Source organism: Phoenix dactylifera, unplaced genomic scaffold (assembly GCF_009389715.1).
Source record: "Phoenix dactylifera cultivar Barhee BC4 unplaced genomic scaffold, palm_55x_up_171113_PBpolish2nd_filt_p 000085F, whole genome shotgun sequence".
Classification (NCBI taxonomy): domain Eukaryota; kingdom Viridiplantae; phylum Streptophyta; class Magnoliopsida; order Arecales; family Arecaceae; genus Phoenix; species Phoenix dactylifera.
The window spans coordinates 1,295,060-1,402,199 of NW_024067677.1; the positions used below are offsets into that span (position 1 = coordinate 1,295,060).

At 38.0% G+C, this 107,140-nt stretch overlaps 2 protein-coding genes across 4 annotated transcripts; both read left to right on the forward strand.

Moving 5' to 3' along the window:
• The first annotated feature begins 5,893 nt into the window (after positions 1-5,893).
• LOC103706189 (WD repeat-containing protein ATCSA-1-like) lies at positions 5,894-21,425 on the forward strand. Of its 2 annotated transcripts, none has more exons than XR_003385513.2 (9): positions 5,894-6,342; positions 7,687-7,944; positions 8,687-8,846; positions 14,444-14,619; positions 18,686-18,923; positions 19,071-19,232; positions 20,054-20,208; positions 20,312-20,401; positions 20,529-20,601. XR_003385513.2 is itself a non-coding variant. In XM_008790228.4 (9 exons), exons 1-9 carry the CDS (start codon positions 6,193-6,195, stop codon positions 21,108-21,110), a joined length of 1,356 nt encoding a protein of 451 aa, XP_008788450.2. In that variant the 5' UTR covers positions 5,904-6,192; the 3' UTR covers positions 21,111-21,425. The 2 variants fall into 2 exon arrangements, 1 of the variants encoding a protein (XP_008788450.2); XM_008790228.4 differs by lacking the exon at positions 19,071-19,232 and adding an exon at positions 21,054-21,425 and having other exon boundaries at positions 5,904-6,342; positions 20,529-20,600.
• A 21,606-nt stretch (positions 21,426-43,031) lies between these two features.
• Positions 43,032-74,295, forward strand: LOC103706190 (MADS-box transcription factor 23-like). 2 transcript variants are annotated; one of them, XM_017842541.3, is made up of 9 exons: positions 43,032-43,144; positions 43,302-43,511; positions 63,776-63,854; positions 67,453-67,514; positions 73,287-73,386; positions 73,473-73,514; positions 73,603-73,686; positions 73,824-73,978; positions 74,062-74,295. In XM_017842541.3, exons 2-9 carry the CDS (start codon positions 43,330-43,332, stop codon positions 74,078-74,080), a joined length of 723 nt encoding a protein of 240 aa, XP_017698030.1. In that variant the 5' UTR covers positions 43,032-43,144; positions 43,302-43,329; the 3' UTR covers positions 74,081-74,295. The 2 variants fall into 2 exon arrangements, with proteins under 2 accessions (XP_017698030.1, XP_008788451.1); XM_008790229.4 differs by having other exon boundaries at positions 74,065-74,295.
• Positions 74,296-107,140: the final 32,845 nt, after the last annotated feature.

A 107,140-nucleotide genomic window follows, 5' to 3' on the forward strand; every position in this document is an offset into this window, starting at 1 on the left:
AATGTTACAAAATAACAATTATCTCCTCGTGCCAGTACTTAGTAGAGTCACACACACATTGCAATAAATAAAATCAAGAAGGTTTGAACTTCTATATATTGATTTAAAAGGTTTACGATACTCTTGGCTTGAATGCAGATTTTACATTTGGATTTTTTATCAAGATGCACTTTAGGAATTAGATTAAGTTAGTCATGTAATGGATCTATTAAAGTTTATATGACCAAGGATATCATGCCAGATTTTGGAAGATTCAAGATTAAGAATAATTGAAGGATCTTTATTGGAACTTTTGGGAATTATACTTATCGTGAATAGACCTTCAAATACAAATCATTTCCCTACAAACTCAAAATTACAAGTTATTACAAGCTTATTGGATTCTAGTATAATTTTATAACCCTTAGACATAAGAAGATATCAGGATTCCTTGAAGGATTAGGACTTTTCTAGATGTCATCTTGATATCCACTTGATCTTTTCCTAACACTTATGTTATTGAATTATTTCCAAGAATTATACCCCCCTCCCCCTCATGATTCTTGGAAGGTGGAAAACTATGAGCGATTGAAATAATCATGAACATTAGCTTTAAAATTAAGCCACCAATCATAAGATAAATTGACAAGGTTTACTAAGAATTTTGAAACATCTAACCTGAAAGAAGGTCCAACACCATCTTTTGACCATGTTCACTTGAGATTGGATGCACCTTTCATACGTGGCCTAGTCTTCTTATGGTAGCAATCCTGCATCACATGATTTGTTTGCCCTTGCACAAAGCAGAAAGTTTCCTTCTTCTTTGGCTTCTGACTTGGTCGGGTTTGGTTAGATCGGTTTTGATTTTTAGGAGGTTTGAAGGAAGAGATATGGTTTGATTGATTCTAGAGGTTCTTCTTTTTGGAGTTCTTCACCGAGGATTCGAATTGGCTTTGATTCGATGTGGTTATGTCCACTCTAGTTTATGCTTGAGCTTAAGTCAATGCTCTTTGAATCTAATGGAGTTAATAACCTCTGCTAGGTTTAAGTCACCTTGTATATGATTTAACTCTCTTGCAATAACTTTGACCAAGATGAAAGGAGAGAGTTAGTCAAGTCTTAGAGCTTTATAGCTCTAAGATGATCTTGGTATTCATGGATCTGGATAATAATAGGTTTGTTTTCCGCTATTGCGTACTTACAAAAGTTGGATATGATGAATCGGTCTAGACCGGCATCATTTATTCCACACCCAGCCTCTAAGGCATCCCATAGTTTTTTAACTATCCTGGAGGGAAGATAGACATCATAAAGAGAATATCAAATAGGGCACTAAGAATCCTATGGCTATAGCGAAAGTCTATCTCTCTATTGATTTTAGTTTAAGAACTAGAGGATTCTATTTTCTGGGGACTAGGTGTAGCTGCTACTTGGGAGGTTGATCTAGAAAAGAGTTTAGGATTAGAAAATTCAATGGTTGAGATTAATCCTATAGTGATGAGTCGGTATTCCATTTAGCACTACTATCTTCTAAAGAAAGTGTCACCAAACTTTTTCGGTTTGATGGCACTATAGTTATCAAAAGAAGTAATTTATGGAGTATTGGTTGATTAATGGGTACTTCACCTGCAAATTTTCAAGGTTTTGTCCTATATATTAAGTATTTAATTATGGCATCCAATAATATTGCACTAAGTTTTGAAATGCAAAATTTAAATAAAAATACATGCACTAATTAAATAGCAAATAATTGCAACAATATCAAATAAATTTGCACTAAATAATGAGAGCAGTTATAGAATAACAAAATAGCATTTACAAGTTTCAAAAACTTGAATTAAGTAATTAAAACACAATCAAGTGTATTTCCAGGGTTTCAAATTTTGAATTCAAATTTGAAAATTAAGGAGAGTTCTGATTATATAAACTCTTGCATGGTTACCAAAGTAGCTGAAATAATTTATGTTATATTTAAATAGCTATTTTAGAAATTTTTACACTATTTTCAAAGCCATAGAAAGAAGGGATTTTAAACTGATATAATAACTTGTGCACAAATTCCAGAGCAGTGGACTTTGAGTAGTTTTATTAAAGTATTCTGCACATATTTCAGAGTAGTAATTATTTGGATTTATTTTTTGAAAATATGAACCAAATTTTCTGCAGATAATTCAAAGCAGCAAGTTTTTTAAATTAAAACTTGATTTTCCAAAAATAAAATTTCCTAAGAAGACAATATTTAACAAAATTATGCAATGTAATCAAGATTGTATTCTTGTATGCAAAAATTGGCAGCTTCTAAGTCAACTAGAAATTCATTCTTAGATTGTTGGAAGCTAGTTGCTTTTAAAAATTGGCAGCTTCTAAGTTAACTAGAAATTCATTCTTAGATTGTTGGAAGCTAGTTGCTTTTAAAATTCATTCTTAGATTATTGGAAGCTAGTTCCAAAAGCAGGCATGTGACGACACTGCCGAAGAAAAAATTTCTCCCCCTCGAGCATATTCAGCCCCTGCATAACTGGTCGAGCTGAGTTGAGCGAGCTAGTGCACGTGCGTGTGGTCACTAGCCCATCATCCTTATAACCCAATTAAGCTTGGAACAACTTGACATCAATAAACATATGTGTACTTGCATTTAAATATCCAATATGGGACTATCAAGAATGGGATTTTAAAATTTGAACATCCTCAAAAAAAAAAAAAAACTTTTATTTAAAAAATTTGAACCTTTTAAATTAGAAAATTAAAATCTCCAACAAGCCTTTCCTTCTTCTCTTGCTGCGGTAAACACCACCGCCTACGCTCCACTCCTTGACTCATCGTTGGTGAGCACCACCTCTCTCGTTGACAGGAATGACCATGAAGTGGGGGAAGCGACAGCAAGGATGAGACAAGTGGATGCGTAAGGAAGGTGTGAGAGTGGATGGGGCATGGGGTGAGGAAAGTGAGCAAGTATGAGAGTCTATCTATTTATCCAGGTAATTTGGGAGTTTTTTACCAGATTCTATGACTTTCAAAAGGAAGCCAGAAATCAGGCATCGAGAGAAATATCTTTACTTGTATTTATTTAGATTAATTTAGAATATTATAAAAAAATTATATAAAAGATATTTTGGCATTTTTCCTCCTAGGAATATCATTCCTGGAAAACAAATTCATAAGAAAAGAATGCCTAGGAAAGTACTTTTGGCATGTTTGGTTGACCATAGAAAAGTGACAAATTTCCAACATGCTTATGTTTGGTTGGCCATCCACTTTCCTGAGAAAGTTATGTATAATTCCTATTATGCCCTTAATAAAAATTAGGTCTTTAATGCCTCTTTAATGCTGAAGGGTCTTTTTGGGGAAAAAATAAAAATGGAGTGATTCCCACCTCGTGGAAAAGTAACTTTTCCATGTTTCTCGTAGGAAAGACTTTTCCATGAAATGTGGAAATCATATTCCCATGGGAATACAACTTTCCCATCTCTCTCCTTTGAAAACTCCAACCAAACAAAAGGCATCTCATTACTTTTCCGTTGACCACACTTTCTCCCCTTTTTTTTTCGCGAACCAAACGAGCCTTATGACTTTCAAAAGGAAGCCAGAAATCAGGCATTGAGAGAGATATTTTTACTTGTATTTATTTAGATTAATTTAGAATATTATAAAAAATTATATAAAAGGTATTTTAGTCAATTAAATATGTACGATCAAAACTAAACCCTTCTATTATCTGCTCCATCGTATTAGTAGAGGCCATAGGCTGCGTGCTCATTATCGTAGAACTACTTTTAGGTCAAAAGACTCAAAACTAGTTGTAGCACGGGATTTGAAATGTATATATAGAGTTTGTAAATGGGGGTAAGTTTTGATTGAAGTGCATTTTGTATTTTATAAAGAAATAGCCTTTTATTATAAAACATAAGAAGGGTGATGATCTGGTGCTTGGTGAAGCCGTGGTGAATAGCAAGTCTTTTGGGGTAGGAGATAGAATGATTGATTCTTTTTGTATGCTTCCCTCAACGTTCTGATATTTTTTTTGAGTTGATTATCCACCTTCTATTTATTATCATATCTCTCTCAGTTGTTTCTTATTTAAAAAATTTTAGAAGTTTTTCAATTAAAGTTTTATTTATTATATTAAAAAGATATATTTTCAATTTATATGGCATAGAAGGCGAAGGTATTTGAAGTTTCTTTATTTTTCTGCAATATTCTCATATAAAGTTTTCTAAGAGCAGATTCATAGGTGACTTTATTTTAAATTTTTTTCCCAAATAAACAGCATGCTTTTAAAAATGTTTAGAAGTCTTTCGATTGGAGTTCTGTATATTACGCCAAAAGATGCATCTTCAATCTATGTGGCATAAAAGATGAAGGTGTTTACAGATTCTTATTTTTTCCGAAATACTTACACAGACTTTTCTAAGAGAAGATTAACATGTAGTTTTATCTTAAGGATTATTTGCTGATTAGATGTCATGCTTTCGACCCGAGACCGCTAGCCAGGGGTTGTATCAACAACTGCATACTCATGGAAAACTCTTTCCACAAGTATGCAAAGCATCCTAACATGATATCATAAATATGCAGTGGAATAATTTAACTAATCATATGCAAACTATATTTTATTAACTAACTCAACTTACGATGTCTCGCAATTCTAACATTAGTTTAGGGTAAAACATCAATTTAAATAAACTCTAATCTAAGATAACTTGCTCCATAGTTTTTCTAGTCGATCTTCTATATTGAAAAAAAACCTCGATAGCTAGTTCTTTGAATATATAAAAATAATAAGAAATCGTATAATAAGCTAGACAACCCGGTAAGTAATGATCACTTTAGTTAAATAAATTAGACAATCAAAAAGATAATAATTTATAGAAAATAAGCATATATGCAACACTAATATACGAATCAAATTCTTCTTAAAATATTAAATTCGGTTCATTGATTCAAATTCTTTCCAATATTCAATTCATTTTATTGATCTTAAGCTATGACCACATCATCCTGTGGCAGGGTCATATCACCGACTAATCTTCTTGCGATGAGCTGCACATCATCTTGCAGCAAAATACTTCACGACCTAGGGTCAGAGGACCCACGACCACACACTATGGACGACGATCGACGGCGGTCGGCGGTGAGGGAAAACAGACCGAAATAGGGCTCCCCTATTTCGGGCGGTTTTTCGACGATTCGCCAGCCCAAAATAGGGTGACTCCTAGTTACAATATCAAGGAAGAGAGAAGAAGAAGAGGAGCACATACCTCAGTCTAGTGAGGTATTCCGGCGGCTTCTTTCGGCGACAAATTGAGGAAGAAGAAGAACCGAAAGAGAAGTTTGGGATCGGTAGCTTGATCTTGGGTGCACTTGAAGGAGGAAGGGAAGATCTTTAAATAGACGATCTTGTTCTTATCCAGCCGGTCTCTGGATCACGATGAACCTCCAATCTTCATCAAGATAAGAGGAGAAAGAAGACTCCAACCAGAGTCTTTCTCTCGATCTGCCCTCACGTGCATCACACATGCAGCCCAAGGCCGAAAATTGGGCTTGTCAAATGGATCGGGTCTAGTCCCAGGATTTCATATTAGATAAAATGCTTTTAGAATTTTTTAGAAGTTTTCTAATTAAAGTTCTCTAAACAAATATCTTTTTAATCTATGCCATGCAGAATCTGAAGGTATTTGAAACTTTTAATTTTTTTCAAAATACTCATATGTATAATTTTCTAAAAAAATAATATATAATTTTATCTTAAAATTTTTTTGCTGAATAAATGAAGTATCTTTACTATATATATATAGTAAAGATACTTCATTTATATATATGATAATGTTATATGCTGTTCTTCGTAAAAGGATCAATTTTTATATTATATTTTATCAATTTGGCTGCTCAGAACTGCAAGCCCCCAGCAGGATTTATGAGCATGCGGCGGTTATGTGTAAATAATCGATAGCATCGTCGGAAGGAGACAGGTTCCAGTAGTCGGTGGTAGAAGGAAACTTATATCACCCGGCCCGAGTTTGTTCTCAAGACACAGTCACAAAAAAGAATAAAAAAAAGGGTAACCTCTTCCTTCTCATTCTTTCGGACCGATCCACTACACTCGGAAGGGGCAAGGGTAGGGAAGGGAATCCGATCGTCAGCCGTCCGTCCGTCCGTCCGTCCGTTATCCTGAGCACCGGCGGCGAGATCGCCGAAGAAGATGCGAGGGAGGAGATGTGGAAGGCGGTCAAGGACAGGGAAGCGGGCGTCCTTCTCCCCTCTTCATTCGCCAGCCGTATCCGTTCCCATCGCGTCGCTTCTTTTGATCTTTCGAACCATAAAGAGATCGTCAGTCCCCACAACGGCGCCATCAATTCTCTCCAGGTCTCTCTCCATTTGTCTCAGTTACAGACAAATCTCTTTGAAGTTTTCTTGGGGTCGTTAGAGACCTAAGACTAGGATGTGTACAAATTTAAGTTTTGAGCATTAGATTTCTTATTAGTTTCCCAGGATTTTGTACGCTATAGTCTGTTCGAGGACCATTTGGACAGGTTAATCAGGAGCCCGAATGCGTCTGACTTTGTCAGACAGATTCTTCTTGATATGGTAAAATCATCAAGGATTTTCATGGATTGGTTTATGCCCATGAGGGTTTTGTAGGGTAACGATTTCGAGGTTGGTAGGCAGAAGAGATTTTGTGCCTGGGTGAAGAGGGTATCAAGATAACAGTGCCAGCAAAAGTTTATGTTCTTTTTTGTTTGTCAATCAGTGCCGAGTTTTGTCCTTTGATCGTCTTATAGAGAGAGAGGGTCGAATATGGATGGAGAATATGTCCTGTTCTATCAAGAAAATAAGACTATGTCAAACCTAATTCTTCATTGAAGTTCACTTAATGGATGGTTTCCTTCTTACATTTAAATGAGCTTGTAGTAAAATAAAATTTATCTCTGCATCAATCTAGTCCATACAGTTAAGGTGTTTAACAAATTATTGTGGTTGGGAGGAGGAACTTATTGACTCTTGAATGCTCCAGTTTCTCCACAAATAAGAATGAAGACTACCTGTATTGTTGTATTTTTATTTTATTTTATTTATTTTGTTTCGCTAATTTTCTCTTAAAGTTATGCCAAGGAGGAATCACCCGATTGAGGAAGGTTCCATTTCATGTTGTTCATTCTGGGATTTTAGGTTGGATTTTCGAGTCTTTTTCTTGTTGCTGGAGTTAAATGTACATTCCAGGATACTTTTACCCTCTAATCCTTGGGCTGTCCAACTCAGCCAGCACAAGAGGTATGCTTGGGCTTCAGTCACAACTTTTGGAAGCACATCAAATGTGCCCACTCTGGATTCTTACCAGAGTGGGATTCTTACCTTTGCTAGGACACCAAGAAATGGGAATCCAAGCTAAATGCAAAATAAACTTTAAAGGGAATTAAACAGAGTCTCTAATTTAGTATTTGGGTGGTGGGGCTTAAGCCTTTTCCTTCATGGGCATCTTCTACATGAGCTTATCGTTCTCTACCATATTGGTGATTTAATATCATGGGAAGGTATATTTTACATTGTGTACATAAGTAATTTCAGTTGTCACATGTATGCAACTATAACACTCAAAAGTTATCTAGCCACTGCAATGTATGTTATTCCCGTAAAATTCATAGATTCTGTCTTTGTAAGTTAATAAGGTTTTGTAATAGTTTAGGGTTCATGTATTTGACAACATGGCAGGTTGATTTGACAGAGGCACGATATCTGCTATCTGGAGCATCGGATGGATCAGCAGCTGTCTATGATATCCAACATGCTACTGATTATGAGAGAGGCTTGATTGCGAAACACAGGAGTCTTTTTGTTGTTGACAAACAACACAGCCATGGACATAGATATGCCATATCTACTGTTATATGGTATCCAGTGGACACAGGGCTGTTTATCACAGGTTCTTTTGATCATTATATTAAAGTCTGGGATACAAATACAACTCAGGTGGGTTTTTCTTTCTTGTTAACTTATCCCATATGTACATATACATACATATGCATGTGTAAGCGTACCTAATGTATACATTATAAAAATACACACACACACAAGATGGCTTGTGCTTATCTTGAGAGGAGAGTGTATCTACTCCACTCAATTCCAAAATTAATAATGGGGTATCCAAATTTAAGATCCACACTATCCATTATAATCTATACCAGTAGAAATGCCTAGGAATCAAAAGTCACATGTTTTGGTGGTTTCTAACCATGCATCAAGTGGGTGCAAAATGAATAATTTAAATGATATGAGACTATCTAAGCATTAAAATCTATTGATTTTCAATCTATACATGTTTCAACATATTTTGATCATGATCAATAAAGTAGATTCTTAAAGCATTAACATCTATTGATATTCGATATGTATATATTTTAATATGTTTTGATCATGATCAATAAAGTGGATTCTCAATTAAATGCTTTAGCATATACTTTACAAATTGGCATAGTAGAGAGTAGAGACTATCCATTTTGCCATGGTTCATAGGTCAGAGACCACCAAAATATGTGAATTTTTTTTCAATGTATGATATAAATCATGACTAAGTGTAGACCTTCAATTTGGATGCCTCATTATTGATTTTGGAATTAGTAGCAGTAGATATCCTCTCTTTTCTAGAGGGGAGGTATATTTCTCTTTCCATGTACATGAGATATTTTTATCCTATAGAAGTTAAGTTTTGCAGGTTGTAATGGATTTCAAAATGCCTGGAAAGGTTTACCGCACAGCAATGTCATCAATAGCCACAACACATATGCTTATTGCTGCTGGTAGCACAGATGTACAAGTTCGTTTGTGTGATATTGCTTCTGGAGCATTCACTCATACATTATCTGGTCATCGTGGTGAGATTCTTTTAACATGGAATTTTTGTATTGCTTGTATTCTAATGCATTTCCACATATTAGAGTATGTTTGTTGATTTGCGCTTTATCATTAAGCTTAAGGCATCAAAACTTTTTGGTGATATTTTATTTATTTTAAATAAATAGACAAATAAAGTTACTGTTGCTAAATTTCCTCTTCTATATAGAACAATTTAGTTTCTTGGTTCCCTTGCTAAACTTTAAAGAATTTTAATTGAAAAGCCATTTATAGTTGATTGATATGATGAAAAATCATGGAGATTGCTGTTTGTATACAATACTTCTCAAAATGAACGTGTGGATTTTTCCATGCTTGGCAGTCCTATTGTGCATATGTAAGCTTAAAGCATTGGGCCTGTGTATTACAAGGGTCCCCGTTTGTTAACATGAGTTCACATTTGCTATTGCAAGATATGAGGTTGCTCAATATGCCTTATCTCCCTATCAAGTGAATTGTCATTTGAACCCAACAGAGCTTGTGATGCCAGAGTGCCTAGGACGCATGTGCCGCCCGCGGGTCCCATATGTATGGGTCTCGGAACCCAAGCCGAGTTTTGTCTCAGTTAGGAAAATATGATGTTAGTTAATTCTAGGGAGTTTTGATTTTTGTGAACTTTTCTTTTGAGCACTTTTGATATTATTAAGAAAGTTGTTAGGGTTTTTCGAGTTGTAATTGGATTTGAAATCCCATATTGGAAAGCTGAAGAAAAGAGTCTCTTGTACTACTTATAAATGCTCTCATTGGGGCTCCTCTTGTAACCATATTTTGAGATAGTTAAATTATTGATTAGTGAAAATTCTCTTATGGAAATTATTCTTGCCTTCTCTTTATTTTCTCTTCCCCCTTTTGGCGGGTTTCTAATGTTTGTGAGTGAGCATTGTGACAACCGTATCTTTGGAGTGGCCAACCAAGATGGTCATCTTGGCCTTGGAACATAGTGATCCACCCAGCTCCTCTTCCAACTATTGTCCGTCCATTCTGACACCTTGCATCCTACATGCTGTAGTGGGGTCTCTTTCCTGCCACAATCGGTTGTGTTGACATATCCTTCATCCTTTGAGTTTGCAAGCCCAAGTTCGACATCTCCTGACGCCATCTTGTATTGGTTGTATGGTTGTGTATGCCTTTACAATTTGATTTCAATTTAATTCCTTAAAAACAAATGAACAACTGCACAAGGTTCCCTCCATGGCTGGGTCATGGGAGAGTGAGATGTACGTAGCCTTAACCTTATGTATGAAGAGGTTGTTTTCATGTTTCGAATCTGTAGTCTCTAGGTCAAAATGGAGCAACCTTACCATTGCGCCAAGACTCACCCTCAAAGAACTTAATAAATTTAGAACTAGAAATACTCATATGGAAGATCAAGTTTCTAGTTCTTAATGAAATGAAATGCCAGGCTTATGGTCACATAAATAGGAATATACTCACTTAACTAAGCCATTTGATGGTAGTTAAATTTCTTCCAAGACTTACTTAAGCTATTCCATATATAATAATGTTTAGAATTTTGGCATTATGGTTCTAGGAGTTGAAAGTGATGCTCCTGTCTTTTGAGAAGATTGCTATTTCATTCATTAGGTGCTAATGGCTTGGTGGATTTGCTGCCCAAAAACAAGCTATCTTTACATGTCTAGCTGTGCAAGAGTAATTTTCTAAACTTAAAATCTTTAAGATGGTAAAGCGTAGCTGAGGGGTTGTTTAGTTCCATGTGATTAGGTTATTTGCAAATCAAATTCATGCAATTAGAGTTACAGACAGCTTTTGCAGCTATTTGCCTGCCTGCAACTCATTTGCAAGTTGCAATTATGTTTGTGAAATAAGCCCTATGATGAGGATCGAGCGGCTTCTTCGGAGCTTCTTGTGGGGGTCATACAGAGGGGGCCATGGGGTGCACCTGGTGGCCTGGGAGAGTGTCTGCCTCCCTCCTAGGAAGGGTGGTCTGGGGGTACAGTCTCTCCTGAAGAGGCGTGAGGCACTCATTGCTCAGCATGCAGTCTGATTTATCTTGGAGCCGCAAGGGCTATGGAGTCGGGTGATGGCAGCCAGATACGGCCGTGGGGCCTCGGAGGGGGTGATGCGCAGTGGTCGCAGAGTTTTCTTCATGTGGCGGGAGATTGGGAGGTACCTGCCAACCGTTTCGGCCAATACCAGATGGTTGATGGGTGATGGGCAGAACATTGATGTGGCTGACGACCCATGGATGGATGCCCTTTTCTTGAGGAGTTGGCCGACCACGGTTGATGCGGTGGCAGTAGAGGGACTGCGGGTGTGTGACCTCCTAGACCAGGAGGGGCAGAGTGGGATGAGACTAGGTAACGACAATTGTTTGGGGCGCACCTTGCTAAGAGGGTTCAGTCCCTCCCAGTTCCGGGTTGTGCAAGACTAGATGTCCAGGTCTGGGGCACCTAATCCAGGATCAGTGTTAGGTTGGGAGATCTCTCCCGTGTTATCTAGTAGGAGCGCGAGTCAGGGCCGGACTGCACTTGGATTTGGAGGTTTGGACTTCATCCAAGGGTAGCACTGTTTTTATGGAAGGTGATTTGGGAGCGCCTTCCGACGAGAGCGATGCTGAGTTGACGTGGATTGAGGATTCCCCTCGAGTGTGGGAGGTGTGGTGTTGATGAGACGGTGGACCACGTGTTGTTTTAGTGCATATGGGCGAGGTTGACTTGGCAGTGGGCAGGGATCCCGCGGGAGGCCTGGAGCCAAAGGGTGCAGTTTCTACAGGTGATTCGCCAGTGGTCGGGTAGTCCGCAGTCTCGCCAGGAGGCTGTCAGAGCGATTTGCACAGCGTATCAGATCTGGCTGGCAAGGAATGCTCATACTTTTGGTGAGCACAGGTTGTCACCGAGGTTTGTGGTGGAGCATGCCCAGGTACAGACGGCAGAGATTAGACACAGTCCTTTCTGATGGACCTTTGATAGCTTGGGACACCTGGAATTTTCTCTCTGCTCAGGCAGCCTCTCAGATGGTGTTCTTCACCTGGCAGCTTCCACAACCGAGTTTTCTCAAGGTCAACATCGACGGGTCTGTTTTCGATGGAGGCACGAGAGGAGGTGCGAGATTTGTTATTCGGAATCCGTACTCCAGGGTGGTGGTAGCGGGCGACTGCCAGTTATTTGACATATCGGTCTCCGGAGCGGAGTTGAGGGCTGCCTGGGCGGGCCTTCGACATGCGAGACGAGTACTACATGCCACTTTGGTCATCTTGGAGGGTGACTCGGCCATGATGATTAGGTGGATCCAGGGGGGTTTGAGGGATACAAGCTTGGACCATCCCTTGCTCCGGGACATCTGGACGATGCCGTGGGATGGGAGGGCCTTTTAGGCGAAGCATGTATTTAGAGAGGCCAATGGGGCAGCCAACTAGGTGGCGGCTTATGTGGCTAACTATTCAGGGAGTACCCTCTTGTCAGGAGAGAGGGAGTTGCCTTGAGCACTTCGTGAGCTTGTTTTTTCTGATTTATTGGGTGTGTTCGTACACGCATGGTATGATCAACCTGTTAAAGCAAAAAAAAAAAAGAAGCCTTATTAGTTGTATTTGGTGTTGTAGTGAAAGATGACTGCATTTCCTTTGGGACTTAAGTTGCAAATTTTGTCCCACCCATCTTGTATCCTCTCACCCTCTCACCTGCTCATGATCTCCACCTGGTGGAGCTCTTCCCACCTGTCCATGCTCTCCCCCTCTCTCTAACAACCCCCTTCTCCTCTGTTCTCTCCTTCTTTCTCAATTAATTATTATAGTAGTATATTATAATGTATGCAATTGCTTACATATAATAATAAATATTATGTGATAAAATATATAATTCCATAATCTATATAATCAAAGTATATTATACGATATTATATTATATTTTACCTCATATTACTATATTACAAAAAATATTTCATATATTATAATAAAATAAATTATTAAAGAATTATCATACTTCTAATATGATATTTTATTCTAATGTTAGATTTGTATAAAATAGTTTTATATTATATTAGCCTATTAGATATTAATAGGTTTAGCATGTGGTGTACAAAAGTACATTAATTTCATTATTATAGAACATTATAATAATCAAATAATGTATTTTATGAAAAAGAGAAATATATTGTATATTTATTATAATCATGATAAAATATATTAATTATTATCTATTTTATTACTTATAATATATGAATTATTATTATAACATTAAATGTTATTATACAAATATTATTATTGCACAGTATTAATGGTTAAATATTAATACTTGTTATAATAGTAACATCTATTAATAATATGCAATACACTGATTATGTATAATTAAAAATATAATTATATGATATTATATGTTTTTATATTACAGGATATATATTATAATATGATACTACCTCAATAATATATTTCTAATAATTCTGATATTTTATTATACATGATAATGTATCATTATTATAATATTAATTTTATATTATCTTATAAAAATTATGTAGTATATTTGTACAACCAACACGGTTGTAGGGTTACCACATCTTTGTTTAGCATAGTACAACAAACATCAGCAAATGCATTTGTAATTGTCAGTTCCAAAAATTAGACAGTCCCTAAGTTGTTTTATTTTCTATGTACAAACTGACTTTTCATTTCAAGTATAACTAAAACTAAAGTACTCTAAATGCTGATCATATGGAGGGCACGAAGTCTTGATAGAAATGGCAGCTGTAACAACTAAAAAAGCTCTGCCAGCTCCACCTGTTGAGTATAGATGCATCTTCCTGAAAGGACAAACTGTGATTTTTAGATAGATAAAGCTTAAATTTCTTCCAGTTTCCACATGCATGTTGTGTTCTGAATACACTTCTGAAAGCACAAACATAATCTTCGCTTTATGGAATACCACATGCATGTTGTGTTCAGAAGGAACTTGTACCTTGCTCTTTTTAATATAATATTACTGATTTAGAGATGCAGCTCTGTAACCCTCATTTCCTATACCGACAGCAACATGAAGGAACTATGTGTAAAACATCACCTATTCTTGTATGTAAATCTTGTTTAGTCCGGTACTAGGTTCTGGTTTTGAAATTACATACCTAATGCCATTGTTGCTCATATGGAATATCTATATCTTTAGTTCTATGGGCCTCTGGATGTTTGTTGAGGTACAAATGACACAGTGACATCTGAACTTGCATTGAATATGACTTTGTAGATGCTTTAATATTATAATACCATTCCCTTTCACTTGATGTTTTCACAGAATTCACCGTCCACCTAATAAAGGTCACCTATTGGTGTTTTTAATATATTTTCACCAATTATGGGTTTGTAATTTTGCATGAAAGTATACAATTCTGTTCCAAAATTTATTTCTTAGTAAGATCATTGGAGCATTCCCTGGCATGCTTACTATTATAGATCGTCACTGCATAATGAGCCTGCATTTATAATGGATTTCAACCTTACAAATTTGTGTATATATCATGACAAAAGCAGCTGTAAAGATGTACTTTTTGTTATTTCCATAATTATGATTTTTTGTTGTTTCATTACTGATCATCACTCTCAAAGTTGCATCATTTTGTATGTTTATAATGGCAGATGGAGTTATGTCTCTGGAATGGTCTACCTCCAGTGAATGGATTTTGGTGACTGGGGGGTGCGATGGTGCAATACGTTTCTGGGATATCAGACGTGCAGGATGTTTTCGTATTTTAGATCAATCACGATCTCAACTTGGAAGGCGACCTCCTTTAGCTGAAAGTACATCAAAGAAGGTACATTATCTCTCAATCGGTTAGCGGTTTGCTTCAATCTTTCTTTAATAATTTTGCTGACACTTGTACATTCATTGGAGTCTCGTGCAAAATCATATGCACTAAAGTAGATACTGCTTACCATGCTTGTTTTCTCATAACACTCACATCCTTAGAGATCACTTAAACATAGGCAGGTAAGTGCAAACTTTAATCTAGATTCTACTTTGCACACCCAAGTCTTCAGAAGTTAACTCATGCTAACATTCATATGTGAAGAAAGCAGTATAGAGTTCATATATTATGTTAATATTTTTGTGCTTTTCTTTCAGCTCTTTTGCCATCCGTTCTCTTTCTATATGCTAATTTGCAATTTTTCTAATTTGCTTCATTTCATATATCTCTAACTGTCATTTTTTAACATTTCTTGTTGAACCCATAATTAATCACCATTTTCTTTGAATACGTTAGATAACAAACAACATAAGAGCACACAATCTTTAAAAGAATTATTTGGTAAAATGTAACGTGCATGGAAACCATGTTTTGCATGTAAAAATTTTGGTCATTCTGGCATGTCGTGATGATGCTATTTGTCAGCATATGACTGTGATTTACAATAAATAGATTCTAGAAGATGTGCCATTATATGATCTGCATGCCTTCATAAGCAGGATACTGTCAGTGCCAAGTTTAGATCAACTGCATGCTATGTCTTGCTGAATATTCTGCTTCTAGCCACATGTCTGCCATGCAGTCACTCTTAGAGACAATTACAATTAGATTGATGTGAAATTTATTCTGCATTTTTTTTTTGACACAACTTAGAAATTCAATACACTTATTGTCCTCGTGGATCCATAAGCATATTATGCTGTGCATAGCATGCTGATGATTTGGACAATCATGTGTTGACTTTCACTTTTTTTATTCCGAAAGAATTTCAATGAGAGCTGATAACTGAAACTAGGGGAAGTAAATTGCTTAATGCTAAAAGAAAGCTTAATTTCCTCAATTCCTTTTTGCCAATTTGTCATTGTTTTGTCCAGACTTAAAAGCATGGTTGATTCTGTCCTCTTTTGTGAGTTTTTTAGTTTCATCAGTTATAGAAACAGGTCACTGCAGTTGTTTAGATCTATAGATATTCTTCATCCATCTGTACTTTGCATTGAAACATATCGTACCAGTCAGCTCTGCATGTTCACATTTCATATGATATCTTCAACCCAATGCGCATGGAGAATTCACCAAGTGGAGGCAAGTAGTATCATCTTTGACCATTCTAATGTTGGTATAACTCAATGTCAAAATTCAAAAACCTAGATGGTACAAAAGTCTCCTTTGATCTAGGAAGGCCATCCCTTGCTTGTTGCTACTCTAACCTTATATGACATTACTTTGGAAGAACATCCCATTTCTATATTTGTGCTTTCTATTGGCATAACTTTATCTTTAAAGAAGCCTTAGTTTCTTTCCTTCATAATCCAATTGGAAGAGGAAAGATTTTTCCCAATCTGCTTATTTTGAATCTCTCCAAGAAGAAGAAGAAGAAGAATTATGAAATTAGAGCTTAAGTCCTCTTTTCTCTCATTGATGATCTAAAACTGAGGATATAGCCTCTATTTATAATAATGAGGTCTGCCTTTGTACAATTCAGATCGAATTCTTCTTCCTAATTCTAATAGGACTTCTCCGTTTAAAGTCTTATCTAAAAAGAAAACTTTCAGTTTGATTGGCCTGTTTTAGAGCCCAAACTATAGAATTTGAGCTTAATCGCTAGGAGTGCTTCCCCCTAGAGGGTGATGCATCATGTTGTTGATCTTGAAAAGTTATCTGCTTTGAAAAAAAAGATCATCTCAATTGGGTGTCGTATGATCAAATTATGGCCTCTGAAAGTTTAGCTTGCAATTCGACTTTTCGAGGTGGTGGATCTTGCTCCTAGACCCTGTCCAGCCCTATCTATTGTAGTCAAAGTGGTCCATATTGAGTCCGGGGATCCTTCTGGATTAGGGCTCATCTTGTTTAGAGGATTTAGCTCCTACTAAATTAAAACCGAAGGTGGGGAAGCGTCTACTTTTCCATCTCGCGGTTGAACCGCCTGGCTTTGCTTGGAAGCTGGCCCTATAGACCGATCCGAAAAGGCTCGATTGATCCTCTTGGATCACTTCAACGGGACACATTTTGCACTACCTCATGTGAGGTACTCAATATTCACTTCGATCAGGCAATTAAGTAAGGTTTTAGTGCTCGACTCATACATATTGAAAGTAAATATCTTGCTTAATAATCCTCGTTTCTGCATTGTATACAATATACAAATTGAAGTCAAAAGATACTGTAGAGGAAGATTACAAGCATCTAATGTTCAGAAGAAAATGAGTCACTGTAAATGAGGTTATTGAGTTTTGTATAAAGTTTAGAACACAACTGGGGTTGAATGCTTGAGGGGTGTGTATTTGGCACATTTTGACTGAACATAATATGTGGCTGCTTGAGTAGAAAGTCACCCATAAACTGATGGTATTGAAGCTATTCTGGAGGACATCACGTAAAGGATAAAGGGCTGTAGATTCCCTACAAGCAACATGCATTAAAATATATAAATTCTTTCTGCGAATATAGAGCTAAATTGTTTACCACACCTATGTCAAGGGAATCTTAATGAAAATCCAAATCAACACAGCTTTAGAGATATTCCTTGTATCTCCTATGGGGATGCCTTGGCTATCTACCATGGCATTGGAAGAGAACCTATACATTTAAATTAAGGTTTGCCAGCTTGGTATCAGACTCCGTATCGGTGCCATACTAGCACAATGTCGGTATGGTATGGCATGAATTTTTTTTGGCATACCGAGTGTCGATACGCCACCGGGTACCGAGTACCGGTACTGAACCGGTATAGTATGGTATGCCCTGTATCGTCCGGTTCGGGCTGGTACGGTATACCTTGATTTAGATGCTCTCGCGGGAATTTAGCGTGCAGATCAAGTAAAAGGATGGCATGTCAGAGTGCAGCTCAAAATGAATTCTAGTGTTTTAGAGGGTGAGTGAGATGTTTCTGTCCTGGGAAGAGAAGTATTTTTCATTTGGAAGATGGTAGCTAAACTTAAAGATTAGAAAGCATCCATATGGACTGCAGGGAACAGGACAACTGATTTGATTTATCAAATGATCCTTGTTAACTGCCTCTAAAAGTTGCTTGCTTGCGACTAGATATCAACATGGCATCATGAATTATTTATCATGCTAGAGCAAAGCAACAGGGGGGAGCGTATAGTAGGGCCTAAATGCCGACTCTTCATGTACTTTATTATTCATATGCAATACATTAGACTATCTTTTTTTATAAGCAGAAACCAAAGCCAAATGTACGTAAGTCATTATCCTTGGAGATATTCTCCTATATGTCTCTTCCTGAGGATGATGAAGTATCCCGGCGGGGATGCCGGGATACGGCTCCGTTCGCTAGGTTGGTTAGGAGCTTGCTAACTAACCTAGCTCACTCTCTTCCGCGTGTGAATCTGGAAGGTCGGAAGGAGAAGTGTGATAAGCTTTGAATGGAAGCCCCGGTAAACGGCGCCAGTAACTCTAACCAAGTAGAGCATTCACTTGAATGGTTTACCACTCCAGATTGAAGCATAGGTTGCTCCATATGCCACTAATCTGGTGCTTAGACAAATTGATTGGGAGAACAATCTGGAAAGCTCTGGTTTCCATACCACATGCCATTCCATTAGTGTTCTATTGCTGCTAGAAGAGTCACTAAATAATGCAATTAATCTTCACCTTCATAAGCTTTCTGATAAACTTCACAAGAGATCACTATTTGCATATCTGCTATAATTAATTTTTTAATTCTTACATTCCTCTTGCTTTTACTCTGGTTATGCTTCGCTGAGAGTTTTTTTTGATGTCAATTAGTTATATGGTTTTATTTAAGTGGTTTTATATTTGTGAGAGATTTAATGTAGTAAGAAATGTTATCACCTAATAGATACATTGCATATATGAGGGTCGCAGGTTTTGCTCAAAATGCTTGAGAATGATTTTTCTTACGATTTCTCAAATCCTGTTTGCCTAACAGGGTTCAGTAACAGGACAATCATCTTCAGTGAAGACGGCGGTGTCTCAGAGAAGGATACCTCTTGGTAATGAAACGAAGCAATTGAGAACCCTTCGTAAAAGTCAAATTCTAACAAGAGGGCCTGTGGTGCAGAGACTGCATCCTGGTTTATCATCAAGTCATAATCGTGCAACTGCTCATTATGGTGCTGTCACTGGATTAAGAGCAACTGGAGATGGCATGTATCTTCTAAGCTCGGGTTAGTTTGATGAACTTTTGCATCAATTTGTTATGACTTGAAGGCTATAGAATCAGTACTCAATTGGGAAATAGAATGTGGTTTCGAAATAGGGCTAGTTTAACACAAAAAATCAATGGCTAACAATAAAGGTTGGTCAATTGGCAGGCTTTGTCAAGTTGTATTTCCCCAACCTAACATCAGATTTGGAATTCCTGGAGAATGATGACCAATCTTCCTTTGTTAAAATCAAATACAATAACAGTTGCTAAACAATATTCTGAAGAAATACCACAGCCTGGAAGATGGCCATGTAGTCACCTTCTGATGGTAGGGACCTTGCACCAATGTTCCCATTCTATTTACAATATGTAACTTGAGAGTAATTTTGGAGAGTTATAAATATGCAAGCCATTATTATTTCCATCATATTCTGGCCATAGCCATAATATATATATACCCATGAGCTGAAACCATAATTATCAAGCCTTGTCTAGCTTTAAGAATCTTTGTTTGCTTGTTCTTTGTGGTTGGCCTATCTATCTATCGTCTATATCTTATAGTATTTAATAATATATATATATATATATATATATATATATATATATTATTAGAGCTAATATGTGGGTGCCCATATAACAACTTTTGTAAGGTTGGTTTTGACCGGACAACCGGGGTCTGAACAACGATGATCCGAGCCATTGGAAGTGATCCACAATCTCTAGACTTTTTACCATCAAAAAATGATATGATTTGGAGATCTCTATCCTATATATCCAGTCGTCGAAGGGCATGCATTGTTTTGTATCTTTTAAGTTATCCATTTTGACCACCGGATATATATAAAATAATTGTAGTGCAGTTCATAGAAGTGAAAATAAGCTTATGATAAACCACAGCTCAAAGGTAACATGCACAAAAGACAATCATATACAATGTATTACAACAAGCAACTACACACAACAAAATCATTGACAATACTGTATTCTATATCTGATATCAATTTCTCTCGAAGTGTCTTTTAGTCTGTTCTTGCAGGTACAAGAATTCCAAACTTTCTATCCATATACTCGAAATTTGGTTTCCTTGTGCCTGTGCTCTTGTTTTCTCTCCATTCCGGGTATTAAAAAAGAATTCTTTCTTGCCTTCAGGCTCAGATTCACGATTAAGACTGTGGGATATCGATTCTGGTTGCAACACCTTGGTCAACTATGAAGCTATGCGTCTCCAGCCTACTAAAGCATTACAGCTTGCTGTCACTCAGGATTCGTCTCTCGTGTTTGTTCCATGCATGGCAACTGTCAAGGTGCTTTACCCTTCTAACTTGTGCCGTATTTTGAGCTTTAGAAATTTGGCTCAACAGAACACTTTGGTTACCTATGTTTCACATTTTCTCTGTTAATTTTTAGGCATACGATGTGTGGTCTGGTATGACATGTAGGACATTCCGTGGCCACTATGAATTAGTGAACTGCTGCTGTTTCAGTTCACAGTATCAGGTAAGAATGCCGAAGCTTGTTCTGTTTGTGTTTTCGCTGTTTCAGTACAGTGCCTCTGTGCTATTTCAGCGGACACACACACCCATGTGGGTAACGTGATATTGATCCTATGCTTCATGGCCTTTAGGAGTTGTACAGCGGGAGCAACGATAGACAAATTCTTGTGTGGTCTCCACCCAATCCCATTATTGCTGAAATGGTACCCCTTCTTTCTCATCTGCCTCTCTCTTTCTAAATGCTTGATTCTTCAAATATGACATATATGTCAACAAGAACTCAAAAGACAACTGTTGTTTATCATCATCTACCCCTAGTCTACTGTGCTTGATATTCTTAATAGCTGACGAACTTGCAGACCTTTTTATAGTTTTTTTTTCAAGTTGAAGTAGTGAATAAGGTTAGCTTGAAAGGATTTCTGTTTTCTAGGGGTTTTTCTCCCATAGTAGTAAGTAAAATCTTTTAGAGTATTTGAGAATGGTGCAATTCGATGTTGTAAACAAAAATGTGATGGATATGATCAAACTTAGATGGAAAAATACTGTTATAAACTTCAAGAAAGGTGATGGTTTCATAATTCCTTTTTGCCTACATCTATTTGCCAATGTTATCAACCTAAACTATAATAAGGATGAAGTATTGTTTGTATCTGCAGGAAGATGGCAGGGGTGGGTTGGTTTCCGTTGCTGATCAGGATAACTGGAGTGACTGAGGAAAATTTTCAATTGTGTACCAAAAAATAAGGGAAACTCACATTTCCATGTCAAGCTTCCTGTCTGCTTTGAATATCCTGTATGTATTGGTTTGTCTACATGCTGGTTAATACATCCTGGAACTCAAGATGGAATCCGAGGTTTCCATGCAAAAATGTGTACTTCTCAAAAGTTATCCTTGTTTGATGTCGTAAAACTAGACTGACATGTAAATTGTACAAATTATTGACAATTTTGGCCATTTTGGCGTTCTCTGTGTCTTTGCTAATACGTTTTGCTAAAATGCTTCCAATTTAAAAAGAGTTAAAATCCAACTTCGCATTCTGGTATTTGTATTGCCTAAACAATTATATTGTCAAATTGTCCAGTTAGAACTGCCTGTTTTTGAATTGGCAATTACAAGTTGTATTCCATTCTGTTCTGTTGATTTTATCTGCATATTTCTTCAAATGGACCCTTCAAGTAAATCTAAATATCAACGCATTTAAATATTTAATCGGAGTATTTGAATGATATAAAGTTGCCTAGTTCTCTAATCATACTGAAAATTTAGAAGGAACTGCAAGCCCAGGACAAGTGGTTTATACAGATCAAACTCGCAGCTCAAAATCTGTTGCAGGCACAATCAAATGTGAACAGAGTAGAGGAATGGATAATCCTGGATTCCTGTGTTGCTCTGATATCACCAAAGAATCCATTGACCCATCAAAAAAGGTGCACTTGAGCTTTGTTGCAAGTGCAAATTTTGTTTCCGGTTTAGCCTTTGGTGTGATACATAGATTTTCAAATTTGTCTTGGTCAACGATAAAGGTAAGGCATCCTTCACTGCATAATGTCATCCAGGAACCTGAAAATTTTCAATATATTGCGCTACGACCAGATTGAAAAATCATGTTTTCAGCCACACAAATGTCCTAGAAGGCAAGCTCCAGTAAACATTCAAACTTCTGACGTTTCATGGGGCCTTAGTTTTTTATGGTTTAAGATGATCAATGAAGTATGTTAAATGTTTCCAGAGTAGTTTTATGATTTTAGCTTTTAACGTGAACAATACTCCACTAGCTGGTAATGACGATGAGTTTTAATTGCCACTAAAAAAGAGTGGTTGTCTTTGAAATTTAAGATAAAGGACTTGCGAGTGGCTGCTTATATGCTAGATCCCAAAAAAATTGCTCAAGGAAACTTTTGGCTTCTCACAAGAGTCGTATTTTTGAAAAATACTTGAATGATTCGATATGTATAATAGTAAACCCTTAAGACACTTTTGTAGCAGAAGGCGAATCCTAGAGCCTGAAGATACATCCCAAGACTCAAATTGAGAGAGAACATATATCAAGAATTCCCTACTCCAGTGCTGCTGGGAGCCTAATGTACACCATGATATATACTCGGCTTGATATTTGCTATGTTATGGACTTGTAAGTCCATATCAATCAAAATTATTGACTGATACATTGCATAGCAGTCGGGAGGATACTTAGATATCTTAGAGCCACTATAAATTATTCCCCATGATTTTAGGGATAAAATTTGTACCTAATGGGTCATACTAATGTAGATAGGAGAGTAAATCTAGATGAGCACAAATCAACTTTAGGATATGCTTTCTTGCTTAACTATGGTGTCATTTATTGGGATAACAAGAAGCAATCCTATCCAGCTTTATCTACCATAGAGGCTGAATTTTTGGCATGTTCATTTGCAGTCTAGGAATCAGTTTGGTTTAGAAGACTCCTGCAATATATGGGAGCTACAACTAATGTTTTGGAATCATTGATAGTTTATTATGTAGCTATCACCTATGTGAAGGATCCCAAATACCGTTGTAAGATCAACCGCATTGCTATTAGATATATCTTAGAGACATTATAGTATAGAAGGAAGTGGTCTTGCAGTGTATTTCTATGCAACGGATGGTTATGGATCCCCTCTAAACCGATCTCTAGAGTTTTCATTGTAGATGGAAGAGCATAGGAGGAAGCCTAGTGAGGTGAAGTTCTACAGGATGACTCGTACTTATCGAAATGACAACTTTGTTCGGAAAGAGTTGAGAGAGATAGTCGTACATATTGATAATCGATTTATGCAACGATTTATAGTTTCATTTTTTCAAACATTAATATGTGACTCTTTTTTTCTTAAATATAGGAGAGGGCTACATCCCTTATTGTAGTGCATGTTGGAGAATCATCATTATCTCGAAGGACCAGTCATGTCGAAACTTAGGTGTTTAGTTACGGTTGAATTTTCATGTTGTCTTATTTGTTCAATTTTTTGGCCTAAGTTCATAAAAGCTTGAGGGTTAAATGATGGTGTAGAAGTGGAGGGAACCGTAGTTTGGTCCATTATGGATGGGTGGTCACTCTATTTATTTTGGATCATAGTATGATGGACTCAAGTGTAAAGCAATGAAAATCTAGAGATAGACTGAAAATTATAATAAGTAATTAAAATTCTTAAACTAATATGTTGCACACACATAAAACTAATAAGCCTAATGTACATAATATGCCAAAGTTTACAACTAGGATGGATGCAACAAGGAGAAAGGCTAAATGCAAGAACTTTTTTTTTGTGGAAGAAAGGGATAAAAAAAAACTTGGACTATGTCATTGGTTACCTAATCAAATAAATATCAATCAAGCTTTCAAAGGAAAAGGTGTTATCTCATAAAGAGCACCTTAAATCTCTATTTCACCTTCCAGTGTAGCAAAACTCACTAAAGAGGTAGAATCAGGAGAAATGGACATCAAAAATAAAATTATTACGTCAAAATTAGTCAGGGTAGGTTCCTGATCCTGATGTGGTAGGTGATGTGGCGCTGATGTGGTGATGATGCGAATGGTGATGTCAACAAGCTGCATGGTAGTGCTGACGTGTCAATGAACGCTGACTGGATGATAATGTAAGATGATGACTGGATGATGATGTCACACACCCTAAACTGAATGAATTAGAGTTATGCACATAGGTCGGATCTTGCGGATCTAAATCCTGATCGGCTTGATGTTGTTAAATGGGTTTCAATCGAATCTAGGTTAGACCTAAATCCCTGGCCCCTTCTTCCTTATGAGGGCTTTGAGCCCTAGTCTCATGTGGTCGCATACGAGGCTGTTCGATGATGAAGAGAAGGGGGCAACATTGAGGCAATGGCCCCCACAGGTCAACGCCAAGGGTGATGGCACGACATCTCCGTGCCGTCGGAGCAAAATCCAGGGAAGAAGGTGAACCATGGAGACATTGACGGGCTCTAGTGGCTACAACAAAACCTTTCAATTTAGTGGACTTTCGAGGGAGAGTGAGCCAAGATGACGCAGCGATGATGATGGTGCTGCTCAGTGGATGAATTTTTTTTTTTTTATGATGCCTTTGTAATATGCAGGCCTTTTAAAGAATAATACCGAATTGGGCTAGGTCCATTTGATTGGTCCATAAGCATGATTCGGCCCAAAAGAAAAGAAAGAAGAGAAAAAAAAAAGCTGCATGTGCTCGGCACTTGCGATGAAGGAAGAAGACTCTCGATGGAAGTCTCGTTCCTTCCGTCTTCACAGGAGGAATTCGACACCGATTAGAGCTCAGAAACTCGATGCTGGCTCTATTTAAATCGTCGAAGACTTCTTGACCTCCCGATCGAAGGTATTGGTTAAGGATTGGAGCTCGCCGGCCATTAGCTCAAGCTTTTCTCGGATGCCATTAACCACCGCCGTGACTAGACATCATTGAAAAATTGGTAAGATCCTAAAGATACCTCAAGAAATCCTCCTCCTCTTGGTTCAGTGGTTTAAGGGGTCGGAACCCCTATTTTTGGCGCTACTAGCCACCAGTCGTTGGCGGTTGCCTATTGGCCGATCGTGGATCTCCTGATCCCAAGCACCACCTGCAGTTACCTTCTTCTCCTCTTTCTTGGTTTTGGAGAGAAGCTTGTTGTCTCTTTTTCTCTCTCTTTCCTCTCTTTTCTTTATCTTTTCTTTTTCTTATTTCTCTCTCTACTGCACTTTCTCTTTACTCTCTCTAGAGACGTTGGGTCTAGTATGGTATCTCTCTTCATAATTTTGGATCAACCTTGGTGAAGGATCTTAATCCATGTTTGGTGGACGACACACCAGCCCCAACTTGGCCCTTTCCAAATATTATTAGAATTGGTCACCCCTAATCTCTATCAAAACCCTTGTATCTTAGTGAAAACCTTGTCTTCCTTTGTTTGGGTGCAAGTTGGCTCCGGTGAGGAGGCCCTGAATTGCCTCGATACCCGAGCAGCATATTGACCTAATAAGTCAGCTTTATCAGGTACTTCCTAGAATTTGGTTACCATTGACCATTATTGAGCCACTTAAATCATAGCTTATCTTGATCAGTTTAGTTCATCTTGCTCGAATCGACCCGAGTAGTTGGGCACTGCCACCTGACGAATTTGATTTGGAGGCATGAGGTCGTATTCCCAATAATATTTTATTTTGTAACTTTGCTTGGCTTCTAGGATAATGATAAAATTAATTATATTAATATTAAAATAGGTGAACCTGACTTATCTAACTGAAGTGAGATTTTGAAGCAAGAAGAGATATGTAACCTAATACTTCAAAGTGTATTTTTTGATTTTTGGTAAAGTGATAATTAGTTTATTAAATTTGATTATGATATCTGATTTATACTTTATTAAACAGGTCAGGCATATTATTACAGTAATAATTGTTTGAAAATATGTTATATGTTATGTTCTTGTAAGCTAAAATTTAGAAAATATGATTGGATAAATTATGAAATTTGGAATATATATATAGTCTTAGCACGGCTAATATTTGGTCCTGCTAATGAAGATTTTTCATTGGCTCTATCGGTTTGTAATCTAAGAAACTGATTTCGACATTGAGCTACCAGTGATTAGAATAGTAGTATCTATTTTCTAGTACTTTGTGTTCCTTATATCTGATCACCCATGCCACTGGACTATATGGCCATAGCCCGATGTTGGATCTCTAGTATCTATTTATGAAAATAATATATATATGTGTGTGTTTTTTTTATAAAAAATGATTTATTCTTAGTCAGTATCTTGTTATTATTTATTTATTTAGCTTACTTAGACCCTACTTTGTTGTGTTATATTGCTTACTAGGCTAGTGTAGCTCATTATTCTGTCTTTTTCTATTTTTTAAATCCAATCCTGACCAATAATTGTTCGGGACTTGGAGAAGTGCGCTAAGAAGATATTCACAATTACTGAAGTTCTAGTTTAGACTAGTTAGACTGGATTAGTTTGAATATTTTATTTATATTGAATCATAATAATTAGTTGGCATATTTTGACTTATGTCATGTTAGAACAATTGATTATGAGAATAATTTTGCTTAGATCTCAATTAAATTAGTTTTTGAGAGTCGGGGTGCGCTCCAGATTCGGGACGTGATAACTTTCAAGGCTTAGGAGACAATTGCTCGCACTTTAGTGATGGTTGCCAGAGGCTGTGGAGACTAGTATGGTCATGAGGGAGCTGTTGAGCTCTGGTGAAGGGAAGGTGGGCTACTGGTGGCCGATGGAGGTGGGAGTGGTGAGAATCAGGGGAGATTTAGGCTATTTTTTCCCTTCCTATCCTTTTTTTTTTTCCTTGTCTTTTGCGAACATGGGGAGGATGGGCAAGAATTTTGAGGTTGTGATAAAGCATGGAGAATAGATCTAGGAAAGATGGTTCGAGAGGTTGCTAAAGGTAAAGTGATGGAGCGGCAAGGATGTGGTAGTGGTGGTGGATCAAAATTTGCTTTGATACCAGCTGATGCATGACAGAGGAAGAAGAAAGAGAGGGAAGAAAAGGAGGAAAGGAAACAGAGAAAAAAGAAAAAAAGGCAGAGGAAGATGAAACTTAATATTCTCAAATCTCAATAATACAGAATTTCGATTCTTAGAAATTTGGTTCTTAATTACCTATCAGTAGGTATTTATAGACTCAAGATCCTAATAAAGGTCTAGATAGAAATCCTAATAATTATAAAAATAAAAATACTAAAGTTCTCATAAAACTCTATTCCTAATAAAAATAAAAGTTCTAATAAAATTAAAGTTCTCTAAGTTTTATATTTACACCTAACCGTAGTGCACTTAGATCTCTTATCGGATGTTTCTTGATCAATTGTGTTTGTCAAAAATATAAATTTATTTTTTAAATTCAATGAGAGTTGTGAAACATGCACATATCTATACATGCACGTATATGATACATACACATATACACGCATATATGTATATACAATTGTACGTATATCAGTTTTGGGTCCAGTTTGGTTTGGAATTGGATAGTCAGTTATCTATATCCAATCCATATTTCAAATATAGTCCTAATCCATGTTCACCGTAGATTATATTAGATTAATTTTACATTAGTTTAAGATGGATTGCAACTCTTCTGATATCTCATAACATATTTATTTATATCTGCTAAGATCTTCGGCCCCGAGATTTTGGATAAAACTTTTCAGTAAGCGCCTGGTAGTCGGACGAGATGCCCATATCTAAATCAACCTTGCTGAACTAAAGGTTCGCACGCAGCTCCTAAGGCAACTGAACAACTTATTGGATGATGGAACCGCTCCCACGTGAACTCGGGCAATCGGGAGCCGGGCCTCTGAGCTCAGCTATCAAATCGTCTCCGTGTCCGGGACAATTGCGAAGCACCAAGACAAGGTATCTGGGAGTAGGAATTTTTTAGAATAATTAGTTCTGAACCAGTACTAGCAAACTTTGATGCTGATGTTGCTTGATATGACCATGCATCTGCCATTGGAAGTGGGTGCCTTCATCCATTCCATTGGTCAATGGGACACAGCTGAGTTCGATGCATGCGTGCCAAGAAAAATCTCGATTGGTGGACGGAATACGTTTTCATGTCTTCCACGTGCATGCCGGTTGCTACAGTTTGGACACGTACCTTATAATGCGGAGTTCATGACGAAGCTTATTATTTAAAACTTCAGAAGAGACCACCTGAACCTGTGCATGTCTTGGTTGTTTTCTTCCACAATACTCGCCGGGTCGGTTATCTGACGCTGAAGGAACAAAAAAAGAAGAAGTTAGATTTGTTGATATAAAATACATACTAATAATAAATAAATAATATTAAATAATAATAATAATAATAAATGAAGTTGAATAATAGAATATAAGATAGGTTAAAGTTTATTTTTAAAAAAAACATTTCAACAATAAAAATATGAAGATATAACTTACAAATATACAGAAATTTAGTAATTAAAAAATATTTTTTTTTCATGTAATCTTCTTTCTTTGAACATAAAAATCTACTCTAGAATATTCTCCATCCGTACTACTCTCTTCTTCTTTGCAGAGGAAAATTTAAAAGATATATCCTCATACGATAAACCCATGGGATGGTTTTCTCTCTTCTTTGACAAAAAGTTGGATCAAAACTAAGAGACTATTAAGTACACTAAGAAACCAAAAAATTACATAGAATACCATAAGTTAAAAAGACAAAAAAAACTTATTAACTTAGGTTTACATTTCTAACATTTCCCTTAAAACCAATTTTCGAAAGTTTTCGCCACTTTGTCTCGAGACTTGCTATGCACTAATTCCACTTTTTTCTTCTTCATGATATGTTTCCAGATGAAATAATAGCAAGTATTAATATGTTTGCTTCTCTCATGAAATACCGAGTTCTTAGCCAGAGCAATTGCTGATCGATTATCAACAAAAATCTATGTGGCACTTTCTTCAAGAAACCTAAATAGTTCAACAAATTTTTCAACCAAATAGCATGATAAACGATAGAATTTGCCATCACATACTCTACCTCACAAGTTGACAAAGTTACTGTTGGTTGCTTTTTGGAGGACCAAGCGATGCACCATTTCTTAGTCTTATATGAGTACTCAAGATCTTCTTAGCGAATAATCGATATGGGACTACACACATGCTTGCATGGGTCCTCATATGCTCCCCTCGTTCAAGCCCTTACATCTTCATTAGACTAAGAGTTTAAATCCATTCAAATCTAATCATAAGTACCACGATCAGCTCGTGGTCAGCCTCTATGAATTTGTGCTGCAATGTTCCCTAGTCTATATAGGTTAAGTCGAGTTCGCTCTGATGCTATTTGTAATAATCCAGGATCTCACTCAAAAAGGCTAGCTAGAAGATATTTTTTGGTTCTTTGATCCTATATAAGTACCTAAGATCTATTCAGCAAATAACTAATATAGGACTAAAAACACGTCCATATGGGTCATCACATACTCCTCCAATGTAGGTCTTGGCATCCTCGCCAAGCAAAGATTCCATACCATTCAAATCAGATTACAAACATCACGATTAGCTCACTCAAATATGCATGTGTTGCAGTATCCCATAATGCATATAGGTTATGGGTTGGGTCCACTCTTATACCATTTGTAACAATTCAGGACCTCACTTAAAATAGCTAGCCGAAAGGTATTATTTCGGTTTCTTAGTCCTATATAAGTATCCAAGATCTCTTCGGTAAATAACCAATGTGGAACTAAATATACGCCCGCATGTGTCCTCACACCATCACCACTACCAAATCAAAATCACAATCCAGTTCAATAAAATCCTCCTATCTACAAGATGCTTTCAATAGCAAACTTCACATTGTTAGGAGTTTAATCCTTGGTCATTCTCCCTTTCGCAGAAAATTTATTCAAAATTTTATCATCATTGTGGTGCCTATTATTGAATGCAACCTTTTCAATGGACGAAGGGCACTGACAATGCCTAGGGCTAATCAAGTAGAAAATGATTGAAGCTCATATTCTTCATCTTCCTGACTTTAACAAATATTTTGAAGTGGGTTGTGACGCATCTCATGTTCGAACAGGTGGTGTGCTTAGGAAAGAAGGAAATCCTATCATGTGATTTAGTAAGAAGCTTAGTGATGCAAAAAAATGTGATTTAGTAAGAAGCTTAGTGATGCAAAAAATTCTACTTGTGAATTCTATGCTCTTGTGCAAGCTCTCAAGCATTGGCAACATTATTTGATCCATAGGATGTTTGTTTTGTGTTCTAACCATGAATCTCCCAAGTATATATCTAAACTCAGAAAAAAAAGCATGTTAAATGTAGCTTCAAATGCAACATATTAAGATCCTTTTCCAATACTATATAGCTTCAAAATATTAGAAAATTATCTAATATGATGTTTATAGCATTCAAAAACATGTCTGAAGTTGATGAGATCACCAAGGAAGACTACCAATAGTTAAGCAAGAAAAATAGTAGGTAGAAAAAAGCAGCGGGTGGTCAGCATATAACAAATATTTTAATTTGTGATAAGTTTAGCTCCCTTTGGTTCCAAAATTTCTTCTTCTTCTTCTTTGTATTTTATAGTTGCTGAATTCTGCAATGTAGTTATTTTGTAGTTTCAATTGTGTATGGATTATTTTTACTTTAATACTTAGTGTGGTCAGCAAAAAGTTATTTATATGCCTATATATCTTTGAGTAGGTGTGAGTTAGGAGTGGTAATCTAGTTGTTTTGTATTTTCAATTCTGTAGTGATTTTTTTTTATTTTAATTCTTAGTGTGGTCAACAAAAAGTCATTTATATGCCTATATATCTTTGAGTAGGTGTGAGTTAGGAGTGGTAATGGGGTGATCATCTTCTTGTCATCCCATAAATAAAATAAATCATCGATAAGGACAATTTCGTTATATAGTCACTCAGAAAGACTGCACCATAACTTTATATATCTACCGTAGGGATCCACCTCCAAGATTTTTCTTGCCTTAGTCAGTAATAATTTATGATTTTCTTTTCTTAGATATAAAAAAGCAAACAAAATACATCATGCACAACTGCTTGAGTTTCAAGGGGATGCATCAACAAGCATATTGAAGAGATACGCCGACTGGATAAAATTCAATAGAGAAGAGCACCAGAGTTGCTGGGTTGCCATAAGATGCTGTTAGTCTTATATCTCACATGACTTGTACTCATATAAAAAAGCATTTTTACATGCACTCTTTTTGAATTATTATTTTGCATTTATTTTCCCTCTATATCCGTTATCCAGTATATTTATAAGTATCAGGAATCCACAAGCAATAGAGCAGTCTCAATCACATGTAAACTTAGTAATCCTGCAAGTTGAGGACAAACAAATATAAATTGAAGGCCAAATGGTATTATGAGGTGAGAGAGTTGAAACATTACAAACCTGTTTGACGGCCGGCATTTGGAATTGCATGACTAATTGCCAGTTATTTTATCAGGATATCTGTGTTGGAACAAGGTGTGAAGTTGATGGGATAGGATTAGGAATGAAGCAAGAGATATTTTTCATTCATAGTTTTTTTCTGCATCTTACAATCTTGCTAAAGCCATTCTTATATAGAATGACAATTTAAGTAACATTTAATGCCCTTGGAGTACTAAAATGACTCTTTGAAATACAAGTACTTCTGAGATTTCCAAGGTGACACTTTGGATTACAAAATGACTCTTTGGATTACAAAATGACTCTTTGGATTACAAAATAACTCTTTGGAATGCTAAGTTGTATCAACACCGAAGAGTCATGTGCATTGATTGCAAATTACTTCCTAATACTCCTCCTTAATTTGCAATTGATTCTTAACCTTTCTGAATTGTTCTATGGTGACAGCTTTGGTAAGAAAATCTGCAGCTTGCTCATTTGTGCCAACATACTTCAAAATGATTTCTTCTTTGTTTACCAAATCCCGAATGAAATGATGTCGAAGTTCAATATGCTTGGACCTTGCATGGAAGACTGGATTTTTAGACAAAGCAATTGCTGACATGCTGTCACAATAAATGATAGTTGGTTGAACTTGAGTTTGTTGTAGATCCAAGAGAACTCTTCTTAACCAAACTGCTTCACATGCAGCATCTGTAGCTGCGATGTACTCTGCTTCTGCTGAAGATAAAGCAATTGATTTTTGTTTCTTTGAACTCCATGAAATCATCTTTGAACCAAGACAAAAAATATAGCCAGACGTGCTTTTTCTATCATCAATTGAACCAGCCCAGTCACTATCGGAATAACCAACAAGATTGTTATTTTCTTCTTTAATATATTTTATGCCTTGCCTTTGACTTCCTTGAAGATATCTCAGAATGCGTTTTGCAGCAGCATAATGCAGTTTGCTTGGTTCTTGCATAAATCTTGAAACAACATTCACGGCATAAATAATGTCAGGCCGTGTGTTGGCTAGGTATATTAATGAACCAACTAGACTTCGATAGAGCTGTGCATCAGCTTTTTCAGCATCATCATCTTGTTTTAACTTTTCATTCAATGCCATTGGAGTTGAAACTGGTTTGCTCTTGTCCATTTGAAATTTCCGTAACATGTCTTTAATGTATTTCTCCTGTGAGATAAAAATTTCTCCTTTGGCTTGCTTTACTTGGATTCCAAGAAAATACTTCATTAATCCGAGATCCGTCATCTCGAATTCCTTCATCATGCTTTGCTTGAATTCTTCTACAACTTGCATGTTAGTACCCATGTAGATAAGATCATCAACATAGATACATGCAACAAGAAAGTTAGTAGCATCACATATCTTTACATAAAGAGATGGTTCACTTGGGCTTCTTTGGAATCCATTTGAACAAAAATATTTATCAATCCTGCTGTTCCAAGCTCGTGGAGCTTGCTTCAAGCCATATAGAGCTTTATGAAGTTTATAGACTTTGTGTTCCATACCTGCCACTTCATAGCCTTGAGGTTGTTTGACGTATACCTCCTCCTTCAGTTCGCCATTGAGGAAAGCAGATTTGACGTCAAGTTGGAGGACTTGAAGCTCAAGTTGTGCAGCAAGAGCAAGAACAATACGGATTGTCTCCATTCTTGCAACTGGTGCAAATGTTTCGGTAAAATCAATGCCAGGCTGCTGTGAGTATCCCTTGGCGACAAGTCGAGCTTTATGCTTTTGAATAGATCCATCTTCTTTATACTTGATTTTGTAGATCCATTTTAGCCCGATCACATCCTTCTCTTTTGGCAGGTTGACTAGCTCCCAAGTTTTATTCCTTTGAATTGTTGCAATCTCATCATCCATTGCCTTTTTCCATTCTTCCTTTACAACAGCTTCCTCAAAATTCTGAGGTTCATAACCAAAGAAAGCAAGGTGAGAAGTGTTATAAATATCTTGCATAGATCGAACTTTCTTTGGTAAAGAATCTGTATCCATGGTTTCTAAAAAAGAGGGAGAATGGATTGAACTTGATGAAGAAGAGGGAGTTTGTGACATAGATGGTGAAGTTTGTATTGGTGATGAAGGAGAAGAATGAATTGAACTTGGTGAAGAAATTGATGTTGGTGTAGAAGGAGTTTGTTGATGCTCTTCTTGTCTAGCTTGTGGCTCCATGAATTCATATGCGTTTGACATTTGAGATGAGTTCTGTGTCCAATTCCAGTTAGATGCTTCATCAAAAATTACATCTCTTGAGACGACAAGCTTCTTGGTTTTTGGATTGAACAACCTGTAACCTTTGGATTCATCACTGTAACCAATAAATATTAGTTTTTCTCCTTTTTCATCAAATTTCTCCCGGTATTGTGATGGAATGTGAGAATAGGCAATACAACCAAATACTTTAAGATGATGTACTGTTGGTTTTCTTTTGTGCCATGCTTCAAATGGAGTTTTGTTAAACACTGCTTTTGTAGGAGATATATTAAGAATGTAAATAGCAGTATGCACACCTTCAGCCCAAAAATTATTTGGTAAGCCTTTTCCTTTCAACATGCTTCGGGCCATTTCAACAATGGTGCGATTCCTTCTTTCAGCAACTCCGTTTTGTTGAGGACTCATACGAACTGTGAGTTGTCTTTGGATACCATTATGTTTGCAGTACTCCATAAATGGTTTGTAGATAAACTCTCCTCCTCGATCAGTTCGAAGAGTCTTGATTTGGAATCCACTTTGTTTCTCAACTAGTGCTTTGAATTGTAGAAACATAGAGAAGGCTTCGGACTTGGCATGCAAGAAGTAAACCCACATCATTCTAGTATAATCATCAACAAATAGAATGAAGTACCTTCGGTTGTTGTGTGATGGAGTTGCTGTGGGTCCACATATATCAGCATGAACAAGTTCAAGAGGTGCTTTGGATCTCCATGAAGACTTTGGAAATGGTAGCTTGTGCATTTTTCCATATATGCAGCCTTCACATACTTGACTTCTTCCTTCGATGAGAGGGAGACCAATCACCATATTTTTTTGCTTGAGTAGATGCAACCCCTTCATATTCAAATGTCCATATCGAAGATGCCATAAAGTTGACATATTAATAGCTTCACTTTTGAATACGACATCTTGTGATAACATGGTTAGAGGAAACACCTTGTTTGTGCTCATAGGAACAATAGCAACTAGACAGTTATTCTTTTTATCAAAAATTTTGCAGCTACTGTTATTGAAGTTGATAGCATATCCTTTTTGAGTAAGTTGCCCAACGCTTAGGAGGTTATGAGATAAATTTGGCACATAAAGAACATCATTAATAAGCCTTTTGTTACCTCCTTTGGTGAGAACTTCAATAGATCCTTTGCCTTCAATAGTTTGGAGTTTGCCGTCTCCGAGCATGACTTGAGAAGAATAATTTTTGTTAAGTTGGATGAAGATCTTTTGGTTCCCCGTCATGTGGTTGCTACACCCACTATCCAAATACCATACATTTTGAGAATCTTCTTGAACATTCATGCAAGAGAAGAGTTGTTGAGTTTCTGCTTCATTTTTAGTGAAGTTGGCTTCTTCATTTCCATTCTTCTTTTGGTACCAACAGTCCCTTTGTGAATGGTTGGGAATCTTGCACTTATTGCATCTGTATCGACAATCTTTTGAGTCATGGTTGTTCCTCTTGCAAACTCGGCATCGAGGATTGAAACCACCTGATTGTTGTTGGTTTGCTCCTCCTTGATAGTTGCCTCTTTCCTTCTTTTGGAATAGTCCTCCTTTGTATTTCTGTTTAAAATTCTTTTTCTCTGAGGTGTTGAGCTTAGTTTGAAAAGCTTGCTCAAGAGGTTGAGTAGAAAACCTATTCATTCTTTCCTCATGAACTTGTAAAGAACTCATTAGTTCATTAAAACTGTAGGTAAAGAGATCTTTTGATTCTTCTATTGCAGTGACAACATGATCATAATTTGTAGGAAGACTTCTAAGAACCTTTTGAACAACTTTTCTATCTTCAATAGTATCTCCAAGACTTCTAATTTGATTAACAACTTCAGTAACTTTGGTCAGAAAACTTTGCATACCTTGGCCTTCTTTCATTTGCATGTTGTCAAAATCTCTCCACAGTGATTGTAACTTTAATGAGATAACTTTCTCATTACCTTGGAAACCTTCTTTGAGTATTTCCCATGCTTGCTTTGCTTTTCTTGCTCCAAAAATTCTGGGATAGATGGTTTTGCTTATTCCTTGTTGAATGTATCGAAGAGCACATGCATCTTTCTTCACATTCTCCTTGTACTCTCCTTGTTGTTCTGCTGTCCAATTTTTTGTAACTTCTTGTGGTTGAGGTGGCTCTGCATATGAACCTTCGACTATGTCCCAAAGGTCTTGGGATATGAATATGGTTTGCATTTGACTACTCCAATAGTCATAATGCTCACCATCAAAGATGGGAACTTGGTTTGAAGTGTAGGAGAACATGGTAGTTGATGAAGATGCCATCTTGACAAGTATTTTTTTCCAGGCTCTGATACCAAATTTGTTGGAACAAGGTGTGAAGTTGATGGGATAGGATTAGGAATGAAGCAAGAGATATTTTTCATTCATAGTTTTTTTCTGCATCTTACAATCTTGCTAAAGCCATTCTTATATAGAATGACAATTTAAGTAACATTTAATGCCCTTGGAGTACTAAAATGACTCTTTGAAATACAAGTACTTCTGAGATTTCCAAGGTGACACTTTGGATTACAAAATGACTCTTTGGATTACAAAATGACTCTTTGGATTACAAAATAACTCTTTGGAATGCTAAGTTGTATCAACACCGAAGAGTCATGTGCATTGATTGCAAATTACTTCCTAATAATCTGCTGGTGGTTGATGCTTTATTTAGGAAGTCCTAGATGGATATCCTACCAAATATGACCTGAGTAGCTTTTAATCGCTCCATCCTCGCCCTTTTCTTTGTTCACCTTCTTTTCTCTCTTCCCACTTTGGCGTCGGCACTCCATAGGGGTCGCGCTCGGTCCTTCTCAGGATAAGACGTCACCAGCTTCGTCACGCCTGCCACATTTTGCTGGGTTTCTTCGACAGAAACACCCATTCCTCGTGTTAGCTTCTCTTTCCATTAACCAAGTTCGTCTCACGTAGAAAAATGCATGGTGACCTTTGGTGGAGCATACGAACATATTTTATTCGTTATACAATTGCACATATTTTTTTTTAGTTCTTCTATTCGAGTCATTTCATAATAATCATTAGTTGTTAAAAAGCAAACTGTAGAGCGAGGAAGATCATTTATCTGCTGGTAAAAACGTACGCTTTTTGATAATGTCCACTAACGACAATGTTTAATTATTTTATTTGTTAATGTTCACCAAATTTCTTAGAGCACCTATCTTCCTATGGTCCTATTGATGGATTGGATGATAAACAATGCTAATTTTTATGGTACACGCTAATTGGATGTTACACAGTGCTAATTAAGTACCTAATTAACCTGAGGTGCTGACACCTGGTAATGCATGCGCAGCAAACCTGTGACCATCTCTATGTACATTATAGAATTTGCAAACAATCTTACCCAAGTTTAACAACAAAAGTAGAAATAATACAATTAGTTCTGATGAGTACATGTTGGTGTTCGTTCGTGGATAGGTCTCGAATAATTTTAATTACAAAAATAATTTTTAATAGATGCATTTAACTAGTTAACTATTTAGGATATCTCATTTAAATGCAAATGATCTTCATTGCAAAAGTTATTTTTCTTAGATACATTCAACGTCGTAACTATATATATATATCAAAGGTTGGGCCAAATTGAGAATTTGTTCTTTATATAATCTATTTTTAAAATGCTATTGATCTGAACAATTCTGGAAGGGGTTGGATATCTTAATGATAGTTCACAAATGATATGGAATTTATTTCTTTCATAAAAAGTCTTAAACATTTAAACTCTCAACTTGCACACCAAACTTTTGATTTTTGGATCCTAATCCCAAACCACTCTGTGGCTAATGGCCATCAAAGACCAATAGTTGTCAATACGCCTTAGAATCGACCCCAGCCAACGTGGCAGACTAACCAATCATAGTTTGCCATGAAAACTCTGATTAACATGTCAAAGCATGCCATGTGGCCGATCTCAGACACATGCAAAGAGTCTTTTAAATTCCAAACTCTTTCTCTAGCTGGCAACATCTCAGCCATGATTACGAATGGTTTCCATAATTACATGACGAATGAGCAAGATGCATGGGCATTTTTGCCCATACATGATCTTCAAGACATGTGATCGATTACCAAAAATTGCCGATCTGCTCGACCAGATTCTTTTGTGAAGAGCACCAACCCTCGCCTACATAAACCATTCTTGGGAAATTCTCAAAGCAAGTACTCTCGCCCTCTTATGCCTTTGTGTTGCCACTATCGCTCTCACAACACCTCCACTATTCTATAAAAGTCTATCTGACTTAGGCATAGAAAGGTCCTCCACTAAACACACCTCGGCAAGAGGACTCATTGCTCTTTCAGGTTGGATCCAGTGTAGGAGAGAAGGTCCGAGCATGGTCTTCTCCATGCAACATCACCTCGGAAACAACTAGCGTCGGAACCATTACCATCCGAGCATAGCGGCCACCACATCACCACCTTGGAGAGATATTATGATCTTCAGCCGACCCTTTCTATCTGAGCAGCCGATCGTTCGAGTACTCCAGTAGCTTAGCTAGCTTGGGGCCTTGGTTGGGTTGATTCCTAGCAGCAACAAATTGGCACTAGTGGAAGGCCCGTGATCTCACTATTGGATGTTCCCCAAGATGGCAGATAGCTTACAACTATAAAATCTCATAGAGATCAGAAAGCATTCTCGATTGCTTAGCAAGATGCACCGGTAGAGTCCGATGGCTCTCTATAAAGCCCTCGGAGGGCTCTGCCTCCATCAGAGTCGTAGGCAACAATAACGGTTACTACCATGCAGTTTTAGGTGCTCGTATAGTAGGTTCAGGTGCTGACTACAATTGTCCAAAACTTGCAATAGACAACCGCTAACAACTAGCAGTAACACAAAAGTAGGCTTGTGAGCCGAGTGACCATAGAGTCCTGGTGCAACTGAGTCACCATTCCCCTCCTCGAAGCCCAAGGTAGGCTAAAGGGTCATTGCCCCCATACTTGGACCCAAGGCAAACCCCCCACATGCATCATTCTCATTTGTGGATCCTTGGATGGGATAGGAAGCGTCGGTCACTGAGTTCACAATCTTGGGAGGGATCGACACCAGACCACTCCCATTGCCGATCAAAAAGGGCCTTCAGGAGGGATGTCGATCTTGATTGCAAGCTCGAGAAGATCGACTGCTACCTCGAAGCCTTAAGGCAACAATATGACAAGCTTGGGAATGACGTCAAGTTCACCAACGAGCCCTCATTCTCGGTGAGGATCATGGAGGAGCCTCTCCCTTTTCGGTTCAAAATGCCATAGCTTAAGACGTACAATAGAACTACTAACCCCCTAGACTAATGGCCGATATGGTAGACAGACCAATTAGAGCACGCCATGAAGTCTCCGATCAATCAGTCAAAGCCCACTATGTGGCCGACCGTAGAGGCACATGGAGAGTCCGTAAATTCCAAACTCTCCCCCCAACTAACTCATGGTCATGAACGGTTTCCACAATTGTGTGACAAACGAACGAGATGCACATAACATGATGCGTTTGCCCACATATGATCTTTGAGATGTGCTATCGGTTGCTAAAAATGGCCGATCTGCATGTTTGGATTCTTCGGCGACGGCGTCAACTCTCACCTACATAAACCATTCCCAGGGGGATCCTCTAGATAAGTGCTCTCGAGCACTCTTACACCATCATGCTGCCACTTTGCTGTTGTCAAGACACCTCTACTATTCTGTGAGAGTCCGTTTGACTTACGCATCAGAGGGTCCCTCGTCGGACATACTCAATTCGGATCTAGCATCGGAGCAAAGGTCTGAGAACAATTTTCTCCACCCAACATCACCTCAAGAGCGATCAACATTGGAGCCATCAAGCACAATGGCCACCATATCTTCACGTCGGAGATACATTGTGACCTTCAGCCAACCCTTATGGTCTAAGCAACCAATCATTCAAGCACTTCAGTAGCTCAACTAGCTTGGTGCATTGGTTAGGCCGATTCCTAGTGGCAATAGTTGCTAACAATAGAATATTCATAGCTGGTAACTCAAGAGGCCATGCCCCCTCACTTATCTCCATTATAAATACATTCTCTTATTATTACTTCAGAAGGTTAACACTTTTAATGTTGAGATGAGGAAATTGCAGCTCATTCTCTTAAAAGAATTTTTTTTATTAATTTTGTGGAATGATGCAAAGTCTACTATTTTATTTAATAGCATAGTCTTGTGAACTTAACTAGATCCTTTATTAAATCAACATGGTAAATTAATAGAAGTACATATGTTACTCACTCATAGAAGGCCTTAGCTCTCTTCTTCTCTTGTTAACCAAAGCCCTGCTTGTGATTGCTGCACGCAGTAGAGCTTTTAAAAATAGAGCTTCCGAAAAGTAAAGCTTTTGGAAGTAGAATTTTTATAAAAAATATTTGTTATTTAGTAACTATATTTCTAAAGTATTGTGAAGCTTTAATATTTGTTTGGTAACCAAAATAAAAAAAAATACATTTGGTCTGATAAAATGACAACAAAAGATATTGCATAGTATTGTATAGTAGAGTATAATATAATATAATATTACATATTATTACATATTAAAATATTAGTATTTTATATAATATTATTATAATATATTATATTAAATACTATAGCATAATAATATAATATAATATGATATGACATGATATAATATAATATAATAATGTATTATTAATAGTACAATATTACTACAATATAATATAATATAATATACTATAATATCTTATTATATTATTGATAGTATATTATAATATAATAATAATAATAATATAATATATGATTGCAATGATATGTTATATTACACATATAATATAATATAAGAATATATTATATTATAATTATGTATTACTACAATAATATAATACATTATACTATTATAATGTAACAATATAATATAATATTTTATTAGTTTATTATTATATTATATTATATTATATTTATAATACAATAATATATTATGATATGATATGATATAATATAAGATGTAATCATGAAATTTATTGGTGGGCATTTTGGTCCCCCAAAAAAATTATTAAAACCAAATCAACTTTCTAATACTGGCCAAAAAGCACTTTTGGGGAGAAGTTCTAAAATAAAGTTTTTTTTCAAATAGTTGTTTTTAGCTTTTTAATAAAGCCAAAATAAATTTTTGATTTTTTACTAAGCACCATTATACCATCCAAAAGTGCTTTTGGATAACCAGAAAGTACTTTCTAACCTACCAAAAGTTTTGCCAAATAGAGCCTAAATCTTTTAGAGTACCTTTCTATTCTCAATTGGCACCATTTACTTACATGGTTGTGTTCACCTCTAAAGATAATCATTGAGGTGCTAACCTTATGGATTCAAGGTTATTTGCTATAATTTCCTTTTTAAGATATCAACATGCAAAAATTGGTGGTCAAAGAATGTATAAGAATAATAATATATATCATTGCTACAAAAGTTTAGGGCATTTATGACAAAACATGCTTAATAAATCTACAATTTCTAGACATAGCAGGAAGGCTCAACATGATCATCAGCGTTGGTTGTGGTTACTTTGGTACTGAAGCAATTCAAGGAAATATTTGCTTGGCAAATGTTTTTTATTAGATACTAAATTTTTGATAGTGATGTTGTTCCACTCCCTAATTGATATCGTTACTGACTAAGTATAATAATTATAACATTTGCCTTTTCCTCCACCAGTGCATCACTTGAAATTCTATAGTATCAAAAGAATAACTACTGTAATGATAACATAACAAAAAATTGCGTACCAACAATAGGAGAATGACATCATCATTGTCCAAATCATTTAATAAAATATTGTTACAAGACATGAGCGAAAATTAATTTAAAAGTCAAAATTTAGAAATATTATATTATTTAGAAAATAGTATAAATAGGCATAATGACTTATTGTTTTTTCTTTTTTTTTTTTTGTTAAAAATGACCGTTACACCTAATATCACTTATAACAACAATAGTAATAGCAAAATAAAACCCATAGCTCAAATTCCCATTACATATTAATATATGTAATACTGCAGAATCCCTGTACAACGATTATAATGTCTGTTATTTTAGTATTAGTTATATTTTTGGTGCTCCAAGAATGAATTTTTAATAAGCAATTGAACTTCAAAGAACTCAAATTTGATTTCGATTCTTTTTCAACCATTTTAATGTGGTCCTTCCTGCAAATTTCAATCACTTTCTCTCACGATGCTTCTATTAGCATTAACCAGAAATTATGTACTCGATTATGTGACAAAAACTATATGGAAAGATGATTATGTGGTCGATTGGATCGGTGATAATATAGCATAGAAATGATGATGCAGCACTCAATGACCGAATATTTTTGGAAATTTTTTTTTTACCGCACTTACCACAGCATCATCTATATATAGCATCAGCAAAATTAAAAAAAAAATCATCTGTTATGCTATATCATTATCTATACACTATGTCATCATCTAGGTGCCACACCGTCACCAAAGTATAATTAATTTTTATTTTAATTAAAAAAAAGCCAAAAGCGGCCGTAACAGTTGAGTCTTTTCTCATTCCCCCTTACCCGTCGTCAGTATTTTGAGACGGACGAGCTGGCCATTGAGGAAAGACCGAGCTGGGCAGTGCAAAATTCCATAAATCAAAAGCGGAATCTCGACACCTCGGGCCAGATGGGACCGTAGGACGCACAGTTTGGCCTACCCCGCGTCAGCGGCAAGCGGCGCCGTCCAATTTCTTGAAATGGCAAGGTCATCAACGAGAGAAACGTGCCCGGTCGTTCCGCGGACCACAGGAAAGTAGGAAACATAAATAAACAAATGAACAAAGGAGGAGACAAGTTCAAAGAGAAGTCTCAAAATAGTTTGGTTTTACCCGGTCATGTTTAACCGTCACAAAATATTATCTCATCCTTCCATCAAAAGTAAAGAGAGCGTCTAATCAAAACAACAACAACAATAACATGGAAGAAATCAAGAGAGGTAGAAAATTAAGAAGAAACTATACCCTAGATTTAATCTACCAGTTTCTTTGCATACCGGCCTTATAAATGCCGACCACTTGGACATGGCAGAAAATAGACTAACCGATTTGGCTAAGCAATCCGCTCCCCTCTCCCAAGCAAAACCCTAAAATAGAAAAGACTGCCGAGCTTCAAGGAGCAGAGGATAGAGTCAAAGCATGGTTTGGAAGGTCCCACTAATATCATTTCTGCAGCCATGAATCATGTAGACGAGAATGTAGTACTCTTCCACATCCATGAGATCGTCCCTTTAGAAGTGGCGCAGCTTAGTAGTGGTATTAGTGATGGTGGCAGCGAGCCTCCTCCTCCATTGGAACTAATAAATAATGTGGCAGACAAGAAGAGAAGGAGCATCCTTGGGTTGGGTTTATTTTGAACTTTTTTTATTTTTTGGTAAATACTATAGCTCTATGTGGAAAATTTAGCTGAGCTAGTAGACCGGGTCTAGGATCTAATTTCCTGAACCAAACTCTTCCTTGGCCACCCTCTTCCTTTCTTTTATATTTTTGTGTATAAAATAGTAGGATAGATAGGAAAGACAACATCCACTTCCTAGGCCAAGGAAGATAGAGAGAGGCTCAAACTCCGGGCAGCCATTGAGAAAGCTCGTCTTCCAGGAAAGTAAGGTTTCAATATCTCCACTAGATCTCCTCTCCGACCTTCTTGCTTTCCTTTTCTCTGCCACTCGTCTTTTTTTCTCTCTCTCTCTCTTCTTCTTTTAATTCCTTCTTGCTATTTTTCCATCGCCAGATCTAATACACCAGATATTGGGTTTTAGGTGGATTGAGAAAGAAAGGAGAAGAAATATGGGGAGAGGAAAGATTGTGATCCGGAGGATTGACAACTCCACCAGCCGCCAGGTGACGTTCTCAAAGCGGAGGAACGGGCTGTTGAAGAAGGCCAAGGAGCTCGCCATCCTCTGCGATGCCGAGGTTGGACTCATCATCTTCTCCAGCACTGGCAGGCTCTACGATTTCGCCAGCACCAGGTTGTTTCTTAGTCCCCTTTCGACGCACTTTCTATCTCATCTTACATGATATACATGGTTACAAATTCGATCGGCCTTTCTTAAAAGATCTTGCTGCTAATGCATGGATGGATTCGGAGTAATTCTAACCCATGGAAGACTAGTTTTATAAGGCAACGATAAAGATGATGGGACTTGTCCGACATGTTGGTAAAGGTGGTCGGGTTCGTAGATTTGATCATTCTTTGCCTGGTTGGTTTTGGTGGTAGGGTTTAAAGCATGAACTAGAGGAAAACAGGAACGGTGCATCTCTCCCCCACTTCTTTTTTCCCTTTTTCCTTTGAGAAATCGCCATTTCCTTTTTGTAGCTTTCTTATTCATGGTTCCGACAATGTTACCAAGATTCATTTTCATAGGCTTTGATATGCTCATCTTATATATCTATCTTCGAAATAGATTTTCATTAGACAATCCCCCCTCGCTCTCTCTCTCTCTCTGTGACAACCACCCCTCATCTCATATATCTATCTTCCACTTAGATTTTCATTAGACACCCCCCCCCCCCTCTCTCTCTCTGACTCCTTTTCTTTTTTTTTTACTGTACTTATTTCTCAAATACTTCGAGTCTGTATGATGTATTAATTTAACTTCGTCTTCTACATTTCCATGTTATGAGGCATTGTATTGCTTTTCTAGAGTACCAAGTCAGACAAAATTGTGTTGGTCCAATGAATGTCAATTGTCAGCCTACTGCGAGGTTCTCCATGGCTAAGTTTGTAAACAACAACAAAGTGCAAGTCATGGGCTTCTTAGGATTGGAAAAGAACATATAGCAAGTTGGCAGTTCCTATAGACATCTGAGACTATTCATCTCTCCAACTTTCTCATTTCCCCCAATAAATCTAAAAATATTGCATGATAAATGTTCCATCCATGTTTGTATTTAAACATAACCACTAATCATCTTGTTCTGTACACTATTGGATGTTAAGGAAGATAAAGAATAATTCATTAGATTAAATCATTCATTCACATGTGCATGATGAGATGTAATTACTGAATATGCGGGTAGTGCTGAACATATATAGAGAATAAAAGACGAAGTCAAGGGTAAAGCTATACTAAATATTTTACTTCTCATATTCCTACTGCTGGCAACGAGCATCAAGACATAAGAATTTTCGCAGGATACAGCAAATTATTTTAATAAAAACTGAACTTTTAGATCCAGAAGTAGGGGGATGGTGATGGTTAGATGCTTGTATATGGCTTGCTGTCTTCCGAAGTCGCGCACAATAATTTCTAAGCTGTGGCTCACATTGTCGTCGTGCATTTTGTTCTTGCGGATACGTCTTCTTAAATAGATGCAACTAAAGTACGGTACGAATTTAACATCAGGTTCACGTAGTGCCATTGTGGACTTGTCCATAATGCATATATTGATATGGTTTTTTTCCACTCCCCATATTTTGTACGTTTTGAAGTGCGATGTGCAGCGGCCACCATGTCAGAATATCAAATGGTCCAAGGTTTATTCTTCCCTTGCGTCCACCTCACTATCAGATCTGACACATTGAGAAATTTTTTCCCCTCAATTTTTTTTTTTTTTTTTGAGAAGAGGGCACATTCAGAAATTTATGTTCAGTTCTGCAATAAAACCTCCTTCGAGTGGTATTGATGCACTACTGTATTTTGCATTTTCTCTGCCTACACAAATTTCTGGATGTGATATTTATATAACATTACATAGAACTACGTGTAACTTCATAAAAGCAGTATAGAAGTAATAGTTCAGAATTTCATGTTCATAAAGATAACAGAAAAGCTGTTATTGAGATCAAATGAGAGGAGATTGTGTCATTTCGAGGTTAATTATTAGTTATTATTGCTAATGGTTTTCTCTTTTTGATCTTGCTAGTTTATATGATGCTTACATACTTAGAATAGGGTTTATTAAAGTTTATTTGATTTAGATTCATTTGGATAAAAACTGTGCTTTCAAAATTTCTTTTACTCGAATTTAAATTGATCTCAAACTGTTTTCAAAAATTTAATTTGACTTCAAGTAGGATTGTCACACCCCAGATCCAGAGCATGACTGGCCGTGCTACTGAGGGATACAACCCACGATAACACAAAGTCAACATTACATTTAGCTTTCAAATCTAACTTGAATATAATAGAATAAATAAGAATCCAATTTCATTATCCCTTACATGCAAGCAATACTAGTTCCGAGTATCTAAATCTAAACATAAATACTAAACCCATAATCCTCAATATTCTGAAAATCATTGACTACAAATTCATAGTCAATTTAAAATACTAAAATCCTTCTCCAAAATTGCCAAGCTTGCTAGGACGAATGCCAAGCCTGAACAAACCTTCATCCCTACTGATCTTATTCGTCTTGAGAAAGAAAAATAAAAATAGAAGTATATGAACGACATAGCTTAGTAAATAAACTTTTCACTATCTTACTGGATCAAGCATAAGTTTTTTGTATGTTAATGTATAATTTAAAGGGAATAACATATATTACAAAATAAAGTTTTTCATAGTACAATATATCAAGTCATAAATTATTCATATTTCATAAATATGGTTCTAATGTATAGCATAAATAAACTCATAAATTATTTACCATTTAACCATATCATTGATCAAACTGCTACTTTTAGACTAAATGCTAAGATCACTATTATACCTATGACGGGGCCGTAATCGACAAATACCAACTACTATTACCCATTGGTAGGATCGAATGTAAACTACTATTACGCACTAGCAGAGTCATATCAACTACTATTATCCGCTGGCAAAGTCATATGCCAACTACTATTATCCACCGGCAGGGTGATGGGGACATCAGAGCCCTTCATTCAAATGATCATGATCCTCCGAATTGAGTCATACCCGGATTGGGTCCATTTGAGTTCGAGTCATTTTCTTTATTGCATTATTTGCTTTTGCCTTCGTCAAATCAATTTAGTCAGTTATTTTGGGATTGAGTCAGATCCGGATTGGGTCTATTTGAGTTTGAATCATTTTCTTTTATTGCATTATTTGCTTTTATCTTAGTTAAGTCAATTTGTCAGTTGTTTTGTTATTAGACTCGTCAATTAGTTTTATATAATTGAATCAATATGTAAGATCTATATAAAGACCACCCCTCTCATGTATGAGGAATTGATGATTGAATAAGAAAACCCTAGCCTCTCTCTTATTTTTCTTCTTCCTCCTATTCTCTTCTTCTTCCTGTGTCTCTATAACCTCTTCTTTCTTCTTCCTCCCTTGTTCTACCTCCTTCTCCTCTTCCCTTGCAGTGGTTCTACATCAACTTGGTATCAGAGTCGTGCTTTGCCTCTATGCCAAAGCAACGGACCCTGGTGCATGGCAGAGCAGCCTTCGATCCCGCGTATCAGGTTGCCGCACGAGTTCTTCACCATAACCCCCACCCCGTGAACATCGGAATGTGTTGAAGGGCCACGCTCAACCTGCATTGCCAAAAGGAGAGAGAGCATCACCTCTCTTCTCGCGTCACTGTCCTTGGGTCTCAAGGAGAATAGTCACCGGTGGTCTCAGGCCCACCGTAACAGCTGTCGGCTTCAACAGGGAAGGAGTCCCTAGATCCACCGTTGCACCCACCTTCCTCGACCATGCACAACGCCAACAGCGCCACCAGCCCCTTCAATCGCGGCCGCCTTCACAATGACGCCATCGCTTCTTGGTTCACCATCGGAGACCGTCGCGTCCCGAAGAAGAACCACCCGCCATCGTGACTGGCCGCCCCTCTCCGCCGCCGCTCCATCGCTGGGGCCGCAACCATAGTTTGTCTCTGCAGCCGCTGCCGAGAAGGTCAGCACGTCCTCCCGAATCCGTCGGGAGGTTGAAGAAGAAGTCAAGGTAACGGATAAGTTTTAAACCTATTACCCACAACCCAGTAACCCGGATCCACAAAAAAAAGGTGCACGTGATCTGCACGTGCTGGAGATAATGGGTATCGGAGCGGGTTGCGCCCGGTAATCCGAACTCGTAAAGAGTCAAAAAAAAAGTAGCACGTGCCTTGCACACGAAAAAAAAACCCTTACCTCTGTTCACCCGCTGTTGCCGCCGCCCGTGAAGCCCCGCTCCACCCTAGCCGCCACGGCCGTCGCCCCTCCAGCCTCGCTGCCGTCTAGATCTGCCGTAACCCCACCTCCCATGCTGCACCGCCCTTGCCGCCTTGCTATTTCTGCCTTTGCTCGCCGCCCACAGCACCGCTCCCTCCTCCATTAGCCACCGCCGAGTCCCACTGCCCCTCCACCTTTCCCCCCCCCTCGTCTTCTTCATTCCCTCCACTCCATCTAGCTCCCAAACACCCTCTCTCCTCTCACTCGAGCCCCCTCGGCCGCCCTTCCAGCACCACAAACCCCCCCTCTTTCGGGATCCATTTCCCCCCTTTTCTCAGTCACCGAGCGGGCCCAAATAGACCCAAGCAGACCTGCGGCCCACCCGCAACACCAAAACCGTAGGCCCTTTAGGCGTTGTAGGCCCACGAATGCACCTCACTCCCCTCTCCACAGCTTCAACCTCTAGCCGTTCATCTCTCCTCGGCGTCCACTTCAATCGTGCAACAGTCCGGATTCAACCGTCAACACCACTGAGTTTCTGCGCTGCGTCCGATGACGTCTCCACTGCTTGAGAAGCCACGAGCGAACGACTCTGACCATTTACTTTCCGATAGGTGATAGGTTTCTACTTTTTCTAGCTTGTTTATTTAATTATGTTCTAGTTCTTTTGCATGATGGTCATATTCTTGAAACTTACTTTTGCTGTCAAAATTCAGAACATAGAACCCCTACTTTCAAACCCATCTTATTCGCCTTTAAAATCTAGATATTAAATTAACACACCCTAGTAACGGGACGTTTCTCAATATTTTTTGATCAGATTGACTTAGGATTAGAACAACTGTACTACTTGATTGCAATCTAATTTCTTAAATTGAATAATCTTAATCATTTTTCTGAATAATCGAAGTAAAAATCAGCAACATTTAAACTTTATGTTATTCTTATGAAAACTTACTGATCTCTAAAATCATAATAGATTGCATTAGTAGGTTGTCCTGCATCAAATTTGGTACTGCATTATATTTATTAGGGTTCCATTAGTGACACTGCATTTCACATCATCACCTAGTGTTGTCATTGCATGCCCACCCATAGTGATAGGAAGTACTATTTCAATTAACCTAAAACCCCTGTAGCTACCATGAATTCCGACGTTTTGAGATCTCTCATGGAACAGTTCGCTACCATGTGGGCTGGAAACGAGGAATTCAAACAAGAGATCCGTGAGCTCATGCAAAATTTTAGGACCCCTAAACCGCCAACACCCGTTGCAGTACAACCGAAATTTGGTTTGGCTGCACCACATGTAGCCCTTCCCCATCTCCCTAGGAACCAACCACCTCCCGATCACCAGCGCGATTTAGATGAGAGGCTGCTACATACCGTAAGAGTAGAGGCCCCTACCTTTCCTAGTCAACCCAAGCCAAGCGTGTATCTCGATTGGAGAATCGCCATGGACAATTATCTTGAGTGGAACGAGATAACTGACGATAAAAAAGTGCGATTTGGCAAAATGAAGCTTATTAGATAATCTCACTGGTACTGGCATAATGTTGAACATATACGTGAGACCCAAAGGCTTCCTCATAAAACTACATAGGAGGATATGAAAGAAAAGCTAAATGAGAAGTATTTGTCATTTTCGTACTGACAATGCCTTATGGGTAGGTGGCAGAAGCTAACTCAAGAGACATCGATGGTTGCTGATTATATCGCACAATTTGAGGAGTTTCATATGAAGTGCGGTGCAATAGAAGAGGAGACTCTTACCCTCTCTAGGTTTCAGGCAGGACTCCGTGAGGAGATCCAGAAATAACTAGTCCTTTGAGAGATTACTACTCTTAACCAAGCATACCAGTTGGCTCAAGATATAGATAGTTTCTTAAGACTACCTGTGGTGAGGCCCATCGACCCTTGACTATTGGCCCCAGGAGCTCGACCTAACCAAAATTATCTCCCACAACGTAGACCGCTTTTCAATCCTCCTAATCAGCCCGACCTAACCCAAGCATCGACTAGGACCTTCCCGATGCTTGCCCGAACCCTTCAACTGATAAGAAAAAAGGAATATTAGGTTCCAACCCTCCTTCTCAAAGCCAAACCCAATGCTTCTGGTGCCAAAATTCCGGCCACATCATGCTCCAATGCCCTGGCAAGACTTACCTGATTACTGAATCAGAAGTTGGGACCCAAAAGCCCGAATATGTCGAAGAAGTTTATGAACTAGATATAGAAGACTATGTAGAAGACTTTGAAGATGAACCCACAGAATTAGATTTTGTTCAAAATGATTTCCAAAGGGAGACTATTGATCTAAGTACAACCAAGCCACTTCACATCACTACTGTGGAAGAGGTAGTGAAAGATATTGAGAGCTAGTCACCTGAGTTGGCACTTGTAGCTCAAGATACCAATGCAGAGTCCAACCTTGAACATTCTTCTGTAATAGTTTTCCTTCTAGAGGAGTTTCATGATGTAGCCCCTGATAATCTTCCAGATGCACTTTCTCCGATGCGTGATATCCAACACATAATTGTTCTAGTTTTCGGAGTATCTCTGCCTAACCTTCCACATCATAGGCTCAACCCGAATGCATATACTAGGACCTAAGATTTAATGAATCGATGGTTGAGATTACAAACCTAGGCAACCCATAGACCTATTTTCTATGTCTCATCAGTATAGAGTCTCTGAGTTTACACAATCATTTGCATCACATCCATATTCATTGTATCAAGAAATCAGCAATTGCATTCACTTTAATAACTTAAAATATAAATTCTTTGCTGATTTACACGGACGTTATAAAGAGTTAAGTGAAAGAAGTTACGTCATGATAAAAATTAGGAATAAACGACTTTTTTCGGAAACGTTTGAAAAATTGCAAGCTTGTAGTACAGCACCGTTCGAATTTCTATGACAAATTCGTTCGAATGTCTATGTTGTGGATCTTTCTGATGACTATGGAATTAGTGCGACATTTAATATTAAAGATTTAGTCCTATACAAAAAGATAACATTTATGCCGTTTTGGACTCCTTTGTTGATATACCTGCCCATGTTGATCACCCTGACCCATTATATGCTATTGAGCCACCACCTTCCAAATTTCATACACACAGAGAACAACTAGAACATATATTGGATGAGTAGATTATGTCAACCAGGAATGGTCGTTACCAATGTTACCTTGTTCGGTGGAAAGGTCCATCAAAGTCTGACGTGACGTAAATTTTTAGAGGCCAGTTGCAGCGCCTTGACCCCGATCTTCTGGAGCAGTACGACAGCCAGCCAAATCTGTACTTGATGGGGTCGAGTTTTTCTCACCCAGGAGGAGTTGATGGGGACATCAGAGCCCTTTATTCAGATGATCCTGAGCTTATAGATTGAGTCACACCCTAATTGGGTCCATTTGAGTTCGAATCATTTTCTTTTATTATATTATTTGCTTTTATCTTAGTCAAGTCAATTTGGTCAGTTATTTTGGGATTGAGTCAGACCTGGATTGGATCCATTTGAGTCCGAGTCATTTTCTTTTATTGCATTATTTGCTTTTGTTTTAGTCAAGTCAATTTAGTCAGTTGTTTTGTTATTAGACTAGTCAATTGGGTTTATATAATTGGGTCAATATGTAAGGTCTATATAAAGACCACCCCTCTCATGTATGAGAAATTGATGATTGAATGAGAAAACCCTAGCCTTCCTCTTGTTCTTCTTCTTCGTCCTCCTCTTCTCTTCTTCTTCCTGCGTCTCTATAACCTCTTCTTCCTTCTTCCTCCCTTGTTCTTCCTTCTTCTCCTCTTCCCTTGCAGTGGTTCTACATCACAGGGTCGTATGTCGATTTACCCCAAAAAATAAAAAAAATTAAAAATAATAAGGAGTGTAAAATCTACCTATCTCTTTCATCTTAGACCGTCAAACTTCACTAGGTAATTTAGTTAACCCTTTTAAAAAATATTAAAAGTGAAATTAATTTTTATTTGATGATTGAAATAAAATAATGAAAAATAGGATGATTAACCAAATGATAGCGTTCGACGATTTTAGGTGGGTCAGGCTTGAGCGATTCGATCAATAAATCATAGAGTATGGACTCGATTAGGATCAAGGTTAATCAACATGATTCATCAATGAAAGTTTCAAGGACATTCAACAGGATGGGGTGGTCGGTCGCGCCAGAGCGATTTAGAATCTCTTTGTGAGAGACAACTCAAGTCTATAGAACAAGTGGATGGGAACTCTGAGATCCATAGGTTCCGTTTACAAGGAGAAATAGAGAGATGAGAGAGAAGAAAGAGAAAATAAGAGAGAGAAATTAGAGAGAGATGGCTCTCTCTCTCCTCCTCTTCTTCTTCTCTTCTTTCTTTCTTCTTATTTCTTGGCAAAACAAAGGATGAAGGAAGAGGGTGGACCAGTGGTTGTTGTGGTCGTGGTCCAGCAAGGACGCAGCAGGCACCGATGAGGGGCAGTGAAGCGCAGCTGGCGGCAGTAGCTCGTCGGCTGAATTCAACCCCAAACAAAGCTGAACAGAAATTTTTTTGGCTCGGTTGTCCTCGGATCCCAGCCCACTCGCCGATAGTTATGGGATGGAAGAGAAGATTAGAGGAGTCTCTTATAGGCTAGAGGAGGTCGGAATCTGCCTCGACATTGGATTCCTCCGATGAAGTCGGAAGGAAGGAGACTCCCATTAGGAGTCTTCTTCATTGCACGTGCGCCCACCCTTCCTTTTTTTTATTTATTTGAACCTGGCTGGCTAGCCGACTTTGGACTAGGACAGGCCCAGTTGGCTTGTTTCTGAAAAGGATAACATGTACTACTTGGAGTTGGATTCTAGAACCCAAGGGTTTATCTAGTTCACCAACTGGATTTTGTCTCAAACAGTTGATCGAGTTCCACCTTCTAACAAGGTCTATGACCGTTAAATTACATAGTACTAGATACTTCCAGGGTACCTGACGTGAGTTTTCTTCTTGTTAGAAGGGAGCTATTAGGCAATTCCTCCTTTGCTTGTTAGTTTTCTGGTTGAGTGTTTGAGAACGATGAGCATCCTTAAACCCGTCAAGAGTGGAAGAGGCTGTGGCAATCCTACTAGGTTAACCTAGTAGTGTGCATCCCGACTCCTCGACCACTTGCATGCATCCCCACATCACTCCTTGCTATAGTCTTGCATTAGCTGCCTAACTTAGTCAATGGTAAGGCAATAGACACACCCTGACCCCCATGCTTACTACCAGTTCACTTTCTATTGCAACTAGGTTTTGCATGCACCTCAAGTATCCGATAGCCACACTCTCACCTCTAGAACCCTATCGATGCATAATCTTCGCATTCGGAATGCCAACAGATGGTCCGCATCCACTATCAGATCAAAAGCAACTCTAGCCATCTGAGTCTTCGACAGCATTAACCAGCACATCATCAGAAGGTATCTGACTGCAGCAACTTCATCATGGATCCCCAATCGTAACCTCCTCACTATCGTATCCAATCAATAGATAGGAGCTTCGCCTACTGCAGGTATAGACTTTAGCCATGCATAAGACTATGCATGTACCTTTGCAATAGCTGCAAACTCTATCAAACAATATGCCAACAACAAAAGGCTTGAGAAAACATGGACCCAAACAACAGCATCAACTCCAAGTTTGAGTGTCTCTAGAAATAAATGGCTGTGAGCACCAAAACCATAAGGCAACTTTAGGCCTCTTCACAAGATATTTTGGCCTGATCGATGACACTTCTAGCCTTGCAACTTGCAGTACCACAAGTCATACAATTCCGACAGGAGTTCAATGCTGATAACTGGATGCATAGATATTGCTGCTATAACAAACAGAACTAGCAACTTGACGAGGATGAGCCCATTATGGATGATGAGGAGCCCACCCTCATTCTTCATCAAGTCTTATGACTTCCGAAGGAAGCAAAGGTGGATTGGAGGTGCAACATCATCCACCATCAAATTGCTTGCCAAGAGCACATCATCTTCCTCATCAACAGTGGCAATAGTAGGAATATGGCCTTTAGGGAGCCTAAGCACAATCTTGGACTCATGACCATCTACCGCACTACGTATTAGTGAGTTTTCCTAGTCAAAGACTAAACCATATTGGTCAATCACGGATGCCTAGTGTTCTTCAAATCAATAAGGGCTCGAGGATGAAGTCTAGTTTGATGTCATCCCCATGAAAGTTAGCAATCTCCTTCATAGGTATCCATGGCTTTTTGATTACAATATCATTGACCGAGATAATACCTATACCTTCACTCTCAGTAGGAAGCCAAATCTAGAGAAGAAGAAAACTGTTGAAACACAAGTTCTCTCCTTCTGATAATTCAAGGAGAAGAAAGCTAGTTTTACCTTGTCATTGGTAGTTAAAATCTGAGATACCCTCTAAAGCTGACCAAGGGTATCAACTAGAGATCCAAGAGCTCTTAGGCCCTGTTTGGGGGAGCTTTTGGAGGGCCAAAAAGTACTTTCTGGCCCTCCAAAAATACTTTTAGATGAAAAAGGGTGTTTGGTAAAAATTTCGGAAAGCTGTTTTAGCTTTTTCAAAAAACTAAAAACAGCTTTCTGAAAGAAGCTTCATTTTGGAGCTTTCCAAAAAAGCTGTTTTGATCTTTGTCAGAAAGCTATTTTTTTGACCAAAATATCTATAATAAAATATGACAATTATATACTTTGTCTCTTTATAAACCTAAAAATCTGCTGGAGCCCTAACAAAGAACTCCCTTCCGTGCAAAAAAAGATATTCTTGTTTTCTATTATTGTATTATACTATAAATATAATATTATATTACATTATATCATAATACATTAATATGTTATGTTAAATAATTTAATATTATATTAAATTATTATGCTATAGTATACAATATTATATTACTATATTATAATAATATTATATTACATTACAATAATATTATACTATATCATATATTTATGTATTAATGTATGTTATCTTTTATTATGCTCTGTTGTATAATACTATGCAATGTTCTTATGGTAATTTTGCCATACAAAAGTACTTTCTCAGTTTGTTCACCAAACACAATATTTTAGAAATGTAGTTACCAAATAGCAAACAACTTTTTATAAAAGCTCTACTTCAGAAAGCTTTATTTTCAACAGCTTTACTTCTAAAAGCTCTACTGCCAATATCTCTCCCAAACAAGGCCTTAGACCCCGAGGTTGTGGTCCTTAAGGACTTATCAGGAGGTCTCCCACCCAAGAGGGATATGGAACATACCATTGATTTAGTCCCATGAGCACTACTATTGTAACATCTTCCTCACTATCACAAATTTCCCACTAAACATGAAAACCTGAAGCAACATGCCGAAGGATGGTTACAAAGGGCTTCATTAAGGGAGCTTAAGCTCAAGTGGAGTACCAACTCTGCTTACACTCAAGAAAGATGCATCTTGGAGGTCTTCATTAACAATCAAGCAATTAAAAAAGTAACTATCGAGTATTGGTTCCCTATAAGGAGACTTGGTGACATGCTCTATTCCCCATACTTCTATTTTTTCTTGGTAGAGAAGGTTTTCATTTCCTTCTTTTTGGTTGACACCTAATTTTTAAGTGCCCTTCATTGCCGATATTGTAATCGATTGATCTAGGTCACGGACCTCCAACGTCGCCCCATTGAAGCGGCCAATATAGTCCATGAGGGACTCTTTCTCCTTCAACTTGATGTCGACCAGTGCATTTGAGCTACGATGTTGTCTTCGGATGAAGGCGAAGTGTATCGCAAAGAGGTGGACGAGCTGCTCGAAGGAGTGGATGGACTTGGGCCGAAGCCCGGAGAACCAGAACCAAGCCTTCTTATGCAGGGTTGCAGGAAAGGCCTTGCAAAGCACGACGTCGATGGCTCCGTGCAGCATCATAAGAGCCTTAAAATTCTCAAGATGATCTAGAGGATTAGAGATGCTGTCGTATGGCTCTACTTAGAGCATCTTGAGCCGAGGTGGGATCGGTTTCTTTATGATCTGCCTGTTGAAGGGGAGTTCTAGGAAGAAGTTAAGGTCGTTGTTCACCCTCAGATATTGTCCTCTAAGGGCTTGAATCTGCCGGCCTATCTCCTCAATTCTCCTATCAAGGTCAAAGTTTTGGTGGGGCAGGGCCTCCACATAGTAAGGGGGCAAGAGGCTCGGAGCGGAGTCCTCGCTAGAATGGAGGCTCGGAGCACGCTATTTTCTATCCCAACCAAGACTATTTTTCTGGGTGCAACGACTCTGGAGGATCATTCCGAGTCTCAGCATCGATAGTTGTGGCTGACTAGGTGCATGCGGTGCGCCGGTGACTGAGAATGGTGGCTGGGCTGGCCAGACTCCGGCTAGACCTACTCTGATCATGTTGTTGCCTACTGCAGGCTCTAGACTGCTGTGGTTAGCGCCTGCACTTGTTGAATAAGCAGGTTGAACTGCTCATTGCCCATAGGTATAACAGATTGTTTAGGCAGAGCAGGGTCTAAGCTCTACAATGACTCTCGAGAGGTCGGAATACGACATTTTGAAGCATGCGATGCACTGTGGGCTCCTCGTGGCCTCATGCTGGTGATCTCTCTCTTTGATTAATGTTAATGTAGCTGGAGGGCAGGCCCTTTCTCTAGCACCATTCTATTGCCACTGAATTTGGGACGAAGGTTAGAGTGCAACTCGAATGACCTTGAGGTTGACTGAGGGTGAGCTAAGCAGGTTGATCGAGGTGTGGAAAAAGTGGATCTCCTCCAAAGGTAGCATTCAAAAAGTTTGCTTGCTAGAGAGTTTTGGATAGGAGACCCTCCAATACCTAAGTCAGAATAGAGAGGTAACAATGTGAAAGAGAGAAATTTCAGCAGAGTAGCGTTCTCTATGAATAGTAAATTACCTACCTCTTAAGGTCCCTCGAGCTACCTCTTTATATAGGGGAGCCCGTTTTGTCATTATCTGGGTTGATGTGGCGTGCACTGATGGCGAAAAAATGACTGGTAGTACGACCGTGGTGTAGGAGCCAATCTACGTGGGCGACATGCAGCGTTGGTTGGGCACAACCGTGTTGCTACCACGATTGCGGGTTGCCAAAGCTATCAGTTGTTAGAACTATCAGTCCTTGTCAACATGTGCTGATTGTTCTTCTCGGCTGACTGGCTTCTCGGCCAGTAGCTCTTCGACTGATCGTCTCTTCGGCTGGGGGCTCCTCAGTTGGTCAGCTCTTCAGTCGGGGTCGAAATCATTCTCCTTGATTTATGTCTGAGGTCAAAGAGGTGGTCTGGCACGAGATCGAGGTGGCCAATATTTTTCCCATCAGCTTTCATTTTAACTAGCATTAAGCTATCTTTTCAAAGCTTCCTTAATCACCTCAACAAAAATTCAGATGAGAGAGATATGACAAAACTAACCACAATACATTAGTTTAGTGAATCTCACAAGAAAGAGATGATATAGTACCAAATTTCCATCATCGTATACGACCTTGCCACACATTACTCATGACTTACCTACAATGTAGACCTAGTCCTAGTCAGAGTCATGCTATTAGATACAATCAAGAAAGTTATTATTTATCATTATATGCTTTAAATTTCATCTAGGAACCATCAAACACATAATTTGTTCCCATTAGTATTCTATGTCATATTACATAGTTGAGTTAAATAGTCAAATCTTAAAATACTCATGAGTCCTAATGGTCTAATTAGTCTAATGGACACTAAGACCTATAAATGCCCAGGTTCACTAAAAGTATTGCTTTTCTATGAAATGCTAGTTATCCACCAGTTTTTCCTATCAAAGCAAATAGTAAGGTTGATTTAGAAAAAGCTAACAAGCGGCGCTCCTGCAATCCATAGTACTGATTTTATATGTCACTATAGGTTTTAATAAAATCTTCAATTGCTCGTTATTTATCATGTTCATCATACTTGTTTTTAAAGATTGATCTTTGATTTAAATCCTAAATACCTATTTAGGATAGAGACCAATTGACCCTCATTATGTTTAGAACTTGAGCTTATTTTCTATCTTCAAGCAATGTAACCCAAAATAACACACTAGCCACTACTGCTTCTTTGATGGCATCCGTAATTAGTTCTATCTCCATTCAGTTTAATCTCATGTTTGCCCTCACTCAGGTTCATGCGATATTATCCTTTTTTCAATTATGCATGACAATAAAGATCAACTAAAGATGACTTCTATCTAATGAAATGTGTTAACTCAGTTCATTAGTCAATCTCATCTTAGGAGAGATCTAGTTAGGTCAGCATTGCCCAACATAACATCCCTTTCTTTTGTGCAACCACAACCCTTCTGCGCCTTCTATGGGCTTGGCCATGATATTCATAGGTCTCAATTTATTAAATAGAGGACTTTGGTAAGAGTCATGTCCCATCTTCTGGCTTTCATTGCCATGCTACATTAAAGTAGGTTGGGAGCATAACACTAGCTTCAGAGTGACGTAGTGGAAGGCTAAATTATCTAAGCAATGATTTTAAACTTCCAAGCAAAAATTAAAATAATACTAGGAGCAAAATAACTTCAAAAACTAAAGGCTTATCAAAGGAACCAAAGCACCTAAGAATAGCTAGAAGATCACCAAGGCCCCACCACCATGGACTCCGCCAACTGACGCTGCTCTAGCATGCCTTCATAAAGGACTTCACCAACTAGCTTCGCCACTGCTTCACAAAATTCAGTAATATTTTATAGCAAAATTCATAAAGGACTTCACCAACTAGCTTGCACAAAATCCAAGATGCAGAAATATTTTATAGCAAGCATGAGCTCAAGTGCACTCAGGAAAAAGCAAACCTCATTTTTTTTTTTGCTAAACAAAAGCAAACTTCATCGATCAATGAAAATATGAGGTACACTGGAGGCTCTGGGACCCATACAAGGGATATGGATGACCAGGTATCCTTGAAGTCCAAGTTAAACACAAAAATAAACTCGTATAATCACTACTAAGCAAAGTCATCAAAATAAAGCTTTTTGAAGGAAAACCCTTCAGATGGTGACCTAATAATAGTTGGAACAATATGGGTAATAGTCATGTTGCCATTAGATGGTTCTGATGATGAACATCATACCATTAGATCATGGTAAACTCCTTCTGCTTCCTTGAATGATGCTCTAGCAGAGGCCCTCTTTTTTGAGCAATACCTTGGCTTCCATTGGATGAGGCAAATTTTGGGCTTGGACACAAACTTCTTGTGGTCTTCTTAAAGACTTCGCTAGCGTTCTTTATTCTAATGGTGGTCTTCATGCTATCAGAATGGTTCTAATAATGCACTATATGACCTCCTCTAGGCCTCTTCTAGTTTCTGGACTGGGCCTAAACTGTATTAGCTTTCCTGCGTGAAGGAGTTCGTTTCCTATGAACGAAGGGCTTGGAATTTCTCATAGAGGTCTAGGCTTATACATTACAATCTTCAGCTTACCTTCCAAATTCAAGTGCCTCTTTCCACTTTACTAAAATTTTTAGTAGGTCCTCTTCCTTGTCAGCACAATTTCATGATCAAGGATGGCCTTGATTTTCTGATTCTTTTGCCGTGTTGGAGCCATGAGTTGCAAGTCTCTAACGTTATCAACAATCGACCATCCTTCAAACTAGCATACGAGATTAGCAACATTAATGAAGGTGGGCTGAGTGTAGATCCTTGTCTCCCACTCAAAATGGTGCTAAAGCGTCTAAGATATTACCACGTGGCCCAAGTGGGTCTCCTTCAAGCCTATTATAGATGAGGACTTTGTCGCCAGGCTTATATTGGATTCTTTTGATGTTCTAGTTGGCCAGTCTTATTAATATTTTTGCTATCTTCTTTCAGACTTTCTCTTGCACTTACTAGATATGCCGCAAGAAAATTTGCCCCTTTGAGACAAGTCCTAATGGATTTCTGCATTGGGGCTAAAGCTATTGATTGCTAGGGTGCTAGTCCTATCAGGACTTCCAAGGGAGCGGTTGATGTTACTGCTGTAATCAATTAAACTCGACTTAGAAAGAAAGATGGTGTGTTGTGTAACAACCCAGGACCTCACCCAAAATGACTAGCCGGAAGGTATTATTTGGATTCCTCGATCCTGTATAAGTATCCAAGATCTACCCAGCGAATAATCAATGTGGGACTAAACACACGCCCGCACGGGTCCTTACATACTCCCTCCGTTCAAGCCCTGACGTTCTCGTCAGGCTAAGTGTTCAAATCTATTCAAATCTAATCACAACACCATTATTGGCCTGTGGTCAACCCTAATGGATCCGTACTGCAGTGTCCCTTAGTCCACATAGGTTATGAGCCGGGTCCGCTCGATACCATTTATCACAACCCAGGACCTTACCCAAAATGGCTAGCCGGAAGGTATTATTTGGGTTTCTTGATCCTGTATAAGTATCCAAGATTTATCTAGCGAATAACAAATATGGAACTAAACACACGCTCGCACGGGTCCTTATATGTTGTATTTTCTGTGTGATAAGACTTTATAATAGGTTCTTCGAACTTCTATTTCAACTTCAATCTTCCCATGGTCAAGGATTGGAAGACACTAGGAAACTAGAATTCTCGGTTGACCCATTAAAAAATAACTCATGAAATTGATGTCATGGTTGAATACTACGTTATTTAGATCTTATGCAAACAAGCTAACTCTTTTAAGAAGAGTTTGGCAACATATGACATCAAAAGCTTTCATATGGGTAATGACATGGGTCATCTTGGAGAGTCAATCCATCAACATATATATGGAATCATATCCTCCTCTGTTCTTGGTAACCCTAAGATAAAGTTCATACCTGGATTTTCCCAAGGCCTTTCAGAGACTAGCAAGGGAATGTATGGTCTGGTTATCGATACTTTGAAGTTGGTTGATTGGTAGATCGGACACTTATTAGCTTTTCTTATATCCTTTTGAATACTCAACCAATAGAAATGCACTTCACTAAAGTGACAGTTATATCTCAGCTGAAATGTCGAATTAGGCCTCTTGTGTTTGATTTATGAATGATTTGATCATGCATAGATATCCCTAGAATGCAAAGACATGAATAAGTAGCCATCTTATAGAAGAAATCTGGATTTGCATATTTTACCAAAGCCACTTTTATAGAGCCCTATGACCTGATCGAAGCTAATTAATTTTACAGACATCTACCAAGTAGACAAGCCTATTGGCTTAGGGCACCGGCAACCTTGTTTCAACTCCTGCCTTGTGAGCTAAATTCTTGCAGAAAGTTGCTCCACTTAGCATGCTTGAAGTTCAATATCCTTTAGGAGTTCAGATAGAGCTCCATAGCTGAAAGCAAAGCATGAACTCCCTATAGATGGGATAATGTCTCTAGTGTTTTATAGTTTAGAACACAACATAGAATTCAATGTTATACATGGAGTAGCACCGCTTTACATCATTGAGTTTCTCGCAAAAGAGGACAATGGATGTCCTTCCAGGCTAAAGACTCCTTCAATCCCAATGTGAGGTGTCAGATGAGACTTCGAAAGACTTTCAAAGTTAGGTAGGCATAGTACCAGAGCCTCAACCACTTAATGTCTTAATGCTCGTTCACTAGCTTCGGTCCAGTTAAAGTATCCCTTCCTCATGCATTTAGTGATCTCAACCAACACAATGTTGAAGTTGTGGATGAACCAATGGTAGAAAGTAGCCAACCTACGAAAGCTTTTGATTTTGTGGAAGTTTGTGGAGATTGGCCATTCAATAGTTGTTTGGACCTTTGTGGGTCAACCTTGATGTCGTATATAGAGACGATGAACCTGAGTAAGATTATCTTAGGTTGTATCCAAGTGCATTACTTCAGACTCATATACATTTTTTTATTACCAAAGGTTACTTAGTGATGAGAGCTAAAAGTTCTATTAGGGCTAGCAAAAGTGTGTGCGCACGCTATGTATTAGGAGCTAGAAGTTCTATTAGGGCTAGTATTAGGTTGTACCCAAGTGCATTTCTTCATATTGATGTACATTTTCTCTCACCAGAGGATACTTAGTGATGGGAGCTAGAAGTTCTATTAGGGCTAGCAAAAGTATGTGCGCCCTTTGTAATAGGACTTAGAAGTTCTATTAAGGCTCGCAAAAGTGTATGCGCATTTAGTGATGGGAGCTAAAAGTTCAATTAGTGTGTGCGCACACGCGCTTAGTGATGGGAGCTAGAAGTTCATTTTGTGTGTGTGTAGAAGTTTAGTTAGTGTGTGTGAGCGCACTAAGTGATGGGAGCTAGAAGTTTTATTAGGGCTAGCAAAATGTGTTTGTGTGTGTGTATATGCAAGTTAGAAGTTCTATTAGGGCAAACAAAAGTGTGTGTTTCTATACGTGTGCGCACGTGTGCTTAGTGATGGAAGCTAGAAGTTCTATTAGGGCTAATAGAAGTATTTGTGTATCTGTTATCTCTCATTTCAGTTAAATACATAAATAACATAGTGAGACCACCTAGTTGAAAGAACTATATAGCTAATTTTTTTTGAGGAAAACCATATAGTTATAATTGATTTTTATTTCTTCACTTTTGATATAATTAATTGTATTAATTTGAGTTGAAAAGACTCTTTGCCCATGGTCAGGTTCTAGTTTTCTACTAAAGTTTATGTTGCCAATCAGAAAGAGTCTGAAGGTGTCTTTTTTTTTTTTTTTTTTTGCAAGGGAGACTGAAGGTGTTATTGTTCTGTAGATTTTTGATTCCATTACAACTCCCCTAAAGGTGTTAAAACATCACTCATTATCAGTTTCTTACTAATTTATTATTCATAAAATTATCAAAAAATAACATTTTGCTGATACGTTGAAGTTACCTGTTTTAATTATTTCTTACTTATTCTTCATAAAATTGTGTTGAGACGCAGAATCTAATTTTATGCTTGGATCCGGCTCACCTTGAAACGGAAAAAGTCATCATTATCAAAAACTAGGTTCCATCACTCCGGTCAGAACTGGAACATATGAAATCTGATTGACTTGACTGTTGTAAACCCAACTTGATGTATAAAATGAACATAGTCTCATCAAAAAAATTCCAGTTGTATTGATGTTAGTGAGCATTGAATGTCAGCTTTCTATGGATACCACAAAGCCCAAGCTTATTGAACATTGCTAGGTGTACACGTAGTCTACCATCTAGTATTCACATGAACAAATTTTGTGTCAGTCTCTTGAGGCATTTTAAAATGAATTTTAATGTAAGATAAACTTTACACTGTACTAGGGACATTTATCAGAAAATATGGTGTTCCTTGTTTTGCATTAGCTATACTTGGATTTAAGAATTTGATTTATGGCAATGTGAATATTGAAGGGCACTAAAAATTATTAGATAATTTGTACCCAGGAAGGGTGCCAGTGTACCAGTTTGGGATTTCGACAATATGACACCAGAATTTCCATGTTCGATCCCACAGTGCACTATTGAAATGTAATGCAAAATTAGAACTCCAAAACTTTGTTCTTTCTTTATCTTTGTTTTTCATTTGTTTTGTGGTTGTTTTTTGGTTTCTTACTTTCTACAATGATTTTTTAAAATTTGGTTAGGTTTTTATGCCTATGATTGGGTATATGCTACCATACATGGGATCCAAGGTTTGTTCTTCTTCCTCTCTTTTTCCCTTCCTCTTTTCATCCAACATTCCAATGCGAGAAAAGGGAAAGAGAGGGAAAAGGGGGGAAAAGAAAAAAAGAAAAGAAAAGTGGTCAAATTCTATTAGCTAAGTTCCAGTTAGTCTTGGATCAACTGAGTGGTTGCAATTGCCGCCCCGCTTGGTATCCAAAATTGGACAGAAACAGGAAGTATGGTTCAGAGTTGTAGAGCAATCCTAGGACTTGGTCGAGCACCAGCCTAACACTATGTATGAACCAGTAAAGATAGAGAGATAAATCCTTGTATTTAGATTTATCTTTGTGCTCTAATTGGATTTAGTAGAATATAACATTATATACCCTAGAGTGTGCATGTTTTTTCTCATTTTCCTTTTATGCCCCCATTTTTGCACGAAAAGTTATTATTTTGAAAAAAAAAAAAAGTTCCTTGTATGTATTAGCAAATAAAACGTCATAGTGCTTTTCCTTTCTTAATATTTGTTTCATCTGTATCATTTTGATGTAGAAGGTAAATGGATATGATTCTCTTTATTCTACCTATCTTGATTCTTGTGATTTTAAAGTAATAGACTTACAAATCTTTAACTGCCAGCGTGGAGTCGGTTATAGAACGCTACAAGAAGACCAAAGAGGAGCATCATCTCGTTATGAATGCAAATTCAGAGGCTAAGGTACATTTGGAGCTCGAGTACTTTTAAATACCATGCCCTAAATAGTTCGGTTATAATCTTTTCTAGTGCTCATGCTTTTCCAATTAGTCTTCACAACCATTTGACATGAGTTTCTTTTTTATTATTCTCCAACCATTTCGAAGCTAAAAGTGACTAAATGGCCAATTATCATAGAACATACATCTAATGCTTGAGTTTCCTCCTGCTGCTTGAATTGATATACTTAAGAAATTTCACAGCCTAAAGCATCCTCTTCATTTGATGTATTAATAGCTTAAGAAAATACCATGAAAAAGGGGCTATTTTATCATAATTAATTAAGTAATCATTTAATGGCTTTGACATTTCTTTTACTAAATCAAACATAATATAGAAAAATATATGCTATTTGACTATACTTTTTCAAAGCATACCAAGGTAGAATTCTTGGATCATTATAATGGACTAATCTTTCTGTGATATTAGAGTAATATTAAAAAATATCATGGATGATGATCGTCATTCAGAACTTCAAGAAGGACCAATTGATGGAATGGAGAGTTAGCTTATTGTAAGTATCATTCTTGTAAGTATCATATTCTTGGCACATGAGAACTCTCGTATACCTAGTTCTGCGTACAAGTCACAACTTGGCATGGACGGTCTGTTCCTCTTTTACCCAAACAACTTTGATCACTAATAAGAGCTTTCACAAGATCTGACAACATGCAGACCTTTAAGATGTCAAACCAAACATTATGAATCAATTTTCAATTGATCGAGAGATTTGAGATAATATCTTTGATGTGAAAATAGAAAACTACAAACATAGAGGAGAAAACAGCAAATTACCTAGAACTGAACGAGAGATCTATCTCAAATGGTTATATTGGGTCAAACGTGAATACTACAACGATTCCATAGACAAAGCAGTCAAAAGCTAAGTTACATGGCCTAAAATACGAAGCAGAATAGTAAACTAATTCACAACTAAGTCTAATATCTAGACACTAAGAACATAAAGAGACAACGATAACATGATTTGACAATGATATATTACTTGCACGTAGTTCTAGTTCTCCCTACGGCGCAGCCATTTGCCTACCGAATTTGACCTAACCCAACATATATCTGCCTTCTTGTTTGCATCAATTCTGGATCTGAAAACCTTTTGTGAGTTTTACTTATACTCATTTTATAACCATTTCATCTTATTATAAATTTTATATTCCTGTGTAATTTTTGGTGAGCTACTTTCTGTGTTCTGAAAGCAGCATGGTGGTTTGTGAACGAAACTAGCTATATGTTTGCATGTAATCATTCTATCTTCTTAAATGCAGTTGTCTCACTTTTTGATTATCCGAACTGCTTCAAACTGAATCCTTTTTAATTCACTCAAATATGGGAAGCTTGATAATTGCTTCTTACGCCCACATGATCCTAATTATCATCACCCATTTAGTGGTCAATACTGCTAATTGTCTTCCATACTAGAGTTAAACAATTATCTTTTGAAGCATTAACTCTTCAGGTGTTACTGTGTTGTCATTAGGAAATAATATTACCATGTAGAGAGGCGGTCTAAGAATATTTCTTATGGGAGTTCGAGTGAAATTTGCATGGACAAATGGACAAGATTCTCTTGACAAGCTTCCAAGAAACTAGGCCGTTAATTCAAATGGTCCTAGGTGGATTAATTGATTTAGTGATAGTGTTACTTACGAATGTAGCATCATTCAAAATCATCAAGGTGTTGAAACCTTAGTTTACGAAATGGACTACTAAGAATTGAAATAGATCAAGAAAAGCTTTTGGTGTTTGTTGGACAGTTATCAAAGATTACCAAATTGTTTGAAGTAAGTTTTTTGGATATGGTATAATGCTTGGAACGGTACTCGCCAGGACCATAGTTTTAAGAAATAAAACATCAGAAGAGGGAGATGAACCTGCTGAACCTAATTTAAACCTGCTTGCCATGGGCTAACTTGACAATTATTGAGTAGGCTCACTTAAAAATTTTTTGAGCAATCAATTTAGGGCATCATACAACTAGAGAAGATTCATCTTCTGGGTTCTGGATCAAGGATAAATTTGTGAAATCAAAGAAAGGTACTTCACTTTTAGGAAGAAAAAGAAGAGGGTAGAGGGGAAAACTTACAAGAGACATCTTTAAGGTTGCAGATAAGAGGAGGAAGAATTACAAAGCAAAGGATTTAGAGAAATGAACAAATGGATATGAAAAGTTAGCTGACAGTGTTCGAGGAAAGCTTGACAAACTATGTCATGCAACTTCACATACATCTGGTCATTTCTATTGAGTTAGGTTCTCATGTGGCTATCACATTTGGTTGTGCGTTAAAGAAGGATCAGATCAAATAAAGGTCCCTTTGGCCCATTTAACCCTTTTTACTTCCAACGACAAGAAAGACAACTAATATATTTCGAGCGCAGAACGAGAATTTTCAAAAGTTTGAAAAAGCCACCTTTTAAAACTAACTTGGAGTAAATTATTCCACCCTATAGGGTGGAGTAATCTATTTCTGGGTTGGGAGCAAGTAAACCTATTTCATCTGAGTTGACTTACTCTGCAACCAAACATAGCCTATGGTTGGAGTAGCAATGTCTTATGAGGAGACTCCAAGAGATTTAATATGTTTCCGATTTAGTTGCAAGTTGGGGGCAAAATGTCTAAATTCTTGAATATCTGATCGCTTTTTCTCTTGCTCACTATATCTTTTTGGTTTGCCAATAAGATCTTGCTTATATCTAGGAACAGCTGTTTTTCTCTCCGTTAATAAAGAAAAGTATGACAGAAATCTGCTGCTGCACGGTGGTGCAGACAAGCTTAGATTCTATTTTGCTGACACTTTTTTCTATGATATAATTAAGGAAATTTAGATTGTCTAGGAAGCTTCATGCAGAGCAATCAAAACCTTGAATGGTTGAATCTATAATAGGAATCATGTAAGGTTTAAATATTCACCAGAAAAACAACCAGGTACTGAAATTTTTGAATATTGACCACATACCATATTAATGAACATAGAACTATGCAGAAATTGCACCCTTTATTAGTCATGCAGAATGAACAAACATCCCTACAAATAATGTATGAATATTTATAGGACTTTAAGGCAGACTCCACCCTCTTCCCCTCTTCCTGTTGACAGTCCTCATATCCAATATTTTTGCCTGTGTTGATTTTTTTCTGTGGGGTTCATTTGCTGGGGCTTGGGGGGTGGTGATACAACAGATAATTGACAGAGCACCATAAGTGTGAGAATAGCTCACCTACTATTTAAGAACCAAAACATTCAAAGATCATCGCAACATTCATCAACAAGATTAAGTAATCAAAAAGTTCGAGTCGAGAACTCCTAGTTTACATCAGCAGTAAGTGATCTAATATATGTTAGGAAGTATTTAACCTTGATGCTTTGAATCTTGAGTTCCACTAAGTTTGAAGCAAAGTTGGTGCAGCAAACTTCGAGTATATGTGATCTGACTGAATGTTTCTTTCCTGAACCTGCTGAGTGTAATATTATTCACTCCAAAGCAATAATCTAGTACTTTAAATAATCTGTTGCATGGGCTAAACTTTGACCATTGTACTCACTAGTTCTGGAAAAAGGAGGCAGCAAGCTTGAGGCAGCAACTGCATAACTTGCAAGAAAGTTATCGGTATGCACACTTATCTTGCATAACATACAAGTTTTTAAGCATTATTCCTCGAAAGGCATTCATCTCAAAAATAAGAATATTGTCATAGGTGGTTTAGATTATTCAGCATCTTGTAACATGTATTTATTACTTTTATTTGACGCTAAAATGACACTAGCACATCACATGTCCTAAAATTCAAACAGATTGGTAGTACTAGAAATGGGAATGGGGAAATATATCTTCGGCAATAAGTTACTTAAATTTCCAATGTACTAAGACCTAATCACCTAATACTTAAAAGATAGTACTAACAATGTCTAGATATCAATTCCAACTTGGTGTAATACCATAGAATGAACTAGAAATTGGCATCCTTTACACTTGTCATCTCAAAGAAGATCTAGCAAGCTTATATCAAGCAACACTAGTAGAAATTGAAATACAAATGACTTGTATATGCAACCATGTGTATTTGTCTAGCCCATTGTAGGCCAAATCAGACCGAACCGACTTATTCAGCCCGTACCGAACCAACTGAAACCTGCCAGAAAATTGGGTCAGCTAGAATATTGGATTCAGTTCTGGCCCCAAACCAACTGGAACCGGCCAGGAAATGCCTGAACCAGACCAAACTGGCTTGGAAATGGTCAGAACTATTCGGAACCGGCCGGTTCCATTCGAACTCGATGCGAACCATCCGGTTAGCACCGAGTCGACCAAGTTCAGAACCGGCCCCCCTTCTCCTTTGCTTGTTTTGTTTAAAGAAGGTGTTGGACCAACACCTCCTTCTCTACTTCGTTTAGTCTTAAAACGCCTAAATGACTCCCATTCCTTCCAATTTACGAAATTACACTAATTTAACATGATTGAAGAAAAATCTAAGCTTAAATAAGGTATTATTCTTCTCTCCTATCTCATTTCCTCTATTTTTATTTTTTGAGCTTGAAAAAAAGTCCAAAATTTGCAAAATAAAGGAAGATCATGCCAAAAATTTTTATTTGGACTTAATTTTATTATATATTATAGATCTACAGATGATCTACATAATGACATGAAAATTTTTAATTTTTAGATTATATACAATTTTTAAAAACTAAAAATATATTTTTTATTAAAAAATAAAAAATATAAAAAATAATTCTTTTTTAAAAAATATAAAATTAGAAGCGTATTTAGGGGCATACAAGATATTCTTTAGCAAAATTTAGGATCTATTTATTTAAGTTTCAATGCGATCATGTGCCCAATGGCTTTGGTCAAAATTTTAAAAAAAATTGAGAAATAAGTAGTCTTTGATGCGTACCCATGAGCCTAGAAAAATATATGTAGCATCTATTATTAGGTTTTACATGAATCTAAGCTGAAATTAATTTTTTGAAATCTTTATATTTAAAAATTATTTTAAATTTAAAAATAACTAAAAATATATAAATAATACTAAAATTTATAAAAATTAGTAGTATGTATTACATAATTTAGAAGTAATTTCTAAAGTAGAAAACATATTTTTCTAAATTTATGATATTTAAATATATTTTTAAAAGTAAAAAATTATATAAATAAATAAATAATATAAAATTAGTATTATGTATTAGATAAATTAGATGTATTTCTATGGTAAAAAAAATTATCTTCATCGTAACAAAATTTTACTATTTTTAAATAATTGATAAACTGACGTACTTGATAAATCTTCAAGAATGGAGCCATCAAGAAAAAAAGAACCAAAACGTGACATTAGTTGCTATCATGGGCAAATGCTCTTGGGTCGACACCATTGGAAGTGCAACTAATACAACATAGAGTTTAAGAGAGGAAGAGCAATCAGATTGAAGCAGCACTTAGCTAGTGGTTATCCTGACGTATCTATGTATCAGAAATGCCCACAGGAGGTTTGGTAGAGCTGATGAAAAATTACTTCGCTAATTTCAGAGCAGCGAAGGAGAGGATTTCCAAGAAGAAGGCGAAGGTGGATGACCGAGCGGCAGAGCCACCTTCTTATCACTTTAGAGAGCCAAAGGAGGCGTTCGCTCTAGATGACGAGGCACGGATCCAAGCTGCCACGAAGGCAAGCCTGGATGATCAGCGGCAGCAGGATCAAGTGGTCAGGCATAGAGCTCGATTTAAGGCCCTCATACTATGAATCGAGCTCTGATTTAGCAAGCAACAGGGAATATCCAGAGTTCAGGAGGACCTCTTCAGTCAGAGAGGCCATCAGTAGAGGCGGGAGTCGTATTATAGCTATGCTGGAAATGTTTGGTAGCAAAAAGAAGTGATCTAGAGAGATTCCACCAAGAGCAGTGATCCAAGATTTAGATCGATATGCCTTCCCAAGCAAAGATTTGAAGCAGCAGAGGGTTGACACAATGCTGAAGAAGGATAGATAGCAAGCTATTGGATCTTGTTTCACTTCAGCCACATTCCTAGCCAATATGGTAAACAATACGTATTGTAGCTCTACCATTTCTGCCATGCAGGTTGTCGATGCTAGTGTAGATCATCTAGGCCCGAAGGACATCTACGGTGAGCTTCTTGACAATAATAAGAAGCTAGAGAAATGGATTGCCTTATGCAAGAGTAAGTGGCCCATATATGGACTGACGGTGATTTGTGACGACTGGACTGGTCTTACTAGGCAGAGCATTATGAACTTCTTGACATATTGTAATATGAAGATTTCTTTCACAAGTTAGTTGATGCTTCTGATCAGGTATACAATGCCACATACATTCTCAAATTGATGGAGGACGTGATTGACCAGGTAGAAGAGGAGAATGACGTGCTTTATAATGAGCCACAATATAAGGTCGCTGAGGAGATCTTGATAAAGCGGTGACCATATATTTTCTAGACCCCATGTGCTGCACATTGTATCAACCTTATGTTGATGGATATTGTGAAAATTCATAGGGTACAATAGACAGTAAAGATAGCCCAAACCATCACTAGATATATTTATAATTATATATGGGTCTTTCACTGATGAGGAGATATGCAAGAGAAGAAATTTTTAGATCAGAAGTCATACAATTTGCTACCAACTATGTTGCATTTGATAGCATTCTTGAGAAGAAAGCAGCCCTACGTCAGATATTTGTCAATTCCGAATTATAGAAAAGTAGATATCCGAGGGTCGGCACTGAAGGAACCATTGTCGAGGACTTGGTGACGAGGCAAATATTCTAGCAATGGGCCACTACGATAGTGAAGGCTATCAGACCATTGTATGAAGTGCTTCGGGCTATGGACAACAAGAGGTAACCCAAGATGGGCTTCTTGTATCACATGATGAAGAGTAACGATTCAAACCAAGAAGGCAGATCTGACGTATGCCCAAAAATACATCAACTTATTGAGTGGTGGTGGGACTATTAGATGGGTAGGGACTTACATTTAGCAAGTAAGCAAGAATATTGAAATAGACTGCTCTTGTATTTGTACAATATTACTAAGACAATAACAAACTCTATCTACAGCATATTACTTGAACCCTCGATTTCAGTACATCGTAACTGGAATCGATTTGGATGATGAACTTCTGGTCGTTCTATGTAATGTGATTTACAAGATGGAGCCTGATTCAAAAGTTGCGGCCCTATGTCTAGAACAGTTAAATTAACTTAAATGACATGTGTAAGTTAACTAATATCTTCCATTATTAACATATTACAATACGGTTCTTTTTCACAAACTAAAATATTTAGAGAGGGTACCGACAGTTTTGGAGTCTCGGCAGTTGTTGTAAGTAAGAAAAGTATGAATCCAAATATTTTGCATATCAGAAAAATATTTATCTGGCGTTAGATGGTTATTAATATGACATTATCTTATATACAATTTTTTTTAATATTTTTGTAGCTGAATGGTGGATTCATTTTGGTTTGTTCACAAAAAAATTTAAGCGGCTAGCTATTCGAATCCTCTTCTAGACGGTCTTCTTGAGTGGCTGTGAGCGCAATTAGTCCACCTTCGCCCTCATCCATAACAAGTAGATGAACCGTTTGACACAAAAGTACCTCAATGATCTTGTATATGTTCACTACAATCTGAGATTGAGACTGAAGTACATTCAGAAGGAAGTGGAGCTAAAGTACATAGATTCAATCCATAGTACTTTCATTGATGATAAGGATGATCCTATGATCGGATGGCTTGTGGGCCAGCATCAAGAGCAAAAGCTTGATGAGCGAGGATCGTCTCCATGATCGGCTAATTTTATAGCTAGCGAGGCTGGGGTCGATGCAGGACAATGGGCAGAGAGCAATTTTACACGCTTTCTTTTAGCTGATCAGCTACAACCACAGGAGAGCCGGTCACTACATAACTCCTTATTTGAGACATCTTTTTAGAGATATGATTGAAAGATGCTTAGACGAGGCCACTACGCTAAACGGTCAACTTGATCAGGAAGACAACATACATCCTGCCAACATAGCTAGGCAGATAGTGACATAAGGGTAAGCAGGCAGAGAGTAATACAAAAGATAAGCGTGCAGAGAGTAGCACGAAGGATAAGTAGGTAGCGAGTAGCACGAAGGGTTAGAAGGCAGCTTGCTAGCACACCAAAAAAAAAAAACAAAAAGCACTTACAGGCCCAATGAAAAGTGTAGAGGAGTCAGTTCACTCAGATTCAGAGACTAGAGTGGCAGTTCCGGTGGTCATAGATCTGCTGGCCAGAGAAAGATAGAGGACATGAGACCACTGTTTATAAGACAATCGCAGGAGTCTTTGATTCACCGATGAGCCTCAGTTTCGCATGCTACAAGGATAGGGACCATGGTGCACAATCTGGTGGAGCCCGTAAGGATCCAATTGCATATAGGAGACGGGCTCTTCGAGGTCACTCAAAAGGACACGACGCAATTGCAAATGATCTTATACGTAGAGTAAAATCTATAAGCGTATCAAATTTTGAATCATATACTGGATCCTATTATCCACAGCCATAGGCAGTCTATGATCCATATGGATACGAATATGGATATGGTGCATCTGAGGCATCTTTCGGTTACTACTATCCTACGTAGCCCAAAGCATCTTACGGTTCAGATTTTGCTGCTGGTTTATTCGAATGGGCTCCTTCACAGCTGTTTTATCATCCAATTTATCAGGCAACGGACACCTCTCAAAGCCAGAGCTTCAGCGAGAGATCCAAAAGTGCTTATAACCCAAGTATGTTCCTTATGGAATGAACATACAAGACTACAACACTACTTGGTTGGAGGGATGGGCTGATGTGTCTCCTGACTATGCTAATAATTCGGATATCTACAAGAGACATCGTCACTAGATAAAATTTTAGATATTGTTATATATGTCGTACTTTAAATACATATAATTGATTTTATTATTTTATATTTTTTACCTCACTACTTGATTTAAGAATATTTTATGTTGCTTCTTCTAGCATGCAACATCTCAATAATCATTTTATGATTTGTATCCTTTTAAAACAATATGATACACTATTTAGGTTAAATCAGGATCATAGAAATATCAAAAAATATTAAATTAGACTTAAAATTATTGAAAATTTTTAACAAGATTGATTACCAATTTAATCAACTTGAAAATTTTAAAAAAATAAGCATGCTGGTACGAAATTGGCACGCCCAAGCATACCATGTGTCGGTACTGTACCAAATTGGTACCGTACCAACCCGTCCACCGACCGGTATAGGTTTTGGTATTGGTTCAGTGGACCTTGGTCTAGCCAATATAGAAAAAAAATGTAGAGGATTATTTCATATATCACATGTACCATTAAAACACCAGTTTCAATAATTGCAGGCAGTTGATGGGCGAAGAGCTTTCTAACCTAGGTGTCAAAGATCTACAAAATCTAGAGAACCAACTAGAAATGAGCCTACGTGGTGTCCGAATGAAGAAGGTCTTGGTCACTTTTGCCTAATTCAGTGTTAACTTGATGGCCTTTCTAACAATGGCAATTTAATGTATTTCTTTTAACTCTTACAGGACCAACTTTTGATCGATGAAATTCAAGAGTTAAACCGAAAGGTTGGAAAACATGTTTTTACCATCATCTCCTATCCTAAGCTTAAAGTGATGCCTATCAACTGCATGACATTTCACTGATTCATTGCAGGGGAAGCTTATTCACCAAGAAAATATGGAACTGTACAAGAAGGTAGAGCACATTCATCAAGAAAACATGGAATTACAGAAGAAGGTATTGAATAAGAGTACAAATAGACTTGATACATCCACAGTGAAACTTCAGTAATGAAATCTTTTTTGGATTCTGACTAATGGTAAATCATGTAAGTTGTAGTATAACAAAGCTAACCATCAAATGTTGCATCTCAGGTTTCCACAATGAAGGGGACAAAAGGAATTGATAAAGGTCCAATTGTTCCCTATAGTTTTAATGTCTCAGAGGATGCAAATGTAGCCATTCATCTTGAACTAAGCCAACCACAACTGCAAAAAGAGGGGGGGCAAGCTGCAACACCAACGCTCGGGTAATTTTTCTTTCCAAAAGTCAAACAACATAGATTTTTTTAACTACCATTCTAATCACAGAATATTTCACTGATTGCTGCAGCAGGCTTCAATTGCATTGAGAAGATGATGCACAAATCAGAGGTGGTTCCTTGTGATCCTTCATTAGTGTAATTATAACGGTTACAACAGCATGCTACTAATGATAACCCATGATGTACAATGAAGAGAACGATATACTCACAACAGTCATTCATAAATGGTGTGAAACAATCAGACTAGCCAATAATTATTGTAAAGCTATGTGATGGGAATTGCAACGGATTTCAAATCTACACAGGGCAAGCAAAGAAACATGGTGCCATAACAAGAGCTTCATGAGCATAAGCATTAATGGCATAAGCATTTATAAATAGGTTCATATAAAATCTTACGCAATCGAAAGTCAACAAAAGAGAAACAGGATGCCACTCAGAAAGGGGCACCAGAAAGATGGGGCCCTCAGCTCTAAACGACGATGTATGCAGAACTAATGGCATAAGCATTCGCATATAAAGTCTTCGGTGATGGAAGATCAACGAAGAGAGAAAATGGAACAGGTCTAGGTCACCAGAAATAGACTAAGTAAAATAAGACTGATACAATAGGAGAAGACATAAGATCAGAAAGAGCATAATATGGTAGATCTACAAAGAAATTATTATCATGAGAAGTATGCAAATGCCACGTAGCAGCATATAACATCTGTACTCCTTTTGCAGAACGTTCAATCCGAACAAACACAAATAGTTGATAAAAATCAAAACTTAATCCACTGGACAGGAGGATGAACAACATGGATACAGAAAAGAAAAAAATAAAATGTGAGTATGGGAGGTAATGAAGAAAGAGTCTCCTAGAGAGGGAAATCTATAGTAACATACAAGACGCAATTGAATGTCAGATTACAATAGAAAAACTTTACTCCAAAAATTTAAAATGGCAGGGGCGAATAGAAAGACCAAGATGGTTCTTATGCTTACTGCTACCATTTTATTGATGCCAAGATGATAGGAAGTTTGGTTTAGTAGCTTGGAATAGTTACAGGAGTAAGACACCATTACAAGGGGAAAAAAGAGATTTACAAAGAATTGAAAAGCAGAAATAACAATATTTTTATACATTTTGCACATTTTAGAATTTCATGGTTCTCAATATGTACAAGATCACCAACATAGATACCATAATGTCTACTGCCACATTTAGATGGACATTTATTTGAATGCAGCAGATCAGAAGGTGCAGAGACCAAAACAAGGCCACCGACGTCAGAAAAAAGGCTTACTTATCAGGCGGCTGATAGCCTAAAAAAAGTTCATAGAATAGTATAACAAGCAAACCAAAGGGCCATGTAAGTCCAAAAAAAATAACTTTTATATCACCTTACTTCTCCAAAGAATTACCTCTTTCTAACATACGTCCTTTTCACCGAGAAGGCAAAATACCAAGAAAAACATCAACAAAGAAATCCTCATATTGTGGCACTTATTTCACTTCCAATGCCAAATTTAATTATCTAGCACAATTCAACAATAATATCCTTTATAAGGTTCTCACTTTATCCTCGCTTCCCCAGAGCCATCCAAAACTTTCTTAATTGCACAAGAAAGCTCATGCTCTATGTCTTCAGTCCTATGAAAATAGTAAAAATAGAAACATAAGGAGTACCACGTATTGCACACTAGTATAGATGAATCATAATAGCACACATTCACAATTACCATATTCAGAAGCTACGACACATTTTCGTCAAATAAGAGAGAGAGAGAGAGAGAGAGAGAGGAGAGATTTGTCAACAGTTAGGTGCATATCAACATTAATATTATGAAGAAACCTTTCACTAGCTCACCCAAAAAAAGCATTTTTAATTAATTGACTCCTGTGTATTAGTATTTGGTATCACACCCTCGGTCATTAACTTAGTTTGGCCACGATAACATAAGACACTATAACAGCTTGGTGCGGACACCAGTGCCCCAAATTACCCATCGTTTGAGTCTACAGTCGCCGCAGACGGATGGTTTAGCCAGTTTCATTGTGGCTAAAGTGATTTTATTTTATTTGATAGCCTTTAGGCTTATTTAGGTATTTTGTTATTTGATAGTTTTTTGGGCTTATTTTGGTATTTTGTTATCTTTTAGGGTTTTTGTGATATTAGTTTCTTTTTAGGAATCTTTTGCATATTTTTGGATATTATAAATATGTTGGACCATTATCTAGTATGGAATATACTATGAATGAAATTGTGATTCCTATCTTTTAGCTCTAGCAGGAAACCTTAAGCAAAGCTAGGTGTGAAGCCCAGCTGCAGCTCAACTCAGCTTGACCGTGTGAGAGGGCAATGGAGGACTCCCAGTTGGAGTCTTCCTTATTTCCAGCTACTCTGAGAAGAGCCAGAGTCCTAGGGCCACAGGGACCTCACTATAAAGTAGTCTCCCCCTCCCTCCAAGGCACTACACCACCATCGCTTCTCCTCTCTCTTTTCTCCCTTGGAGTCCATGGTTTTTTGTCACTGTGCCCACTAGAAATCAGAGCCGTAGTCACCGCCAGAGCCCAAGGTAGGCCCCATCTCCTCCTCTAGCCTTCCCTTTGTTTATTAATCCATTACTGGTCAGATTTCGCCAAAAAATCGGCTGGAAGTCGCTGTATAGCCTCTCTATTGTTTCGTGAGTTGCCAGTCTTTTTCATTTGCTTTCTCCCTTTCTAGCCACAATCATTGCTGCTCCCTGCTAAGGGACCCTTGGTTAAGCCCTCCTCGTTCTTCCACTGACCAGCCGACGGAGCCATGGTTGCTGGTGAACGGCTAATGCCCAATCAAGGCTAATCCCCTATGTTTGTTGTTTCTACCCTTCTCCCTTGTTTTTCTCCTTGGTCGAATGCCCATCGTCGTCATCCATGCTCACCGCCCACTGTTTGATCTCCAATAGTGCCACCGCACCCCACCGGACTACTATTTAAGCCACGATCCACGCCGCCCCCTCCCTTGTTTTGCCAAGAAAGAAGAAGAGGAAGAAGGTTTTATTTTTATTCAAGTAATACAACGCAATCTTGGCCATCCTTTTCCAACTCAAAGTCAATGAGCTCTAGATTGACCTCATCTGGTGCATCTCAAGTGGTGTTCTCATTGAAATTGTCGAGACCATGAATCAAGAACCTACTTGTTAAGTGTCCCCTCTTTTTACAACAAAATCATCTAACCTAGTTCATATACATCTTAAATCAAAACTGTTTGATCGTTTTTACTTTCTCTTCTTTGAACATGGGCAGTGGGAGTAGAAATCCTCATAGAAGGTTGGGTAATAAACAACAATCAATTTGAGGACTGCCTGACTCAAGAAATCAGCTTCCTATTTGAGTGAAGGGAGGTCAGCTACACCAACTTCATGGCCTTATTAAAATTTTAATTGATCAGGGTTGGGCTAAAGAGGGAAACTGGACCTTCAGCCAACTCCATGTTAGTAACAAGCAATGAAGATCCTCTAGATCTGAGAAAATGCATTTTTGTAAGCTCATTAAACCACTTGCTTCACTCCAATATAATGTCATTCCTTGCTTTCGTTGGAGTTCTTCTCCAACTTGTTCCTATAACAGTGCTGCAAATATGTTTGAACCTCCTAAACTTTTCATAGTGATGGGGTCATCATATCCATTGCATAATGTTCCGCAATTCTTCGCTAAATTAATTCACTAAGGTTAATGCCATTTTGCACCAAGACAAACAATCTGCTAGCTATTCGATAAAAGCATCGAACTCTAATTTTTCCAAGCAATTAGAAACCTTAAGTAGACATGCTTATGCAAATTGTTTTCATCACTAAATAGTCAAACCCAACCATCTCAAATTCAGAGTGAGGTCAAAATTGGTTTTATTTGTCTTCGAAACTATGTCAAGTATTGGATATCAAGTGGTTGTCCGAAACTAGTGGTGGAGCTCAAAGCTTGAACCTCTCGAAAAAGTTACAGTCAATTTCCACCAGAACTCTAGTTTCAAAGCATTTTTGCAAGACATCTATTCAACACATGTCTTGAATACACAAGGCTTAGAGGTCTTTGGTGGGGTCATTCATAGTTCAAGGTAGGGGTGGCAAAATATGACCCGACCCGCCAACCCGACCCGTGTTCGACCCGCCATAAACAGGTTTGGGTTTGGCCTAAACAGGTTCGGGTCGTAAACAGGTCGACCCGTTTAACCTGTTTATTAATTGGGTCGGATACGGGTTTTAGATGTCTGACCCGTTTAAACCGTTTAACCCGTTTAATATATGGGTCGGATTGGATCAGACAAGGTGGCCCAAGCCTTGGCCCAAAGAAAAGCAATAACTACCTATCTCCACAGCCCACAGGTTGCTTAGCCCACAATCCAGCGTGATTTAATGAGATGGGACGGGTCACGGGGTCAGGAACAGGTAGTCAGGCCGAACCCATCTGGCCATCTCTCTGTCGCGTTTCCGTCCCTCATCTCTCTCTCCATCGCGTCGAACCCTCCAAACCTCCAATCCTCCATGGATGATGGACCCGGCTCTCTCCCTCTCGTCGTCGAAACCTCCTGGCCTCCCACCTCTCCGGCTCTTCCTCTCTTGACGAAAGAAATCCCGAGTTCTGATCAGCGGCTCGGTGCAGCGCTACAATGACAGCACAGCGGCGGTCGCATGCCTCGCGGTAGATCTCGAGTTCGATCGGTGAAGCTCCGGCGGCGACGCGGCAAGACGGAGGCCGCGGGCGGTGCAGGGAGGCGGCTCGGGCGCGGCCGTGGCGAGGGAGGCCGATCGGAGAAGAAGATGAGCAGTGATTTTTTTTTCTCCTTTACCCTCCCGCCTCTCTCTCTCGATCTCTCTCCTCTCTCTCTCTCTCGGTCTCGATCTCTCCCTCCTCTCTCTCTCGGTCTCGATCTCTCCTCCTCTCGGTCTCGATCCCGATCTCTCCTCCTCTCTCGGTCTCGGATCCCGATCTCTCCTCCTCTCTCGGTCTCGGTCTCTCCTCCTCTCTCGGTCTGGATCTCGATCTCTCCTCCTCTCTCGGTCTCGGTCTCTCCTCCTCTCTCGGACTCTCTCTCTCTCTTTCTCTCGTCTCTTGCCCTCCCATCCAGCCGGGCAGCCGGTCCCCATCCTTTCCTTTCCTTAAACGGGTCTTAAACGGGTCGGTCAGGTGACCTGTTTATTAAACAGGTCGGGTTCAGGTTATAAATCCTGACCTGTTTAATAAACAGGTCGGGTTCAGATTTATAATATTTTGACCCGACCTGTATCTGACCCGACCTGTTTATGCCTGACCCGACCCGATTGCCACCCCTAGTTCAAGGTGAAGGATGAGGTCGCTCCCAAATTAACGATTTATGACCTTACCAAAAAAAAGACGACAAAAGTTATTATTTGGATTCCTCGATCTTGTATGAGCACCCAAGATCTCTCTAGCATGGAACCAATGTGGAACTGAACACATCCACACGAATCCAAATTAATCATGAACACAAACAGCATGAATAGAAGTGGTCAGCCATAAAGAGGCCTGTGCTATAGTATTTTCTAGTCCATATAGGCCATGATCAAAATGCACTCCGGTACCATTTATAGTGACTCAAAACCTCACTCAAAAAGGCCAGCCAAAAGTTATTATTTGGGCTTCTTAATCTTATATAAATACCCAACATCTCATCGGGGCACAAAAAATATGGGATTGAACCCATGCCCAAATAGGTCGTCAAATCTAATTTACATGAAATAAGAAAATAGAATATTAGAACCCTTAAATTTGAAGATGAAAATGCCTAGAAAACAAGTGTTAACTCAAATTACCACTTCTAACTGGACTTTGGACTTCAGTATATTGCATTATTGACATGTCCAATGTATCAAATGTCTAGATATTAAGCATCAAATAAAATTTCATTACAATCAATATCTATTCTTTTATTATCAAATGCTACTGCCCTTCATCCAATAATTCCAATGAACACGGCTTGCGAAAGACTTGTGAAAATTTTTAATCCAATTCAACTTTAACCCAAAGCTTGCTTTTTCTCTTTGAGAATCCAAGACTAGATAATAAAATCAAAGAAATCAAATGCAACAAGGTCACAAGCACCATTTTAGAGAGGATTCTAATTTGAGATAAGACTATATATAAAAATTCTTTGAAAAACCATCAATACCATTTCCTCATGCAAGAAGTGCAAAGGTCTACGATTTCAAGCTGATGTTTGTGTGAACCCAAGAATTAACTGTGCTAAAGAACCTAAGTAGCCCTCTTCCTACGATACAAATAACATTAGAAAGATTGGTTGTAATAGCTAGCAACTATCAAGAACAACTTCATTTAATGGCAATCTCATGAAAGTTTAGGTAGATTTCTCTTTCTATGAAGGTTAAAGTAAGTTTTCAATACCGATATTGAACCTTGTATCATCTTTCCATTGAAATAATATAGTATCAGTATAATATCGGTACCGATGGTTGGTACCAAAACTAACAGCTTTTAAAAAATTTTAAAACCATTTATACCAACCAATATGGTATGTATGGGACTGCCATGCACAGTTAGCAATAGCAAAAAAAAAATGATGCAAAATCAAAGTCAGCAATAGCAATTAAATGTCAAGTCATATACAAACAGGGATAAAGGTCTTGCACGTTCTCTATGCTATCAACACTCAAGCTCACATTATGAGTCTTCATGGGACTTCGGTTAAAGAACTTGGGCTCTCACCAAGTTCCTTTCAGACCGTAGGCTACCACCATGAGTTGTCTCCCAATGCCTCACCACATGCAAAAATCGAACTTGAACAACTGCTGATTATGTAAGAATACAAGGCAGCAAATAGTGGATAGTAGAGATCAAGCAAAGAGTGGTAACATCTAATGGATCAGACATGGTGCTTGTTGAAAGTCCTTTCTAATTTGAATTAAACTTGATGTTGAGTTGGACGAATGCAAGCTAGGCATAAATAAGTCTGAAACTAACTTCCAGCCTTTATCACTGATTTGGGTCCCCTTCATATTAAATATATCTTCTTAATCACTTTGAAGAGTGGAGTGCTTAATTCTTACCAAAAGAGTCCATCCTACCCAGAATACCATCTTATTTATTTGAAAACAAACCTACGAAGGAAGGAGTGATAACATATAAATAAGATGCTATTGCTATCTAAGAACCAACACCATTCTCATTTCTAAAACACAAATATTGATGAAAAACAATCCACAAAGACTTTCCCTACACACTATTTATGCAAGGTATATGTCAGGTCCAGACTTACTCATGAACATTTTCAAAAGCCATGATAGCAAAGATCAAATTTAAAAACAATAATAATCCATTACCATATCCAAATTTGTAGATTTATACATCATTCCACCTGACATATAAATTGAAATGGAAGAAGCTTCAACATTAAAATAGCTCGAGTTTAAGATTGGCATGCCAAGCATGGGCATATATTGCTTGACGGACCTTCTACAATCTAATGCAGTACCTTTATCAAGATTTAACAAATATAAATCATAATATCCATTGCCAAAGCATGATGATGGCACATCCTCTGACCTGGCAATTTACATCGTCAGTCATCTAATTCTAAGACTATCAGATACAATATGAGTAATCGCCCTTGCACAAGACCAACATTGTCATATTAGTTAAGTTTTCACAGTATTTATCACGGTTAATTAATTGGTGTTGAGTGATTGTTATTCTCCTATTTGATTTTGATGAGCCCAAAATACTTGAGTATATTTTATATTATACTAATAAATTTAAATGAGTGTTTCAAAAAATATATTGTTAAATATGCTAGAATGTCTTAGAAAATGGTTCAGAAATTTTAAGTTTAGTCCTTATAATATTTGAAACCATTTTGATCTTCGTCCTGCACTCGAGTCAACTCCAAAGATTTTCGAGTCGATTCTGGCACAAAGGCTACTATCTGGCGCGCCCTCAAGCCGACTCCCAACTTGGGCGAGTCGACTCCTGACAGATTAGCAGAGAGCAGAATTTCTGAGTACAGAACGCGAGTCAACTCTGCCTGATATCGAGCCGACTCGTAGAGTAATGACAGAAAAGCATTTACAGAGGTACAGTGCCCGAGTCGTCTCCAACTGATGCCGAGTCGACTCCTATGAAAAGACAGAAGACCCATTTTCAAGCCAACTGATACAGAGTCGATTCCAGCTACAGACGAGTCGACTCCGACAAGAAAAATAGAAGAGTGTTTTCTACGGCATTGAGACCGAGTCGACTCTTGTTGAGACCGAGTCGACTCCGTGGAACAAGACAGAGATCGAGTTTTCAAAGCTTCTGATACTAAATCGACTCTAGTTGTGAGCGAGTCGACCCCGACAGAAAAGACAGAAAGTCAGTTTCTGATATACTGAGGCCGAGTCGACTCCAGCTATGATCGAGTCGACTCCAGCTATGATCGAGTCGACTCCAATGAGAAAAGACAAAATGTCAGTTTCTGATACAGTGAGACCGAGTCGACACTTGAAGGATGCGAGCCATCTTCCGCTTTTGGCGAGTCAACTCCAAAATATCGCGAGCCGTCTCTTGAAAGAGCGCCTATACAGTACTTTTAAAGATATCGTGAGCGAGTCATCTCTCGAAGAATACGAGTTGTTTCTAGGTTCAGCCGTCTCCAAGTCGCGCGAGTCGACTCCAATCTCAACGAATATTTTGTCAGGCTGCACAGTTCTGTCAGAACGGCTCTTTTACTCCTCCTAACGACTATTTTTCAAAATTTAAAGCTCTGAAAAGTGGTTATAAATAAAGTAGAGACAAGAATACAAACACTAATCAAGAGGATTCAAAGGTTACAACCACCAAAGAAGAGTTAGAACCTTTCCAAAGAGAAAAGAGGAACAACTGCGCCTACATCTATTTCAGAAGTATTCCTCACATTCAAGACTCGATTTATTGATCCTCAACCACAGGTATATTCAAGAGAGAATCCAGAAAAGGAGAAGCTACATCTTCCTTCAGCAAAAAGCTGTTTGAAAGCTTCTTCCTTTTTATATTGCTTACATTGTTAAATCTGCTTTTTAGAGGTTGTATTTTTTAAAATATTTAAACTCTGATCTTGTTACTTGATTCAATCAGGAGATTGAGGTTTGTTGGTGAGCCAGTGAAAACCAACATTGTAAGGTGGTGCGCCGAAAAAAACCAACTGGGTTGGATTGTAAGCCTGGAAAAATAATCGGTTTGGTTCTAATCGGTGAGCCTGTAAAAACCAGCCGAGTTCGTTATGATTTCGTGAAAACAATAAGTTTGGTTGTGAGCTTGTAAAACAACTGACTATAATTTGAGAGATTGTAGTGAACTCCCAAGTGAGGCTTGGGAAGTGGACGTAGGAGCGGGGTTGGCTCCGAACCACTATAAAATCTGTTGTGTTTGTGTTGTGGTTCCTTGAATATCTCTTCTCTGTTGCTTTCTTTATAGTTTGATTAATCTCTTTAGATTCAAATCAAGAAAGTTTTCATAATCACATTAAGACAATCTGAAGAAGAAACTAAGGTTTTATTTAGAAACCAATTCACCCCCCATTCTTGGGTTGTCTATTGGGCAACAAGTGGTATCAGAGCAAGTGCTCTTATAGTGATTATTGTTCCAATCAAACTAGGGTAAAAGACTAAAATGACAACTCAACTTGGATATTCTCTTGCTGAGGGACAATCAGCTAATAGGCCACCGTTGTTTAACGGAACTAACTATACCTATTGGAAAGCTAGAATGAGAATCTTCATTCAAGCCCAAGACTATGATATATGGAGCATCATTGAAAATGGACCACACATCCCTACACACAGTAGATAACATCTCTATTCCCAAACTTAAGAAAGATTGGGATGATAATGATAGGAGAAAAGCCCAATTAAATGCTAAGGCTATGAATGTCTTATACTGTGCCTTAGATCCTAATGAATTTAATAGGATTTCAACCTGTGTTTCAGCCAAAAAAATATGGGATAGACTTGAAGTTACCATGAAGGTACTAATCAAGTTAAAGAGTCTAAGATAAACATGTTAGTGCACAAATATAAACTTTTCAAGATGGAACCAACTAAAACCTTTACTTGCATATTTACTAGGTTTACTGATATTATTAATGGGCTGAAAAGCCTAGGTAAATCATATTCTAACAGTGAACTTGTTAGAAAAGTGCTGCATTCTCTACCTCGGACGTGGGAGGCAAAAGTAACGGCAATCCAGGAAGCCAAGAACTTCAACATGCTTCCACTCAAAGAACTTGAATTTCTAATGACCCACGAGTTGACTATGAAGGAACATATCAAGGATGAGAGCCAAAGAAGAAAGGTAATTATAATTAAATCCACTGCTAACAAAGAAAGTGCTTGCAACAATAGTAGTGAGGATGAGGATGAGAAAGATGAGGAAGAAGCTTTACTTGTGAGAAAGTTCAAAAAATTCATGAACAAAAGAAAGCCTTCCTACAAGAAAAGGTTCACCCCTCATGCCTTTGACAAAGAGAAAGGTAAAGAAAAAGAAAGAGAGGGAGTCGGATGCTATGAATGCAAGAAACCGGGGCACTTTAAAGCCGACTGCCCATTAGTGAAGAAACTTGGAAAGATGAAAAAGAAGGCACTCCTCATAATCTTGAACGAAAGTGAAGATTCATCACCAGAGGATGAACTACAAGAAAAGGCAAATCTCTGCCTTATGGCTAATGAAACTAAAGTGAGCTCTGAAACACATTTTGACTTTACTTTTGATGAATTATATGATGGATTTAATGAGCTAATGGATGTATGCAGAAGTCTAACTCTAAAGAACAAAGAATTAAAGCTATCCAACCAATCACTTATGCATAAAACTGAAACCTTAACTATGGAAAAAGAAATATTGATTAAAGAAGTTTTTGAATTAAAAACAACTAATTTAAAAGATAACTTAACTACTGAAAACACAAATCTACTGAAAATTGAGAATTAGAACTTAAGTAAGAAAATTGATAAATATAAACCAATTGTTGAAAAGTTTGCTTTTAGTTCAAAAAAATTGCAAATGATCCTTAACAATCAAAGAGCAGTTTTTGATAAAACCGGTTTAGGGTACAAACCTAATAACAAACAGAAATTACTTAAAAACCTTTTTGTAAAAGCTAGAGATACTCAAACTGAAAGTATAACATATTTTTGCAATAATAAAATAGGACACAAAGCAACCATGTCTAAGTACAGAAAAATAGTAAATCAAAAAAAAGCAAAAAGAGTTTGGGTTCCCAAAGGAAGCATCTATACTAACCATGAAGGACCCAAAAAAGCTTGGGTACCTAAATTTGTTTGATATGTACTTCTAGGAGTGTCTTGCGGCCAGACACAATAAAAGAAGTTGATATTTAGACAGTGGCTGCTCAAGACAAATGACGGATGACAAAGAATATTTTTTCACCCTATAAGTAAAGAAAGGTGGTGTAATGACTTTTGGTGATAATAATCAAGGTAATGTGATAGATATTGGTAAAATTCAAATCACCCCTTCTACTTTTATTGACAATATATTGTATGTTGATGGTCTTAAGCATAATTTGATGAGTCTTAGTCAACTATGTGATAGAGGATTTGATGTTTCATTTAAATCAGGCATTACAGTATTCAGTCAACACTAACAGTATGATATTAACAACAGTTAAAGCAAAAGAATTTGAAAGAGAGAGAGTGAGAGATACAGAATAAAAGGCAAGCAAAGTAGTGACATTGGGTTGAAAGAGATTAGCTTAACAAAGAATTGGAAAATCTTAAAAGGACAACATAAAGGAATCAGCTAATATCTATAAATGTAAGATGGAAGAATGAAGAAGAAAAAAAAAGAAGCCAGTTTAGTCATTATTTCATCGGAAATAGGAAAAACGAAAGGTTCAGCATTAACTTAACCACAACCATATGATACCAAAAGAAGCGCATAAGAGCAAATTAAATCAAGAACCCCATGATAGTCTCCAAAGCACATCAGAATTCAAGATAGCAGTAATGAATGGGAAAATCTCTTTACCTGAGATCCCCTCCCCAGGCTAAGGACTTCCACCCTTACATCCTCTCCATAACTCTCTCTCTCTCTTTCCCTCTCTTCCATTTCTTAAACTCAGATCGAACGTTACCTCCGGCCACAATCTGACAGCAAATCCACGCATAAGTGCGATCGCAAATCCAACAAGAAGGACATGCGGAGAGCGAGGATGTAGCAAAAGTTCGAAAGAAGGCCAAAGAAAGAGAACAAGTAGCAAGAAGATCGAATAAAACAACGGGCGAAGAATGGATGTTACCTGGAAGGCGGACCACAGAGATGAAGAACCAGGGGGACGCCAAAATATCTCGAAGGTGTCGATGCGATCCCAAAGGCTTATATAAATGAGGGAGTTAGCGGTCGATCTCCAACCACGTCGCCCACTTACTTTTTTAAGCCCTCAAAATTGTCCGTGAAGGGAACCGGGCGCACCCCGCGGGATCTCCCCTTGGCTTTTTTTTTTGGGGGGGGGGGGGGTTAAAAATCTCCCCTTCGCTTTCTTCTTGGCCTTTTGGAGCGGCTTTTGGCTTTTTCGCTGCTTTATTGAAGACGTGTTGGCCGATGAATAGCTCGTAGCGCAAGCCGCAGTGCGTCCCTTCGACCTGGTCAGCAGGCCCCGCGTTCGTACACTAGACGCGAGACGTGCCAACTGTGGCTACCATAACTTTTGGAGCGGCTTTTGGCTTTTTCGCTGCTTTTTGGTTATGTGTCGGGCGATGAATAGGCCCTAGCTCATGCCCCCACTGCGCCCTTTCCACCTGGTCAGCAGCCCCGCGTTCGCACAATGAACGCGGGACGTGCCAACTCTGGCCTCGGACGTGGCATGCGACGCAGCTATCCATGATACTACTGCAGCTAAGCACTCTTTTAAATCTGTGACTTTTCCATGGTTATCCATGCCAAAAGTATTTTCCCAAGCATTCTCTTCCTAAGAATCTACTTCCCAGAAATCATATTCCTAAGAGAGAAAATACTTCCCGCGAACCAAACGAGCCCTAGGTAAAAATATTGTACTCAGGAACTTTGATAGAGGGATAAACTCACGCACCTCGGGTAATTAACTTTAATGGCAATGTACTAACTGAAGATGATTATAGTAAAGCTAGCTTTGTTACCAAAAGTCCAAGCAGCAGAGCACACTAAGGGCTCGTTTGGTTTGCGGGAAAAGAAGCAAGGAAAGTGTGGTCAACAGGAAAGTAATGAGATGCATCTTGTTTGGTTGGAGTTTTTAAAGGAGAGAGATGGGAAAGTTGTATTTCTATAGAAATATGATTCCCACATTTCGGGCTCGTTTGATTCACGGGAAGCATTTTTCCTCCTAAGAATATGATTTTTGGGAAAAAGATTTCTAGGAAGAGAATGCCTGAAAATGTACTTTTGGCATGTTTGGTTAAACATGGAAAAGTGACAGATTTTCAGAGTGCTTATGTTTGGTTGACCATCTACTTTCTTGGAAAAGTTATGTATAATTCCTATTATGCCCTTAATAAAAATTAGGTCTTTAATGCCTCTTCAATGCTGAAGGGTCTTTTTGAAAAAAAATAAAGAGGGAGTGATTCCCACCTCATTAGAAAGTAACCTTCTCATGTTTCTCATGGAAAAGACTTTTCCATGAAATGTGGGAATCATATTCCCATGGGAATACAACTTTTCTATCTCTCCCCTTTGAAAACTCAAACCAAACAAGAAGCATCTCATTACTTTCCTGTTGACCATACTTTCCCCCTTCTTTTCCCACGAACCAAACGAGCCCTTCATGGGAAAGTCTTTCCCATGAGGCGGGAATCACTCCATTTTATTTTTTTCCTAAAAGATCTTTCAGCATTAAAGATGCATTAAAGACCTAATTTTTATTAAGGGTATAATAGTAATTATACATAACTTTTCTAGAAAAGTGGATGGTCAACCAAACATAAACACCTTAGAAATCTGTCACTTTCTCATTGTCAAACAAACATACCAAAAATACTTTCCTAGGCATCCTCTTCCTAGATTTCTGCTTCTCAGAAATCATATTCCTAGGAGGAAAAATGCTTCCCGCGAACCAAACGAACCCTAATAGTAGCAAATAGCGTCAGACCTTTTGGGACGGCAATATCAATAGCTGGGTTGCATGCTGCATAGAAAAACTCAAGTATATGATGAAGCATCTAGAGGCAATACATAGAACTCATTGAGGGTAGTTAGAGGGCTATCAAATCTATCAACTACTAAGACTACTTTCCATCCATTGATACAGAATTATTGGAGAATGGCTATTTTTGTTCTTCCTTACTAGGTGACATAAATATATATATAGAAAAGCTAATAATGTTGTTGATTGGATGGCAATATGTATGGCTAATCATACAAAAATTATTTTATAGATTGCTGTGTCGAAAATTCTTTCTGATTTCTTGCATATTTCATTTTCTGATTCATACGGATGCATTTACATTAGATTGGTATGACAAATTCAGCATTGCAAAAAAAAAGATTGTATGCATGTTATCGGATCAGCATTGTTAAATATGTTCATTTATCTTTCTTTTATCCTTTTAATCTACATTATGACCATTTCGAGCATCTTCCACTATGCCAATCGTACATTGGAGAATAGGGGGCTTGTTTAAGGCGAGCATAATTATTAGCCAATCCAACCGCATTGCAAGGTATAAGAAGATACTAAATTTTTATTTGTAGGAAGCTTCGGTTTTAGCCAAAGTGCATTGCACTTGAGTAGATTTATCAATGGGTCGGGTCGCTATCTAACCTGAAGCCTGACGCAACAGCCTAGCCTTACCAAGAACATGACCCAATCATCGCACATCTCATGTCCGCTCCCCCTCTATGCAGCCTTCTTCCCCATCGCATGCTCGCTGCCTCCAGGTCTAGATCTCCATTCCTTTCAGTCTCGCCTCCTTCAACTCCTAGCCCACCAACATTCCCCTGATGACCTCTATGTCTCTACCCCCTCTATTCCTTCCCTTCCCCGGTCAATGTTGAGAGAGGGATAACAAGACTATGGCAGGGTCAAATGATTGCTTAAGCGTGCCACTGATGTCGGATAGTTGGAAAAGAGATAAAGAAAAGAAAAGTGATAGTAGTATGGGTCCAGGTGCCTTGTTCTTCAAGGACTTTCATTATCGTAGTCCCGCTTACTTAAAAAAGGAAGAGGTAGAGTGTATCCCAGGCTACGAGTCTACTCTACTGCTACAAGCAGGTCATAAAAAATGAAAGAATAGAATCTAGAAAGAAAAATGATAAATTAAGAATAAAGATAAAGATAACAGCTGGTTGTTTGATTGGCAAAAGGGTCCATTTCTAAGATAACAGATAATATGGTAACCATCTACTTTCAGCGATAGCTATCCATGTCTAGATTTCATTGCTTTTGATAGTTCGAACCATTGGGATTACCACTCTCCCATTTGTCATGTCTTGTTAACTGCCATGTTCAATAACTGTTCATTTAGTCTTATTCAATCTTATTATCCTTATGATTCTTTTGTTTAGCTTGGACGATCAGGCTAATTTACCCTCACACTCTTTAGCCTTCTTAATAGTCACTTTGTTTGATGGTTGTCTCGCTTGACTCACTAGGTGCCATGTCTTTCTCTTGATTAGCTTTGGCTGAGACCAAATGATGTCAAAGCTTTTGATCTTACTTGGCCTAAGATTTCCTTTGAGGTTCTGTTGCCTAGATATGCATCCAAAGAGAGGGGGTGAGTTGGATTCTTTTCGAATTCTTAAACATGATGTGCTGCCGAAAGAATGTGTTGTGTTTAAGTGAAATGCAGCAAATTACAACCATAAAAATATTCAAGCAAGATTGAAATAAATATAAATAAAAATAACTAGTGGCAAGAAGATGAATAGATAAAGAAGGCAAGAACACACACACAGCAAACACAATAGTTTTATAGAGGTTTGGAGTTAAACCTAACTCCTACATCCTCTCTCTAAGGAATTGCAATCCACTAATCGTATCCAGTGATTACAAAATTCATTCGTTTTACCTACAATATCCCAAGCTTATTCCTAACCGTTTCAAGGCACAGTTAGGCCTTTTTCCAAATTTCAATGCAACATTTGAAACTTATCACAAAAATAGACAATTTAAAGATGATATAGGTTACAACAAGAGTGCTTCCAGTTTAGAGCAAGATGTACACTTTTTAGCTTAATTTGAATGTGGAGGGCAGAGAGAAATATACCAGTGAAGCTCTTTCTTGCTTAAAATCATACTTGAATGCTCAAGGAAGAAATAGTTCTCTTAAAATGAATGCTCTTCAATGGTATGCACCAAAAGAACTTATTCTCCTTTAATTATTAAAGCTTTTTTATCAAGTGAAAAGCCTTTAGAGACTTTCTTGACTATTTGAGAGCTTTGAAAGATCATTAATGATCATTTAATGCATTCTGCATATGCAGAAAAACTAGCCATTATTGTCGGTCAAACATAACAAAATCAACTCCTAGTTTCCTAAAGTCGGCTCCTAGGCATTTGAGGTCAACTCTTCCTAATTGAAGTCGACTCCTGATATGTCATAGAAAATGAATCTTATGTTGCCATCCCATGGCTATTCTAAAGTTGACTCCTATGAGTTCAGGGTCGACTCTTCCTTCATTACAGTCGACTCATAAAATGTTGCAGAAATTGAGTCTTCTATTTCCACCCTATAGTAGTTTTGGGTTTGACTCCTATGAGTCTGGGGTTGACTTTTGACTGCGTGCTAGTTGACTTTTGCATATTAGAGTCGACTCTTGAGATACCAGGGTTGACTCCTCTAAGCCTTGGGTTGACTCCTGACCACCCTACTAAAATAAGCCTTTCTATTTTAGCTTGCGAACATCCTGAGGTTGACTCCTGGGAGGCTGGAATTGGCTCCTCGCAATCTGAAAATTCTGAAATGGCTTGTATGCATCTCCAATCTTTGAAATTGATTTTCCATGGCTTCTCTATGCACTTAAATGCAACAAGCTTCCCGAAAGATGGAAATTAGTCTTTTCAAAACACAAAATCATTAGTGTCATACTTAAAAATTTTGTAATCATTAAAATTAATCCTTCAGGTCAACAATTTCCTCCTTTTTGATGATAATAAAACTTTGAGTATATGCAGTGTAAAGCTCAATCTATTTTAGAATTGTACATTGATAAATCAACCCTTTTGTGCATTTAGTCACTTAATCTATTACAAAACATTTAAAGTATTAGAGTATTTGAAGAGAACATATAAAGCATTAGAGCACTTGATGTTTTTCTGGAAGATGAGTTTCATAAGCTCAATATTGCAAGCTATTGATCAATTATCAGTGTTAAAAGAGAGGTATAGACCAATTTGATGCATTTTAACATCAACTTTTAGAAACTCTTCAATATAAGGCAATATATCACAAATATCGTGTATCAGAGCTGAAACCTATAAGAGTGTTAGGCTAGTGTGTGTGTATATATATATATGTATATGTATATATATGTGTGTGTATATATGTATATATTAGAAATTAATTTGTATCAAACTTGATAATGTATTAGACCTGATTAGAAAGAGCCAGTTAGAACTAAAGCTTACAAAGAGCATTTGAGCTACGCACATCAGAGATAAATTATTGACTATCAGAACATTGATGCATTAAAGACCAGAAAATTTTGTAATAGAGTGATACATGTCCAACCAAATGAGCAATATATATCCGAGCGATTCTATGTAACAAATTTTGATATCTATCTATGTGTATATATATATATATATATATATATGCATGTATGTATTAAAGTTTTAAATTTTAAAGAAGTTCAGGGTATTTATATAACAGATTTTAGCAAAACTTAAGTCATTGTTTATCAAATTTTAACCACAGTAATTGACCTTTCATAGAATCCATTTCAATTGAGGTTAATTTTTCAAACCACATCAGCATATGCTCGATCTTTTAATATTCAAGTTTGCATATACTTGATCTTTTCTCCCCTTCTTTATCATCATCAAGTGATTTTTTTTTCCAGGTCTTTTAATATTTAGATGTTTTCTCCTCTCATTTTTCCACCAGATTGTATACATTGAGCCTTAATTAAGTTTGAAGAGCAAGTAAAGATTTGATTGAGAGCTAATACTCAAAGAAAGGCATTAAGCATCAAAAGCAGGTTTTCATAAGTTATAAGTACATTAGAGTTCATTGAGATGATAACATCATTACACATTGTAAGAGTGTCCAAAATATAACATTCATTGCATCATGGCATCCTAATTGTTTCATCTACATTCCAAAACATAAGAGACAAATGTAGGACTATATAGTGCTAAATATTCAAGGAACATAAACAGAAAAACAAAATTCTTCATTTTTTCTTAATTTACAAAGGAGATATCATCATCATTAGTAGAACTAGAGCCCTTGGATTGCTTAGATTGCTTTCCTTTTCTTTTTGGATTAGCTCTAGAAGAACATGCCTAGGAGGTAGTCTAGGCTGCAAGGTAGGTCTAATAAGAGGTGAAGTCATCCTAGGGCCTGAAGTAGTCCCCATCATAAATGCTTCATTTAGGTTGCTTGATTCTTCTTTGACTTTCTTGAGCCTTGAATCAATTTGGCCCCACTATCTTCCTACCTCGATTTCCACCTCTTGATTGTTCAAGTGGATTGACTCTTTAAGTTTCTTCATGTGAATCTTCGTCATCCACAATTCTATATAGGCTAGCGACCAAAATGCTGATATTGGAGATACCAAATCTCAGCTCAGTCATCATCTGAGTAAGTATTGAGGTGTATGGAACTAAGCCCAGCTCCTTCTATGAAGACCAAATCTCTCTACTTGTCAAGTCCTTTTAGGAATGACTTAGAAAGAATTGGCAGAGGACCTTGAATCTCTTGCCGATCTTCTCGACCAGCCATTGTAGAATCCCATTTGCCTACCTGACCAATTAATGAATAAGGTCATCACAAAAGCCCCAACTAGAGCCTCAATCAACCTTGTAGGGTCGGAAAGTTATAGCCAAAGACGGATAGACAAACATAACAGATCCTTCAATGCCCATTCCTTGCTTGGACCTAATCCTAGAGCAACCTCCAGATTGTCATTGTCAAGCTCCTCAACCATTGGTCAATAGGCCAAGGTAGATAATCAACTCTATCCTTTGTTACTCAATCTTAACTTAATGAGTCATCCCACTTGTAGACCAATAGTGGTCGTAGATATTCCATCCTTAGCTTGTTGCCCTAAATGAAATCTAGGTTGGCTGCACACTCAACCATACCTTCCTCAATCAGCACCTCCGCCCCATCTTGTCTTCATCTGAAGTCTTGAAGGCCAGAAAAGCCGGAGTGTCATCAACTTGGATCTCGATGACTTGATATGATCGTTGTTTTCTATCTTATCTAAGGTATGTCAAAAAAAATGATGACAAGTTGGAAGACAATAGGTAGATAGATATGTGGGCATGCCACTGGTGTTAGAGTAGCTAGAAAGATGGTGATTGAAGGAATAAAACGAAAGTAGCATGGGCCTAGGTTTATTAACCTTCAAGAACTTTTTCCACTATCACACTATCGTTTGAAAAAGATAGATCTGGATAGGAATAAAGGTGTAGTCTGGGCTATGGTAATATAAATATAGGTTAGCACTACTCTTATGATAGAAAGCTATTGTTAATCTAAGATAATATAAAATGCAATGATGAGTTGGATTGTTGAAGGGTTATTAATAGAATATAATTTCTACTTATTTAGACTAAATATAACAACTAGCCACTATGATGGTTACTATCCAACTTTGGCCTCCACTTCTGGCATTTTTGATAACTGATGCTAGCTATCTTTTCCACCTTGGCTTATTGTCATACATTCACCCTCTCTTTACTTTAGACTATAATACAGTCATCTGTATATCTAAGACTAATCTGATCACCTTGGTCTACTCCTACTAGCCATCTAATTTCATATGCCTTGTATTATGGTAGGACTAGAGAATATGGAAAGTAACCATCAGAGTGGATAGTTATTGTATTAAGTGAAATTGTACTCTATACATGACCCTTCGACAATGAACCCAATCAATTTATCTTTATCTTTATCTTTATCTTTATCTAATTTGTTTATTCTAAGAATAGGCATCACTTAGCTTTCAACCATAGCTCAATGCTATACTACAACTGTAATCCAATGCTACATCCTTTTCACCATAGTCTAGTGCTACACCCTTTCACCTCCATCCTTTTCTGATTGGTTTTGAAGTTTTAAAGGCCGACCATGCTTTTCTTTTGAAGGTTGTTCGCAAGAGGGCAGCACCTAGAGGTGAGGCCCCTTAGAATAAGAAGGTCAAGAAGGGGTTTACCTCGGCTCCTTCTACACCTAAGGAGTCTAGTGCCACAATGGAGCTTCGTGAGGAGAGGGAAGATCCCAACCCTAAGGTTGAGATGCTCTCCCCTATCAGGTCGGCTCCTTTGGAGGGGGTCGTCATTGCCCAGCCTTCTCCAGCTGCCATCACTTCTCCTCATCCGTCGTCTTTTGGTCCGAGCACTTCAGCTCAATCTAGTCTGAGTTTGTCATCTCAAGTTGCTCGAACCTCCACCTCCAAATTCTCGGCCCAGGCTCTTCCAACCGTTGCTCCCAAGGTCTATATACCGAGGTGGTCTGCTAAGGTTGCCAACTCAGCCTTGAAGACTCCTCGGTCACCAAGGACATGGTTCACACCATGCAACTCCCCATCAACAAGAGTACGCTGCGGGTGCTCTATGTCAATGAGCTCATTGAAGGTGCTTTCACCTCAGTCATTCGTGTAAGTTTTTTTATGCTATTTTTTTGCTTAGTTTTGACTTTGGCTTCTAACTATTTCTATTTTTAGCATTCTTACGATGTCAACTTCATGTACGAGGTCATCATGATGCTTACACATCATGTTTCGACATATGAAGCAAAGTAGAAGGCCATCGAGTAGAGGGCCTCCAAGATCGAGGCACAGCTGAAGACCAAGCTTGAGCGGTCAGAGGAGCGAGCGAGGAAGGCCGAGGAGAAAATGAAGGAGGTCGAAGAGCGAGCGGAGTTAGCAAAGGCCCAGGTTTCCACGGCGAGGACAAGCACCATGATCTCTGAGTGTCAACTTGTTAAGGCAAGAGATGCTCTCTTGGCGGTCAAATAAAGGGCAATTGAATCATCGGTGAAGGCTGCTCAGGCCAAGGAGAGAGTCGTTAAAACAGTTAGTAACTACCTTGTCTTGGATGAGTTCAAGCTTGAGGCTACTGAGCACTCTGCCAATGCCTTCACAAAAGGCTTTGAAGACTGCCATGTAAATGATTTTTGGTTGAGGTTCAGTTTCTTTCCTTAACATAGTTATCCCCTAACCCTTCCAACCAATGGACTTCTGTGCTACCATCCATGTATCGAGGGATAGTCGATACCCTTAACTAAAGCATATTCTTTGGTCTAATGCAAATTTTCTCTTTGACATGATTGCCTCCTAGCCCTTATGAATGCAAGGCCACCACATCATTGTCCATTCACAAAAGGGCGACTAATCTTCTTGACCAAAGCATGTACTTCGGTCCAACACGATTTCTCGTGCATGGTCTTCTTGCCTCGGCTAAAGACTTGTGAGGCCACCTCATGGTTTCCAACCTTATCATTTTGTTCCACAAATTGATAGGTTGATTCACTTCGTTCCATCTTTGGATCGCCCAATTCTACCATAGTTTGTATCATAGCATACTGTGGTCGGAGACTCTAGTTATTGGTAACCTAGCCAAGTTTCTCTACATGCTTTACTTTGAATTCCATAGTTCTCCTATTCCACTCCTCCAACGGCTTTAAAATAGTAGCTGCTTTCCACAACAACTTTTCCAACAAGTTATGCCTATTTTTAGATCTTTCTAAAGTTGCATGGGTACTTCCTAAAGAAGATCCACATGTAGAGGAGTCATTATCTAATAAATAGTCATCATCTCCATCATAATTTGTGGTAGCAATCCCACCAAAAACAACGTGATGATGACTATATAGCATCCTATCAAAAATAGCATTATGATGACTATGTAACATCCCACCAAGCATGACAGAAAGCTTGTTGGAATCCTTTTTCCATCCCATTTTGGATGAGATAAGGGCCTCAAGATTCCTGAAAAGCTCAATTAGTTGAAGTAGAGGATGACATGACAAGCTTGACTGAGAAAAACCTGGATATGTGCGCAGGCGTGTCACTAGCATCGATCTAGCCGAAAAAAAGAAATAAAGACCATAAAAAAATTTACCCTGGGGGTCGGCCGGTCCTAAGCCAATGTTAATCAAAGTCTCCTCGGATAGCAAATCCCGTAAGGGAGGAAACTTGGATTTAAGAAGAGTATCCAGAGATTGCTGATCAATAGATGACAACCTCAAAGGTCGATTCAATGGTCTCCAAGGTTTTCCCAAAATTCTACAGCTACTCGGAAGAAACGAAAACGAATCTCCCCGTCCACATGTGAATAGATGAGGAAGTATCTTGAATTAGTAGCGGCCTTTCAAAGGAGAAAATATCACCAACGTTTTTTTTTGAGGATGCCTTTCTAATGTAAAGCAGCCTCAAAAAGAAGAAACAGAAGGTTGGATCTCGTTAAGGAGGCAAAGAATAAGAAAACAAATAATGACCCGCCAGAGTTAGAGGCTAAGTGGGTTGGTACAAAGTAATAATACCTCACCAGTTGAATAATAAAAAAATGCAAAGAAAATCCCAGTCTGGCCTTCAGAATCTTCCTGTATAGACCGAGCCAAGAAGGAGGAGGGTTGGTAACTCGATCATCAGGATCGGCGAGCTCAAGATATAACTCGGGGAAAATGAAGTATTGGGCTTGGATTCTGTCCAAATCCTTTTGGATAACGATGAATTCCTCATTCTCCACAGCCGAAGTAAACTTTGAACCTAACCTCAATAGGAGAGGGAGAACACTAAGATCGAGCTGGAGACTGGTCGATCGAGTACCTCCTGGCAGAAATCTCATGGCAGGAAAGAAGAAAAAGGAAGAAGAAGATGCGAAGAGAAGAAGAAAAATTTTCTAGTCTAAGAAAAGAGAAAAGAAGGAAGAAAATGAAAAAAATTCGTGCAGTCGAGGATGGAATGACCCACCGAAAGCGGGGATATTGTCAACTGTCAAGGAAGACCATTAGAGGTGAGGAGGAACTCCATCGGAGAAATCGACAAAGCTGAGAGGAGGGCATCTATCACCACTGGAGGAGCGCTAGAGAAGAAGAAAGAAGATACCCTTTCGAACTCACTGGAGACACTCACAAAGAATTCTCAAAAGAGGAGAGTAAAGAAAGAAATGGGGGGTAACCTTTTATAGATATACGAACGGCATAGATCACGGCGATAATTCAGTTGCTCGAGCTGATTCAACCATGTGTCAACTCAGGATAAGTCACGAGCAACTCATCTAAATCACCACTTTAAATGGTGACACTTCGACGAGATCAACCGATGCAATACTATCCCCTTCTAGACAATTTAACCTCTGTTCGGATGATGGTATAACTTCTATTCCCTAAACTAAAAAAAAAATTAAGTTCAGATGGAAGTGGTGGTTAAGTGATGGAGAGAATATTGGTCATCCTGATCTCAGACTATCCTGATCACCCTAGCCTCAGCCCTGTCGAGGTGAATGACTTTGGTACAGACCAATGTCTTATTTTGGTCAGACCAGCCATGAAGTAATGCTAAGGATCATTAAAGGAGATGCACTTATGGTCTTGATAGTGGCTGTGCCAGCACAGTAGTAGATGACGATCAACGCAATTATCATTGCGTGCTTATCGTGAGAAGCTGTTACCATACAGTTAATTCACGATTAGCTATTATCACGTAGTTATGGTACTTTTCGATAATTCAAATAATGGGCATCGATCTCATCCTTATATATAGGATGATCGAGGGACCCTGAAAGGACACTTTCTCTCGAGCATGCTTCCACTCTCATTCTCTCTCTCTCTCCCATTGTTGCTCTAGATTTTCACTAAGTTAAGCATCTTAAAGTCTCTTAGTGGAAACCTTTCATCAAGTGGACTTCTTTGCAGGTTGATTTTGCCTTCCAAAGTAGTGGCGTGGAGCTAATAGCGTCTTGAAGCTACTCTTCAACTCTTGACTAACCCGTCTTCTACTTTCGATCGACCTTGGCGTACCTCGATTTTAGCCGACCTCAGTGCACCTCGGGTGGTGACCAACCTCAACTTAGATTCTAACAGCAATATGATCTAAAATCTATATCAACTCAATGTGACCCAAGCGTACATCATCAAAAAAATCTTGAAGCAATATCAAAGCTTACATACTCAAGGGTATATCAGGACTTGACCTAATATTGTTTATGCTATAGAAAGATTAGTTAGATATACCGATGATCCTGATCAATCTTATTTTACTACAATAGAAAGGATCTTTTGTTATGCTAAAATCTTTGATTACTTTCTTCTTTACACTGGATATCTTGAAGTTATAGTGATGCCAACCAGATTAGTGATTCTTTTAATATCAAATCTACTACTAGATATCTTTTCCTTCTTGGTGGGGTTGTCATTGCTTCAAGATGTTGTAAGCAAATGATCTTTGGACACCATGGAAACTGAATTGATTTCTTTAGGTACCACCTACAAAGAGGTAGAGAGTAGATAAAGAATATATTTTCATAACTACTTTTGATTCCTAAACTTCCTTCATTATCCATATATTGTGATAGTAAAGCAATGAATTGATAGATCAAAAAAGCTCAGATCAAAAGATGAACTGGTGTATCTTGTTGAGATATAGGTCTATGAGATAATTGGAAAAGCATTTTGTGATATAATAGAGTTTATCAAGTCATTTAAGAATTTAGCAAATTAATTGGCCAAAGGTCTTTCAAGGAGTGAGCTCCTATAGTCATTGAGGGGAACGGAGCCTAAGCCCATTACATGGTCACAAATAGTTGATATCCAACCTCTATAAATGGCGATCCTACGAGAGATTCAATATAGTAGGAACAAAGCCAATTAAGAGATCGAGTTAGAGCATTATTTGTATATATCAGGAGTATATCTCCTCCCCATCCATATGGCAATGAGTGCTCGTCTAAGTGACATTATATTTCTAACACCGAAGAATACTCTAAAAGAGCTCCAATGACGGTTATCTATAAAATACTAGATCGCTAGTATTCTTGGAAGACTCACCTATTTGTGTGTGGTGGTTCTGTACATATTACAAATACGCCTCTTCGACATCTCTATGGTAATGAGTGTTCATTTTAGTGACAATAGATTTCAAAGGGTTATATTTTTAAAAGATCTGGGGTGGGTTGTCTATAAGTATTAGTTCAAAAGTACTCTTGGAGGATCTCCTATGTGGGAGCAGTTGCGAGGACCTTGACTGTGTAGTATTGCAAATCATGGCTGGGAGCCCAAGCCATTATAGCAATCCCTCCCCTACAAAAACTAAGTTAATATCACGGTAGGCTGATGGCCCATGTATCGGATATTTTATGCTAATAAACTTGATCTTCCCGTTAAACATCAAAGTAGTGCTCATTTTGGAGCAGACTTTCTCGTGACAAAACGAGATTAAAATCTCATTATGAAGTGGTGCTCCCAGATGCCACCAAGGTAGTAGCCTGGTGGTAAGGGGGCGATAATTCCGCCCAAGTTGCCCGGGTTCGAAACGCACGGGCGTCGATTAAATTAGGGGACCGGATGCCCCACGCCCGGCTGGCTTGTTGGCGGTAATCGAACATTCCCTAGTGGAAGGGGGGCCCAGTAATGGGGCTGCTACGCGGGTGGGCTGGTCCCTCCCCCTCCCCTCCTATTTTTTACCAAAAAAAAAAAAAAAAAAAAGTGGTGCTCCCAGATTGAAATTAAACCAAGGTATTAGAAAAATTGTAATATTTCTTCACTTATGGAGCAATGCTCCTGCACAAAAATTTCCATTAAAAAAGAATTTCTTTGTATAATGAGATAGAAATCTCACTAATCATCAAAACAATGCTTTATAGAGCAATGCTCCTTCATGAAATTGTTTTCTCATGACCAAATGAGGTTGACATCCCATTAATTTAAACCATATTTCATTTTTGGGGTGGTTCTTCTCTGTTAAAAACGAGACTAGACTCTTAAAAAAATTGAAGTATTACTTCACTTATAGAGCAGCACTTCCCGTATAAGAAATTTCTATTGAAATAAAAATTATTTTGAAATGAGATTAAAATCTCACTAAATATTGAAGCAGTGCTTCAGTTCTCCTACATAAAATTATTTCCTTATGACATAATTGTTGGAGTTTTAATTTAAAAAAATTAAATTTTCTAATTCTTTAAACTTTAACTGTTTTAAATGCTTTAAAATATTTTTTTTGTAAGATGCCTCTTTTCGAACTGTTGTGATTCTTCGAAATAGAACATTGGTTTATAAAAAGAATACGGTGTTTCGAAACATTATGTATTTTCGAAACCATTGTCTTTTCAGTATTCCGAATAGAGTCTATAAATAAACTCCTTCGGGATTAATTCAAAATATTTCGATCTCTCTTTTTCTCACTAGTACTATGTCTTTCAAGAGTTTCTTCTACAAAGAGAGAGTTTTTTCATCCTTCAACTTTTTGCTTTCTATCTTTTTTATTTTCTGAGCATCTGAATGAGCCGATCGAGTTAAGCCTCCACAGCGATCGTGCTCGTTAGAGAAGGATTGAGCTGAGCCGAGATGCTCTATCTTGAGGATGAGATTGCTGCAAACTTGCATGTAGAGGGTGAATCACATTCTTAGGACAGTATATATCATATACTTTGATCTAGGCAAGCGCTTCTCAATTATCAGATTTTATTCACTACAATTTGTTTTTCAATTGGAAGTGGTGAATATTGTGGTAAGAGTCGCTCGGTCATCGGTGAAGAAAGCGATGGGCGGTCAAGTCGAAGGTCACTTCCCCCCTTCTAGGTAGACTTATTCACCGGAAATCCCCCCGAGGGGGACGAGGCCGTACGGAAAGGAAGGAAGAAGAGACTGCTTCCCCGCCTTAGGAGTGAATTGAGCAGAGACCGTCCGTGCATCGTTGATCTTCGTGGGCGATGGAATCGTGACCGGTAAGGCAGGCCGATCGGGGTTTGGAAGCGGGATGACATACGGACTATGCACAATTCCGTCACGTGCGGGTGGACCAGAACATAGTAGATTATTTCTTTATAATACTTTTATAAGATTAAAAATATAGCAATTTCTAGGTAATATATTTCCAACAATAATGAGATTGACATCTTGTAAAATTTGTCATATTTATATAGGGAGCTATGCTCCATTATTAAAATGAGACTAGAGTCTCAAAGGAATTAAAGAAGTACTTTGCTTATAAAGCGGTGCCCCCTATCAAAAAATTTCATTAAGATGGAATTTCTTTTAGAATGAGATCAAATATCTCATTAAATATCAACGCAACGCTTTTGAGCAATGCCCCTTCATGAAGAATATCCATGAGAGTGGAATATTTTTATGACGTTTATAATAAGCAATGCTCCTTATTTGTGAAACTCTAAGAAAAAAAAATAGGACATTAGGGAGAAAGAAAAGAAGAGATATAAAGAATAGCATTTTTTTCTTACAAAAAGAGCCTCAAATATCGAAATATTACTAAGCATAGAAGTAGTGCTTCAATATGGAGCGGTGCTCCTATATAAAAATCTTCATCAAAATGGAGTTTCTCATTAAAACCATATTCAAAGTCTCACTACAAATTGAAGCACTGCTTCATTGTTCATGGGACTTTATTCACATATATAGGTCCGCTTTGTGTGGATTTCTTGGTAGAAGAAAAAAAAGGCACCACTGAGTTATCCTCATTATTTAAATTTATTTTTTTCTAACTTTGCATTAACATGTTTGTCGCCTCAAAAAGCTCTTTACACCACTCACTTGGTTTTATAGATTCAGCTCCTTTGTGCTTTCATATGGATTTTTTTGTAGCCTAGTAGGTCTATCTTTATTTATTCATCATCTTGCTTCGAGATACCCTTATATTTCTAATTTATGTTGAAAATATAATTCTTTCAGATGATAACTCTTTATATTTGTTTTGCATTCATTTCTCATTTGCATCAAGAGTTTACTATGAAAGATATGGGTTCTCTTCCAATTTTCTTGGAAGAGAAATTTTTCATGATTCTAGAGGCCGCTTTCTCTCTCAACATCAGTATGCTCGACTATTCTTGAGAAAGCTAAAATGCAAAGATGCAAGCTCATAAGTATTATCATATAAAGCTGATCATGAGCTGGGCCTTAGGCCTAAACTATATTTAATTTTAGTCGGGCTTCAGACTAAGCCTATTTACATTTTGCATTTTCTTTGCCGAAGCCTGACCCATCATCCGCTTGTCCAAATATTCTCTCTTCCAAGCCATTTGAAGACCCAACACATCATAGAAGGATTAATAGAGCTTTTCGGTATCTAACTCTCATAGAGCTAGATCTTTCCTTTTCTATCGATTTTGTGTATCAATTCAAGCATGCGCCTACTAATGGTCATTGGCAACTTGTTAAATAGATTCTCTATTATTTACATGGCACTACTAATATGGGACTTTACATCTCATCCTACTTTACAATTGATTTGTATGCGTTTTCCAAATTTAATTGGGCGGGTTGCCCACTTACTTGATTGGCCACTGGTTATTGAACTTTTCTTGGTGCAAATCGCATCTCTTGAAATGCCAAAAAGTGAAACAGCATTTCACATTCAAGTGTTGAACAGGAATATCGCTCAGTGGCATCTACAGCTGCTAAACTCGCTTGGCTAATATTTATTCTTCATGGTCTTGGTGTATGTCTAACTCAACCACTTCATATGACTATTAATCTTGTATTCCATGCTCGATCAAAGCACATTCAATTGGATTATCATTTTGCCTGAGAACAAGTTGCTGAGAGTACTTTAATTATTACCTATATTCCTACAAGGTAACAACTGGTAGATATCTGCACGAAGCTGTTATTTTGGCTTAAATTCCAATTTTATATGCCAAACTTGGCCTTCATATTATTCCTTGGAGGAAGGACGATAAAGGAAACTGAGCTAAAAATTAAAGTATTCAAAACTCAAACTCAAAAGAAACTTCCAATTCTTTCAACTGATTTATAAGGAAACCCGGCTAATCAAGATTTTAGAATTCTAATTCTCTCAAATGATTGATAAGGAAACTACGCTATATCAAGATTTGAGAATAAAGAAAAGATAAATTCAAAAATTCAAAATTTGAATTTTGATTCGATCAAGTGATTGAAGATACATTTCCAAGCTACAATCATGATTTGAGCTTCCATAATTGTTGTGATACTCCTACCAAAATTATTATGGTTGAATATCTGTAATGTTTGTGATAGTCACTCTCTATAAATCTTTGATATTATTCTCTTAAATAATTTCTTCTCTTGTACAATTATACATTGTAAATTATATATATGTTAGGTATTGTATCACAAAGAACATCTTGGAATGAAATTAGAACTTACCTGATTTTATTTTTTTTTTTCTTTTGGGAAGCAAGACTAAATCAACTAATCTTTTGGCAACCTCTCTCCTCCTCTTCAAGGAATATCAGCGATGCATTAAGCTTTAACCTAGAATACCCTAGAATAATATCCTAGATTCAAGCTTGACCATACTTTTATCTTGCTAAGCAAAATAGGAAATTCACACCAAAACCAAGAATATAAAATGACCTTTTATCACAGAAGGATGGTAGTATGCTGGTTACACATATAGTTCGCACCAAAATCTGGAGAAATTATATCCTACACCTGATGTACCAGCTCAATATATACTAGTCGATTCATTTCTACCAAGTAGTAATGCTTTGACGATAAAACTAAGGTAGCAAGCTAAATTATTTAAATATGGTTGTGAAATTATAAACGAAATTAGAAAGGAATCTAGAGCAGCTTATCCCTTGTCTCGGCATATAGAAGAAAGCCTTCCTATTTTAGAATATAAGATCCGATGCATCAAACATAGAGGGACATATTTTTAAATCTCCATACTGTCATGCCCCGAGCCCGGAGCGCAGCAGATGCTGCACGCCCACACGGCGGGCCGCACAGGCGTGCAAGGCAGCAGATCATATCAAAGCAATCACAGATGTTTAAAGATGACATAATTATTTAAGTTGTTCAAAAGCAGTCTTACAAATTTTCAAAATAGCATATGCCAACATAATTCAAATGTCCAAGCTAATCTAACTAAAATGATAATAACTGAAGAAATAATCGAAAAGTCTAGCGCACTCCCCAATCCTGTGCGATCAAGCCTCTGGATCTGAAAACAAAGAAAATAAGATAATGAGCTACACTAGCCCAGTAAGCAACAAAATACCTCAGAGTAGGATCAAACAATATCAGATCAAAATACAAAATAATGACTGGGTAATAAATCACAAATAACATCGTTTTTCTCTTTCCAAAACTTGTTATCATTTTTATAAAAAACTCAGATACCATAATCTCAACATAATATGCTACGGCCACGTAACCCAGTGGCATGGATTGCACAAGGTGCCAAACACCACTATTATTAAGCATCAGTGGTACAGTGTCCAAATACCACTATTCTAATTACCGGTGGTACGGTGTCGAAATCAGTTCCTCACAGATTACAAGTCGACAGGTCCAACATATAATCCCTATTGGCGGGGCCAGAACAGAACAGAACAGATCATAGCCATACTGAGAATACATATATACAAAAATAGATTTCATAAACTGTCCAGTCATATTTCACGGATTTCAGAGCATATAACATGGTTTTCAAATAAAATTTAACATACCTGACCCATTTTACTGAATATAAAACATATGTCAAAACTTAATCAGTTTATCAAATAATTTGGAAATCACACTTGAAGAATTAAGTTACTTACCTCTTCTCGCTTAACTCTTACTTCAGGTAGGTGGATCAGGTTCACCTGTTTAATTTTACTGAATATAGAACATATGTCAAAATTTAACATACCTGACCCATTTTACTGAATATAAAACATATGTCAAAACTTAATCAGTTTATCAAATAATTTAGAAATCACACTTGAAGTATTAAGTTACTTACCTCTTCTCGCTTAACTCCTACTTCAGGTAGGCGGATCAGGTTCACCTGTTTAAATTTAATTAATTCCTTTGTTAATTTCGGAGCTAAACAAAACTAAAAATAATACTATTGGACACGGCCCATCGGGCCCAGGGTTGGCCCATAATGGGCATGGCCCGAAGGGCCCACATCGGATACGGCCCAATGGGCCCGCGCAGACCCGGCCCAATAGGGCCCCCAAAGTTGGCCTCTGAATAGATTATTTATGCAATAAAATTCATTGCAGGGACTAATACTTAATTATAGGGTACTGTTCTATAATAAAACTTGAGTAAAGAGACCAAACAAATATATTTGAGGACCTTTATATAATAAATCTTTCTTATAGGGATCAATCATAAATTACAGAAGATCCTTTTTATGAAATAATATACTGTCAAGGGCTTAACTGCAAAAAAAAAATTTTATATTATTGGCCAAACTAATTCGAGTTTCGGATTTCAAATTTCGGGTTTTTGAATTTTGGGTCTGAAATGGGCCCAAGTTGGGCCTACAAAGGGTACTGCCCAACTGGGTTGGAATGGACAGGGCCCAACGTTGGTCCAGTTCAGCCCACGATAGGCTTCTCCTCCTTCCCAAGCCTTTCCCTAAATAGAGAAGAAGGGACGGGAGGAAGAGGAAAGGGCTGGCTGGGGGCCGTCGCTCGGTCGACGGCCAGCCAATCGCAGTGGCGGTCGGCAGCCGCCGCGATGGCCGGGGTCGAGAAGCAACCGAGAAGATCTCAGTTTTATGGGGCAGAAACAGAAAATCTAAAGGCTTGGCAAGAGAATGAAGACAAGGAAGAGGGAGCTTACCAGCGGTGATAGAGGCGGCGGATCCTGGCCGTAGGTGGTTCAGTCCGACGGTCAAGCGGCGACGCTTTCCGACGAGAAATCCCAGAGGAAGAAGCTCGGAGAAGAAGGCTTGAATCTCGGCGATTCTGGTGATGGAAATCAGAGGAGGGGAAAGAGAGCTCGTCGGATCTCAAGGTGGTGGCCGGAGGTGAGGAAGGAGGAGGAGGAAAGGGAGAAGAGGGAGGAGAGGCTCGGTGCTGGAACAATCACAAAGGAGGAGGAATTTAAAGGAAGATCCAAATGGCTCACTGCCGCGATTCCCGCGGCGGTTGAGCGAGAACGGCGGCTGCTCAAGCGGCCGCGGGGATGCTGCGGAACGGTCGCGGTGCCGCCGCTCCTAGTCATGCCGCGGAAGGTGGAGCAGGGGATCCCGATCGCGATCCCCTGTTATGTTTTCTTTTGGGGGCCAAGAGCTGGAATCGGCTAGGCCTGCCGACTCTCCATCTAGGCCCTATTCTCACACATATACAAGTTATCTCAGTGATTGGCTGAGACCAAAATGATTGGAGAACTCAATTTGCGTCGACTGGAATATTCGGACCTAGATATCGAAATCTCGGCTAATATGATAAATTTAGATTGATATTTAAATATCAATTTTAGGATTTATTAGGTAAAAATTTCATTTAAGATAGTAAGAAATATTGAAAAATATTGGTTAATATGAATAATATCATATCATTAGATATCTTGAGTTTCATCATTTTATATCGACCGAGATAATAAAAGCAAGACTTTCACATATCTTGCACTGGAGGCGTCTAATATATATAACCATGATCGGAAATGTTGGCTAAGATGAAAATCCTGGCTGACCGAAACATCTAACCTCGAATATATCAACTTGTCCAAAGAACTAAAAGGCCAACTAGTGGTGTATTACCTGTGACCTCGACACAGGATTACACTTTCAAAAAATTCCTAAATGATCGGCTTGGAGAATGTTGTTGAGTGCTTAAGACCATCAAATTTTAGCTAGTCCTTTAACTGAGAAACGATGTTTTTAACCATATCTATGGATGCAATGTTTGTCCAAAGAAATGTATAAGAAACCACGGCTTCACTAGGACTTCTTTAGCCACTTCCAATGCCGATCAAGATATGGGTACAATTAAATTTTTTGTGAACTTTATTTACGGGCATTCTGCTTCTATAGGAATAATATAGTATTCTTATGATGGTCGATTGTCCCTGTTAACGCATCCATTTCAT

Coding starts and splice junctions, on each gene's coding strand:
- LOC103706190 (XM_017842541.3), top strand. CDS start 43,330: ATGGGGAGAGGAAAGATTGTGATCCGGAGGATTGACAACTCCACCAGC. Junction 63,855..67,452: donor ATGCAAATTCAGAGGCTAAG/GTACATTTGGAG, acceptor TGTACTCACTAG/TTCTGGAAAAAGGAGGCAGC. Junction 73,387..73,472: donor GTGGTGTCCGAATGAAGAAG/GTCTTGGTCACT, acceptor TAACTCTTACAG/GACCAACTTTTGATCGATGA.
- LOC103706189 (XM_008790228.4), top strand. CDS start 6,193: ATGTGGAAGGCGGTCAAGGACAGGGAAGCGGGCGTCCTTCTCCCCTCT. Junction 7,945..8,686: donor GGGATACAAATACAACTCAG/GTGGGTTTTTCT, acceptor TAAGTTTTGCAG/GTTGTAATGGATTTCAAAAT. Junction 20,402..20,528: donor GTTTCAGTTCACAGTATCAG/GTAAGAATGCCG, acceptor CATGGCCTTTAG/GAGTTGTACAGCGGGAGCAA.